The sequence below is a fragment of the Schistocerca cancellata genome, chromosome 8 (genome assembly GCF_023864275.1).
Source record: "Schistocerca cancellata isolate TAMUIC-IGC-003103 chromosome 8, iqSchCanc2.1, whole genome shotgun sequence".
Taxonomy (NCBI): domain Eukaryota; kingdom Metazoa; phylum Arthropoda; class Insecta; order Orthoptera; family Acrididae; genus Schistocerca; species Schistocerca cancellata.
In genome coordinates, this window is record NC_064633.1 from 97,825,140 (window position 1) to 97,969,318 (window position 144,179).

At 44.2% G+C, this 144,179-nt stretch overlaps 1 long non-coding RNA gene across 1 annotated transcript; it reads right to left on the reverse strand.

Moving 5' to 3' along the window:
- Positions 1-55,283: 55,283 nt before the first annotated feature.
- LOC126094868 (uncharacterized) lies at positions 55,284-56,753 on the reverse strand. Its single transcript, XR_007521886.1, has 3 exons — positions 56,636-56,753; positions 56,069-56,116; positions 55,284-55,978 (listed from the first exon to the last, which is right to left on the reverse strand). It is a non-coding gene; the product is annotated as an uncharacterized LOC126094868 (long non-coding RNA).
- Between the last annotated feature and the right edge of the window lie 87,426 nt (positions 56,754-144,179).

Below are 144,179 nucleotides of genomic sequence, written 5' to 3' on the forward strand. Positions count from 1 at the left end.
TGCGTACTTTCATTTCTCTGGGAAAGGGCTAATCGAACAACAACATATGAAATATTAGTTCCCTGTACTCCATGAATGATAAAAAGATTTACTTAACTTCATACAATTTTTTTCCACAGGAGTGCTTGATAATTTTCAACCGTCGCTGACTATTAAAGCATCACTTGATGCACTAATGAACAAACTATTGTCTTGAAGTACAATGTTCGACGTTTACAAAAATATACTTCCATCTGGAGTTGAATAACTCTTTAGTCTTACTCACTGATGTTAACTGCTTCAGCTGAGGTCACAGTCAGGGGTGGCGCGCTTCCGTGCTCGGCTCTGTACTGATGTCTGTGCGACGGCTCTGGTGTGCTGAGAGAGAAGGCTTGTCTTCTTCAGCCCCCCCCCCCTCCCCCCAGCGACCCATCGCTAATGTCTGTGGCACCGCTATCTCTGGACTATTCCTTACTTCATGTTCAACACTGTGCACAGAGAGTTGTCCTCCAAAACACTTGTTCCTCCAACCAACCAGCCAGAACTGCCACAGATCGTCGTCTATCGTGTTTTTCTCAGTGGGCGAACCTCCAACCTGCACGTTCTGTGGTGAGGCCTGGATATCGAGCACCTTATTGCCAATTAGTGGTTTCATCGTCCTCCAACCACATTCCAAAGATGCTCACGACGATTTACATCTACATACCGGGTGATCAAAAAGTCAATATAAATTTGAAAACTTAATAAACCACGGAATAATGTAGATAGAGAGGTAAAAATTGACATACATGCTTGGAATGACATGGGGTTTTATTAGAACAAAAAAAGACAAAGTTCACAAAATGTCCAACAGATGGCGTTAGATAGCAAAACGTCAGTGACTGCGCATGACAATCGTGTATAAAAGGAGCAGTAATGAGAGAGAGAATCATATGCGCCTGAAGTCGGAGCATGTTGACGTTACCTGAAAAGGCGCTTTAGTGAAGCTGTATTATCAGAATGGGGAATGTGCTAGTTCAGCGTTACGATCCTATCGCAATAGGAAGGGGATTCGAACGGGTAAAAGTCCGTTGACAAATGCATCTGTGGCGGGAATGATTTCGAAGTTCGAAGCCCCAGGTTGTTTAGACGATAGACCCCGTAGTGGCCGACCGAACACAAGGCGTAATGCTGGTGAGACAGTTCAAGAAGAAATGGAGACTGTAGCGGGTTCGTCTATGCACGGGGAAGTCAGCGCTCGTGCAATCGCACGTCGAGCCGGCATTTATGCACTACTGTTTGGTTGGCACTTAGACGTACCCTCCGATGCTATCCGCACAAAATCCATCGGCATCATGAACTGTTACCTGGCGATTTAGTGAAGCGGAGGGCATTTGCGGTGTGGGTATTTCAAAAGATGGCAGAAGATGACGATTGGTTGAGTAACGTGTTGTGGACCGACGAAGCTCATTTCACACTCCGAGGGTCTGTCAACGCCCACAACTACAGAATTTGGGCTACCGAAAATCCTAGAACTGTCGTGGAAACTGGAAACTCCACTGCGCGACGAGAAAGTCACGGTATGGGTATGATTTACCACATCTACCGTTATCGGGCTTTTTTTTCGTCGAGGAAATGCTTGATTTTGGTTTTGTAATTGCTACCGTGACGGGTGAGAGGTACGCCGATATGTTACAGAATCGCATCATCCCCAGCCTGGCTGATGAACACCTGCTGGAACGTACGATGTTTATGCAGGATGGCGCTCCACCCCATATTGCTAGACGCGTGAAAGATCTCTTGCGCGCGTCGTTTGGCCATGATCGTATGCTCAGCCGCCACTTTCGTCAAGCTTGGCCTCCCAGGTCCCCAGACCTCAGTCTGTGCGATTATTGGCTTTGGAGTTACCTGAAGTCGCAAGTGTATCGTTATTGACCGACATCTCTAGGGATGCTGAAAGACAACAACCGACGCCAATGCCTCACCATAACTCCGGACATGCTTAACAGTGCTGTTCACAATATTATTCCTCGACTACAGCTATTGTTGATGAATGATGGTGGACATATTGAGCATTTCCTGTAAAGAACATCATCTTTGCTTTGTCTTACTTTGTTATGCTAATTATTGATATTCTGATCAGATGAAGCGCCATCTGTCGGACATTTTTTGAACTTTTGTATTTTTTTGGTTCTAATAAAACCCCATGTCATACCAAGCATGTGTGTCAATTTGTACCTCTCTATCTACATTATTCCGTGATTTATTCAGTTTTCAAATTTATACTGACTTTTTGATCACCCGGTATATACTCTGTTCCATCGCAAATAAAGCGTTATTTATCTTATCTTCGTAGCCCTTACTTCAAATGTACATTGGCGGCAGTATAATTGTTTTGCAGTCAGCTTCGAACGACGGTTCTCTAAATTTTCTCAATAGTGTTCCACGGATAGAATTTCGCCTTCCTTCAGGGATTCCCATTTGAGTTGCCGAAGCACCTCTGTAATACTAACATTTTGTTTGGACCTACCAGTAAGAACTCTGGCTCTAAATTGCATCGAAGTCTTCCTTTAATACGACCTGATGCGGATCACAAACACTCGAACAGTAATCAAGAATAGGTCGCAGTAGCATCCTGTATGCGGTCTCCTTTACATATAAAACACACTTTTCCCCCAATGAACCGACGTCGACCATTCGAATTCTGCAGTAAAATCCTTAGATTCTCGTTTCATTCCTTATCGCTTTGGAACGTTACGCCCAGAATTTTAAACGACGTGACTGTGTCAAGCTGTATTAAAACAAGAGTTTTGATTTTCGTACTCATATGCATTAACTTAGAATTTTCTGTATTTAGAGTTATTCATCACGTCGGCTAGGAATTTTGTCTAAGTCATCTTGCATCCTCCCATGGGGGGGGCACCTTCCCGCACACCACACACCATCAGCAAACAGCTGCAGATTGCTGCCCAACCTATCCACCAGATCGCTTATGTATACAGAAAATAATAGTGGTCCTCTTACACTTACTTGTGGTACGCCTCACTGTACTCTTGTCTCTGATAAAGACTCGCAGTCGATGACAGCGTACCGGGTTCTATTACTTAAAAAGTCTTCAAGCCATTCACACATATGGGAACGTACACTATGTGATGAAAAGTATCAGTTTGTGGCGCCCTCCATCGGTAATGCTGGAATTCAATATGGTGTTGCCCCACCCTTAGCCTTGATGACAGCTTCCACTCTCGCAGGCATACGTTCAGTCAGGTGTTGAAAAGTTACCTGGGGAATGGCAGCCCACTCTTCACGGAGTGCTGCTCTGAGGAGAGGTATCGATGTGGGTCGGTGAGGCCTGGCACGAAGTCGGCGTTCCAAAACATCCCATAGGTGTTCTATAGGATTCAGGTCAGGACTCTGTGCTGGCCAGTCCATTACAGGGATGTTATTGTCGTGTAACCACTCCGCCACAGGCCGTGCATTATGAACAGGTGCTCGATCTTGTTGAAAGATGCAATCGCCATCCCCGAATTGCCATTCAATAGTGGTAAGCAAGAAGGTGCTTAAAACATCAATATAGGCCTCAGTTGTGATAGTTCCATGTAAAACGACAAGGGGTGCAAGCCCTCTCAACGAAAAACACGACTACAACTTAGCACCGCCGCCTCCCAATTTTACTGTTGGCACTATACCCGCTAGCAGATGACGTTCACCGGACATTCACCATACCCACGCCCTACCATCAGATCGCCACATTGTGTATCGTTTTTCCATTGTTCAATCGTCCAATGTTTAGGCTCCTTACACCAAGCGAGGCGTCGTTTGGCATTTACCGGCGTGATGTGTGGCATACACTCCTGGAAATTGAAATAAGAACACCGTGAATTCATTGTCCCAGGAAGGGGAAACTTTATTGACACATTCCTGGGGTCAGATACATCACATGATCACATTGACAGAACCACAGGCACATAGACACAGGCAACAGAGCATGCACAATGTCGGCACTAGTACAGTGTATATCCACCTTTCGCAGCAATGCAGGCTGCTATTCTCCCATGGAGACGATGGTAGAGATGCTGGATGTAGTCCTGTGGAACGGCTTGCCATGCCATTTCCACCTGGCGCCTCAGTTGGACCAGCGTTCGTGCTGGACGTGCAGACCGCGTGAGACGACGCTTCATCCAGTCCCAAACATGCTCAATGGGCGACAGATCCGGAGATCTTGCTGGCCAGGGTAGGTGACTTACACCTTCTAGTGCACGTTGGGTGGCACGGGATACATGCGGACGTGCATTGTCCTGTTGGAACAGCAAGTTCCCTTGCCGGTTCTACCATGAACGATGGGTTCGATGACGGTTTGGATGTACCGTGCACTATTCAGTGTCCCCTCGACGATCACCAGTGGTGTACGGCCAGTGTAGGAGATCGCTCCCCACACCATGATGCCGGGTGTTGGCCCTGTGTGCCTCGGTCGTATGCAGTCCTGATTGTGGCGCTCACCTGCACGGCGCCAAACACGCATACGACCATCATTGGCACCAAGGCAGAAGCGACTCTCATCGCTGAAGACGACACGTCTCCATTCGTCCCTCCATTCACGCCTGTCGCGACACCACTGGAGGCGGGCTGCACGATGTTGGGGCGTGAGCGGAAGACGGCCTAACGGTGTGCGGGACCGTAGCCCAGCTTCATGGAGACGATTGCGAATGGTCCTCGCCGATACCCCAGGAGCAACAGTGTCCCTAATTTGCTGGGAAGTGGCGGTGCGGTCCCCTACGGCACTGCGTAGGATCCTACGGTCTTGGCGTGCATCCGTGCGTCGCTGCGGTCCGGTCCCAGGTCGACGGGCACGTGCACCTTCCGCCGACCACTGGCGACAACATCGATGTACTGTGGAGACCTCACGCCCCACGTGTTGAGCAATTCGGCGGTACGTCCACCCGGCCTCCCGCATGCCCACTATACGCCCTCGCTCAAAGTCCGTCAACTGCACATACGGTTCACGTCCACGCTGTCGCGGCATGCTACCAGTGTTAAAGACTGCGATGGAGCTCCGTATGCCACGGCAAACTGGCTGACACTGACGGCGGCGGTGCACAAATGCTGCGCAGCTAGCGCCATTCGACGGCCAACACCGCGGTTCCTGGTGTGTCCGCTGTGCCGTGCGTGTGATCATTGCTTGTACAGCCCTCTCGCAGTGTCCGGAGCAAGTATGGTGGGTCTGACACACCGGTGTCAATGTGTTCTGCTCGACCATGAAAACCAAGTTCTCTCACCTCCCGCCTGTCATAGCACCTGCAGTGGATTCTGATGCAGTCTGGGGTTCCTGTGTGATGGTCTGGATAGACGTCTGCCTATTACACATTACGACCCTCTTCGACTGTCGGCGGTCTCTGTCATCAGTCAACAGACGAGGTCTGCCTGTACGCTTTCGTGCTGTACGTGTCCCTTCACGTTTCCACTTCACTATCACATCGGAAACAGTGGACCTAGGGATGTTTAGGAGAGTGGAAATCGCGTGTACAGACATGTGACACAAGTGACACCCAATCACCTGACCACGTTTGAAGTCCGTGAGTTCCGCGGAGCGCCCCATTCTGCTCTCTCACGATGTCTAATGACTACTGAGGTTATTGATGTGGAGTACGTGGGAGAAGTTGGCTGCACGATGGATCCAATATGAAAAATATATTTTTTTGGAGGTGCCCGGATACTTTTGATCACATAGTGTATTTAATACGTCTGCTGTGGGGCGCCGCGTGAAATGCAGGCGAACTGCCAAGCTGCTTCGCCGTTTGCGAGATGCTTCATCCCAGATACCGGACCGTGACAATATCTGTTTTGTCAAAGTCGTTTACGTCACTGCATATCCACATTTGCGGCCCGTATTGGTGCTAGAGTGATTCCCCATTCGTCTCTGCTCCGCTTACACGCTTTAGATCTACATATCTACATATATACTCCGCTAGCCACCAAGCGGGATGACGCGGAGGGCACAATTCGCACCAATGTCATATTCCCCCCCTCCCCCTCTCCCCCCGCCCGCCCGTCCCTGTTCCACTCGTGGATCGCGCGAGGGAAAAACGACTGAATGCCTCAGTACGAACTCTTGTTTCCCTTATCTTTGAATGGTAATCATTGCGCGATTTGAAAGTCGGTGGTAATAATATATGCTCTACATCCTCCGTGAAGATCGTATTTCGGAATGTAGTGAGCATCCCGCTCGTTTAGCACGCCGTCTATGTGCAAGTTTGTCCGACTTCAGACTTTCTATGAGATTTGTAACGCTCTCACGATGGCTAAATGTACCAGTCACGAATCTTGCCGCTCTTATTTGAACCTTCTCAATCCCTTAAATCAGACCCAACTGGTAAGGGTCCAACACAAACGAATGATACTCCAAGACTGGACGAACTAACGAATTGTAAGCTATTTCCTTTGTTGAAGGACTGCATCGCTTCAGGATTCTACCAATAAACCGCTGTCTAGAGTTCGGCTTACCCGTTACTTGTGTAATCTGATCATTCCATTTGAGATCATTTCGAATAGTCACACCCAGATACTTGACGGACGTTACCGCTTCCAACGACTGGGCATTTATTTCGTACTCGTACATTAATGCGGATTTTCGCCTTGTTATACGCAGTAGGCTACACTTACTAATATTGAGAGATAACTGTCAGTCGTTACACCACGCATTTATTTTCTGCAAATCGTCATTGATTTGTTCCGAACTTTCGTGTGATACTACTTTCATGTAGACTACAGCATCATCGGCAAACAGTCTAATGCCGCTGTCAATACCATCAATCAGATCGTTTACGTAAATCTTAAAAAGTAGAGGACCTATTAAGCTGCCCTGGGGCATACCTGAAGTTACGCTTGTTCCTGTTGAAGTCACCCCGTTCAGGACGACATACTGCTCCCTGTCTGTTAGAAAACTTTCTATCCAATCGGATATGTCATCGGATATCGGATAGTCCGTAAGTGCGCACTTTTTGTAGCAAGCGACATTGCGGAACTGCGTCGAATTCCTTTCGAAAGTCGAGAAATATGGCATCAACCTGGGAGCCGGTATCTAGAGCCTGTTGTATATCAGGCACAAAGAGGGTCAGCTGTGTCCCGCATGACCGCTGTTTCCTGAAACCGTGTTAGTTTCTGCGGATGAGCATCCGGTGCCCGTAGCGCCATCGGCCGACATTCAGTTTCGATGTGGGCAGTGAACACAATGTCTTGACCCATCAGCGTATTGTTGTTGATAATTCTCCCGGGTTATATGGCCGTGATCCATGGAATACTTCTACACTCCTGGAAATGGAAAAAAGAACACATTGACACCGGTGTGTCAGACCGACCATACTTGCTCCGGACACTGCGAGAGGGCTGTACAAGCAATGATCACACGCACGGCACAGCGGACACACCAGGAACCGCGGTGTTGGCCGTCGAATGGCGCTAGCTGCGCAGCATTTGTGCACCGCCGCCGTCAGTGTCAGCCAGTTTGCCGTGGCATACGGAGCTTAATCGCAGTCTTTAACACTGGTAGCATGCCGCGACAGCGTGGACGTGAACCGTATGTGCAGTTGACGGACTTTGAGCGAGGGCGTATAGTGGGCATGCGGGAGGCCGGGTGGACGTACCGCCGAATTGCTCAACACGTGGGGCGTGAGGTCTCCACAGTACATCGATGTTGTCGCCAGTGGTCGGCGGAAGGTGCACGTGCCCGTCGACCTGGGACCGGACCGCAGCGACGCACGGATGCACGCCAAGACCGTAGGATCCTACGCAGTGCCGTAGGGGACCGCACCGCCACTTCCCAGCAAATTAGGGACACTGTTGCTCCTGGGGTATCGGCGAGGACCATTCGCAATCGTCTCCATGAAGCTGGGCTACGGTCCCGCACACCGTTAGGCCGTCTTCCGCTCACGCCCCAACATCGTGCAGCCCGCCTCCAGTGGTGTCGCGACAGGCGTGAATGGAGGGACGAATGGAGACGTGTCGTCTTCAGCGATGAGAGTCGCTTCTGCCTTGGTGCCAATGATGGTCGTATGCGTGTTTGGCGCCGTGCAGGTGAGCGCCACAATCAGGACTGCATACGACCGAGGCACACAGGGCCAACACCCGGCATCATGGTGTGGGGAGCGATCTCCTACACTGGCCGTACACCACTGGTGATCGTCGAGGGGACACTGAATAGTGCACGGTACTTCCAAACCGTCATCGAACCCATCGTTCTACCATTCCTAGACCGGCAAGGGAACTTGCTGTTCCAACAGGACAATGCACGTCCGCATGTACCCCGTGCCACCCAACGTGCTCTAGAAGGTGTAAGTCAACTACCCTGGCCAGCAAGATCTCCGCATCTGTCGCCCATTGAGCATGTTTGGGACTGGATGAAGCGTCGTCTCACGCGGTCTGCACGTCCAGCACGAACGCTGGTCCAACTGAGGCGCCAGGTGGAAATGGCATGGCAGGCCGTTCCACAGGACTACATCCAGCATCTCTACGATCGTCTCCATGGGAGAATAGCAGCCTGCATTGCTGCGAAAGGTGGATATACACTGTACTAGTGCCGACATTGTGCATGCTCTGTTGGCTGTGTCTATGTGCCTGTGGTTCTGTCAGTGTGATCATGTGATGTATCTGACCCCAGGAATGTGTCAATAAAGTTTCCCCTTCCTGGGACAATGAATTCACGGTGTTCTTATTTCAATTTCCAGGAGTGTATTCCTAACGTTTCGTCCAATACGTTGGACATCCTCAGAGGTATGGCTGGTCCTGTTGAGTCCTGCCGACTGACGGGTCGGGCGTCGGAGAGCGGCCTAAATACCGAGGAAAGTGGGCGTGGTTTAGCTTGCACATAGCAGCATAGAGAAAACTAGTCATAGATAAAATGTAACTATCGGTAATAGTCCGTCAGAAATAAAATCACTTATCGATTCTGTAACGCCATTGTCCATACCTCGCTTAATTTCAAGGCTTCTTCTTTTCTATTAAAATTATCTTCATGTTTACATATTTCAGTAGTCTCCCTATACAGTCGTGGATAATAGTTCGTGGTAGCACTTAAAACTGTAGTTTCAGAATACTCAGCTACATGGTCACCGGACTGAAGTGCATGTTCCGCAACGGCCGATTTATCTATTTTACCCAGTCGGCAAAGACTTTTATGCTCCTTTATCCTCGTATTCACACTTCTTTTTGTAGTACCAATATAGACCTTGCCACAGGTACACGGAATTTTATACACACCGCTAGATGATAATGGTGGCCTTCTATCTTTAACAGAACGAAGTACTTGTCCCATTTTTCTGGTATGTTTGAATACCGGGTTCACTTTATGTTTCAGCAAAATTTTGCCGATTCGATCTGTAACCTTACTAATGAAAGGTAAAGACACCGTGTTCTTCCATTGTTGTGTACCATCCTTAATAGAGTTTTGAGACCCAATTACAGCACGCCAAAGGACAAGGATAATCGATAAGTGATTTTATCTGTGATGGAGCATTATCGATAGTTACATTTTATCTGTGACTAGTTGTCTCTGTGCTACTATGAGCAAACTAGACCACGACCACTTTCCTTGGTTTTCAGGCCGCTCTCCGACGCCCGACTCGTCTGTCGGCAGGACTCAACAGGACCAGCCATACCTCTGAGGACGTCCAACGTATTATTGGACGAAACGTTAGGAATAGAAGTATTCCATGGACCACGGCCATATAACCCGGAAGAATTATCAACAACAGTACGATCCGGTCGTGAAAGCCTTCATTGTACCATCAGCGTATGAGCGAAAGCGCAGCCGTGGCAACGACCTCCGCCGGCTGGGCCAGGGCCCCCGACGGTCCCGCGACAATAGCACGCTCTGCCCCTCCCCACCAAGCCGGCACGGCGTTGTTTTTACAGCGGCGGGCGGGCCAGACAGACGGATGCAGTCGCGGCTGATGACCACAGGTCCCCCGGACACCGTCGCGCTAATAATGGACCGCGCTGCCGTCACTGCCGGCCGCCAGAAGTGGAAGTGGAAATGGGGTGTTATGTTAGAGCGACACCCGACTCGTGTCCGCGGATCGCTTTACCGCCCGCGGCTGCGCCTCGCAGCCGTCTCGCCTGAGTGCATGCAGCTATGGCAGTTGCACAGCCAGTTACCCGTGGACAGCCGCCCCACCAGAATTTCAGTAAAGGCTTACATGTACTAATCAAAACAACATTCAGTGAGCATCATTCGCAAGACAGTTAATACTACACTACTGGCCATTAAAATTGCTACACCAAGAATTCATTGGACAAATATATTATACTAAAACTGACATGTGATTGCATTTTCATGCAGTTTGGGTGAACAGATCCTGAGAAATCAGTACCCAGAACAACCACCTCTGGCCGTAATAACAGCCTTGATACGCCTGGGCATTGAGTCAAACAGAGCTTGGATGGCGTGTACAGGTACAGCTACCCATGCAGCTTCAACACGATACCACTGTTCATCAAGAGTAGTGACTGGCGTATTGTGACGAGCCAGTTCCTCCGCCACCATCGAGCAGACGTTTTCAATTGGTGAGAGATCTGAAGAATGTGCTGGCCAGGGGAGCAATCGAACATTTCCTGTATCCAGAAAGGCCTGTACAGGACCTGCAACATGCGGCCGTGCATTATCAAAAAAATGGCTCTGAGCACTATGGGACTCAACTCCTGTGGTCATAAGTCCCCTAGAACTTAGAACTACTTAAACCTAAATAACCTAAGGACAGCACACAACACCCAGCCATCACGAGGCAGAGAAAATCCCTGACCCCGCCGGGAATCGAACCCGGGAACCCGAGCGTGGGAAGCGAGAACGCTACCGCACGGTGCATTATCCTTCTGAAATGTAGGGTTTCGCAGGGATCGAATGAAGGGTGGAGCCACGGGTCGGAACACATCTTAAATGTGATGTCCACTGTTCAAAGTGCCGTCAATGCGAACAAGAGGTGACCGAGACGTGCAACCAATGGCACCCTACACCATCACGCAGGGTGATACGCCAGTATGGCGATGACGAATATACGCTTCCAATGTGCGTTCACCGCGATGTCTCCAAACACTGATACGACCATCGTGATGCTGTAAATAGAACCTGGATTCATCCGAAAAAATGACGTTTTGCCATTCGTGCGCCCAGGTTCGTCGTTGAGTACACCATCGCAGGCACTCCTGTCTGTGATGCAGCGTCTAGGGTAACCGCAGCCACGGTCTCCGAGCTGATAGTCCATCCTGCTGCAAACGTCGTCGAACTGTTCGTGCAGATGGTTGTTGTCTTGCAAACTTCCCCGTCTGTTGACTCAGGGATCGAGACGTGGCTGCACGATCCGTTACAGCCGTGCGGATATGTTTCCAGTCATCTCGACTGCTAGTGATACGAGGCCGTTGGGATCCAGCACGACGTTCCGCATTACCCTCCTGAACCCACCGATTCCATATTCTGCTTACAGTCACCGGATCTCGACCAACGCGAGCAGCAGTGTCGCGATACGATAAACCGCAATCGCGATAGGCTACAATCCGACCTTTATCAAAGTCGGAAACGTGATGGTACGCATTTCTCCCCCTTTACACGAGGCATGACAACAACGTTTGACCAGGCAACCCTGGTCAACTGCTGTTTGTGTATGGGAAATCGGTTGGAAACTTTCCTCATGTCAGCACGTTGTAGGAGTCGCCACCGGCGCCAACCTTGCGTGAGTGCTCTGAAAAGCTAATCATTTGCATATCACAGCATTTCTTCCTGTAGGCTAAATTTGGCGTCTGTACCACGTCATCTTCGTGGTGTAGCAATTATAATGGCCAGAAGTGTATATTCCCTTTTTAGGGTTCCGTACCTCGACTGGTAAACATTTATAGGATAACTTTTTTATCCATCTGTTCGCCTGTCTCTCTGACTTTCCAAATCATTTGTCTCAGGAACGGGTAGACTTGTCAAGTTGAAATTTATGCCTCATACTAAGGACTGCAATGCCTTGGCGGTATAATACGAGGGTCACTCCAAAAGAAATGCACACTATTTTTTTAAAAAAATCCACCTTTTATTCTACACGTTTGAAAGTTTTACAGTGTGTAGATACATCCTTTAGGAACAATATTTTCATCTCTCCACATAATTTCCATCCCTCTCAGCTGCCTTACGCCATCTTGAAACCAGCGCCTGTATACCCGCACGGTAAAATTCTGCACCAATCTGTTGGAGCCACTGTTTGGCAGAGTGCGCAAGGGAGTCATCATCTTAAAACCTTGTTCCGCGAAGAGAGTCTTTCAGTTTCCCAAAGAGATGATAGTCACATGGAGCCAGGTCAGGATTGTATGCGGGTGTTTCACTGTTGTCCATCCGAGTTTGGTGATCGCTTCCATGGATTTTTGACTGACATGTGGCCGTGCATTGTCGTGCAACAGCAAAACGTCCTGCTTTTGCCGATGTGGTCGAACACGACTCAAAAATGGCTCTGAGCACTACTGGACTTAACTTCTGGGGTCATTAGTCCCTTAGACTTAGAACTACTTAAACCTAACTAACCTAAGGACATCACACACATCCAAGCCCGAGGCAGATTTCGAACCTGTGACCGTAGCGATCGCGCGGTTCCAGACTGTACCGCCTAGAACCACTCGGACACCCCGGCCGGCAACACGACTCAGTCGAGCTTGAGGTTTCTTCAGTGTCGTCACATATGCATCAGAATTTATGGTGGTTCCACTTGGCATGATGTCCACTAGCAAGAGTCCTTCGGAATTGGGAAAACCGTAGCCATAACTTTTCCAGCAGAAGGTGTGGTTTTGAATTATTTTTTCTCGGTTGAATTTGCATGATGCCACTCCTTTGATTGCCACTTCGTCTCTGGTGAAAAATGATTGAGCCATATTTCATCACCTGTCACAATTCTTCCAAGAAATTCATTTCCACCATTCTCGTACTGTTCTAAAAGTTCCCTGCATACCCTCTCTCTTGTTTCTTTGTGAGCCACTATCAACATCCTGGGAACCCACCTGGCACAATCCTTTTTTAACGCCAACACTTCCAGTATTCTGCAAACACTTCATTCCCCTATCCCAACATAGCGTGACAATTCGTTCACTGTGATGCGTCTGTCAGCAGTCACCAATTAGTTAAGTCTCTGCACATTGTCTAAAGTGTGTGCAGTACGAGGCCTGGTGCTGCGAGGGCAATACTCAATATTGCCGTGCCCGCTTTCATCACGTAACCTGCTTGCCCACCTACTAACTGTACTACGATCGACAGCAGCATCTCCATACACCTATTTCAACCTGTTGTGGATGTTTCCCACTGTCTCGTTTTCACAGCACAGGAAAACTATGGCAGCACGTTGCTTCTGACGAACGTCAAGTGTAGCAGCCATCTTGAAGACATGCTGTGATGGCGCCACTCACGTGAACATGTTGAACTAAGTTTGAAAGCAAGTGGGAAGGATGTATCTACACACTGTAAAACTTTCACATATGCAGAATGAAAACTTTATTTTTACAGAAATAGTGTGCATTTCTTTTGGAGTGACCCTCGTAAATGTCAGCTTCAAAGTGAATGCTGTCGAAAGATACGGCCATTTATGTCACACATTTTAATACTCGCAAACTTACTCATCAAAACCTACAGATACTCCCCGCTGACCTAGAACCATGAAATTTGCCAAGAAGCAAGGTTTCACATCAAAATCAACGAAAAGCTCTGAAAATTGTTAATTTGTAATTATGTCGCACGAAATTTTTTTTTTTGTCATTTGTTATCAAACTGCCTGTCCATCCATCTGTTAAGACCCCTTTTCTCCGAGGACCAGGTAGACGTATCAAGATTAAATCTATGCCACGTATTTATCTCTGCAGGTCTTTGATGGTGTAATAAATGTTAGCTTTTAAGTCAGTGGAGTCAAAAGATATGGCCATTTGTGCCACATATTTTGATACTCATAAACCCACTAATTGAAACCTATAGCGTATTTCTCCTTCACGTAGAGTCATGAAATTTGGCAAAAAGAAAGGTTTCACAATACAAGTAAAGGTGAAAAAATCACAAATCTGTTAATTTTTAATTATATTAGACGAAAGAAATATTCTTTTGTCATTTGTTATCCCACCACAAACTTGAAATGAAAACATACTCGCAAGCCTAGCAACTCTAGGACCGATACTTCGCTAGTGTAAGTGACGATAACAGGCAAAAATCGTCAACGTCCTCTATTCCCGGAATGGATGAACTGTCTGTATACATAATTAAGTTTGTACTTAACCCTCAGCACGCTCCTTGTCTTTGTTAAGAGGAAATCACGGTCTGCTTTGACTATAAAACTGTTTATTTCTAAAACCCACAGTTGAAATTTCGGTGTTGTGGCTACTGTCATGCGGAATACTGCCAAATTGTGCTTCGGCTCATTTCAAAATCTTACAAAATGTTTGACATGTAAATACCTCGTTGTCATAGTCACACGTTGCACAGTTAGAGCTGCAATCATTTATTACATAGATGTTATTATCTAAAACTTTCATACATGGGTACGACGACGATATATTTACATGTCAGAAATTTTTTAAAGTTTTTCACGAGTTCAGTTTCGGAGGATTCTGCATAATAATAGCCACATGGCCGAAATATCAGTAATGAGTTTGATAAATAAATAATTTGGAGTCAAAGATGATCATAACGTTCTTTAAAAACAATACGCATTGTGAATCCAAGCTGCAAGACGCTAATTATATTCTCTCTCATTCCACATTTATTTAATTTTTTATTTAAGTAAACTACAATACAAACAACAATAACCAGCATAGAAGGTATTAAAATTAATCGTAAACAAATACTGTGTTATTGCTGATAACTGGGCTGTCGTAGAAGATTCTGCAAAGGACATGAACTACATATTAAAAATTTTGTCTGCTTCCTTGGTCAATCACAAACTGAAAATAAAGACAGACCAATCTAAAATAATGGTGAGAAATAAATCGAAGGAGATAAATAAGGGCAAACAGTAAAACTGGAAATAAAATACTAATAAAATTAAAAAAAGTCCTGATTGGGCCAACAGAAGCGTTAAGGATATTAAATGAAGAACTGAAGTTATAAACAAGCCTCCGTAAGTAATCATAATTTGTTAACAAAAAAAGAAGCAAGGAAGAAAGTCATCAAGATATCAATCTGGAGCATTTTATGCTACGACTATGAAGAGTGAACTCCGGGGTAACTAGAAAAGAAAAAAATTAGAAGCAGTAGAGATGTCGATATCGAGAAGAGTAACGAAACCATCTTGGACTGAAAGGAAAGTTGTGAAGGCGGAGTGAAAGGTGATGTAGAAACCTGTAGAAAAGATGCAGGAAAAACATCAGTGCCTCTGACACGTTAATCCACGGAAAAGCCTAGGGGTGCTAACTGTCTGACGATGATGATACACCAACGTTTGCAAAAATTGCTGTACCCATGAAGATCAATCGCAGTTCGGAGGAAGTCTAGACTAGTGTACCAGCAGTACGTGATTAACACCACATATGGCCCACGCATAGGTCCTCTGTTGTGTGGCCTGAAAGGTTAGTTTTACGGCAAGGTCGGTCCAGGAACATCCACCACACGAAATGGAAATGTCAGACCAATGGCCCGTGTGACTCGCCGGGCGACATGAAAGGTCACGGTATCAGAGTGTGAAGGAGTTGATGTGGCGCACAATGATGGATGTCTGAGGGGTGGTCTGACATACACTGACATTTAAACTTCTACAGGGCTGCTCAGCGACGGTGGTGCGTGCGTGTTGCCGACCGACAAGCGGGCAATGGAGCGTGATCGCCATTTTTTGTCTGCGGATGTGAACCACGTGCCGGATATGTTAAGTGACAAACTATAGTATTATAGAAGACGACGACTCCTTGTTGAAACCGTCCTATTTTTAGACGTTATTGTGATGACAGTAGCCTCTAATAGAGAGTGGCATAGCAGACAAACTCCAAGTCTAATGGACTGGAACGCCTTTCCATATAACAGACGAGATCGACTCCTACGCACTGAAGGCAGCGTGATCAGTAACGGCTACATCAGTGTTTTTTCTGCAGACAAACGATTCGCCGCTACGTTTGTTGTATTTCAGTAGCAAAATGTCCGACCATATTCGGAGGAAGTGAGGTTTCTGCGAAGAACCGCTGTGCGACTGGTTCGCTGATCAGCACGTTCGTCTGACATGTCGCCGGTCTTAATATCTGGCGTATGTCTGGTTGGTTACGTGTTAGTTATGACCCTGCACTAGTCACTGACGCTTTATGCATTTACATGTAAGCTGCATAGAGAGTTGTGGCGTACCTCGCCCGATTTGATTCCATTCTACGATTTCAAGAAGCTCTGATTTGAAGCGCGCAGGTGTTCTCTGTCCAAATGAGCCCGCCAAGTCAACCCCATTGTGCGAGTATCTGACATCCATCCTAGTCACACGTAATTTTTCTGGTGCCTCGGTTCTCTCAAACGGTAATCTACTGTTGCCATTGTGACCTTCATTCCTCCGGAATACTTTTTTGATGCAGCTTTCAACGCAAATCTACTCCATGCAAGACTTTTTGTCTATGCATTACTATTTCAGCTTACATCCATTTGCAAGTCTTTGTCTCCCTCTCTTCATTTTGTATCCCCCGCGTTGCCCTCCATTAACGTATGTCCCATCAACCGATCCATTCATTTACTCACGTCCTACCACAAACTTTACTTTCTCCTCGATTCGATTCAGTACCTCTCCATTCATTATTTGTACGAACTTTTTTAAAAATTTGATGTATTTTAAATGAATGTTTGTCTAAATACCACCCGCAGCCACAAAATAACTTTATTTCAACTATACTGTACACAATTACGTATAGACTACTGTGATTCGTTGAGATGTAGTGGTTATATAGTCCCTGAGTTAATTTTTATGATGTGTCTCTACGTTGTCTACGCTACGTTGCTAACATGATACAAGGCAGAGACGTATTGATAATGTAGGAAAAAAAAGCGCCTGAAGATGGATCCACATGATCCAAGATGGCAAAGAACATTATTTATACGAAGTTGTTTTATGACTGAAAATTGTATGTACATTTACATCTATCTGAATGAACACAGCCTTGGTCATTTACATCTCAGTGTTTAAGTTTTCCGTGTGTTGCATGTCTTGCATCACGATACAACTGACATCGTATTCATACGAAGCAACTGTGTATAGATGGAAATGTCATCTGTAGTCCTGACTTCATGTTCATTGTACCACTATGCTACAAAACTGACAGACAATGCTAAACAAACCTACACACTATCAGATGGTGATAATAGTGGGTCTGGTAAAGTTTAAAAAAATTGTTGCTTCTGTTCCAGATTATTTTTGAGATCATCTCATATGGTCTGCTACATTCACGAGAAGTTCAGTCATATGTACAGTATATACAGTGCGATCCACACAGACCTGAAGTACTTTAACAACATTTGAACCAATTCATCATGCAGTGGTATTTCGTGGATGATACAGGGGTTTACACCAGCACAGTATCCACTGTTTTGTGTGTTGAAGTAACCTGACACATGTGGCTTATGTAAACCAAGTTATGGAGAGAATGTCTGGATGCTGAATAAGAAACCCCTGAAGCGATCGACACCAACGCGTTCTTTTCTCGTGATCTAATTATTGCAAAGCGTTCATCACGCGCTCTCTTTGTGGTCGCAGTGTCCGGTTCTATGCAGCTCTCTGACATGACCTATATAAAATGCCTGTCTCCTGGCTCAATCGACGCAACAATTTATTTGGAGATTTCTCCAGCTTGCTTACGATCGATAAAATTGTAGCCTTTGTTGGAACATCGAACACGTTGAATTCTCTCCGGATTTCCCGTTGTGTTGTAACCAATGAATCTGTCTTCCAGTGTGTTCTGACAGCAAAAACCCGCTGTCGAAGTGTGTGTGTGTGTGTGTGTGTGTACTGCATGTTTCTACCAGCTAGAGACTGAGAACGTATAACTAACATGCACCTTATTGTCGCGCGGTCCAGACTGCACACTCACAGACTTCACAAACCACGACCGACGAAGCTGCGGGTGAACTAACATGAGCCGAGCGTGCGCGGCATCATACTGGACAGAGGTCCTCATGCGCAGAACCAAAAATCAGCTTGCCAACAAAGGGCGGTACCTCTGATTCTCGCAGAGCTACTGAGATAATTAAAACAACAGTTCCGTTTCTATGAGCTTACGGAGGGAAACAAGTAGTTCAGGTTTATATGGATCGCCCTGTACCTAGCAGCACGTAGCAGTCGCACACGACACTCACGATGACAACAAAGGACCGCGCCATGGACTGCAGCCGTTAGGGAGCTGTTATTGTTCAAACGCCGTCCACACTTTTCACAAGAGGTATTCAAGCCTTGGTCTCCTTCCTCAGCATGTTTCGGAACAACTGATACCTTATTGTAGTAAAGTTGAGACTCACATTTCTTTCTCCCCAATTTCGATTCAATACCTTCTCATCAGTCCACATCATTTTGTTGCACTAGATTTCAAAAGTTCTTATTCTCTTCTTGTCTGATCGACTTGTCCAAGTTTCATTTTCGTAAAAAATTACACTTAATACAAATACCTTCAGAGGAGGCTTCTTAAAACTTGATTCTGTATTAGATGTTAGCAAATTCATCTCTTTCAGAAAGACTTTTTCCTGCTAATGCGCCGGCCAGAGTGGCTGAGAGGTTCTAGGCGCTACAGTCTGGAACCGCGCGACCGGTACGATCGCAGGTTCGAATCCTGCCTCTGGCATGGATATGTGTGCTGTCCTTAGATTAGTTAGGTTTAAGTAGTTCTAAATTCTAGGGGACTGATGACCTCAGAAGTTAAGTCCCATAGTGCTCAGAGCCATTTTTGAACCTGCTAATGCCGTCTACGTTTTATATCCTCTATAGTTCGGCCATCGTCGGTTATTTTACGACCCAAACAGCAAAACTCATCGCCTACTTTTAGAGCCTCATTTGTTAATTTAATATCGTTGGAATCTCCTGATTTAATTCAGTTAATTTCCATTATCCTTGTTTTGTCGATATTTATATCATAACCTCTTTTCAAGACACTATCCATTCCGTTCAACTGATTTTCCAGTCGCTTGCCGTCTCTGACACAATTACAATGTCATCGGCAAATAACAAAGCTTTCATTTCTTCTCCTTAATTTTCAATTCCCTTTGCAAATTTCTCCTCTTGTTGCGCTCACTGTTTGTTTAGGGTACAAAAACTGCTGAATTGCTTTCATGCCCGTTGACTCTTACACTGCAGCCCGGTTTCTGAACAAGTTGTGCATAATCTTTTGCTTCCCGTATTTCACCAGTGATACCGCCAGAATTTCAAAGATTTTATTACAAACAATATCGTCAAAAGCTTTCTCAAAAGCTACAACATGTATAAATGTAGGTTATCCTTTTTTTAACCTATCTTCTACAATAAGTTTTAGAGTGTGTATGACCTCGTGTGTTCCTACATTTCTCTGCAATCTTAATTGACCTTCCCCGAGGTCGGCATGTACCAGGTTTTTCAATACTGTTGTAAATAATTCGTGTCAGCACTTTGCAAGAGTGCTTTATCTAACTGATTGTTCAGTAATATCCACACTTGTCAGCATCTGCTTTCGTTGGAATAGTAATTATTACATTCTGTTCCCTCGCTGAGGACATTTCATCTGTCTCATGTATCTTGTGTATTACGTGGAATAGTTTTGCAATGACTCTCTCTCCCAAGGAGTGCAATAATTCTGAGGTAATATCGTCTACTTCAGTGACCTTGTTTCAACTTAGGTCTTTCAGTGTTCTGTACCTTTGAGAAAGGGTAAAGGTGCGACTGAACGACAGAGACACAAACATGGTGGCAATAGGGAGTCAGACAAGGATGCTGTCTTATCGCCGAGTCCCTTCAACCTGTATGTTGAGTGTCTGGCGAGAGAAGCTTTGAAAGGATGCAGGAAATTCAGGACTGCAATACATGAAGAACCGGATGGTGGAAACTGGAAGGAAATGTGGCATGGCAACCAACATCGAGAAACCAAAACTGATGCTGATATCAAAATAGGAGAAACGTTTGAGGATAACTGTCGACAGTCGAGAATTGGAGAATGTGATGCAGTTCAAGTACTTACGAAGCCTTCTAAAGGATGTGTACTGCACAAATGAAATTCGAGCTAGAATTGCCAAGACCAAAGCCGCATTCAACAAGAAGAGGACTGTGTTGACGAGCAAGCTGAACTTGGTGTTCAGGAAGACACTTGTGAAGTGCTACATCTGGCGCATTGCACTGTACGGAGGAGAGACGTGGACCGTAGGGGAAAGCAGAGAAAAAATTACTGGAAAGTTTTGAAACGTGGTGCTAGTGATGAATAAAGAAAATCGAGTGGACAGATCGACGCTATACTGAGAAGAGTAGGAGAGAAGAAAACTATTCTGTATACAATTCTCCACAGGAAGCCCATCTGGATCAGACACATACATCGATATGAGGAACTGATACACGACGTCATCAAAGAGAAGTTCAAAGGAATTACAGGACGAGGAAGAAGAAGAATTCAGCAAGTGGATGACATGAAAGACGGATGGTGGGATACAGCAGACTGAAGGAAGAATCTGAAGAGGGAGAACATTGACATCAGCAGTTCTCCATAAAAGGCAAGGACCTGACACTGGGTAGAGTACTACGTAATATCAACAATTACAATAGGGACTAACGGCGGCCCCTCTCCTCTGTTTGCGTGCGTCCCGTTAAGCGGGAGATTTGAAAGCGATGCAATTTTCAAACTACACCACTGGTCATGAAAATTGCTGCTACACCAAGAAAAAATGCAGATGGTAAACGGGTATTCATTAGACAAATATATTATACTAGAACTGACATGTGATTACATTTTCACGCAATTTGGGTGCATAGATCCTGAGAAATCAGTACCCAGAAGAACCACCTCTGGCAATAATAACGGCCTTGATACGCCTGGGCATTGAGTCAAACAGAGCTTGAATGGCGTGTACAGGTACAGCTGCCCATGCAGCTTCAACACGATATCACAGTTCATCAAGAGTAGTGACTGGGGTATTATGATGAGCCAGTTGGTCGGCCACCATTGACCAGACGTTTTCATTTGGTGAGAGATCTGGAGAATGTGCTGGCCAGGGCAGCAGTCAAACATTTTCTGTATCCAAAAAGACCAGTACAGGACCTCCAACATGCGGTCGTACACTATGCTGCTGAAATGTAGGGTTTCCCAGGGATCGAATGAAGGGTAGAGCCACGGGTCGTATCACATCTGAAATGTAACGTCGACAGTTCAAAGTGCCGTCAATGCGAACAAGAGATGACCGAGACGTGTAAGCAATGGCACCCCATACCATCACGCCAGGTGATACGCCAATATGGCGATGACGAATACACACTTCCAATGTGCGATCACCGTGACATCGCCAAACACAGATGCGATCATCATGATGCTGTAAACAGAATCTGGATTCATCCGAAAAAAATGACGTTTTGCCATTCGTGCATCCAGGTTCGTCGTTGAGTACACCATCGCAGGCGCTCCTGTCTGTGATGCAGCGTCAAGGGGAACCGCAGTCATGGTCTCCGAGTTGACAGTCCATGCTGCTGCAAACGTCGTCGAAATGTTCGTGCAGATGGTTGTTGTCTTGCAAACCTCCCCATCTGTTGTCTCAGGGATCGACACGTGGCTGCACGATCCGTTACAGCCATGCGGATAAGATGCCTGTTATCTCGACTGCTAGTAATACGAGGCCGTTGAGATCCAGCACGGCGTTCCGTATTACCCTCCTGAACCCACCGATTCCACATTCTGCTAACAGTCATTCGAGATCTACCAATGCGAGCAGCAATGTCGCGGTACGATAAACCGCAATCGCGATAGGCTAGAATCCGACCTTTATCAAAGTCGGAAACGTGATGGTACGCATTTCTCCCCCTTACACGAGGCATCACAACAATGTTTCACCAGGCAACGCTGGTCAACTGCTCTTTGTGTATGAGAAATCGGTTGGAAACTTTCCTCATGTCAGCACGTTGTAGGTGTCGCCACCGGCGCCAACCTTGCGTGAATGCTCTGTAAAACTAATCATTTGCATATCACTGCATCTTCTTCCTGTCGGTTAAATTTCGCGTCTGTAGCACTTCATCTTCGTGGTGTAGCAATTTTAATGGCCAGTAGTGTAATTGAATCGTTGCTGGAATAATGAGAGGTTATGGAAGGGTTTATGCTATCTTCATACTAGTAGGTGATTTAGTCGGCAGACGTGCTCAACGCCGCTCGACAGCCAGGTTGTCCTTGCTGGGAGTGCCGTGAATCGTCCGCAGCCAACAGGGACGCTTGTGGTGGGCAGATGTAGCCGCAGTGGTCGCCTCGCAGCACCCATGGAGGCAGGGCCACGCCTGTCGTTCCAGCTCCAAGTCCGACGCGCATTCCTCATTGGAGAACTGTGCGCCCTCGCCTCAGTGCACTGTCTCAGAGGGCCGGCCGCGGTGGCAGAGCGGTTCTAGGCGCTTCAGTCCGCAACCACGCGGCTGCTACGGTCGCAGGTTCCTGCATCGGTAACGGATGTGTGTGATGTCCTTAGGTTAGTTAGGTTTAACTAGTTCTGTCTAAGGGACTGATGACCTCAGATGTTAAGTCCCATAGTGCTTAGAGCCATTTGAACCATTTGAACTGTCTCACAGGGGACGACCTGCACGAACAGCGCACAAAAAAGGAAGGATGGAAGATTAGGCTTTAACAACCCATCGACATCGAGGTCATTCGAGGTGGAGCACATGCTCGTATTGTTTCAAGGATGGGGAAGCAAATGGTCGGACATCGATCTCAGCCAACGTCCTTCTGAATGCGAGTCCACCGTGTTAGCCACTGAGACATCTCGGTCAGAAGATGCACCGCTGCAAGGCCGTCTGGGCGGGCAGGGAGGGGGGGGGGGGAAGGGTCATCACGGGCAATAACTGCGACGTCGCTCGGTCCAAATATGTCTCTTAGGCCTGTGGCGACGGTGTAGTCTTCGCATGAAGCTGGTTCAATGAAAAGCGTGCTGTTTCTGGCATCGGACAAAAAAGGGAAATGATCATATGGCATTGTTGGCCGGGAGGCCCCATTCGGATGAGTTTGGCCGCCATATTGTTAAGTCCTTTTTAGGTGACGCCTCATCGGCGACTTGCGTCTCAATGATTATGAAAATGATGATGAAGGACACCCAACACCTAGTCACCTGTCGGGAATCGAACCCGGACCCCCCTGCGTGGTATGCGGTAACGCTACCACTACGCTACGGAGGGGGATTCTGGCATCGGAGATTCACAAGTAGATAGTTTGAGATGAAGAACTTGCTCTCAAGGTACATACGCCAATAACTAAAGTTCTGACCGTGAGCCTACAGCCGATGTATTCACCCACACTGTCCTTTAATTCATTCCCTTCCAAAATATTGTAATAATAATAAAGAGGTTGTAACACTTGAATATTTTTGTACTATGCAGTTACTTATTCCATTTTAAACTGAAGCATCACTTGTCTACTTGTTCTAAAATTACAGTTACTTATCTATTACGAGTTTATATGAATTTACCATTGCCGATCCTTCACTGTGCGATCGCCATTTAATTAACTAATAACTCTCCGATACAAAATTAATCCTGCTCTTCAAAATCCTCACTTTGCTCACACATATACGCGTTCTACTCGCGTGATGGCCTCTGGAACGACTCTGCATAATCTTTCCACAATAACACTTCACTTTAATGCTCTGTCGCGGGATCTGTCCTGCAGGCGCGCTCCGGCTCGATTCACTCTCCTCTGCGCCAGACGTTTTCGATGCGTCCATCTCTCCTTTCTAGAACTACGGAGCATTCCGTCAGGGATGCCGCTGCGCTTAGCAAAAAAGTATAAAGGTAGATTCGATCCTTCATGTATAGCATCGATACCTGTACGCTTACATCCACGAAGTAATTGTTTTCGGAAAGCATTTGAAACAAGGATCTTTGAAATTAAAAATATCCCCTCAATTACTGACCGAAAATAAGTGAAAACGGCAGTGGTGTCCCCACACCGTCTCGCCACGCCATCTGTCTGCATCCAACACCACATGACGCTGAGTGAGCCACAGCTTCCTTTCGTAAATTCTTTACAGCCGTTCGCACCTGCCACGCCATCTAACAAACGTCACCATTGCTGGGCCACACTATCTTTCAAATCACTCAACTTTAACGCAACAGTTTAACTGGCTGTGTTACTGAATGTGTCCCAAGAAACCTTAATTAGCATTAAACGGAAGTGTGCCCCTATAACACTTCTTTATCTTGGTCCATTAATACAGTTGAGATAAACACATAACATTCTCCTTAAGAGAAACATATCCAAGTCTAATCAACACTGAAAATTCCTGAGACTCACATCTGTTATATCAAATGAAATGATCGTACGGCATTGTTGGCCGGGAGACCCCATCCGGGGTGTTCGGCCGCCGAAATTGCAAGTCTTTTTAGCTGACGCCACTTCGGCGACTTGGGAGTCAATGATGATGAAAGACACACAACACCCAGTCATCACGAGGCAGAGAAAATCCCTGACTTCGCCGGGAATCGAACCCGGGACCCCGTGCGCGGGAAGCGAGAATGCTACCGCAAGACCACGAGCTGCGGACACATGTGTTATAATTAGGCCTTACGTAATTTTTTTCAATACTGCTAGTTTGACAATAGTGTCTTTCATTTTTTTCCAAATTTTTACTGCACAAATATTTTCTATTTCACAATGAGCAGAATTATTCAGATAGAACAGGATGACACTGAAGTCTATAATTACATTTAGTTTTAGTCCATTTAAATTTTCGTTTAATATAAAAGTCAATGAGGGAAGAAAAATTACGGAACTATATGGAAAAAAAAATTAGTTACAAACTACGGCGTGCACATACTTTATTCAAGATGTAAACGTCACTACAGACATTCGGGTTTGTTGTAAAATGTTCGAGATGCCTGCCGTCATTGGCGATGATGTGGCGCAGAAAAATAGCGAAATTCTGCATGACCCGCTGAAGTGTCGGATCATGCTGTTTTCAGCTCAGCGATGTTTTTGGGATTATTGCTGTATACCTTGTCTTTAATATAGCGCCACAAAAAGGAGTCACATGAGTTCAGATCCGGAGAATATGGGGGCCAATCGATGATCATGCCAGTGGCCTCTGGGTACCCGAGAGCCAGAATGCTCCTCCAGGACATCAAACACTTTCCTCCTTCCATGGGGTCAGATCCGTCTTGCAATAACCACATATTGTCGAAAGCAGGGCCACTATGGATAACGGGATTGAAATCACCTTCCAAAACCTTCACGTGGCCTTTCGGTAGCCACCGTGCTACCAAGGAATATCACACTTATTATTCCGTGACTGGACTTTGCACACCACAGTCTTTCGGTAGTCGCTGTGCCATCAAGGAATCTCGCACCGATTATTCCGTGGGCGGACACTGCACATGGCACAGTCACCCGTTGGGGGTGGAGAGACTTCTTGATCGCGAAATGCGGATTCTAAGTCCCGTAACTGCGCCAATTTTGCTTATTGACGAACCCATCCAAATGAAAGTGGGCTAAGTCGCTAAACCGAAACATGCATGCGCATACTAATTCCCATCATGCCCCGCGGCGAAACGTGCAACAGTTATAACGATTTCATTTCGTTATTTATTTTTTTTTTTTGGTCATCAGTCTACTGACTGGTTTGATGCAGCCCACCACGAATTCCTTTCCTGTGCTAACCTCTTCATCTCAGAGTAGCACTTGCAACCTACGTCCTCAATTATTTGTTTGACGTATTCCAATCTCTGTCTTCCTCTACAGTTTTTGCCCTCTACCGCTCCCTCTAGTACCAAGGAAGTCATTCCCTCATGTCTTAGCAGATGTCCTATCATCCTGTCCCTTCTCCTTATCAGCGTTTTCCACATATTCCTTTCCGCTCCGATTCTGAGTAGAACCTCCTCATTCCTTACCTTATCAGTCCACCTAATTTTCAACATTCGTCTATAGCACCACATCTCAAATGCTTCGATTCTCTTCTGTTCCGGTTTTCCCACATTCCATGTTTCACTACCATACAATGCTGTACTCCAGACGTACATCCTCAGAAATTTCTTCCTCAAATTAAGGCCAGTATTTGATATTAGTAGACTTCTCTTGGCCAGAAATGCCTTTTTTGCCATAGCGAGCCTGCTTTTGATGTGCTCCCTGCTCCGTCCGTCATTGGTTATTTTACTGCCTAGGTAGCAGAATTCCTTAACTTCATTGACTTCGTGACCATCAATCCTGATGTTAAGTTTCTCGCTGTTCTCATTTCTACTACTTCTCATTACCTTCGTCTTTCTCCGATTTACTCTCAAACCATACTGTGTACTCATTAGACTGTTCATTCCGTTCAGCAGATCATTTAATTCTTCTTCACTTTCACTCAGGATAGCAATGTCATCAGCGAATCGTGTCATTGATATCCTTTCACCTTGTATTTTAATTCCACTCCTGAACCTTTCTTTTAATTCCATCATTGCTTCCTCGATGTACAGATTGAAGAGTAGGGGCGAAAGGCTACAGCCTTGTCTTACACCCTTCTTAATACGAAGAAAAATTACGGAACTATATGGAAAAAAAAATTAGTTACAAACTACGGCGTGCACATACTTTATTCAAGATGTAAACGTCACTACAGACATTCGGGTTTGTTGTAAAATGTTCGAGATGCCTGCCGTCATTGGCGATGATGTGGCGCAGAAAAATAGCGAAATTCTGCATGACCCGCTGAAGTGTCGGATCATGCTGTTTTCAGCTCAGCGATGTTTTTGGGATTATTGCTGTATACCTTGTCTTTAATATAGCGCCACAAAAAGGAGTCACATGAGTTCAGATCCGGAGAATATGGGGGCCAATCGATGATCATGCCAGTGGCCTCTGGGTACCCGAGAGCCAGAATGCTCCTCCAGGACATCAAACACTTTCCTCCTTCCATGGGGTCAGATCCGTCTTGCAATAACCACATATTGTCGAAAGCAGGGCCACTATGGATAACGGGATTGAAATCACCTTCCAAAACCTTCACGTGGCCTTTCGGTAGCCACCGTGCTACCAAGGAATATCACACTTATTATTCCGTGACTGGACTTTGCACACCACAGTCTTTCGGTAGTCGCTGTGCCATCAAGGAATCTCGCACCGATTATTCCGTGGGCGGACACTGCACATGGCACAGTCACCCGTTGGGGGTGGAGAGACTTCTTGATCGCGAAATGCGGATTCTAAGTCCCGTAACTGCGCCAATTTTGCTTATTGACGAACCCATCCAAATGAAAGTGGGCTAAGTCGCTAAACCGAAACATGCATGCGCATACTAATTCCCATCATGCCCCGCGGCGAAACGTGCAACAGTTATAACGATTTCATTTCGTTATTTATTTTTTTTTTTTGGTCATCAGTCTACTGACTGGTTTGATGCAGCCCACCACGAATTCCTTTCCTGTGCTAACCTCTTCATCTCAGAGTAGCACTTGCAACCTACGTCCTCAATTATTTGTTTGACGTATTCCAATCTCTGTCTTCCTCTACAGTTTTTGCCCTCTACCGCTCCCTCTAGTACCAAGGAAGTCATTCCCTCATGTCTTAGCAGATGTCCTATCATCCTGTCCCTTCTCCTTATCAGCGTTTTCCACATATTCCTTTCCGCTCCGATTCTGAGTAGAACCTCCTCATTCCTTACCTTATCAGTCCACCTAATTTTCAACATTCGTCTATAGCACCACATCTCAAATGCTTCGATTCTCTTCTGTTCCGGTTTTCCCACATTCCATGTTTCACTACCATACAATGCTGTACTCCAGACGTACATCCTCAGAAATTTCTTCCTCAAATTAAGGCCAGTATTTGATATTAGTAGACTTCTCTTGGCCAGAAATGCCTTTTTTGCCATAGCGAGCCTGCTTTTGATGTGCTCCCTGCTCCGTCCGTCATTGGTTATTTTACTGCCTAGGTAGCAGAATTCCTTAACTTCATTGACTTCGTGACCATCAATCCTGATGTTAAGTTTCTCGCTGTTCTCATTTCTACTACTTCTCATTACCTTCGTCTTTCTCCGATTTACTCTCAAACCATACTGTGTACTCATTAGACTGTTCATTCCGTTCAGCAGATCATTTAATTCTTCTTCACTTTCACTCAGGATAGCAATGTCATCAGCGAATCGTGTCATTGATATCCTTTCACCTTGTATTTTAATTCCACTCCTGAACCTTTCTTTTAATTCCATCATTGCTTCCTCGATGTACAGATTGAAGAGTAGGGGCGAAAGGCTACAGCCTTGTCTTACACCCTTCTTAATACGAGCACTTCGTTCTTGATCGTCCACTCATATTATTCCCTCTTGCTTGTTGTACATATTGTATATGACCCGTCTCTCCCTATAGCTTACCCCTACTTTTTTCGGAATCTCGAACAGCTTGCACCATTTTATATTGTCGAACGCTTTTTCCAGGTCGACAAATCCTATAAAAGTGTCTTGATTTTTCTTTAGCCTTGCTTCCATTATTAGCCGTAACGTCAGAATTGCCTCTCTCGGCCCTTTACTTTTCCTAAAGCCAAACTGATCGTCACCTAGCGCATTCTCTTGTAAGCAGCTTCGATGCATGAGCTGTTAAGCTGATTGTGCGATAATTCTCGCACTTGTCAGCTCTTGCCGTCTTCGGAATTGTGTGGATAATGCTTTTCCGAAAGTCAGATGGTATATCGCCAGACTCATATATTCTACACACCAACGTGAATAGTCGTTTTGTTGCCACTTCCCCCAACGATTTTAGAAATTCTGATGGAATGTTATCTATCCCTTGTGCCTTATTTGACCGTAAGTCCTCCAAAGCTCTTTTAAATTCCGATTCTAGTACTGGATCCCCTATCTCTTCTAAATCGACTCCTGTTTCTTCTTCTAACACATCAGACAAATCTTCACCCTCATAGAAGCTTTCAATGTACTCTTTCCACCTATCTGCTCTCTCCTCTGCATTTAACAGTGGAATTCCCGTTGCATTCTTAATGTTACCACCGTTGCTTTTAATGTCACCAAAGGTTGTTTTGACTTTCCTGTATGCTGAGTCTGTCCTTCCGACAATCATATCTTTTTCGATGTCTTCACATTTTTCCTGCAGCCATTTCGTCTTAGCTTCCCTGCACTTCCTATTTATTTCATTCCTCAGCGACTTGTATTTCTGTATTCCTGATTTTCCCGGAACATTTTATTTCGTATAGTTCAAAAATTGTCATCCTGTACAAACAAGTTTCTCAAAATTCTTCAGACCACATTTGGTTATTCACTTTAACCAAACAGTCCAAATCAGGTTATTATCTAAGTGAAAAAAGGTGGTCTGGAAGATAGCAAATTTAGAAAACAATAAACTTTATTAAATAATCCAAGCCGGCCGGAGCGGCCCAGCGGTTCTAGGCGCTACAGTCTGGAACCGCGCGACAGCTACGGTCGCAGGTTCGAATCCTGCCTCGGGCATGGATGTGTGTGATGTCCTTAAGTTAGTTAGGTTTAAGTAGCTCTAAGTTCTAGGCCGGCCGGTGTGGCCGAGTGGTTCTAGGCGCTTCAGTCTGGAACCGTGCGACCGCTACGGTCGCAGGTTCGAATGCTGCCTCGGGCATGGATCTGTGTGTTCTCCTTAGGTTAGTTAGGTTTAAGTAGTTCTAAGTTCTAGGGGACTGATGACCTCAGCAGTTAAGTCCCATAGTGCTCAGAGCCATTTGAACCAATTCTAAGTTCTAGGGGACTGATGACCTTAGAAGATAAGTCCCATAGTGCTCAGAGCCATTTGAACCATTTTTGAAACAATCCAAGTACGTCATAAAATGCTTTTGAAATCTAATGAACATGAATAACACATAGACTGAAAATTTCAGTTTGCTGCAAAGAAAGAAAAACCGCCAATAAGAAAAATATGATTACGTACATTCATGAACATGCCCTTTAACTGCATAACCAAACGCACTGGGAGACCCTACCAGTGTATCAAACAGGATCCGTGCACGAGCGCACGGTTAATAACTCTGATGCACCGCAGACTCACCCTCCTCTGACGCTGCTCTGGTTTAGCACTGCGTTACATACAGTAAGTCGAAAAAGTATTCGTCTACCTGCATATCTTTAAGAAAACATAGTCTGTGTAACACGAAGAGAAATGTATACAAAATCTAAAGAGCCAGTCATGTAAGAAATACCTGGGTAAGTCATTTTTGTTGAAAAGCAAGGAAAGAAATACATCCGAACTGAAAGCCAAGTTAACAAAATAGAAAATGTAATGCAAGAGCTAGTTCATAAAGTATTCGTCCACCATCTGAACATGCCGTGATTCTGCGCGCAGAGATCAAACTATAACGCTGACCCACGGCACACACTGGAGTCCACCGTGCGCGGCCCCACTCTATAGCCTGTTGTGGTTCTGAACGGCACCGATACAGTGCCATTAGCGCCATGGGCGGGCGTAAGGCTCAAATGGCTCTGAGCACTATGGGACTTAACTGCTGAGGTCATCAGTCCACTAGAACTTAGAACTACTTAAACCTAACTAACCTAAGGACAACACACACATCCATGCCCGAGGCAGGATTCGAACCTGCGACCGTAGCTGTCGCGTGGTTCCACATTGAAGCGCCTAGAACCGCTTCGCCACACCGGCCGACTGGGCCGTAAGGGTAGTGATACGGCGCTGATCGAAAGGAAACTTATTCTGCGCTTACATAATGAGTGCAAATCTTCTTACGAGATCGACGATTCAGCTGATAATAAATCGATTTTGCGCAACATAATCATTAAGGGGTTCCGGAAAGGCTCAAAAATCATGAAAAGTTTAATTTTTACTTTTTTGCGTTTTCTGAACCTGCAGACTATTACCTTTTAATAGATATATAATTTATTCAATTCCGAAGACTACAACTATTTTTAAATTTTTTTTGAAATGTGTTCTACATGGGCGTGACCCACTGTGGCGCTGTTAAACTGCTGTCAAATGGTGTTATTATTAACGTCCGTGTTCATCAGGTACATTTTAGTGATGTGAGATAAAGTATGTCTTGTGGCTAACCTGTGATGGTTCAATATATATCGCTGGTGTGATTGTCGTTATCTCGAAAATATTCGTAATTAATTCTATTTATTGAGTCTCTGTTTTGTTGAAGTATAATAATGAGTAAAAGTAAGGTTATTAGAAATCCTCTGAAGGCTTTTAAGAAAAGGAGAAATGTTGGAAAGCCAAAGGTATGTGTTACTACTGTAAATAATAACATTCTAACATGGTACGAGCAATGCTTGCTTTAGACAAGGAACGCCTTCGGGCTGCAGACAGGGCTGTAAAGAGTCTAGAAATACAAGCAAGAGTAAACAGAAGGAGGAACAAGAGGAAGCTGGAGGAGGAGTTTGCAGAGGATGAAGATAATCCATCCTATGGACCTGGAATGCACTAAAAAGTTAATCCAATCTTTGTCGCTCGATTCCCAAAACTTTTATTTTCTCATACTAATTACATGTTTTCTAAGGATCTTCCAAACATATTTGTTTCAAACTTTCAGTAAATGTTACACAGTACCTTCTGCATAATTTAACACAGCCTGTTTACAAAAAACTGTATATTTTTGAATATATAAATAAACATTGCAAAAAAATGTTGTGAATTTTCATTACAATTGAAAAAAAATCATCGTTAATAACTGAACTAAAATTTTGTAAAATCCCTGTGTTAAGTTGTAGCCTATATTCCAATAAATAATCTGTAAAAAGTTCAACTTCCTACCACAAATACTTTGTGAGGAAAGATGTAATTTATAAGCGTTATTTTAACATTGCAAGTATAGAGCGTTCCGGAGCCCCTTAAGATACAACCACTTGCCAAACGCCCTAACACTTTGACTAATGCAGACGTGAGATTTATTATGAGGGAAATGAAGGAGAAACCTAAAATCAGCGTTCTTAAGTTGGCTGGGGAGTTAGTATAGGGAAAGGGGGAGTTAGTATAGGGAAAGGAAAGTATGTGCCAACACAATCAGAAATACCTTCAAAATGTTTTTACACAGAGTACGCGAAGGAACTTGTCCCCCTTCTTGCAGCGATGTACCGTAGGTCTCTAGAAGAGCGTAGCGTTCCAAAGAATTGGAAAAGGGCACAGGTCATTCCCGTTTTCAAGAAAGGACGTCGAACATCTGTGCAGAACTATAGACCTATATCTCTAGCGTCGATTAGTTGTAGAATTTTGGAACACGTATTACGTTCGAGTATAATGACTTTTCTGGAGACTAGAAATCTACTGTGTAGGGAATCAGAATGGGTTTCGAAAAAGACGATCGTGTGAAACCCAGCTCACGCTATTCGTCCACGAGACTCAGAGAGCCATAGACACGGGTACCCAGTTAGATGCCGTGTTTCTTTCTGCAAGACGTTTGATACACTTCCCCACAGTCGCTTAATGAACAAACCAAGAGCATATGGACTATCAGACCAATTGTGTGATTGGATTGAAGAGTTCCTAGATAACAGAACGCAGCACGTCATTCTCAATGGAGAGAACTCTTCCGAAGTAAGAGTGATTTGAGGTGTGCCGCAGGAGAGTGTCGTAGGACCGTTGCTATTCACAGTACACATAAATGACCTTGTGGATAACATCGGAAGTTCACTGAGGCTTTTTGCAGATGATACTGTAATATATCGAGAGGTTGCAACAATGGAAAATTATACTGAAATTCAGAAGGGTCCTCAACGAATTGACGCATGGTGCAGGAAATGGCATTTGAATCTCAATGTAGACAAGTGTAATGTGCTGTGAATACCTAGAAATAAGATCCTTTATCATTTAGTTACAATATAGCAGGTCAGCAACTGGAAGCAGTTAATTCGATAAATTATCTGGGAGTAGGCGTTAGGAGTGATTTAAAATGGAATGACCATATAAAATTAATCGTCGGTAAAGCAGATGCCAGACTGAGATTCATTGGAAGAATCCTAAGGAAATGCAATCCGAAAACAAAGGAAGTAGGTTACAGTACACTTGTTCTCCAACTACTTAAATACTGCTCACCGGTGTGGGATCCGTAACAGATAGGATTGGTAGAAGAGATAGAGAAGATCCAACGGAGAGCAGCGCGCTTCGTTACAGGATCATTTAGTAATCGCGAAAGCGTTACGGAGATGATGAACTGCAGTGGAAGACTCTGCAAGAGAGACGCTCAGTAGCTCGGTACGGGCTTTTGTTGAAGTTTCGAGAACATACCTTTACCGAGCAGTGAAGCAGTATATCTCGCGAAGAGACCATGAGGATAAAATCAGAGAGATTAGAGCCCACACAGAGGCATACCGACAATCTTTCTTTCCACTAACAATACGAGACTGGAATAGAAGGGAGAACCGACAGAGGTACTCAAGGTACTCTCCGCCACACACCGTCAGGCGGCTTGCGGAGAATGGATGTAGATGTAGATGTAGATGTATGTATATCACGGCCGGGTAACGGGCAAGAAATTTTGGGTCAGTGAACAGAATCTTCATTTTGCGATGGAACATAGATCCAATAAGGAAGACTTCTGGAATAGAGTAATATTTTCTGATGAGAGTAAACATAACGTATTCGGATCGGATGGCAGGTGAATGGTGTGGCGTAAGAAGAATGCGGAGATGTTACCACGCAATCTTGCGCCAACGATTAAACACAGTGGTGGCTACCTGATGGTGTGGGGCTGTATGAGTGCTGCAGGTGATGGAAAATTACATTTCACAGAAGGTAAAATGGATCACCATACGTATATCAACATTTTAAAGGACAATCTGAATCCTACCGCCGAAAAATTAGGTCTGAAAGGAAATTACATTTTTCAACAAGATAACGACCCAAAGCATACAAGGCTGTGACTCCTGTACAATACCTCAAAACAACTTAACACCGCTCCTCAGAGTCCAGATTGAATCCTATTGAACACCTTTGGAAAGTACTGGAAGATGGCATCAGGAGAAGACACAAAAGAGACCTAAAGGAAGCACTTCAAGACGAATGGTACAAAATTCCAATCTCTCTGAAGGCAAACTTGGTCAAGTCATTGCCCAGACGACTACAAGCAGTAATAGCTTATAAGGGAAACCCCACTAAATACCGATTTTTGTAACTGAAATCATATTTTGAAACTGTAAATTAAAAAAGAATGAGTGGGCGAATATTTTTTGAAGTAGCCCTTGAATAAATGGTCGATTTTGTCAAATTTGTTATCGCTATGGATGTATTTATTTACTTGTCCATCAATAAAAATGACTTACCAATGGTTCTCTGCATACGACCGGATGTTCACATTTTAGGTTCCTTTCCTTTCACGTGACGTATACGTAGTTTTTTTTAAAAAAAGTTACAACTAGACGAATACTTTTTGGACTCACTGTAGGCAGTGACTAAGCGGGCTTGCGATAGCTGGGCCGCGGCCACTGTAGGCAGCTAGCTGATGGTGCCTGCGCTGGATTCGGCCGTCCGCCGGCTGCTGAACTGTCCCCCTCCCTCCCTTTAGCTGCTCCAGGCGTTGCCGGAAGTCTCGCCAGCGGCCTAGCCGCTTTGCGCGGCGCCGCTCTGCAGTTAAATGCGCGCCTCGCCGCGTCATCTCTCTCCACGCAACAGCGCATTACGCCGCGTCAGCCGCGGCTTCTTTTCGTAAATTCCGTACAGGCGCTCGCACCCGTCACGCCATCTAACAAGTGTCACCAAGGCTGGGCCACTCTTACCATTTTTACATCACTGCACTTTAACGCAACAGCTTAAGCGGCTGTGTTACTGAATGTGTTTTAAGCAACCTTAATTAGCACTATAAAGAAGTGTGCCCACTTTTTTAGCGTTGTTCACGAATACAGTTGAGATAAACACATAACATTCTCCTTAAGAGCAGCATATCTAAATTTAACAACGCATTATCAAACCTGTTCATTCCAGAGACTCACATCTATTACAGTCAGGCCTAATTTTTGGATACTGGTTATTTCTTTTTTAGAATGAGATTTTCACTCTGCAGCGGAGTGTGCGCTGATATGAAACTTCCTGGCAGATTAAAACTGTGTGCCCGACCGAGACTCGAACTCGGGACCTTTGCCTTTCGCAGGCAAGTGCTTTACCAACTTTTTTTTTTTTTCTTTTGTCTCATTTTGTTCGGTGTCGTTCGTTGCATCTGCTCAGGGCGGACATCGTAAGACATCCGTTTAAGTTCGTTGTTGATCGATTAACTCAGTTTTTTTATTACAGAGGGCAGCTAACCCTCTGACCGAACACGCTGAGCTACCGTGCCGGCTAACTGAGCTATCGAAGCACGACTCACGCCCGGTACTCACAGCTTTACTTCTGCCAGTATCTCGTCTCCTACGTTCCAAACTTTGCAGAAGCTCTCCTGCGAACCTTGCAGAACTAGCACTCCTGAAAGAAAGGATATTGTGGAGACATGGCTTAGCCACAGCCTGGGGGATGTTTCCAGAATGAGATTTTCACTCTGCAGCAGAGTGTGCGCTGATATGAAATTTAATTTCTTTTTTATTTGTCTCGAAGACTAAAGGGCTGTTGTATTGAGTTCGAGCCACTCTTGTACCTCTGTACTCAACATTTTTTGCAATTTTTTTTTCTACTGCTTCTTACCAAAGTGTGGAACCGGATGACACGGCTTAAAACATGGTTTATGGGACTTTATTTTTGTACGGTATGCTGGGCCTTTTATTATCCGCGGTCTTATTTCAAAAACTTCTTAGAACCTCTTAATAAATTAGAGAAGCTGTCCAGCTGCTGTTTCCCGTACTTTCGAAATCCCAATAACTTTGCTGTTAATTTCTTCACATGTAAGCTCATTAGTCCTTCATCACTAACAAGAGCTATATCATTTCGGATACAATCTACTAAATTTCCCTCTTGTACTTCATCTTCACAAGCGGCCAGTCGGTACATGCGGGAAAAACATTGTATTCTTTCTATTTAGTGTCGCCTTGTTATTAAATGTTACTGTTCTCTCCTTTTCTCCATCGTAAAACCTCATTTCATTTCTGCCATCTCCGCAATGTGCTTCGTCAACCAACGGGAGCCTATAAGACTCACATGAAAAAATGTTTACCATCACCTCGGTTCCCAGAACCCCTGAAGATAGACGTTGACTATGGATATTGTACCACAGACAGAGTCCCTTTGACTGTTCAGAGATGTCACTAAACATGCCCAAAGATGTAAACAACCATGCATGAGCAGCGCCTATTAGACGGAGTTGGGGCCGACAGCAGATCAGTTCCAGTCATTCCGCCAGGAAGGAGGTACACGGCTCGTGTTGTCTGTAGTTCAACGGTGCCTAGGCGGTCAATACCGCGATTCGATCGAGTCCACATCGTTACTTTGTGCCAGGAAGGGCTCTCAACAAGGGAAACGTCCAGCCGTCTCGGGGTGAACCAAAGCGATGTTGTTCGGTCATGGAGGTGATACAGAGAGACAAGAGCTGTCGATAACATGCCTCGCTCAGGCCGCCCAAGAGCTACAGCTGCAGTGGATGATAGCTACCTACGGATTATGGCTCGGAGGAACCCTGACAGCAACGCCACCAAGTTGAATAATGCTTTACGTGCAGCCACAGGATCTCGTGTTACGACTTAAACTGTGCGAAATAAGCTGTATGATGCGCAACTTCACTCCCGACGTCCATGGCGAGGTCCATCTTTGCAACCACGACACCATGCAGCGCGGTACAGATGGGCCCAACAACGTGCCAAATGGACCGCTCAGCATTGGCATCACGTTCTCTTCACCGATGAGGGTCGCATATGCCTTCAACCACACAATCGTCAGAGGCGTGTTTGGAGGCAACGCGGTCAGGCTGAACGCCTTAGGCACACTGTCCAGCGAGTGCAGTAAGGTGTAGGCTCCCTGATGTTTTGGGATGGCATTATGTGGGGCTGACGTATGCCGCTAGAATTCATGGAAGGCGCCGTAACAGCTGTATGAAAAGTGAATGCTTTCCTCCGACTGATAGTGCAACCATATCGGCAGCATATTGGCGAGGCGTTCGTCATCATGGATCACAATTCGCGCCCCTATTGTGCGCATCTTGTGAATGACTTCCTTCAGGATAACGACAGCATGTTCTGCAGACATGAACCCTATCGAACATGTCTGGGATAGATTCAAAAGATCTGTTTATGTACGACATGGTCCACCAGCCTCTCTGAGGAATCTACGCCGAATCGTCGTTGAGGAGTGGGACAATGTGGACCAACAGTGCTTTGATAAACTTGTGGATAGTATGCCACGGCGAATACAGGCGTGCATCAATGCAAGAGGACGTGCTGCTGCGTATTAGAGGTACCGGTGTGTGTAGCAGTGTAGACCACCATCTCGGGAGGTCTCGCTGTATGGTGGTACAACATGCAATGTGTCGTTTTCATGAGCAATAAAAAGGGCGGAAATGATGTTTATGTTGATCTCTATACCAATTTTTTGTACAGGTTCCCGAACTCTCGGAACCGTGATGATGCAAAGCTTTTTTTTTATGTGTGTAATTTCCTCCCGCATATTATGCACGACTACAGTGTCCATTCAATATTATTCTCCTTCTATTTCCACTTGGAACAGCCCGCATCTCGTGGTCGTGCGGTAGCGTTCTCGCTTCCCCCGCCCGGGTTCCCGGGTTCGATTCCCGGCGGGGTCAGGGATTTTCTCTGCCTCGTGATGGCTGGGTGTTGTGTGCTGTCCTTAGGTTAGTTAGGTTTAAGTAGTTCTAGGGGACTGATGACCATAGCTGTTAAGTCCCATAGTGCTCAGAGCCATTTTGAACCAACTTGGAACATTGCTTGACAGTTAATTGTTTTCCCGTATCCTCCAACAGCTCCTCTAACTTCGAATCTACTTACCGGTAAACTCGGTATTTCATCTCCTGATTTCAGTAACTCGTTATATACATTATTTACTATCGAACAGTTTGGTTTTCCGCATCACACTGCCACATATTTTTATCTCAAGGACAGAAGTGATACATGCCTTATATTTGAATATGATATCCTCTTCTAACAGGTCTTCTTCTTCGTCAATTAATTTTCTCTGCTTTTATTCCGTAAATATTTCTGTCTTTTCCCCAAGTTGTTCGAGGCCCCTCCATATACGTTTCAGGTCGGACCAGTCCTGAAATCCCTATATGTTTCCCGCGTTCTTATTAGCTGCCTGTTTCGACCAATTTCTTGGCCTCCATACTTCGTAACTATGTTCGTGCTTGCTGCGCTCCTCTTCCTCTAGCCCACCTGTGTTGATTACCTTAGATTGTGTCTCCGACGGCCTTGACACGTGCTTTTGCTGCGTGACCATCACTCTTCTTTTGTGCCACCGTTCCGTCGTCTTTGTCCACTTGCTAACCACATTATTTGCTTTCAATCAGAGTACGAACTTCACGTTCGATCAGTATCCATATTATTTGCTCTGCTTCCACTGTTTTCACATCGGTACAAGCAGCATTCGAACGTTTTATCCGTATCTGATGTTCAAAATCAAGATAGAACATATTTTTAATTAGTTTTCTCACACATTTTGTGTCAGAAACACTTTGCCTGCTGATCTCCTTCGCCACATTGCTTACTGGTGTTTTGACTTCTGTAACTTATTTGTTGCAATCTTCCACTGGCTGACTGATCAAGAGTCGGTAGTTGTTTAGCTGATGGAGACGTAATACTGTCTCTCCTAGTTGTTCCTTGAATCAGGGCCGTTTCTACCACTAGGCAAGACAGGACGGCCGCCTATGGAGAAAAAATTTTAGGGGTGGCAAAGGGCGGAAAAATTAATGTCAAATCAAACAGTGAGAAATTGAGCATACGAGGAGAAAAATGGAAAAAAGGAAAAAATCACCACATCGAATTGTTTCCGTAAGAATATGGCACAGTCTTTAATTCCTTTGACTATCGTAAACTCATTGCCTCTACCTAACGCAAAAGTAAATCACCCACTACTGAGCGTGAAACGAAAATCGCGTGGACCACTGTGCCACCGGAGCGGGTAATAAAAGTTGTAGAGCTCTCAGTATAAAAAGCAAACAAGGCGTTATTTATTTGTCTACTAACAAGAAAGTGGATACTGCAAAAAACGAGATTTATTCCTTATTCTAAAAATATTTCAGTTAAAACACAAACGAAATAACTCCACGATTATCCAGATGACCTAGTCTGATGCTTCGACATGTCTCCCATCAATGCAGCACAATTTCTAAATTCAAGGAAATTTCGGTCTCACCAGAAAATAGCTCCTCACCTTTGTTAGCCAATTTTCTTGTAATTAAATAAAATAAGTAACTGATGCCAAATTTGGTTGCACTGGTATATTCAGGTAAGTTCTAGTTTAAAATATTCAGCAAATTTTTGCAATTTCAGTTATTTTGGGAAATTTCGAAAACTGAAAAAGTAGGAAACTAAGGACTTTTTGTCCTCGATCATTTTTAAAAGAACTGAGGACAAAGCAAGAAAACTGAGGACTATCCCCAGGAAATGGGACGTTTGGTCATCTTAGTTTAATGATTAATATTGTAAGAGGAGATTTGCATTGTTGTGCCATTGAATTTAGGTGGTAGTGGAGGGCGGGGGAATCATAACGGGGAGACAAAATGTACCAAAAAAGGGGCGTCATTTTTCACTTTTCGCAAAACACATAGCAACGAACTTACCTTGAATTCCTCATTTACGTTATTAACATGGGTCTTGGTTTCTTCTTGATAAATTTCCTGTAGTCGCTTTCCACGTTGTTGCATTGTCGGTTACACTCCTTCTATTGCTATATTTTCGTAGTCTGTTTCCTTTTTCTCTTGAGCTACTTCTTCCCATATGCTTTTCGGACTGTGAGCCGTGCGTGGCTCGTGTTCGTGTCATATCTCGTTTGACATCCTGTTCTTACTGTACTACCACCTCGTTATCTTAATTTCAATTACTGGTGTTACTGAGTTGCCGCCTTGCCTGCCCGTGAGCGGCAGCAGCGGCGCTTATCGATATAAGCCCTGGCTATTGTCTTTGCTGACTGCTATTACTTCCCGGCTGTCGTGTGTTCGAGTTAGTTCGGATTTGCCATTGAGTTGGGAGGCGCTAGCAGTGCAGTTCGTTTCAGGCAGTGAGTTGCAAAGCGCCAGCAGTGGCGTTCGGACCTGGCAGTCGGACGGTTGGGACGCGGCACGAGTCGGTCGGGTTGGAGCGGCAGTGGGGTTCGAATAGCCATGACTCGCCCGACCGTTGCCGGCACACATGGTTTCAATAGGGGGACGGTCTTGGTTGATCGTCGGTTGGTCGTCTTACCGGACGACGTGACTGCTCGCCGATTGTTTATGGGTTGGCGGTGTGTGTGTCTCAACTCGTGGTTCGTCCTCGTCACTGCACAGTCACTGCTCTTACCACTGGTCGCGTTCTTCGTCCAGGTGTTCGTGATATTGTGTGTAGCTTGTGAAGTTGACTGCCCAGTGATTTTAGTGATGTTTCCGTGCGGATGTGTAGCAGTTGGTCGGTTGTGGCAGTTGCGACGTAATACCAATTGGGCATGCAGCGTCAGGAAAAGGCGGATAGTCATCACTTGCCCGACGATTGCCGACACACATGTTTTCAGTGGTGACCACTTTGGTCTTCCGTCGGTCGGTCGTGTTGTTAGACGACGTGTATTTGGCTGGCGATTGCCGATGGGTTGGCTGTGTGCGCCGACTCGTGGTTCGTCCTCGTTGTTGCACAGTCACTGCCTAGAGCATCGTCTAGTCCTGGTGTAGATGTTCGTGGGGCTGTGTGTAGTTATGTGATTTTGACTGGTTAGTTTATTTAAGTGTTGTCGGCGTACTGCCTCTGAGTTAGTCGGTCGTTGGATTTTCGTGGCGTCCACCGTCTGTGGGGTTCTCTGTGATCCGTTCTTGTCGTTGTTCCAGTCTCCACTGTTAGGATCTTTTGAGTTTTGGTGCAAGTGTGGAGCGGAACTGATCTTGATCATTGGTCTCTTGACTGTCTGTCGGTTGAGTTCCCAGCGGATTGAAAATGGTTGGGCCGACTGCCTGTCTCACCTAAGCGAGCGTTAGTGTTTGGGTTCGAGACCGACTCTCGAACATCTGGGCGTCCTGGTGTGTACTGCCTTTTTTTTAAATTTGTTCTTGTTGTTGGTACTTGTATGCCTTCTGGCCGGTTTTGCGTTTTAAATTAGAGTTGTTTTACTCTTAAGGTCTTCAGCCTAGTTTAAAGTATTGTTTCACATAAGCCCTTTGGAATTTTAAAAATTTATTGAATTTTTCGTCCGCATCTCGTGGTCGTGCGGTAGCGTTCTCGCTTCCCACGCCCGGGTTCCCGGGTTCGATTCCCGGCGGGGTCAGGGATTTTCCCTGCCTCGTGATGGCTGGGTGTTGTGTGCTGTCCTTAGGTTAGTTAGGTTTAAGTAGTTCTAAGTTATAGGGCACTGATGACCATAGATGTTGAGTCCCATAGTGCTCAGAGCCATTTGAACCATTTTTATTGAATTTTTAAGTCTTCGGCCTTCAGCCGATTTGAATTTAATTCGTTTACTTCAGCCTAACTGAAGAACTGTTTTAAGATAAGGCTTGCCTTTTAAATATCTGATTATGCTCGTGTTTTAAGTTATTGGCCTTCAGCCGTTTTTAAATTGAAGTGGCTGAAAGCCCAAAAGATTAAAGCTGTGTGTTTTGGGCTCTTGTAATGTTTGATCAAAGTTGTATGTTCGTGTAACTGACAGCCCCTTATTTAGGCCAATTTCCAGCATTTATTCTATCTGTCTTGTCCTGGGTGTTCAGCAGGGCATTTCATACTGTATCCCCGGATTTTCCTTGATTTCGGTTTTTTCCTCCTTACACATATTCTCAGCTTGTTTTCCGATGAGATGGCCCCATCTATGCCATCATCGCATAACAGTAATTTAAACCTTGCTTTCTTCGTTTACTTTTGTTTATTCTTTCCTTTCTTTCTTTATTTTCTCATGCAGCCTTTCCTCCTATGTTTAAAACATTTCCTTGACATTCTCTTCGTGTTTCTCCAATTTGTTATAAATTTTCTCTATTATTGATGCTTTAATTTCCTTTTGTTCCCTTCACATTTCTCCCAACGCTTCCATTAATTGCTCATGGTCGATACTAGTTCCTGCCTTTGGTTTTGGAGTTTCTACAAACGTGTCAAATCCGCTTTTTTTGTTTACTACTACAATCTCATAACTTTCTGTTCTGGGAGTATCCACGTTTCCTGCATTTATCACTCAGGGTGTGGCTAAGATTCCCGTGCTATGCCATTCTTAGAGTTGAATTCAGTCTGGTCACCGCTCAAATACACGCACCAAAAAAGTTTTGCATCACCTTGGTTCCAAGAGTTCCGAAACCTGTGCGGAAGATTGGAAAAGAGATCAACATAAACATCATTTCCGCCTTTTTTCCCATGAAAACCACACATTGCATGTTGTAGCACAATGCAGTGAGACCTTTAGAGGTTGTGGTTCAGATTGCTGTACACACCGGTACCTCTGATACCCAGTAACACGTCCTCTTGCATTTATGCATGCCTGTATTCGTCGTGGCAAACTACCCGCAAATTCATCAAGGCACTGTGGGTCCAGATTGTCCCACTCCTCAATGGCGATTTGGTGTAGAACCCTCAGAGTGGTTGATGTGTCACGTCGTTTATAAACAGCCCTTTTCAATCTATCCCAGACACGTTCGATAGGGTTCATATGTGGAGAACATGCTGGCCACTCTAGTCGAGCGATGTTGAGCGATGTCATTCATAAGATGCGTATTGCCGTCCATGAAGACGAATACCTCGCCAATATGCTGCCGATATGGCTGCACTATCGGTCGGCGGAAAGCATTCACGCTTCTTACAGCCGATACGGCGCCTTCCATGACCACCAGCGGCATACGTCGTCCCCAAATAACGCCACCCCAAATCAGCAGGGAACCTTCACCTTACTGCACTCGCTGGTCTATGGTGTCTATGGCGTTCGGCCTGACCGAGTTGCCTGCAAACATGTCTCCGACGATTGTGTGGTTGAAGGCACATGCGACCCTCATCGGTGAAGAGAACGTGATGCCAATCCTGAGCGGTCCATTTGGCACGTTGTTGGGCCCATCTGTACCGCGCTGCATGGTGTCGTGGTTGCAAAGATGGACCTCGCCATGGACGTTGGGAGTGAAGTTGCGCATCACGCAGCCTATTGCGCACAGTTTGAGTCGTAACACGAGATCCTGTGGCTGCACGTAAAGCATTATTCAACGTGGTGGCGTTGCTGTCAGGGTTCCTCCGAGCCATAATCCGTAGGTAGCTGTCATCCACTGCAGTTGTAGCTCTTGGGTGGCCTGAGCGAGGCATGTTATCGGCAGCTCCTGTCTCTCTGTGTCACCTCCATCACCGAACAACATCGCTTTGGTTCACCCCGAGACGGCTGGACGTTTCCCTTGTTGAGAGCCCTTCCTGGCACAAAGTAACCGCGGTATTGACGGTCTAGGCACCGTTGAACTACAGACAACACGAGCCGTGTATCTCCTTCCTGGCGGAATGACTGGAACTGATCTGCTGTCGGACCCCCTCCGTCTAATAGACGCTGCTCTTGCATGGTTGTTTACATCTTTGGGCATGTTTAGTGACATTTCTGAACAGTCAAAGGGACTCTGTCTGTGATACAATATCCACAGTTAACGTCTATCTTCAGGTGTTCTGGGAAACGGGTTGATGCAAAACTTTTTTCGGTGTGTTTGTTTCTCTCCATGATACTCTTTTTGCTGTTTAATTTCCATTTCTGATTAAATTTGCTCCTCTTCTTCTACATTTCACTGATAATCGTCCTCATCTGATGCACTGATGTTGACTATCGGTCAATTTTGGCTCCATTTTTACAATTCTAAGCGAACTATGGGACTTAATATCTGTGGTCATCAGTCCCCTAGAACTTAGAACTACTTAAACCTAACTAACCTAAGGACATGACACACATCCATGCCCGTGGCAGCATTCGAACCTGCGACCGTAGCAGTCGCGCGGTTTCTAAGCGTACTATTATACATCCTACGTATTACGCAATTTCTATCCCTATTTCCAATTTCTGAACTATTACTTTTCGTCACATGCAGAATTAATCATTTCCTAGGCTATACTGCATTGTTAAACTATTTCTATAGCAACAATTTTTGTTAATAACCCCCAGCAACTTGAGACTCTTACGTTCTATATTTTCTACTGTTGGTGGTTGCTGTACTGCTGGGTGCTGTTCATTGTGATGGAGCATCTGCTTGATCCTTTGTCTTGTTCTGTGGTTCGACCACTTCTTTCTTGTAGCCTTTGTTTTGTTGCATCAAAATGTTTGAAAACTATTCTTGCAATCGTTCTACTCTTCCTAAGATCGCGTCTGAAGACTGATCAATTCGGTCATGTCACAGGTTGGCAAATGTAAGCCGCCACCAGTACTATTTATTGATTCACAGTTGATTATTACTTGCTATTTCTGGCTTGTCGGAAAATTAGGCATCGAACATTCATAAGTAGTCTATTCTCGCACACTGTTCTATAATTCATTCCCTTCCAGAATATTTTAGTAATAACGAAATGGTAATATGTAAACACTTTTGTACGACAAAGATAATTTATTCCATTCTAATTGAATCAAATGTGGGTTCTTGACGAAACATTGTAAATTAACTAAACAAACACTGTTTTTTAGCCTAAAATAGTGTTTGTGTAGTTAATCTTAATATACGACCAAACATTTTCCAACGTATTTACATCCGGAGACACTGTAAGCCAGTCCATCGTGGACACGCCATTGTCTCGTGTCCACGTTGTACAGAAACGGCTGCGACGTTTCGGATAATTGTCCTATTGTAGCATGCAGTTTGCCTCGTTGGAACATTGTCCTCTTGAAGCACGCAGTTTGCCTCGTTCGAACGAAATAGCTACTTAACGGACCTCAGAAGGCATTTTTGATAAATACACCACATTTTTTCAGCGTTCAAATTGGTTGTAAATGAGTGAAGTCACATTAAACTGCAACCGACAAAACAAAACATTCAACTCTCACATTGTTTATCTATACACCGTGCAAAAGCGCATTGAGTACAGATTTGAGACCACTACCAGAATGTCGCTGCGGACATTACATTTAAAATTATGGCGTGCACTTTCTTGTGGAACTGGCTGTATGTGGGACAGGGGAAATACCCAAAGACTTCAAGAAGTATGTAGTAATTTCATTTTCAAAGAAAGAATGTGGCGAGAGATGTGAGTATTACCGAAATATCAGTTTAATAAGGCGTGGTTGCGAAGTAGTTATTCACAGTAGAATGGAGAAACTGGTAGATGCCGACCTCGAGGAAGTGTTTGGAGACACGAGGCAATACTGACCCTCCGACTTGTAAGAGAGGTTAAAATTTACAACATGTGTAGAAACCATACGGCATTTATAAGGATCCAAGAACATGAAAGAGAAGTAGTTGGGATGAGAAGGGTTGTAGACTATAGCAAATGTTGTTCAGACTGTACAGTGAGGAAATTGCGAAGAAAAGCGAGGAGAGAAAGTTAAAGTTCAGCTAGATGAAATAAAAACTTTAAGGTTTGTCGGAGGCAGCAAAGGACTTGGAAGCGCGGCTGAACGGAATGGACAGTGTCTTGAAGCTAGGATATAAGATGGACGTTAACAAAAACAAAACAGGGGTAACTGAATGTAGTCGAACTGAATGAGGAACTGCTGATGGGATTAGATTACGTAATGAGAAGCTAAAAGTAGTGGACGATTTTGCTGTTAAGGCAGCAAAAAAACCGATGATGGCCGAAACAGAGAGGATATAAAATGTAGAGTAGCAATGTAAAGAAAATAATTTCTTAAGAACAGAAATTTCTTAATATTAAATTTAAATTAAAGCGTTTGGAAAGATTTTGTCTGGAGTTTAGCCTTTTATGGAAGTGAAACATTGATGGTAAACAGCTTAGGCAAGAAAAAAGAGAGCCGCGCGGGATTAGCCGAGCGTGAGGCGGTCACGCGCTGCGGGCTACGGGCGCACTGTGTGTTTATGGCTACTTCGGCCGCTGTAAGTGCCGTTTTTCTTATAGACCATATAAAGGCACATTTGCATGCCGAGCGTGAGTTTCCTCGGAAACGCGAAATATTAATTAAATAAATAATCAGTGACAAATAAATAAAGCCTATGGCACACAACTGCAGCGCTGTGTCGCTGATAAAACAAAAGCACAATTACGTTACTCTTATGTTTGATTAAGAAAAGAGTGAGCTCTGGTAGAAGTGGTGCGAGAAGCACGTATTTTATTCTATTGTCTGGCACACCGCCATATTTCATGTTATAGAAGAATACTGCGAGTTGCAACCAGACTAGGCACTCGATTCTGTAAAGAATTTATATTTATAAAAGTAAGTAGGATTATGAACTGTAGGCTTATTCATTGAATATATCTGATTTAACTAACTGTGTAACTTTTTTATATTTATAAAATAGACAATCACCTCTGTACGACGTATTGGCATGGCTGGCAAATTATTGAAATAGTGAGATTTAGATTATGAGTCCGCACCTACCGCAGCAGTCTTTGGAAACGATTTATTTACGAAGTCCGATTATTTCAGTTTTATTTCGCGGTCAACTACGAGTAACATTGCCTTTACGAGAAAGCCATTGTCAAGCGTCTGATACCGAATAATTAAACGTCCACGTTCCAGATAAGCAAATATTTATTACAATTACAATCACAATCACCATCATACAGATAGAATAATTAATATTTAAATAATATTTTTTATTTTATTTATTTTATATTGGCGACTGCGTGTCGGACTTGTTATTTTGTCATTTGTTACATTGTTCTCTTTGTTTCATGTGAAAAATCAACTCTCTGGACCTGGACGTGAATGTATGAGAGATAACAAAAAATCTGAAGATATTTTCCAATTCTAAAATTTTGCGGGAAGACGCAATGAAACTTCCAGCAAAATAAGGTAAGACGCAGCATCTTTGCATTAGCAGGCTTGACCAGACGCATAATTCAGTGTATTAGCTTTTCAGTAGATTCTGTAGTGTTTCTTTCGTGCATAACAGTTTTCAGTGATAAATTTCATTCTCAGTACTTTTCCTTAAACAATAACGTATGCAACAATACCAATACACGAGTGTACAATATGGCCGACTTCTGTACGATACGTAGTAACATGGACAGCAGCCATTACCAATAATCTCAAATTCAGTTTATATTTTTAAATTAACAGACAGCCATTGTTGCTACGAGCGATTCATGCTCAACTGCATTTTATTTTAAAATCAGTGTCAAATATTTTCTTGAAACATATATCACGTGTGGCATGGTAATAACTAGAAATCAATACGCAAAAATGGAACAGCAAAGACGTACTATTCAGACGCAATCCGACTCGGACGAGAGACAAATGTTAGAAAATGACTTTACGACAGCAACCGGTAGTGACGATTTATCAAACATTGACGCAAGTGTTGACGGAAATTTTGGCAATAGGCCGTCCACTACAAAAATTTCAAAGTCTCAGTCAGAGCCCATGTTGATGCATGACGTCACGTCTAATGACGCGACGGGGGCACAGACCTTGCAAACAGTAAACATTGCCGACATGTTACAAATGCTAATGAAACAGAACGCCGAAAACATGGCAACCTTACAGACACAAAATGACGCAATTAAATCTGACCTCATAGCACTCAAGACAGGTAATGACACTTTATGTAAACGTGTGGAACTTATAGACGCCACACTGACCAAACAGATGACTGAACTCAGTACTAAATTTTCCAAGCTTAATACGAGACAAGAAAAGACTACAACTGACGTAGCACTTTTACAGACACAAGTAAAAAACCTTAATGTCACGTGCGAAGTTCGTACTGAACAAATTCAAACATATCCTTCAGTACACGACAACCTTGAAAAACGAATTACTGACGTACAGAATAAATTTGACAATGTTGAACAACACCTGACTGACATCTTACAATCTGATGCCACAGCTCATTTTCAAAATATTAATAAAGAATTTCATGATTGGGTAGTGAACAAAGACAAACATTTTGATAGATGCTTACGTGAAAATTTACCAACAATTGTGCACGACTCCGTAGCGCAATACATTACTAATAACAAACAGCTGATCAGTGACGCAGTACAATCCGTCACTGCACCCATGAGACAATTCACCGATCGACCACAGTCTGTATGTAACGAAAATATCAGTCAAAATGCACAGTTCAGGAACCAATATACATTCGAGTATGACACACACATACCGCACACGACAAACACACAAGAACAAAACACACCACGACTACAACACATACCACGATGTGCAAACACAAACACAAGCTATTATCATAGTAAACCACAGCAACATTATCGTAGTTACTCGCCAGCTGAACATACCAGTAATTACAGTGGAATAAATCCATATCACAATACGAAGGAAGAAGAAAGCTTAATGAAACACAGGCAATTTCAGATTTTTGTCCCAGAAAAACGAACCATTCATCCGGTGATTTTTCTTAAATCTTTTAGTAACGCATTTCCACGCACTTGGAGTGACCGGAAAAAGATTTCATATATTGTCGGTTACATCCAAGGCGATGCAGCTGTCTGGGCATACAGTCAAGCTGACGTATGTACCACGTACAGTGAGTTTGAGCGTGCTTTTCTGAACAAATTCTGGTCGCAATCCGTCCAGGAGCGACTCAGAAGACAAATTTTAGAACCTGAAACTTTTAACAGTAAAAATGGCAACTTACGCAGATATTTTGAAAAATACTTGAACATGGGACACTTTTTAGACGAACCAGTCGCAACGCGTGATATACTCCGTGCGTTGAAGGCCAAATTGCCTTTCAACATTAAAGAAAAACTCCTACATATCCCGGATGACGATTCAGATTATTTTTTAACAGCCTTAGATTCGGTTGACATGTTACTTGAAGATCAGCGCTTCGCGTGGCAAAACAGCAGCCACAATGTTTACACTAGTGGTATGCAAAACATGCAGGCTTGCCAACTCAATTCTGGCGCGCCCACAGTTGGATACGCGGTACAGCAAAAACAGCAAACTCACATGCCGTTTCAATACGAAAATCAAAATCAACACGCGTATTCCAATACAAACAATAGTTACAACAGTAATAACACTTCATGCGGCAATCCATACAAAAGGCACCGCGGTAATAACTACAACGGTAACAACGGATACAAAGGCAACAACAAAAACACAAACAGAAATAGAAATAATAATAACTACGAGCCAAGACAGCATCAAGGTTGGACTCGTAACGATCAGTACTTCCATTCAAACTCTGCTTTACCACAGCAGCCACCAGGACAAAATTGGAGCATACCTTAAGCCGTCGGCACACGGTCCGTGCACTCGAACGTTGAGCGTTGAGCGTGCCGAGTTTCTGACGTCACAGCGTGGAAAAAGCACGTTGGGGAGTCTTTCCGAACGTGCAGAGCAACGTTTAGCATGCCAGATATTCTGAACTTGCGTTTGAACGTTGACCAATGAGATGGAAGAACGCCACCTACGTCACAGCCAGGTCGTCTCTCCACTCGGCATTCAGTAGTATCAGAACTTTCGAAGGAGAAATATGGCCGCCTGGACACGCGATGAATTGTGGGTGTTAATAGACGCGTTCAAGGAAGAACAGTGCTTATATAACGTTAAATCGAAGAACTATCATAATAAACATTTCCGGTCGGAAGCTCTAAATAGAGTGTTCCAGAAAGTTAAAAGTGTTCGGTCGCATTTACAGAATCCAAAGGAATGCCAAATCAAGTTCTCCAATATGAGAAACATGTTTAACGTGGAAAACAACAAGAGGAAAGAGAGTATGAAAACCGGATCAGGAACAGATGATGTAAGTATTTATTTTCCTTAGATTTGTCTGTTATAGTAATATTGTAGTTACTAGCGATGTAAGTAAATTGCAGCACGTTGTTTTTATAGCATTTACTAGCGATATAAATCGCTGTGTGTTTTTATAGTATTTAGTAGCGAAATAAATAAATCGCTGCACGTTTGTTTTAGGTATACATACCAAGTTTATGGTATTTCAAAAATCTGCTCTTCCTGGAGGAGCATTATGCGCCACGGAAAACGAAGGCAACTGAGTTGCCATTCACGGCAATTGCCCACGATTTTCAGGTTCGTATAAGTACTTACATGTATAAATGTTGCTCCACATTTTGGAATCGACAAACTAATGTTAATTTATTGCTAGAACGTACTTGTTTGAAAGAAATTACGACTATGGAGGACTGTCATTTGGGAAGAAACTTTAGTTGCAGTTAGGCTATATATATTTATGTATCTTGCCACCTGCACAATGGTGTGTGTGTGGGATGGCTGACCTTGTGTGTAGCGCCGGAACTATTTTGTGGTAAGTAGTCGCTTTTTTTGGGTCTATTGTTCGCGTGTTATGATGTTCGGTGGGGTTTTTGTGTGTTGTTGGGTCAGTGTTATTTACTGCATGTGTTGGTGCTTGATGTTTTAGTATCAGGTCTTGTGGTTCATTTGTGTATCTTAGGGGAAGTACTTGATTTCAATTTTTTTTTTCGTATAGTCAGTAGTATGGAAAGAGATTCAAATTTGTCGTCGTAGCTATATGTGTTTTGGTATCGTGGGCTGTTGTTGACCTATTAGGTCAAGGGAAGTGTCCGATTCCAATGTGTCGTCGTAGCTGCAGTTGACTCATATAGGTCAATGGAAGTGTCAGATTCCAGATTTTGTTGTTTTAGGTGTTGGTTTTGTGGTATCGATAGTTGTGGCGTGATTATAATTTTTGGAGTAGTTGGTTTTTACTTCGTGGTATGGAGAAATGCGGTTGAACTCTGTAGGTGAAGGGAAGTGATCGATTCCTGTCGATATTGTAAGTGTAGCGTAATTTGGGATCTTGGTGTGTGTATGTATTTATATTTAGTTTGTCCCCACGCAAACCCCCCCCCCCCCTTTTCCGCTCTGGTCCTGTTACTTTGATTATATTTTTGGAGGGAGATGTGTTTGTTGGTTTTATATGTAAAGCCCTTATTTTAACGACATTTCACGTTAATTTTATTGAGACAGTTCAGATAGCATAAATATATATTGTCTATTTTCCAATTATTGCTTGTGGTACTTTTGTAATGTAATGAATAAGTGCAGAAGAAACTACAGTTGATGTTGGTCAGCCAGCCAGCTCAAAAAAACAAAAGTTAACTGTCACAAAGTTTTATTTCTGTTCATTGCAATTTTCAGTGAATAATTTCTATACAGTCTTCACTAAAATCAACCTGGGTGTTTTGTGTACAACTTTATTTTATGTTTCAGGTAGATGATTGTGGCACCCATGAACATAGTGATCCAGCTCCTGCAGATTGTGAACTGGAGGTGGACTCTGCAACTACCAACACTGAGGATGTCTGCAGTAACAGCAGCATCAGTATGTTTGCACCAAATGATCAGGCATCCTCTCAGACAATTCAGGAGTCAGTAGATATGTCCACACCTACATCCTCAACCAAGAAAAGGAAGGGAAATGCAGACTATGGGTCTGCAGTTAGCCTAATTGCAAAGGCTCTACAGGAAGATCATGAGAGTGATGAAACAGATCTGTTTGTAAAATTTCTAGGAGCAGAAATTAAAAAAATTAAATGTGACAAAAAGAAAAGACGTGTAAGATTGGAGCTAATTAAAGTATTGTATGAAGCATTGGACGAATAAATTTAGTTTTGAAATGTAATATGCTTCTAGACTATTCTGTGCCTGTCCCACTACCTGTATCCTAACATTACCTTCAGAGAGAGAGAGAGAGAGAGAGAGAGAGAGAGAGAGAGAAATATGGGACAATTTGTGTCTCCAGGCAGTGTTCCTTCATATGATCAACCTGACTGCATTTATTCACAAGCAGTTGTAAATAATTAACAGTGTGCAGCAAATCTCTCTAAATCTGATCAAATGGAGAACAGACTGCTGTATCACTATTCTTGTGCACAATGATCAGTTTAAGTAATTCAGCCATTCAATGTGAACCATATTATAGGAGCATGTGAAACATCACATTATAAGAACCTAATTTGGGTAGAATTAAATTCAAGGTTAATAGCAACATTATATAATACTGGTAGTTTCCATGTTTATGTACTTTGGTTTTGTATGATCACATGCTTTCAGTGAGGTGAAATTTACCTGTTCTTTTTTTAGTACCTATTTCATTGTCAGTGTGAAATGATAAGTTTAATCATCTACATGGTTAAAGGGTAACATTTCATGTATTTCCATTTAAAATGTCATTGTTTATGTGAATGCAACATTCTGTGTAACTTTGGCAAAAATATAAGTGCAGTTCTCTATTCAGCTAAATAAAAGGGAATTTGGCAGTGAGTACTACAGTTTTTTTAACTGGTATTGTCACATTTCCTATCCTCCTGTTGCTATTAACTAGTGTGTAAGTTCACCTATTGATATGTTTATTTCACCGTTTTGGAGCTATAGTGCGATAATCCTTCCCACCTAACCAATTTTCCAGTCACTTTTTTTTTGCAGTATGTTTAATTTCACTTTATCTGTTATTACTTTCTTTGTAATTTAGAATCAGTGTACTATACCTTTTCTTAATATCTATTTTTTTTCAAATTATGCACCCTGTTCCTCAGTATTCTTGTTGAACTTTATGCTTCCTTCAGTGGTATAGTCATGTTATGTCAGTTTGCAAATGATAATTACAATGTTAAGGGCAGCAGTTTACTGTAGTAAGCTTATGTGTTGTGTTTGCAAAGATTTATTACATGTTCCAGTACACAAACTGGCATAGAAAGTTTTGTCAGTTTCTAAATAATGTAGGAGTAAAGAAAACTCACCAAGTAGTAAAAACATTGAGCCAGTAATATACAGAATAAATAATGAATTTTGGATGAAGAGGTACAAGTACATTATATAATTTCTCAAATGTATTCTGAACAAAGTAATAAAATTTGCTTCTATGGAAATGATTTTTCGTTGGTATTGACATGCTGTGTTTTCTGGTAAAACTTCAGAATTGTAGGGAGGAAAAGAGAAAAAAATATTTCAATAGATGATAGTACTGGGCCAGCTGCTCTTGTAGGAGCTGAATCCAGACACAAATGAATAGACGAGGCTTTGTTTTTTCATTATACTCTACAAATCATTCACTTGCTAGCAGATTTCTTTTTTTTTTTTTTTTTTTTTTTTGAAATTATAAAGAAAAGTCCAAAATAACTGCCCAGGGATTTTAAGTGGGAGGAGGTGAATGTACAAGGAAGGTCTTATGGTGTAATTTGTTAGTATTCTTTAGCACTATGGCAATTATATATGTCATCTAAATTTGGATGCTTGGTACACACACAAAAGCTAAATTCCCAATAAGATTGTTCAATGAATGCAATTCACATAAAAAGCTGGCATTCATTGATAATTGCTGTGGATCCCAAGATTTATCTACATTTAAATAAACTGATTATACATAAGCAGCAACAAATATAACAATTATTTTGAAATATAACTGAGGTGCACGAGGCCTCAAAATGGTGTCAATAATGTAATTAAAACAACTAACTTGTTACCAAATCATGGTATTGAAAAATATCTGACAGAGAACATACATCATGGTTTTCATTTCAGTCCAGCACTACTGCAGGTAAAAATACCATTCATAAACTTCAACCTCCACATCATTACACTATTCACTGTCTCTCTGGATCTAGCTGTTTGCCATATGAAACTCACCATTATAATTTGTGACAGGTGTTAGCAACATACATTTCAAGGTGAGAGCTCCCTGTACAGTTCTATCCAATGAGACCCCAAAAGGTTACTGATGTGAGTCAACAGGCACAGTGTGAGTGTATGTTGCACTCATTTAACTAGAGGTCTTTTGGTAAGTTACACCAGTGTAGTTACCAAATGCAACAGAAAACATCAGGTGGTCCACTAGTACATTATGTGGTTACTGTTACAAAGTGCTATACTTGCTTTAGGTCAAATTTAGACTTATATTGTTAAAGGAAATTAAGTTGACAGACTCCCAGTTCATACAACAAGAATAGAGGGAAAGGGGAATTAACTTCCTCCACCAGAATATTAGGGGATACACATCAAAATAAGTGGGCAGCTAATTGAAAGGAACTGATGTCAGTTGTCTGCCCAAATGCCTTACAACCAGAAGGATAGAAAATCACATGTAAGCTGTTATGAGTTGGCTACCCCTATTTTAGAAACATTCAGGTCTACCTACTTTCATCATAACAATAACTGTCAAAAATGGGGATATAAAATTCAGTAAGTTAATGTATTTTCATTCATTGATGTATTACAGGATAATACTTTAGGGTATCCCGTCTCTTAGGCAAAAATATTTATTGGACAAAAGATAATAATTAGGGCTGCATATGGGGTTCATGCATATACATCTTGTGGACATATCTTTAAACAGCTGGAATTATTAACCACAGCCTCAAGGTGCATTATTTCATTCACTTACATAGTTTGCTCTCAACAACTTGAGTTTGAAAGTAATTGAGATGTTCAAAAGGATCACAGTAGAAGGAAAAATTATCTCCGTTACTCTTCAATGAATCTGTTGCACAGAAATGAATGTAATGTGGAACTATAAGACTCCGACAATCTACCCTTGGCACTAAAATGTCTGGCAATGTCATAAGTGTTTTCAAATGTAAGCTCAAGATGTTTCTCCTTAATAAAGCCACCTAAACTTAGAGAAATTATTGAACAGAAACAGGTATTCATACTGAAAAAGAGGCCTATAAACAACCAGCATGTACCCATCTGTTTTTTACTTTGTTTTTAAATATGTCTGATGTTTGCTCAATTAACAAGTTCCACATCATAATGTTTGTTGTAAATGTTATTTATACGACACACAGCTAATTAACTTAACCTATGTTATTAAACATAACCTAGAGAGCAGGAATTTTTGAGAGTCAGTGTAAATTACATTTGTAAATGTTTGAAAGTTTGAATGCTTGAGAGACAAATATTAGGTTTTCCACTCAGCTGCACAATAAAAGCAATGTACATGAAAACAGTAGCACTGATTAGCAGTCGCTGTGCAGTCCAATAAGATTTCTTTACAGATAAATAAAATGGTTCGTAATAAGCAGCGACATACATAATACAACATATATATGTTTGGGGTAGAACTTAGGTACATCTGGTCTCAAAAGGATATAGATAATGTAATTAAAAAATTAATTTGGTATACAATCATTTTATTGTAACAAGTATTTCATTACAACCCATGAGCTGTTATTGAGCTTTAACATTTATCTACCACCTTCCTGCATCAACACACTCCTGTTGCCATGGCACAGAACCTACAGTGTTGAAGTAGTTCCTGAATTGGTCCCTAATCCTCAATGCATTTACTGTAGGATTCCGTCCATTTTGCTGCTGAATGCCTTCCATAGTAGATGCATATGTGCTGTTGCCAATTTCAGGTGGAATATAGCATTGGGATTTCTGTTCTAAAATAAAATTGTGCAGCACACAACAAACTCTTATAACAATATCCACCTTCTTTGCTGAAAGTCGAATAGGAGTGAGCAGAACCCCAAATTTATTTGACATCATGCCAAATGCATTTTCAACGACTCTTCGAGCCCTGCTCAGTCTATAATTGAACACCCTTTTTTCCTTTGAGAGGTCTCTTTCGGGATACCCCTTCATCATATACTCTTTCAATGCAAATGCATCGTCGGCAACAAACACATAAGGCAGTTCCACATCACTGAAACACTCTATCTTCTCTGGTGCTGGCAAGTTCAGTTTTTTATTATTCAAGGCTTCAGCCAATTTACTGTTATTGAAAATTGCCCCATCATTCACCCTCCCATTTGCACCAATATTTACATATACATATTTATAGTGTGCATCAACAATTGCGAGAAGAACAATGCTGTTGTTTCCTTTGTAGTCTCTGAAGTATGCATTTCAGATCTTGGTGCTCTGAAGGTAACTTTTTTTCCATCAATAGCACCAATGCAATGAGGGAATTGCCAGGACACATTAAATGAATGAGCAATAGTTTTCCACTCGCTAGTAGAGGCTGGAACCTGAAACAAGATTTTTTTTTATTAAAATGGCAGTACAAATGCAGTTGCTAACTTTCATATTTGAATACAATGAGATGTATTTGGAACAAAATGTTTTTCTTGAAATAGTCTATAACCAATGTTATGTCAAAAAAACTAAAGGTTTGGATCATATGAGAGGTACTCTCATTTAAAGTTATAATTCTTAGCATGAAGGAAATATTTCTGAGTACTACACTGTGCAAAAGAAAGATTCTGTGTTGTTACTCAGCATCTTATTGCAAAGAGTGCAAAATCAGTTACACATGAAATGCAATGTGAGTATCATATTGCTCAGATTTGTAGAGTGATTTTTGCTTAAACTAAATGTTATGAATGCTGTTTCACTTAAATCATGATGGTGCTAGAGTGCGATAGTGGATATCTGGTTGTAGTATATCCTATTTCGTGACGCCTCCAGCTGTTAGTGAAAGCTGCATAATAAGATTACACAGCTAGTCTAAATATGTGGATGTATAAATACCTAATAGGTACACATACCTTTATACAAGTATCCTCCAAATTGTTTAATATTGCTTGAAGGGTGTCCGGAATTATCTGTGATAGAGTATTTGGTGCTATTCTGGTAGCATACGCCAGCGACTGGAAAGTTTCACCAGTGGCAAGAAATCTTAAGGTGACAGCGAGTCTATAAAAGAAGTAAGCAGAAGTTACATATGCAAACTTTTTGCTGCTATAATACTCAGTGTGTAAGACACATACCTATCTCTTGGTTTTATCGACTCCCGCATGTTCATATGTTGCCTACGGATATCATTTTCAATTATAGTCAGCAATTTCGTGAAAACTTCGGCATCCATTCGCGTGAAATTCCTAAATGAAACTGGATCTTGAAACCTACAACATGACAAAGTAGATTACTTCAGGGCAACAAAATTCAGTATCAAGAATATCGTATGTAAATTACATAATCTAAAACTACAGTATATGAAATGCTTTAAGAATATTCAGTAAACCTGTTAAACCGAAAATAAGTTGGGACATTGAAATAGAACTACGAACAAACTAGCTATGTTTACATACCTCAGCTCATTGTGGAGCATATGCAACGCTCCTGTCCCAGCATTGCGTCGTTGAATCCACTCTCTTGTCCACTGTCTCCTTCGCTTTTCTCTCCTCTCGTCATCAATAATTGCTAGTAAAGCTAAAGCAGCCAGTTTACGCTTTTTCATTTCGTAAACACTTGTCTATATGCTATTTAGCTCGCGCGCTCCAATTGTAGCCAACAACTGCCGCTGGAGCGCGCTGCCGTCGCATGTGAGCACGCTGGGCCGCGCGTACCGTATGCACAAGTTGCATCGTTCCTGAGCGTTCAGCAGCACGGTCGACTCGGCACGCTCAACGCTCAACGCTGGAATGCACGGACCGTGTGCCGACGGCTTTACGACCGACAGGTAAGTTATAATGCGCAACAGCAACAACAACCGCAAAAGTTTGGAGATCATAATAGGCAATATCCGAATGTGAATATAATAGAAATGACACCTGATGCACAACCTCAATCTGTGTCAGTACCTAGTACAAATGCTAATCCGACAAACTAGAAACAGTCACTTCTATGCCCCAGGTCGTGGCTGAAGAAATCTTGCGGGGCGACTGCAATGTTAATCAGTTATTTGACACCACACTTGAACAACAGAATAATGATATGCCGAATAATTCTAAACAAAAATTACCTGTTTTATTTATAAGATACAACCACAATGAGAATATATCAGATGAACTTTTACAAGACAGTACACAATGTCGTTCAAACACAAATGAAATTGTTTTAGCATCTACTACTGGTGTAGTAGGTGGGATCCCAACTACTATTATCCTAGATACAGGTGCAGCTGTGAGCGTTTTGTCTTTTAATTTCTATAAAAAGATGTGTGAATTGGAACCTGTGCCTGAGTTTCCTGCCCAAAACTGTAAAATAACTACTGCACTAGGTAATAAGTCATGTAGGGTTACGAAGCAAGTTTTTGTAAACGTTAAAATAGGTAATGGAACCGTACAATGGCCATTCCTGGTTGTACAAAACCTTGTGACAAATTGCATATTAGGAATAGATATTATGAGCGAGAAGGACTCTATTATAAACTTCTCCAAAGGTAAATGTATTTTAAATGATAAAGGCAGTGTAATTATTATTGATTTGGACAGGAGAACTCTAAAGCATGACAAACACTGTACAGGGTACAAGGTTCAGTTAGTACTTGACAATGACATTCAAGATATGCAAACACACTCATCTGACACAGAGCTAATGGACTTGAAAACATTGCTTGATCATAAGATAAGTGAAGCTACAGCTCTCAGTGTACATGAACGTATAAAACTACAGGAAGTGTTATCCAAATATTTACAAGTTTTTACCAAACGATTAGGTGTCATCAACACGTATGTGTACAAGATTGAAGTTAAGCCTCACAGGATCTTCTACCACAAGACATATAACGTACCGTTATCTCAACGACCTGCTGTGTGGCAAGAATTAAAGCAAATGTTAGACTGGAAGGTCATTGAACCATCCACCTCACCTTATTGTAGTCCTCTACTTGTTGTCAAAAAATTAAATGGAAGCATTAGGTTAGTGTTAGACGCACGAGCAATTAATGAAATAATTTTACCGGTTCACACAAAACCCGAAAATTTAGAAGAGCAATTACAGAAATTTCTAGATGCAAAATATTTTTCCACAATAGATCTCGCTAATTCGTTTTGGCAGGTGGGTATCACTCCTGATTCACGGAAATATACTGCATTTATGTTCGGGGGGCGAACCTATCAGTTTTGTGTTCTACCTTTCGGACTGAATGTCAGCTCTGGGGTATTCATTACAGCCCTGGATACCGTGCTTGGCGACGATTTAGTTGAGACAGTCACACACTATGTAGATGATATACTGATAGCTACACAGTCTTGGAAGGAACACGTTGACACACTTCAAAGAATTTTAGAAAAATTTGCACAAGCTGGAGTCACAGCCAATCTTAGAAGATCAAAGTTTGGTTGCAGTGAGATAAAGTATTTAGGACAGATCATTAATTCGCAGGGCATACGTCCGGATCCCAGTAAATTAGATGCTATCAGAAACTTTCCTAGCCCTCGTACTAAAAAGCAGTTAAAATCATTCCTTGGGCTATGTTCATTTTTCAGACGTTTTTTGCCACAACCACTTTTGAACAGTAAACATCTGCTAAATATACTCAGAAAGAATCAAGTTTGGATCTGGTCGGAACAGTGCCAGAATGACTTTAATACAATGAAACATGCTTTAGTGGGTGCAAACTTATTGAGCCATCCAGATTTCAATTTAGACTTTTGTATGACTTGTGACGCTTCACGAACTGGCTTCGGATGTTGCTTATTTCAAGTTGTAAAGAATAAAGAAAAGGAACAGATAAGAATTATTGCGTTTGCAAGTCGTACTCTAACTGAATGTGAGCGTACATACTCCACTACTGAGTTAGAAACACTTTCCATAGTATGGGCATTCAAGAAATTCAATTATTATTTATTTGGAAAACATACAGTAATTTACACCGATCACCAGGCCCTGACATTTTTGTTAACTTGTAAACTTGTACATCCTAGACTATCACGATGGGCAGTTACACTTCAGAACTACTCTTTTGAAATTAAGTACATAAAAGGTAAGGACAACACCATTGCAGACGCTTTGTCTAGACTTCCACAAGGTATGAATGATACCAACAGTGACTTAGAAAATATAAATGACTACAGGATTCTCTTAATGCAAGACAAGCAGTATCACCAATATTATATTGATATGTGCAGAAACATGGCTAAATTACAAAAATCTGACCCTCACTGGTATAAGATAATAACATTACTGGTAGAAAAACACAATCATCCTTCGACTAAGTATTACAAGTTACACAATGATGTGTTATTTTACCGCCGACATCCAAATGCTACTAACTGGTGTGTATGCATTCCCAAAGAGTCTGAACGTAATCTAATTTGGCACACACACTTAGTTTGGGGTCATTATGGGACGAAAAAGTGTTTGGCAAAGCTCAGCACATACTGTTATTTCAGCAATATGAGAAGAAAAATTTACAGGGAACTGAAAACATGTGTCATATGTCAAAAATCAAAACCTCAGAATTTATCCACAAAAACAGATTTACATTCTATTTTACCTAGTAAACCCCTGGAAATTCTGTGTACTGACATCAGTGGACCGCATCCAGCAAGCTCTGGAGGCGTCAAATATATCTTAGCTTTTTACGATATATTTTCTAAACATGTCAAACTTTATGCTTTAAAATCCGCCACTGCAAGTGCTATAATACGAAGATTCTCAAGTGATTACCTGACGCACGTGGGAAAACCTAAAGCAATTCTGTCAGATAATGCAACATACTACTCTGGGTACAAATGGAGAAATTTCTTGAAGGACAATAACATTAAAAGTATATTTATTTCGAGGTTTAGTCCAAAATGTAACGCGACTGAGAGACTTTTCCGAGAATTAAATCGATTCATGAGGACCTATATTTCATCAAAACATACTAATTGGGTGTCCTACCTAAGTCTTTTCGAAGACGTACACAATAACTTAAATATTTATGATACAAATTACACATCTAACGAGATCATGTTCAATTGCAAACAGAACGATCAGTGGATAGAACCATTACCTAAGTTGTCAGACAAGGAAATCACACCTGAACAAAAAATAAAAGAAGTATTGATTACGCTGACACATCACACACAGATACGAAACAAACATCACAGAAACATAATAAAAAGAAAACAAAAATTCGAGGTAGGAATGCTTGTACTACTTCGTACTCATCATAAATCTGTAGCACTCAAACGACGCAACGCTAAGTGGCGTCTGCTATATGAAGGACCTTATATAATTGTTAACATACCGCATCCTGGTGCGTATCTGTTACAACATCGTAGAACTAACAAAATTATTGGGCTATACGCACACCGAGATCTTAGAGCATTTCATGCTGAATAATGTCAAAGTCATACCCATCAAAATATTGCTAAGCAACTCGAAAAACTCTGTTGTTACAACACAGATAATAAGTAGTGTAGAAATTTTCTTTTCAGCGGTTCCAGAGTCGCAGTTGAAGGCAGAAGAACTCTTCTTTCAGCGCGCGCCACCACCTGGAAGACGGAATATCAAAATAAAATTTATGATTACGTAGCAGTGAATGATATATTAATTTTTCACGGAACATTTGTTATTGTAGGTACCACTGACTTGGTATGACACCTGACGAACCGACAGACGTCATCTATGAAGCGATCTTTTACTTTGAGAAATAGATTAGACGCACATCTCTCAACACGAAAAGCATCTATCAGTAGTCAAGGCCACACAGACACTCTGCACACACGCACAAAACGCGAGGAATCGAACATTTTCTCTCTCTTACTATTTTGAATATTTATTGAGTAGTGAAAACGCCTGGTCTTGCCTACTGATGTAATGAATGTTGTGTCTAACCTATCTTAATTTCAGATGACATCACGTGACACAATGTAATAACCTATAGCTATGTAATGATGATGCAAACATGTTTATGTGCAACTGTATTATGTTTATGCTAAGAAAATATGTGACGTGTGTATGTATAATTACTTATTTTTTTAACTGATGTATCATGTAACTGTTACTATGTAAAAATTTGAACAAAACGAGTGCCAAAAAGACATTGCATAGTGAACCTCTGTTCACGGACATTAACGAACATTACTAACTCTGCAACTACGCAGAAACCTATGTGAAAGAAACGGTTAATGCCATTCATTATGCAGCGTATCTATGTAAACGCGATGAATGATTTCTTTGATTAATAACTACGAACATTTAGGTGAGCTATATTCAGCAAAAAACTGAAAATGTGAAGGGCATAATTCGTGCATCGTCTAGTGACATTACTACAGTACCTAACTTCAAGATGTTAACTGGATTAAATGGACACAAAGTGCCTGTCCAAAAAACAACACGACGGGTGGAAGAATTTTGGTTGGAACTTCAGGGAATGAAATGTTCTCGAAATGTGACGGACACTCTTACCTGGACTGTCCAAGGCCAGCTATGTGCCGTCCGAGGTTCTGCAACCAAGCTTCCACGGAATGTAAAAAAAAAACGAACTGCACGTGGACCAATTACTCGACGGGTCACGTCTGATCTGTAATGAGCAATGCCTTTAGTCACAACGAACTGCATCACAACGACTATAATGGAAATGGGAAATGGACACGCTTATGTATTAATCACGTTGTTATACAACGATGTTACTGTGATCAAAAAAAACTTTACCACGACGATACTAACCTGTAAAAAAAAAATTATTGTGCAGCGGATGAATATGAACTGTAATAACGACACGATGTGTATAGGTCAACGCACCTGAAACATACGGACATTTTTCTTTGAAGTATCTCAAAACAATACTATGTAACTAAGAACATTCAACAATCTAAGTTGTATTGTGTTATAACAAATATTGTAAATTTAAAACTAAGTTACCTGTCATAGAATGTAGTCTTCATATGTAATCTTGGTTGAATATTTTCTTTGTGCAACGACTGAGAAACGCGTGCACACGAACAATATGAACTGCAATACTGTGCCGCGTGATCTAACTGTACGATATAACGGCAGTGCCGGAGTCACACAGACGCTTCTGCGCATGCGCGCACTCTATCTGCCAACATAAGAACTTTTACGGCGCACCCGCGTCATTCAAATTTTGTATATAATGTGTATAATGTAAGTCATGTAAATAGTTGTAGATAACTTAGATTTTCTTGTGCCTTTAGGTGAATTGCTCGCCTGCAGGTGTGTCCTTTCGCCTCGCAATTCAGGGGGCAATATAAAGGCACATTTGCATGCCGAGCGTGAGTTTCCTCGGAAACGCGAAATATTAATTAAATAAATAATCAGTGACAAATAAATAAAGCCTATGGCACACAACTGCAGCGCTGTGTCGCTGATAAAACAAAAGCACAATTACGTTACTCTTATGTTTGATTAAGAAAAGAGTGAGCTCTGGTAGAAGTGGTGCGAGAAGCACGTATTTTATTCTATTGTCTGGCACACCGCCATATTTCATGTTATAGAAGAATACTGCGAGTTGCAACCAGACTAGGCACTCGATTCTGTAAAGAATTTATATTTATAAAAGTAAGTAGGATTATGAACTGTAGGCTTATTCATTGAATATATCTGATTTAACTAACTGTGTAACTTTTTTATATTTATAAAATAGACAATCACCTCTGTACGACGTATTGGCATGGCTGGCAAATTATTGAAATAGTGAGATTTAGATTATGAGTCCGCACCTACCGCAGCAGTCTTTGGAAACGATTTATTTACGAAGTCCGATTATTTCAGTTTTATTTCGCGGTCAACTACGAGTAACATTGCCTTTACGAGAAAGCCATTGTCAAGCGTCTGATACCGAATAATTAAACGTCCACGTTCCAGATAAGCAAATATTTATTACAATTACAATCACAATCACCATCATACAGATAGAATAATTAATATTTAAATAATATTTTTTATTTTATTTATTTTATAACCAGTATGGCGCACAACTATCGGAAGAAGACCTTACGTTTCAACTTTTGTTCCGACTTCGCCCGACCCAAGGCCCTGGAGGTAGAACGATTTATTCGCGGTGAAGTTAAAATACCACCAACGGATCTAACCGGTATCCGCTTGTCCACAGTTAGCAGTACCGTCTACGTCAAAATGATCAACGATGCGGCGTGTGACAAGATGCTTCAAGAGGCAAAACGTGGACAGCGCTTCTGTCATTCCGACGGCAACGTCGGACCTGTTACCGTCGATCACGCAGGTCTCGGCACACGGACGATAAGGTTCTTCGAACTGCCGTCCGAATGGACGTCGTCATCGAGGCGCTCCGTCCCTATGGCAACGTTCTGGAACATGTTTTCGAACGATGGGTACAATTTCAAACCTATCCCGTTTTAAACGGTGTTAGACAGGTCCTCATCGAGTTGCAGAAACACGTGCCTTCCTATCTACGTATCGGAAGTTGCCGTGCCATTATAATGTACGACGGCCAACCTCGGACATGTTCCGGTTGCGGGAAAGAAGTTCATCTACGGTCTGAATGCATTCAACGACGTGTCGCGCAGCTCCAGTTGTCGGAAGCGTCCGTCACACCCACAATGACCGCCATACCGGTCACTTACGCAGCGGCTCTTGCCGCATCTACAGTTTCGTCCAGTCCGTCGTCCGGTCCTTCCGATCGGCACGTCCCACCGTCCCAGTTACCTACGGACGGTGCGGACGTCCCACCTGACAACCTTGCCGCAGAACAGGCTCCCACACCGGACGCAGAGGAGACCAGTACTACTTCACAACACCTGTTTGATAATTTCATTGTACCCACCGACGCCTTCGAACCAGGTCGACGCTCCTCCTTGCCGTCGTCCGACACTGAGGAACACGTGCGCAAACAACGCTCGCCACGTAGGCGCAAACGCCGCCGCCGTTCACCCACGGGCCCGCATCTCGTGGTCGTGCGGTAGCGTTCTCGCTTCCCACGCCCGGGTTCCCGGGTTCGATTCCCGGCGGGGTCAGGGATTTTCTCTGCCTCGTGATGGCTGGGTGTTGTGTGCTGTCCTTTGGTTGGTTAGGTTTAAGTAGTTCTAAGTTCTAGGGGACTGATGACCATAGCTGTCAAGTCCCATAGTGCTCAGAGCCATTTGAACCATTTGAACGTTCACCCACGGGCTCTCAAAGCGTCGCCACCCGCGACGACGAAGACGACACCCAACCTGCCGACATTTCCACGCAGAGGTCAGCGGACAGCTTTCACGATGAACAAGACGTTTCGCAGGACATGACCACCATGGAGGTCGCCACGCACAATCTAACGATCGGTGCGCTGGTTGAGACGCCTGTCTCCCCGCCGACAGCTCCAGATCTCTCTCAACACGACGCAATTCCCATGGACATTGGACAGACCCACGGCATAGGAGCATGGGCCGACGACGTTGAGGAAGGTACGCCCCCTTCTCCGGATGAAATGCCTCTGCCGGATTAGGCTGCCTGTTAACATAAAAAACGAAGCCCTGCAGCAGATGGGACGGGACTTCCTGTCGGTGCCCTCCTCATACTTACCTTGGTGATCGTAGATGCGCGTCCACCACCACTGAAACAAACGTACCGGTTCGCCGCACTGAACATCAACATGACTGGCACCGCACCCAAGCTGCAGCTCCTATGTGACACGCTTCGGGCCTCTGACGTCTACGTCACCCTTCTTCCGGAAGTACGCGTTGCCACACTACCACCGGTCTACGGCTGCGACTCATACTCGTCCACATGTGATTAATTAGGGCGTGGAGTGCCTTTCTACACACGCGAAGGAATCCCACTCAAGGGCACAACAATCCTTCCCTCTGGAAGGGGCATGGCTGTTACCATCTTCGATACGCGCGTCATCAACATCTACACTCCGTCTGGCTCCACGAACCGTCGGCAGCGGTCCACTTTTTTCGGACATGGCGCCCCTGTTTGCTGGGCGCTATGAGCGCCTTATCGTGGCAGGCGATTTCAACTGCGTCTTGCATCCGCAGGACCAAATGCCTGGTTATTCGCCATGCCCGGCGCTGTTCACCTTAATCGAAGATTTTCATCTCGTGGACGTTTGGGAGAAAATTCATGGCAATACTCCCGGTTTTACCCATTATGCAGCACATTCTGCGAGCAGACTGGACCGGTTTTATGTCTCTGCCCACCTTGGCAACGAAGTCGCCCAAGCTGAATCATGGCCCCTTGCATTTTCGGACCACTGCGCTGTCATTTGCTCCCTGGTTTTGCCACCTCAGTCAGTATGGCGCAGCAGAGGTTACTGGAAGCTTAATACCTCCCTCATTAATGATCCACACTGCCGACAATGTACTGCCACTACATGGGCGTCTTGCGAAAGACGCCTCCCGCAGTACACATCCACGTTCCATTGGTGGCTCAAATGTGCCAAACCTGCGATCAGGAAGGTCTTCATGCAATGTGGCAAGGAAGCAGCAGCATGGCATCGAGAAACCACAAGTTTTTACTACGCCGTCCTCCGTGAGCTCGATGAGCTCCCTCCATCACCTGAAAGCCATAGGGAATGACAGCGTACTAAAGCTCGTCTCCTCTCTCTCCAACGTGCACGACTGTATGGTGCCCTGGTGTGCTCCCGACGACAGGACCTGCTCCACGACGAAACACCATCCACAATCCATGCCGCATTCGACCATCGTCGTCGAAGTCGACTTTTTGTCCCCAGCATCACGACCTCAGACGGTGTTCACCACACAACGCAGGCGGCAGTGGTGTCTGCCTTCGCAGAACATTATCGTCAATTTTATGACGATGAACCGATGGCAACGCCAGTTCCTGATGATCTCAGTCCTTCCCCTGATCGGACCCTCACCCTAGCGGAGTCAACGTCCATGATGTCTGCAGTCACCGCAGAAGAGGTGGTAAATGCGATCAGCAAGGGGGCCAAGAACAAATCACCAGGACCAGACGGTCTCCCCGTGGAGTTTTACCGGGCGTTCACCACGTTAATGCTTCCTCGCTGGACGGAAATGATTCAGGAACTGCCAGGAAGTTTCATATCAGCGCACACTCCGCTGCTGAGTGAAAATCTCATTCTGGATTCAGGAACTCTTTACTCCATCCTTCTCAATTGCACCAGAACTCGTCACTGGCGTTGTTCTATCTGTGCCTAAACCGAAGGGAGGGTCACATGTCTCTACATATGCCCCCCCTTACATTAATGAATGCAGACTATAAAATCTATGCACGCCTCTTAGCAGTGCACATACGCACTGTCTTACCTACCGTCCTTTCACCAGAGAAGACTGCACGTGGTTGTGGGGCCACCTTACAAACAGCCCTAGGATAATACCGTGAGTAAGGGGACAAAGACAGCACCACCCCACACTGCATTGTTGCCAATTTTATTCAAGATGGCGGCGATGACGTCATCCAAGATGGCGGCATGTAGACTTGGCAACATCGCATGACGTCATCCAAGATGGCGGCTTTCGGCGGGGAAAATAGTCCAAATGTGCTATGTCCTCTAATCTGACCTTCAGAAAAAATGGCGGGAAGTTTGAGTTTTGGCGGGAAAATAGTCCAATTGTTCTACCTCCACTAACCTAACCTTCAGAAAAAATGGCGGGAAGTTTGAATTTTGGCGGGAAAATAGCCCAATTGTGCTACGTCCACTAACCTCACCTTCAGAAAAAATGGCGGGAAGTTTGAATTTTGGCGGGAGAATAGTCCAATTGTGCTACGTCCACTAACCTAACCTTCAGAAAAAATGATGGGAAGTTTGAATTTTGGCGGGAAAATAGCCCAATTGTGCTATGTCCACTAACCTAAGCGTCCAGAAGAAAAAATGGCGGGAAGTTTGAATTCTAACAGAATAATGCATGTATAGACCGTACTTGTCTTTTTATTATTATTGATTATCATTCATTAACATTCATTATCATTTATTATTATTTATAACATGCATGTGTGTGTGCAATCCAACTGTGTTAGTTCATGCCCTTGCCACCAGAGAGCACCACTGTGACGTCATTAAAGATGGATGATTTTGGCGGGAAGAAAGCCAATTGTCCTACCTCCACTGAACTACCATTACCGTTCTCCTGCACATTCAGTCTTCGCTGAGCTGTCTTTGCCATGTGTTCTATCATAGAAATTGGATGTGGGTGATAGAGCAGCCTTCAATAACTGCATTTCATGTAGACATTCGAGGGAGGGCTGTAGCCACAGTTCACTACATGAGGTGTGGAAGTGTATGATAGTGGAGGAGTGTCGGAGCAATAAGTGCAAGAATTCTGTTCAGCAGATTTCGGCAATGCAGAGGGATGGAGCTAGGATGCACCCCGTAACCAGTATATGCTCATGTGCATGCGCAAACTGCAGGCTAATTTACCATCAAACATTCACGCTTCCAAAACGCAAGAGACGTTCAGTTGACGCCAATTCGGTTTGGCATAAGCATATTCGTATACAACGTATATACCATTGAAGCCCATCCTCCAGAATGTGTTCAATCGATGAGTTATTGGTGTTCAACCGTGATGAGTTTAACAGCAGTGTAGTTTGCAAGCATACAGCTGAGGACTGCCCCCATAACCTCCTACACGCTGAATGGAAACGTGCATTAATCCTGGAACATATGAACAAGAACACAGTCCTCCAAATAAATTCCCTCCAACGAAATGCTTTAAAAATGCATTCCCCATCTCATGGAAACATCTGCTACTGTTGGAACTGTCTACCTTTTCTAAAGCCCACATATAAGCTCCCAACCCACAAGAGTCGACTGCCTCCGATCCAGCAGAGCGACGAACTGATCTACTTCACGAGTTCTCCGCTAGAGGGCACTTCGATAGATCACGTGTTCACCTTATTCAACCAATAGTAGCACAGCATCATGATGACGTAGTGGGCTTCTACATAAGAAGGACTCAGCAGCTCCTCCATCTCTGTTCCAGTCGGTCAAGATGAAGCGTCAGTCACCGCCACAGCAGAATAGGAGGAGGAGCAAGCAGCACCAGAAAAGTAAGTCCTCAAATTATTATTATTATTATTATTGCTATTATTATTATTATTTCTCTACCAACATCACATCATTTCTTGTGGATATTCGTCTTGGTCCTCCAACAGCTCTGCCCGTGACGCCAGCATCAGCAGGTCCCAGCATGTCCCGGTCCACGCACGTGAAGGCCTCGGACACGTCCACGCAGGATCCTGTAGCTCAGCTTCTCAGCATGCTGGATCAGGATAGCCAGGTGTTAATAATGTTGGTGCCAGAGGCTGCGCTTGACGGGGCTTCACAGTACTGGGCTCCTTCGTACGCGTCGTCCACCGATCATAATCTCACAAGGGACATCCCGCCATCAGTGCAAGAACAGCAGGCTAACAGCGCTGGTGTGGATGTTGTGGATGAGAAGATACCGACCTCCAGTGCACCACAGCCTTTACTATTCGCCTCAAGCTATGTGTTAACAGTTAGTGGTTCAAAACGTATCCATGTAGGACTTGAAGTGTCACAATACGGTAGCCTCTCAACTGTGTTAGTGCTGGAAAATGTGCTCAAAAATATTAAAGTGAAATTTTCTGACTACGAGTGGGATGAACTGTGTCGTTTAAAAACACAAATCAAGAATCATATGACTACTGAATATTATCCATCCCACTCCTACCAGGACATGTACTGTGGTAGTTTAACTGTGAGTATTCTATCAATGTATGATGAAGCTACACTAAAAATTAAAAGTGCTGATGGTTATAGTATTTTCATGCATCACGCCACTGTTGATAACTTGTTCAATTTAGACGTGGCTCTAACTAGTACGATAGAGAGACTAAATAGATGGTGCCCATATGCTCAGGCAGTGTGCACCGACGTCATTAACTCGCTTCACACATGTAGCATCAACATAGATTATATAGAACATTGTTTTAGTGTGTGTATAACACCAGTGCCCAAGTCTTGTGCTATTCCTCGAATTAGTGTTGAAAATGTCGAACTCAAATTTACTGATGGAATACCGGACTATTGTAATTCACCCATAACATTACGAGATATACGTGCTGAATTTCAAGCATACAAGTGAGAGGTGGCATGAGCCCCCTCTCATATTTCTATCTTACGATTTTCCTCTCTAACTGCATGCAGTGAAAAGTCACTATTCCTTCACATGCGGACTTCCCACGCAGCGTCTCTCGTCACCCGGGTGGTCCGGTGACAGGCGAGCTCTCCTGATCTTGAAAGGGTAAACCGACGGGTGTGAGGGAGTCGAGTGAATGCTTTTCAGACGCCAACATTGTAGAATAGCGGCGGAGACACGCTCGCAAAAGGCCTGAAGTAGCGGCTGGGCTAGAGGTTCCGTTACTTCGCAGAAACTTAGCGAAAACACTTTCTGGCGGGCTACCAGCGAGGCATGGGAATGACTTGTGTACCCAGGCAGTTGTGGCGGGCAAATTCCCGCGCTTTCTGCAAAATCGTAACTGTGATTGGCTTGCTCAGGGCATAGCTCCGTGACGTAGCAAAATCAGCGCAGAAATTGGCGCCAAGAATCTCCATTGGTGGAATGGTAGTGCTCCGGCAATAGAGTGGAATTTTCCGCCGGTTTTCGAGTTGCTGATTGGAACGGTTAACCACGGCCACTGTCGTGGGGGCGGGAATGTTCTGTGTTCGGTTTTGTACGGGTGCTCTTGTGGGGTAGTCGGTTCTCGCCTTTCGGTCGGAGTAGGTTACAAGCCTGAGCTCTCGCTGCTCTGGTCAGCCTGCCTTCCGTTGGCTGTCTAATATACTTTTATTTAATTGTAACTGTTTGACGAAGTTGCTGAAGTTTCGACTTCAATGTAACTTTTCGAGTACAGTTGGCAATTGAGCGTTCTGTGTACAAGAGGCCTATGTTGTCTGTCTTGAGCAGTTTTGGCTAAAGTTGACTGTATCGGAGTTACTGGGTGACTTCAATTGTTAAAATTAATCACTGTACCGTCAGTGATTGTGTGGCGAGCCTTCTTCGTCTCCCTCAGAGGCGCATTTGTATTGCTAGGAAGTCTTTAGTCTGGAACAACCAGGCCAGGATAATTTGTTTCGGGCTATACTCGCGACATTATCATCACCACAACGGGACGTCGAAGCAAGCAGCCATCGCCTCCAGTATGCCTGATCGTGTCCTTGCAGTTAAGAAGACAGCTTGGTAACGTATGTCCGCAGCACCAGCAAATCATGCAATTTTGCTAGGTGATAATCTGAGCTCAGCAGAGCGCGCCTGTTTGTCTTTTCTAACTTTGATCTGTCTTGGGTGTTCATTGTCTGAGTTCTCACTAATGTAGCAGCAATTAATGCTGGGTTGGCTATGTGCCTCTCTTAAGACTTGAGTTGCAAGGAATTGGCTGCACATACCACTTCGTCATAAATGTCACAATCTAGTTTAGGGTCAACTTCAGCTTCACAGCATTTATTTGAGTATCCAATTTGAGCCAATTTGATGTATTGTAAATGTTTCATGTGTTTTTGTTTATTATTTTGAGTTATAATAAATCATATTGTTATTTTGGACAGAAGTTTCATTCTGTTAATCGGTAGAGCAACCCTATCATTTCTCACTACGTTAATGAAACCTTCCTTTATTTAACTTATTTATCAAATTAAATTATTGCAGGTGCCAACCTCTTTTCTACTCCACTTGCAGGATTGATTACAGTCAGTTCACGTATCTTTTTAATCCATGTGCAACAGCAAAAGTCGGAGTTAGAATAGGGGGGGGGGGGGCTTAGAGCATCATTTACATATGTAGATTCTAGAAGAATTTAGTGTTAAATACACTGCTAGCCCCGGCGCCTCGCACAAGAAGCCGCTAATTTCCAAATACTGTACTTCTGCTGCACCGCTTAAAAAAGAATGTACTGATTCTTTCTCATGCTGATCATATTTGTAAATATTTTAAAAAATAAATATATTATTTTGTAATACGAAATTTGTCATTGCGTGTTTTTTATTTGCCAACACAAAATGTCACCTACGTTAATCTATATGACTGCCTTCCCTTTAAATATACCACCTCGAGTTCATTCTATTGTGTAGCCGCTGTAGCTCAGTTGGTAAGGTGACTGCGCTGTAGTGACTACACACAAACACATATTTTTAATCATATAAAAGCGTATTTCACACCTTGACCTACCACAGTAGGTATCATGGCGGGCTGGGTGAAACACCCTCGCCTCAAGCGCTTTGTTGTAGGTGACTGGTCCTGTGATGATGACCAAGACCAGAAGACCAACAAGAATGGACCACTCCTTCCCGACAGCATACGAGCTGTAATTGTAGGTCCATCCAGCTGTGGTAATACAAATGTCCTCATGGCTCTGTTAACGCACATGGATGGAGTCCGCTTCGAGCACCTTTTCGTCTTCTTCAAAACACTCTTTTAACCCAAGTACCAGTTACTTCAGAAAATATTATATGGGGTAGATGGTGTAACGTGCAGAGCATTCAGTGAAAGTGACGACATCCCCCCCCCCCCCCCCACCTGAAGAGGTAAAGCCTAACACAGCGTTCATATTTGACGATGTCGCTGTTGAAAAGCAAGATCAAATCCGTAAATATTTCTGCTTTGGCCGTCATATGGGTGTTGATGTATTTTATCTGAATCAAACGTATTCCAGGATCCCAAAACAGCTAGTGAGGGACAACGCAAATCTCATTATAGCATTCAAACAAGACAACCTCAGTTTAAAGCACATTTACCATGCTCACGTAGGGACCGACATGTCGTGCAATGAATTTGTAAAGATATGTGCTGATTGCTGGAACCACACACAATACAGCTTTCTGGTTATTGATAAAACCCGTAAACTAAATGACGGTAGGTATAGCCGGAACTTCTTTCTCCATATATAAACGTACGAAAATATCTTATCCCATCAGTTAACATTTCACCATGGACAAATTCGCACGCATGGCGGACGCTCAGTCTGAGAGATTAGGTGTGCAAAGACAGAGTCCCCGAATGTACACCGATATCAAATTTAAAAATCTTGAGTCCAAACTAGTTAAAGTTGTAGGGGAATTAAAGGACACCCAGAAACTTCTTGCCATTAACCAAAACCGGACAGAATTAGCGCAATTGAGGGTGTGATAGAAGCCGAGGCCAATGTTATTGAAGAAGGTCGCGTAGGAAAAAAGGAGAAGAAGAAGTACAACAAAGCATATATAAAACCACGTGATATTCAGAGCTCTGATTAGTATCCTTCGAGATGTCGACAAAGCATAAAGTCATTCAGGCGCGCAAAGCAGTTCAAGAGAAATTACGTTTGGTGAAGTTGGGGCATATAGATCGCGACAAACACTAAGTGAAACTTTTAAACCTGTTACCGAATCTATCACCAAGATAGCTTTGCATAATAATGACCCAATCGCAGAATTCACCAACCAGTATCCGACCGTTAAGATAGAGAGAACATTTGGTGTCAGCAGGGCGAGACCGTACATGCTGGGCTCTCAAACTATAACTTTATCCGATAGCACAATACGCATCGGGGATAGAGAGTTTAAAAGAACACCTAGCTTAATGAACCTAATCTTCCTAAGGCCATCAAGAAACTTAAAATATTCAGCCGATGATCGCAAAGTCTATCGGGAAATAATTAACTTGACTGATCTGTACAAAAATCCCGACGGAACACTGAAAAAGCCTGAAAACTCTAAGTACACTACCATTATACAACCTTTACTCAATGAGCAGACTAAAAGTGTTGGTGACGGTGTAGACTTTCAGTATAAAGGAGTAAGCAATCAAGTCCCGCAGTATATATATTACGATGACCCAGAGGAACTAATAGATAGACTTCGACTGTTGATGGCTTCGGCTGCTGCGGGCAATACAGCTCATTCGAATGAGGTTGTATCCATAATCTCAGAGCTTCGAGAGAGAGGTATCATCGAACCGTGGTTCGAGAACTGCACAAACCAGCATGCAAAACATACCCCCGTAGACATGTCATGATTAAAGGGCTGGATGACCTCTGGCAAGCTGATCTTGTAGATATGAATCGATATTCACCTCGTAATAATGGATTGAAACACACTTTAATGGTTATTGATACATACTCTAAATTCGCCTGGGCATTGCCTGTGAAAACGAAAACCGGTAGAGATATTGATGTGGTGTTTGAGCGTCTGCTGCAGACAGGAACGAATCGATGCCCGACCAATCTTCAAACCGATCACGGTGGGGAGTTTTACAATGTCCATTTCAAGACTGTGATGACGCGGTATGGCATACGCCACTACTCCACGTTTACCCACCTTAAAGCTAGTATTGTCGAACGGTTGAACAGAACAATCAAAGCTCAAATGTGGATGCAGTTTAATCTTCGTGGTTCGTACAAGTGGGTAGATATCCTCCCACAGATAATTGCAAAGTATAATCGAACCAAACATAGTACAATAAAAATGAGACCGATCGATGTACGCAATAATTCACTCATGGACACAGTATATTTAGGGATTAAAATGCTCGACCCTCGCAAACAGAGGTTCAATATAGGTGACTTAGTACGTATTTCAAAACACAAGACCGCGTTCGAGAAATCGTACTTACCAAATTGGTCGGCTGAGATATTCACAGTGTCCAAAGTGCAGCGAACCAACCCTAGGACATATACCTTAAAGGACGGCAAGGCCGAAGAAATTGTAGAATGCTTTTACACGGCGGATTTGCAGAAGAGTTCTGAACCAGATATGTTTCTCATCGAGCGCGTGATAAGACGTCGTGGGAATAGAGCACTGGTTAAAAGGCTAGGATTTCCATAATCAGAAAACAGTTGGATCGAAGCTGACATGTTAGTATATAACAGGGAGAGTAGACCTCTGTCTCCTCAGTAGCGTACCATGCACGATAGGAGGCACATCATAATAAGACGTGGAGGTGGTGTTCTCGACAAGTTGCCTGTTGAATTGCACATTCCCGGATATAATTTCTGTGGGCCTGGAACAAAGCTTCAGAAGCGCCTGGCACGAGGCGATAAAGGTATTAAGCTACTAGATGAAGCCTGCCTTGAGCACGACCTCGCATACGCAGCAAATAAGGATCTCCCAGCACACCACGTCGCCGACCGGATATTAGCAGATAAAGCCAAGCAAATAAGGCGAAGAAAAGATCTCAGAATAGGTCAACGCGTTGCTGCATTCGTGGTTGATAAAACCATGCGTGTAAAAATTAAGTTGAGCTTGGGTGTGATGAATTTCAAACGAATTATGAAAGCAGCGCAAACAGCTTTGCGAGCGAAGGAGAACAGGAAGAAGAACAACAAACCCGGTTGTTTGAAAAACTGTATTCTCACCTCGATGTCTGCAGCTAAACGTGTGTTCAATGGTGGGAACAAGAAGAAAAACACGACTTCAATTAAACCACCTAGGGTCTTACCACTACCAAAGACTTTGGGCGGAATTATCCCGTTCCTCGTTCCAGCCCTTGCAGCACTGTCCGCTATAGGTTCATTCACAGGCGGTGCCGCAGCTGTAGCCAAAACGGTCAAAAACGCACAGAATGCACAAACCCAACTAGAGGAAGCCAGAAGACATAGTCGCGCTATGGAGGCAACAGCTATCGGAAAAGGTCTCTACTCGAAACCATACAGGAAAGGACTAGGTCTCTTCATAAATAAAAAAAAGTCCGTTAGTTATCCTACCCAACCGAGCGCTCACGAATAGTTAAAATTATTAAACAAAAACTTCAAATTCGTGGATTCCGCGGCGTCTTTATGCGGAATACGTTACCGAAGACCATGTGGCGGACTAATGAGTGCGGAATTGTAAATTTAGATGTTTCTGGGAGTCCAGGGACCCATTGGGTTGCGTATGTTTAGACAAGTCCAAATACAGTTCAGTATTTCGATTCATTCGGCGATTTACAGCCGCCTGAAGAATTACAGCGCTACTTTTCCAGCAAAAGACGCGTCTTCTACAATGTCCGGCGATATCAGGACTTTAACACATATCTCTGTGGTCATCTCTGCGCTATGTTCCTCATCACAGCGACGGCGAACCCCCTCTAGAATGCGTCATCGTCAGATCATGTGCGCGATATATAAAAGAGATGTCATTGAACACATGACCATCATTTGATGTTTAGATGCAATGTCGTACACTCTGACTTTAAAAGAGCGAGGATCAGTATTACGCGCAAATTACTTTCCTCCGATTGATTTAAGTGCAGGGGACTGGAGTATTGCACTGATTGGTCTAGAGACGTATAACAGCATTCCAAATATTACACAGAACAACAATAAATTACATCTTGAAATTGACGGCAGGAAGGAGATTCTACAAATACAACCTGGTGCCTACGATATTGATGATTTAAACGAACTCTTAAAACAGTCAGAAAAAGGTATTGAACTACGGGCAAACATTAATACCCTTAAATCTGAAATACGGACAGAGAGTGCTACGATCGACTTTACACAGCGGCATTCAATTGGTCCACTGCTAGGTTTTGCGAAGGATCGTGTTTTGGTGAAGGACGGAAGTAAATTTTACCCATCAGATCATGCTGTAGATATACTCCAAGTGAGTACAATCCACGTTGAGTGTAATACTGCCACAAACTCATAACTGAACGATAAATTGATTCACTCAATTTACGGATTCTTTCCTACAGTCGGCACGTTCAAGCCCCCACAAACGCTATATATCTCCCGGTGACTGTTCAGACACTGAACTACCTTGAACTGCGTATTGTGGATCAGAATAATCAGCTTGTTAACTTTAGAGGAGAAGAGATCATTGTACGCCTGCATCTAAGGCGAGATGGGAATAAGGTATAAAGCTAGCACACCAGACTCACAACCTGTTAGTGCGACGCGGAAGGGCAAGGTGATAACACGCATTAATTACGAATTCCTCATTTCAGCAGGTTTAAAGCCGCAGAATGACGTCGTTCAACGTAACTCAGTCAGTAGAGTATGATGACCGAATTATTCGTCATGATTACCACTCACACAAACCCTACGCTTCGAGCACATTTAATAAAAATGATGAAATTAGGATTGTTATCCAGAATCAGGACGCGGTAACACTGCATAGCAAGAGCGTCCTCTGTCTGGACTACACATTTAAGAAAGCTGACGGGGCTGCCGTAGCGCTCTCGAAGCTCACGCGAAATGCCGTAGCATTCCTGTTTCAAGAGATACGCTATGAACTCAAGGGAATTGAAATAGACCGAACTAGAAATGTTGGCATTACATCAGCCCTTAAGACGTACGTTTCAGCCTCACCCTCTGATTCAAACAGTTTGGACAATGCTGGGTGGTTCATAGATGCAGCGAATGGGGAGGGTGGGCAAAGCCGATTTACCGCGTGCGTGCCACTAAAAATGCTTATGGGTTATTTTGAGGATATGCAGCGAAAACAGGTGAGAAGGGCAAGTGACGCAAATTAATTCTCTCAAACAGCTGCAGAGAATGTTCAAATCAAGGTTAATAGTGTTGTGAATTGGCAGGAGCCAATTCACGGGGTTTGGAGGAAGCCGAAAGGCACGCGTTTAAGCTCACGCAGGCTGGCGTGAGGTCTGGAAAATGACAAGGAATTATAGTAGCCAAAATTAGTACATATCTTCTGGAATACTTAACTTTAATCCATAATTGGTGTACATCGGTCTGATGGTACATGCTTTAAGATACATAGCAAAGGATAAATGGCGACTTGCTAGGTCGTAGCAATTGACGTAGCTGAAGGCTATGCTAACTATCGTCTCGGCAAATGAGAGCGTATTTGTCAGTGTAGCTTAGCTAGCAAAGTCGGCTGTACAACTGGGGCGAGTGCTAGTACGTCTCTCTAGACCTGCCGTGTGGCGGCGCTCGGTCTGCAATCACTGACAGTGGCGACACGCGGGTGCGACGTATACTAGCGGACCGCGGCCGATTTAAAGGCTACCACCTAGCAAGTGTGGTGTCTGGCGGTGACACCACAAATAGCATATCATGGAAAATGCCTCACATCACCGTTGCCGACGGGGAGCGCTTGAAGCTCTTAAAAGTTCTGAATGCTGGCACCTACCTACCACTAACTTTCCGATCATGGGAGCTTTTTGAATACCCAGTCCTACCTACAGCGTCCACACATACTTGGACTATTAAAACATCAGTGCAGTTGGAAGCACCTCGATTCATCATACTAGCATTTCAAACTCAAAGGCGTGCTAAGGTATCAAAGGACTCAACTGAATTTGACCACTGCAAGTTAACTAACGCCAGAGTCTACTTGAATTCAGAATTCTACCCATATGAGAATCTACATCTACAGTGGGACAGCAATGTATACAGTCTGGCATTTGACCTGTATGCGAGATTCCGAGCATCTTAGTACGAAGGTGTTGAAATTGAAGGATGCCTACTCAGTCCACAGAGTTTCAAGAAGCTAACGCCAATAATCGTGATTGACTGTTCAAAGGAGAATGAGATAATTAAATCAGGACCTGTAGATGTACGGATTGAATTTGAATCTTCAGCAAACTTCCCTGATCAGACTTCGGCATATGCTCTCGTTTTGCATGATCGTCTCGTTAACTACAATCCGCTCACTGGTGTAGTGCAACGAGTTGTATAAATTAATACGCACTCTGCTAGCTCTAGCGTAGATCACGATGTTACCTAAAGGTGTGAGGATTGTAGCTGACGTTCAAGGATTTTACTATGATGAGTGCAGCCGTTTCATAATTAAAGACTGTGCATTAATAGCATTCACGCAAAGTGATGGAGTAATAGGAACATTTGTATCAAGAGTTGAATCGCCGAAACCATTTAAGGACGTCACGTGCAATAAGACAGTCAGAAGCACGATGTGGCTAACAAGATTCTGTCATGGGATTAAGTGGGACGCCCCTGGCATCTCTTATAAACATTTGCTGCAATTGCTGAGAGTATTTGATCACAAGGAGACAGTAATCTACGTTAAAGGCGATGAGAAGATTAGCTGGCTGCGTCGAATCTTCAAATATGCGGCTATCCAGAACCTGGAATACTACGATTGTCCACCTATCCATCAACTGAGACAGCGAACGTGTGAAGAAGAAAAAAATAGTTTTGTGTCAGCATCTGAAAACGTAAAATTACTTTTAAAATGGCTCACAAATAAATAAATGATTTTTTTCTCCATAAGAATTCTTGTTGTTTTCTTTCTGTGACACCTACTTCCATAGAAGTAAGTTTATTGGTGATAGTGTTCGTGAGGCACATTCCACTGGAGCTGTCTGAACCAGTTTACCTGCTTCCACCTCGCCGACGCGGCGATGAGTCAACCGTTGAAAGTGACAGGACCTGAGAGAGAGAGTGCCAGGGTCGGCTTCGCCAGATGCCCGCCGTTTAAAGTGACAGGACCACAAAGAGAGTGGCGGGGTCTGATTGTGGCCGGCGGACGAAGTCCAGCACGCGTCATTCAATTTCATCTCTGTCTTTAAATCAGTAAAAATCTCATAGGTCTCTCTCTGTGCCAGTGCAACGTATATGGATCATCTTTAAGGGTCAAATAATAACAAACTCGGGCATTTTTTTACAATAAAATAATTGAATTTATTATTCAATACAGATTTTGTTTGTGACGTATCAGTTTACAGTAAAATGATTCACTTTTTTTTCACATTATATGAGTTTACAGATACATTATTTGTCTTCAAGTAAAAATATGAAAGTTCTGATCTTTGCAGATACGTGTTTTTACATTATTCATAAATATATAAGCACTGTACTATATATATATATACTCCTGGAAATGGAAAAAAGAACACATTGACACCGGTGTGTCAGACCCACCATACTTGCTCCGGACACTGCGAGAGGGCTGTACAAGCAATGATCACACGCACGGCACAGCGGACACACCAGGAACCGCGGTGTTGGCCGTCGAATGGCGCTAGCTGCGCAGCATTTGTGCACCGCCGCCGTCAGTGTCAGCCAGTTTGCCGTGGCATACGGAGCTCCATCGCAGTCTTTAACACTGGTAGCATGCCGCGACAGCGTGGACGTGAACCGTATGTGCAGTTGACGGACTTTGAGCGAGGGCGTATAGTGGGCATGCGGGAGGCCGGGTGGACGTACCGCCGAATTGCTCAACACGTGGGGCGTGAGGTCTCCACAGTACATCGATGTTGTCGCCAGTGGTCGGCGGAAGGTGCACGTGCCCGTCGACCTGGGACCGGACCGCAGCGACGCACGGATGCACGCCAAGACCGTAGGATCCTACGCAGTGCCGTAGGGGACCGCACCGCCACTTCCCAGCAAATTAGGGACACTGTTGCTCCTGGGGTATCGGCGAGGACCATTCGCAACCGTCTCCATGAAGCTGGGCTACGGTCCCGCACACCGTTAGGCCGTCTTCCGCTCACGCCCCAACATCGTGCAGCCCGCCTCCAGTGGTGTCGCGACAGGCGTGAATGGAGGGACGAATGGAGACGTGTCGTCTTCAGCGATGAGAGTCGCTTCTGCCTTGGTGCCAATGATGGTCGTATGCGTGTTTGGCGCCGTGCAGGTGAGCGCCACAATCAGGACTGAATACGACCGAGGCACACAGGGCCAACACCCGGCATCATGGTGTGGGGAGCGATCTCCTACACTGGCCGTACACCACTGGTGATCGTCGAGGGGACACTGAATAGTGCACGGTACATCCAAACCGTCATCGAACCCATCGTTCTACCATTCCTAGACCGGCAAGGGAACTTGCTGTTCCAACAGGACAATGCACGTCCACATGTATCCCGTGCCACCCAACGTGCTCTAGAAGGTGTAAGTCAACTACCCTGGCCAGCAAGATCTCCGGATCTGTCCCCCATTGAGCATGTTTGGGACTGGATGAAGCGTCGTCTCACGCAGTCTGCACGTCCAGCACGAACGCTGGTCCAACTGAGGCGCCAGGTGGAAATGGCATGGCAAGCCGTTCCACAGGACTACATCCAGCATCTCTACGATCGTCTCCGTGGGAGAATAGCAGCCTGCATTGCTGCGAAAGGTGGATATACACTGTACTAGTGCCGACATTGTGCATGCTCTGTTGCCTGTGTCTATGTGCCTGTGGTTCTGTCAGTGTGATCATGTGATGTATCTGACCCCAGGAATGTGTCAATAAAGTTTCCCCTTCCTGGGACAATGAATTCACGGTGTTCTTATTTCAATTTCCAGGAGTGTATATATATATATATATATATATATATATATATATATATATATATATATATATATATATATATATAAAGCAGAGGTACTAGAACGTAATTATTTATCTTACAAGGTTACAAGGTAAATAATATCTCTAGTGAAGTTCCACCCGAAGCACTTTTTTAACTGAAGGCAAACGTATTTTTAGTTCAAGATAGTGGCTCTAAAATATTTTCCACTAGCAATTTCAATTATATTTCATTGAAGTAAGTGGCTCTAGACATTTTCCACTACAACAAGCAGGTGAACACATATTTCTCGATATAAAGATTTTTTTTTTTGCACAGTCAAGTATATATAAAGAATTTAATTGGTGGAACTCACATTCTTAAAAAACTAGTTCTGACTGGATGGCTGGCGGCAGGTGAAACTTACAGCTACTACTAAGATCAAAGCAGATACGAACTGCGAAAATTGTATTTTCGTCTTCTTCTATTTGATTATAAGAGGTGTATAATTTTTATCTGCTTTCAGTCATATAGCCATTGACTAGTAATAGCGGAGAAAAAATATATATAAAGACTTTTTTATAAATGGTATTATTTTAGTTTTTTTCTGTTTTTTTTATGTTTGCTTTTTTTTTGATAGAATAAATAATATTTACACACATGCACACTTAACACAGGCTCACACACTATTCACACACACTCAGACATACACGGAAGTACGCAAGCTGATACACACTACAAAACACTCTCATTCAATATTTACACTATGATAAAAGTGTCGTACTACTACTCTGCAGACACCCTCGCCATCTCTCTCTGCCGGCCGCGGTGGTCTAGCGGTTCTGGCGCTGCAGTCCGGAACCGCGGGACTGCTACGGTCGCAGGTTCGAATCCTGCCTCGGGCATGGGTGTGTGTGGTGTCCTTAGGTTAGTTAGGTTTAAGTAGTTCTAAGTTCTAGGGGACTTATGACCTAAGATGTTGAGTCCCATAGAGCCATCTCTCTCTCTCTCTCTCTCTGTCTCTCTCTCTCAATCAGAGTCCCCCACCCCTTCTCTCACTACAAGTGAGTAGTGTGAGTACGGGTGAGTTTCAATGCCGTCATCCACAGATGACCCCTTTATCGTCATGAGGCGACAGACCGATTTTAAACTGCAGCACAGTGTACACCTCGTGCGTTATCGATCGAATACTAGTTTGCCGGACAATATGCGGTGGCTGCAGCTCAGCACCGCGAACACCACCACGTAGGCACTGAAAATAGTCTTCGACAGACAGAGCTCGTGATGCCATCCGTCGTACCCCCTTAGCCCGTCTCTGAGTGGGACCTTCCGATGTGCGATATGCATACATCTTGGACTGAAGACCTACAAACTCCACAATCGGCAATCCATTCGTCTCGTTTTTCATGAGACCGATAACCTTCTTGTTTTGCGGAACAATACCATAAGGAATATCGGCCGCATAAGAAGACGTGTCGAATTCATTGGCGTGATACCTAATTACTTCATATGGATCGCAGTTCTTCACCCAATAGATGAAACTATCTGTATCCATATAAAGTAATTTAGGATGTGCGAAATGGGTTTTCGCAAACTTATAATGAAAGCGGTACATGTGGAGTTTGGATTGGTCTAGTACGCACATCCCCACGTAGGTTTAGTAAACCCTACTGCAGTTTTAGCCATCTCCACAGCAACAAAATTCTTGTTGAAAATAGTGACCCGTTTAAAATTTGGTCTGGCAATGCATAACGCCATAACGCCCATCCCATTGCGTTCTAATAAAAATTTCATGTCGTTCACTCAAATTCTACATAGTTTTTCCGAAAATTTTTTTTTTAAATTTATGGAAATCTTTCTGAAAGTCACACGACGCGGAAGTTCTCTGTCTCGTATTCAGATCAATACACTCCTTCAACCAGGGGGACTGCTTGAAGGAGATGGCCCGGCTGATTTTAACTAGCTCCATACCCAAGCTGAGGCATTGCTGGAGGTTAAGATAGTGAATGATGTACCTCTGCTTGCCCCCCAGCGTTGTCATCAGTTCCGGTGTGGAACCTCCTCGCGGAACTACTTGCTCTGGACACAGTGGCAAATCGGCATGCTCGTCATGCAAACTAATAGGGTATTTGAGTTCTGCCTCCACAACATACCCTACATCAGAATCGGCGGCCATACCCACCCTGATTTTTCCACCTAATCCCTTGCATTCATCTTCGGACAGCCAGCGAAACTCGCGAATAGGCAGACATTCCTTCATAGCATGTCCGTATAAGTTATTCACATCGAGATACAATATATAACTTCAATCAAGGGATGTGTTAAGCCTGTCACCCATCCGTGGGTTATTTGCTTTCGCGTGTCTATGAATACATTGGCAGAACCCCCCCACGGATACCCCGCTCAAAGAAAAGAAGCATGTCAGGATCGGTCAATAATTCGATTCTGCACTTCGTTTTCTTGAGCATCGCATCCCAAGACAACCCAGGTGCCGTGTAATAAAAGGCAGGTTCCAAAGAACATGTGGTCATACATAGACTCCGGAACTTCTCTAAAACGTCCGCAAGCAAGCGCACGTCTGTGTCCATGTAAAGACGTGCGTACTCTCCTAAAATAGTAATGTTGAATTCCCTCCAGACATTCACGGCATGCTCATACTCTGCATTCGTTATCGTGTCGCCTGTGAGGTTGCTGGAGAATGTAGTTATGTCGGGTAGCCTGGTTTCGTCGAGTTTGACCATACTATTCACATACTCGTATGGAAAAACCTCTTTCCTAGTCACAAGTTGAAACTTTTCCTCGTCGGGAAATTCAGCTCGTGTGATATGCATATCCGCCGGAGGTAGAATTTCAACAAGTTTCTGTAGTGGTGGCTGCATAAAACGTAGTGTATCGAGGAAGCGCAGCGTAATTCTTGGCGTCATTCGTTTGGAGAATGATAGATACTTCTCGATGCTCTCAGGTAGGACACTCACCTGATCTTTCTCCAAACCGAAATCGGCCAACTGCTCAACTAGAAAATGAGCATCATACCCACTCAAATTATGAAAGAAAACAGGTATGTGCCTAGGTAATTGGTACTTCAAATTGCACGCATTGTGAGCAGCTCCATGGAATTTCCCTGTAAGATGACAGTGGTCCCTACGAGGAATTTCCGCTTTTCTGTCCAACGGCAGCCCACAAATATGACACTCGGTGGCTTTTTTATATAAATCTTCATTCTCCTTCGATTTGGTCATTGGAACGTTGCCGCTGTACAGCTTATCAACTTCCAGGGAAAATTTTTCATGCTCAGAGAGCAACCAAATCGATGGACTATCGCCGACGTAAGATTTGTATCGGTTAAGGTTGGTGTCATATGACGATACAGTTTGGTACGCTGCAGCATAAGGTACGTGTTTTTCCGTAAAGGTGGTGTGTGAGGTCGTAGGATCGCCTTCACGGCGGGTCACAGGAGCGAGGAGGCACTCAAAGTCGGCGTGCACAACAAACGGACGCCGCTCCTGGTGGTGAGCATACTCAAATTTTATGAATTTGTTTTCCTCCGTGGGCATGATAACACGTACCGCATCCTTGGAAGTAGAGTCTTCTAGATGCGTAGCTAATAATCGTTCAGAGGAGAAATAATTGAGACACCTTAAACTAATGTGTTTTTTACCGTTGTTGTAACTTAACTGGGAATAAAGGAGGCGGGTCATGTCCTTGATCCAGACATAGTGATAATTGTCACCTTCAGAAAAGAGAAGCATATTTACATGCAGCTCACGCTCACCGGCAAATTTTGAGAAATGGAGGGGGCCGACTACGACATGCTTGTCTTGCTCGTCTCTTTTCTTCTTCTCCAGGCCATAAACGTGTACCGATATTCCGGTATTTTGTGCCTCGAATTTAGGTATGTCCTTGATCTTGACGGGGAACTCAATATACCATCAAAGTTATAATATGTGTTAATATCACTGACTTTGTATGTACTGGGACGTTCAGGATGAGCTCTATAATTATACTTTCTTTCGCAAGCCAGGATTGACCATGCAAAACAAGCCCGATCTTTTGTATTTTCGACATTAATGCACGCTTGTTGATTAGCTATATCTTTAAGGAGCTTGATATAGCTAGACCCTCCATTTAATGGATCGTGGACATGTATATGGATGTCCAGGTGTAGAATTCTGCTGAGTGCCTTAGCTGAGCCGTTGACTTCCATCTCGGAAAAGCGGCCCAATCTGACACTCAAGGTGGATTTACGAAACCACTCGGCGATCGATGTGCTCCGCGTTATCACTCCATTATCCCCCCAAAGATAATGAATGCTGGTTTCTTCCTGACCAGACTGAACTTTGGAGGGGGGGGGGGGGGGTGCGATAACTCAATGCATAGCACTGCACTGCACTTAGCGGCGGGATAACGCGGATTATCGACTGCCCTGAGGAGCTCGGTTTCCAGGACAGGGAGGCATCCGTTTAAAAATCCAACAGGATCGCGGTACCCCCCTGCCGGGTTTTCGATGCGAGTGACCGAGATTCGCTCCTCGAAGGCGTCGGCAATCGCCGAGTACTGCAACTGAGATGTGGTGTCACCGACCTGATCTACTTCACTAAAAGGGCGGGGGAGAGAACTGCCACCAGCCACAGGGTGATCACTAATACTATTACTGCTAATGATACTGGGGGTCCAGCCGGTGGATGACGTTGTTGGCGATGGTGCGTCATCATCATTTAATGGGATGGGTATGCGTCTTGGTGATACACGAACCTTGCGCTGGCGGTGTCGTGGACGGTCAGCTTGTGGAGGCGGAGAAGGCGGCGAGGGACCCCTGACAGTGCTGCTACCCGCTTGTTGGGACGCCCATGCATGCCAGATAGTTTGGGCCGCCGCCGCCGCCGCCGCGGCCTGTCGAGCTGCGGTGATGGGTGCGATGGAAGGTGGGGCGTGTCCTCGCCCACCCTCGAGCGCCGCGCCTGCAACCGCCGCTCGCGGAACACGGGCAATGCCGTGTGACATACCTGTAACATAAATATAAGTTTAATGAACTGGATTTAAAAGAGGGATAAATAATAATTATTATTATAACAGTAAATAATGGTAATTATTTTGGACTAATGATGAAAACTATTCACCTTCTCCGATCTCTTTCCACGCTTCAGCAGTTCATTGCCGCATTCGACAAGCCCCTCAAGCCAGTCAGGCATATCCAGTTCGTCCTCATCTAAAAAGTTATTACTGTGTCCGGCTCCCTCGCTCTGCGTGGAATTAGGATGATCTAGAAACAAAATATATGTTAAGGCTAGATCAATAGACTAGGAAGAAGGGTATATAATAAAAGAACAAGAAGAAAAAATTATTTATTTTTTTAGCGAGTATGATTTTTATTATTATTAGAGATGTACTTTCATTCACGACGAGCTCTCTCCATTTCGAATTGGCGATCAAGCTCTTCTAGCGCTGGGCCGGTGTAATGTAGAAAGATGGAATATAATGAGTATAATATAAAGTAAAAAATGTTTGTAGAAGAAGTTTGGTGATATAGAAATGAGAGGACGAAGGTAGTTATATATTAAAAAAAAATGAAATGTTTATAGAGAGAGAGTATAGCGCACACACACCAAGTGAAAAGCGGATCTTTATATAGAGCTATCCAAAACAGATGTAGCGCTCGTACACGGAGTTAATGGGTAGAGATATCAAAACATTGAAAAAATGTACTTACCAGGTAATGGAACTTGTTCAGGACAAGGCTGATTGACGCCACCTGCTCGCTCCTCAGACTCGATGATAAAGTCCGCGAGTTCAGCTATAACAATGAGATATATAATTAATAAGGAGAATATATAAGATATAAAGCAAAAATGATAATTAAAAATAAAAATTATTTACTTACTCGATAATGGCGAATCGTGGAGTAAGTCTCTTCTCAGCAGAATCCTGGGTGTGTTAATTCGCTTCATCTTAATAAAACAGATACAGCACACACACACACACACACACACACACACACACACGAGAACAAACGCACGATGCGGCTGACAACTGAAGAGTGAGAAAGATGACCAGGGAGTGACTCCTTATATAAGTGTGATGACGTAGTATCACATGATTTTAGGATGAACGAATGGCTGTTGAGAATTCTGTGGGGGTGGTGAATGAGTTCACTAGCGCCCCTAGTAGCTGAAAGATGAACTAGTCAGATGGTTCCTGGACATGGTGGAGGGCTGAGCATTTTATAATTTATAAAACTATGCACAAATAATTCATAGTATCAGTGAAGATCTTATTTAGATTAGAGGATGATAGTGAGATCATTATGTGGTGTCACCGCCAGACACCACACTTGCTAGGTGGTAGCTTTTAAATACGGCCGCGGTCCGCTAGTATACGACGGACCCGCGTGTCGCCACTGTCAGTAATTGCAGACCGAGCGCCACCACACGGCAGGTCTAGAGAGACGTACTAGCACTCGCCCCAGTTGTACAGCCGACGTTGCTAGCCATGGTTCACTGAGAATTACGCTCTCATTTGCCGAGACGATAGTTAGGATAGCCTTCAGCTACATTTGCTACGACCTAGCAAGGCGCCGTATTCTATTTATATTGAGATTCCATGAATGTATCAAGAGCGATGTTCTACAAATGTGGATTAAAGTTAAGTATTCCAGAAGCTACGTACTTTTCTTTATAGCATTCATTACGTATCCTGTTTCAGAACTCACGCCAGCCTGCGTGAGCTTATAGCGTGCATTTCGGTCTCCTCAAACAAAACAGTGTTGGCACTTCTGCCGACACTTCACATTACGTGTGTGTTAGGATGAATGATTATTATTGTTATTATTATTATTATTATTAATAATATTATTATTATTTAAAAGTATGTTATAAGGCGTAATTGGAGGTTGATGGTATTAAGAATGGCGCTGACGGTAATGTTTTTGAAGATGAATATTGTTAGCTGTTTTTTTATTGGCGCGGAGTTTATAGTAGAGAGCGAATATATTTTGAATGAATAAAGGGGAGGTTAGGTATTTTGGGATCGTATAGAATTTGAGTGAGTGGATAGGTATGTGAGTTGAGAAGTTTGCTAGGAGCGTGCAACGGCTCCCGCATGTGCGCGTGATATTGACTTGTTAATTTTTTTTATTTGAGCTGAGAGCTTCGTGTTAAATTGACTTGCGGAGGTACGTATCTTGACGGGAGCGACGGTTCACGCGTATGTGTGTGTTTTCGCGAAGATCCTGGATTAGGTAATCGGGGTTTGTGGGGTGAATAATGAGATCGGGTGATCAGTTAACTTAGAGAGAGCGTTCTTTGACCCACAGAGCCACGTGGTCGATTGCCCATTGTGACGTCAAGGAAGTTTCCAACTTGGAAGCAAACATTCCAGTTCGAGCGTGTCAGTTCCTGTCTATCGGTGAGAGAATTGCAGAGTTTATGGGGCGAGAGCGTAGTCTGTGCTCCCTCATCACACGTGCTGGTGGCGCCGCGGAGTCGCTGGCATGTGGCGTGAGAGTGGTTTGGACAAAGCAAGCGTGTCGGTTCCTGTCCGTCGGTGCTGGGAATTTGCGAACTTTAGTACCGATATAGCTTTTAGTGTGTCATGTGATAGAACTTTTCAAACATCTCGGGCAGTTGTGTGAGGTAGGTATCGGCAGGCTGGAACCTGTTCAGAAAAAAAAAAAAAAGGAACTGGGGTGGAACGTGTCCTTTGTACGGCACGCGGTCGACTGGTTCCATCGTGTCCGGTGTTAAGTGCTCACGGGCGCAGCCGACCGTTTGTGACGGGACCCTCAGGCGCCAATCGCCGCCACATGGAATTATTTAATATAGCGGGGTGGTGAGAGTGAATTAGCGAGCGTTCTCGCGATGAGCAAATGCACTGTTATATGGTCATGGTGGATTCCACTGTCGGTCAAACTCTGGCGCCAAACGTATCCTTTGTACGGCGCGCGGTCAACAGGAAACATCATGTCCGGTGTTAAGTGCTCGTGGGCGTGGCCCACCATTTGTGGTGGGACCCTGAGGCGGCGCTCGCCGTCTACCTGGCGCGCTGGCCGCCTCACGTGGCAGGCATAGGCAATGTCTCCGCGCACTGGCCAGGGGGTGGCGAGGATTTGAACTAATTCAGTTGGAGTGCTGACGTCGTGGTGACTGCACTGCGATATCAAAGATGTGTGTGCTGACCTTGTTGGAGAACAAGTGATGACCGTACTGCTTGAAATAAAGTCTTCAGTCCCTTCCCCCCCTGCAAAATCAAAGGACGTGAATTACGTTACTATAAGTGCAGTTTATTATTTGACGCGATTATGATAGGCTACCAGTGAAAAAAAAAGATAAGTGACGGAGAAAGCTCGTACATGTGATCAATTATGGTGTTGGGGATTTGAACTTGTGATAGATTTTTGTTATGGATGTAAGGAGAATGACTTTCTCACCGAGAAAATCGGACATCTTGAATAAATAACAAATGATAATAATACATGGAAGTACAGTTTTCGAGAGAATATCGTGTTCGAATTTGAATTTGGCGCAATTTTCTAGTGGAGGTAGGCCTATAATAATAAATGATAATGAATGATAATAAATGATAAAGAATGATAATGAATGACAATGAATGATAATCAATGTTAATAAATGTTAATAAATGATAATGAATGATAAAGAATGTTAATGAATGATAATCAATAATAATAATAAAGACAAGTACGGTCTTTGCATGCATTATCCTGTTGGAATTCACACTTCCCGCCATTTTTTCTGAAGGTTAGGTTAGTGGACATAGCACAATTGGACTATTTTCCCGCCAAAAGCCGCCATCTTGGATGACGTCATCGCCGCCATCTTGACTGAATTTGGCAACAATGCAGCGTGGGGTGGTGCCCCCTTTGTCCCCCTACTACCGTGACCTCATCGTGCCAGCGGCAGTTTATTGCCTTCGTGCAGCACTGGTATGCATCGATTTCACGAGTGCCTTTGATCGCGTTCGACACCCACTCCTCCTCATGGTGGCGACATGTATTGGGTTTCCATTACTCTTTGTCGATGCCATTCACCGGTTACTACTTCCCATGGTCTCGATGGTACAAGTCAATGGGAGGCTTGTAGGACCGATTCCTATACGCCGCTCTGTGCGTCAAGGATGCCCTATGTCTACTTTACTATATGCCATTGTACTTGAGCCCCTTATCCCTGGTCTTACGTCTAAACTGCAGGGTCTCACTTTACGTGACTACACCTTTCACTGCAGGGGTTATTCGGATGACATCCTCTTCCTCACCTGCTCCTCCACGGAATTCAATGATGCCTTTCAGTGGATCCACCAGTATGGACGTCTTTGTGGTAGCATTCTTAATGTCCGTAAATCGAGTATGATGCACATTGTGTGCGGCCTCCCGGTTATGGTGCCGACCCCACTCCCAATCAGTACCACCCTTCGTTACTTGGGTATCGAATTTACCAGCTCCACACACCGCATAGTGGCCCTCGTTTAGCGGTGGCTTTTGCAGTCTATTCGGCACCATGTCCGCGGTCAACCGAGCGAGGTGGCGCAGTGGTTCGACACTGGACTCGCATTCGGGAGGACGACGGTTCAATCCCGCGTCCGGCCATCCTGATTTAGGTTTTCCGTGATTTCCCTAAATCACTCCAGGCAAATGCCGGGATGGTTCCTCTGAAAGGGCACGGCCGACTTCCTTCCCCATCCTTCCTTAATCCGATGAGACCGATGACCACGCTGTCTGGTCTCCTTCCCCAAACAACCAACCAACCAACCAACCAACCGCGGTCAAGTGCACCGTAACGTAAACATGTATGTCAACATGTATGTCGCCCCTGGTACAGGTCGCCCAGATCCTCCCAATGCCGTTACTCCTTGGCCGCCGCATCCAATCCTTTGGATATTTCGTGTCAGCAGGAGCACTTTTCAAAGTCCGCTACAACACTCTAACACTGCATCCTGCAAGGTGGCCTCGGACTCGTCAACGTGCGGGCACGATCTTCTGCACTCTTTGTCGATACTATATTGCGGCACTGGCGGTGGCCGGTCCCGTCCTTAACACGCAGTCTCTTAGATATCCTCCGACCAGCTTCTCTCGATCCACCGATCAATGTGGCACCTATTTCTCCATTATTGTACCACGTCGCCAATTGTTTTATAGAACTCAGCTCGTTCGGGCTGATCTTCCAGTCACCCGTCCTCCCCGTACAAAAGATTATTATCGTTTGTTTATGTTGTCTAGCCCTTGCGACCCCACGGTGCTACAGCACCCTGACATTAACTGGCGAATGGTTTAGGGTGTGTGCATGCACCTTTTTTACTATCGTCTGTATCTGCAAATTCCCGACTAATAGTCGACTTTATCGCATAGGACTGGCCACGTCCCCACTCTGCCCTGATTGTCAGCTCGAAGACACCGACGGGCACCGTCTTACGTGACCCCCCCCCACCGCCCCCCAACGAAACGTATGGCTCCTCATCCAACGAATCGTGGGCTTTTACCTCCGTGCCCTTCCAACGACGGTAACCCCAGATTTCTCGTTGTTGCCCCAGACATTTCACTACCCTCTTGCTAAGCACCATACACTCATCTGGTTTCGAGGATAGGCTTTAGAATACCTCATTCAGAGTGGTCTGCATACAATCCTTGTCTTCTGGTACAAAGTTGTGACCGCGCATAGCACCTTCACCCGAAAACCATCTTACCGACAAACTTTTGCCGGTTATCTCCGCAGCGTCTTCCTTGACCCCCCTCAAAGTTGTTGGGGGTGTGCCGTGCCTGCACATCACATGAGGCAACACCATTATCCACGTTTTCATGCATCGAAAAAAAAAAAAGGAAGAAGACAGAATATGTTATATTTTGTTTTATTTAATGTTATTCTAATATTGTTGTTTAACTAACAATCTTTTGTATATGTTTAAATGGTACCTTGAAGAACTGTTGCATTAGTTTGTTCAATAAAGATTATTGCACAAAAAAAGCAGTCTAAGGCGCTGCAGTCATGGACTGTGCGGCTGGTCCCGGTGGAGGTTCGAGTCCTCCCTCGGGCATGGGTGTGTGTGTTTGTCCTTAGGATAATTTAGGTTAAGTAGTGTGGAATGGCTCTGAGCACTATGCGACTTAACTTCTAAGGTCATCAGTCGCCTAGAACTTAGAACTAATTAAACCTAACTAACCTAAGGACATCACACACATCCATGCCCGAGGCAGGATTCGAACCTGCGACCGTAGCGGTGGCGCGGTTCCAGACTGTAGCGTCTTTAACCGCTTGGCCACCACGGCCGGCAGGTTAAGTAGTGTGTAAGCTTAGGGACTGATGACCTTATCAGTTAAGTCCCATAAAATTTCACACATATTTGAACATTTTTTTTTTCGAACCTGCGACCATAGCGGTCGCGCGGTTCCAGACTGAAGCGCCTAGAACCGCTCGGAGAAATAGTCCGAAGAAAAGACATCTAAAAATGACGTAGTGCCGAACAAGACCAAACGAATGAAGTGGAAGACAATAAAATAATAATAATAATACACAGTAAAGAAGAATGTAAGCGAATGGGTGAAGGTGGGGTTATAGTTCCGTCTGCGTGTGCTAATTGTACCCACTCACCTAGTAAATCCAATCGTCATTCGCTTCTTCCCTTGCACTATAGGAACAGCAGCTTCAGTATTGCTGTAATAAGCGATAACTAACAACGGGAACAAAGGAGTGCCAATTACCAAAATCCAAGTTTTAGCCTAGTAAAATCCATTGATGTATTTTTTAACACTTGCACTACACAGGGCTGCACTGTTACACTCTTCACAAAATAACAAATATGTTGATACACTGATACATACAGTAACACTACATCTCAATACATCATCCCATACTGCAATCCAGATGCGGCGTTCGTGGCAATATAGGTAATACAAGTTTCATTTACCGGCGCGGATGAGATACTCGCGGGCATCTAATCATGTTCCTGCGATTGTTCTCGTGGTTCTGACTTCGCGAACCGCGAAATTACGTCTCGTAAGGTACACGAATGATTACTCAGCATCAAACACCTTTATAGTCATAAAATTTACTTGTTCTCTTAGCCTGATTCCTTAACATCTTTAGACCACGCACGCGGTTAAATACCACCACCTGACTCTCTCGCTCGTTCTGGCGCGAAAAAACAAAGAAGCGACCATAGCGATGTTATCATAATCGATATCAGCGCTACTCGATACACGCTTACAAGAAGTCGACAGTTTTGGAATTCATGTCTTCTTTCTCATTGACGCTGAAGTCGTTAGAGTCTATTCGGTATCTCGCTATGCAAAGAAAAGAAGTACAGCTTCAATACAAATCGTTGATGCCATTCAATATCGGTACTAAAATTATTGTACGTGTCAACAGTTTGATAAAATGTCGACATGCGCTTATGTTACCGTGCTGTGCTGTCGTTGGTCGTTTTCAGAGGAGTTAAGTTCAACAATAGTAGCTATTGACGTAGCTGGACTAAACAAAGTGGATTTTTAAACCACTTTGAGATGAACGTAAGCATTCAAACCCGTCATTGTTCACGTAGAAGCATTTTGAAAGACACGCGTACCCTAATGTGAACGTGTTTTCTTAAGTACATCGAATGCGTTCGGTGCCCTGTTGACACTGCTGAATGCTGTATTGGCCACCTATTGTCCAGTCATTTTCACAACGTTCACCGGAATTCAGCCAATAGCGCATTAATTGAGCTGTGACGCTTTTGGTGAGCGTTCTATATGCTCGATTACGATAAGCGGTACGGCGCTGCAGACGCGAGAACAAATACGCGCGGCAGCGGCGGGCACGCAACTGGGTCATGTCGGCAATCTATTAGAGCCCGGCGGCCGGGCTGCGAACCGCGTCCTCTCCTCGCAAATGGATCCCCTGCGGCATTCCCCGCGATCCAGTTTTAAAGCATTAACAGCGCACCGAGCGCGGACGGTGCATTTTGTGAGCGGGGAACTAACTTATGGCACACTTCTGCCTAACGAGAGGGCACTGAATTCTGTTTGGTAATTTACGTGCAATGGGAGCGAGAAATAGCAACGAGCATAAACCTCTGCCAGCGACTGCAAAACCCATCCACAAAAACTACTCTGTTCTTTCACTATACCACATTTATTAATTTCAATCATCACAAACGGTATTTTGCGTAAGCCTACACATTAGTTAACCTAAATTATCCTAAGGACAAACACACACACTCCATGCCTTAGACCGCTCGGCGCAGGTTCGAATCCTACCTCGGGCATGGATGTGTGTGATGTCCTTAGGTTAGTTAGGATTAAGTAGTTCTAAGTTCTGGGGGACTGATGACCTCAGATGTTGTCGCATAGTGCTCAGAGCCATTTGAACCATTTTATTTCTCCGTATTCGTTATTTTCTCCCTGACGGTAACGGTTTTCGTGATTTGAGATTTATTTAACCATTTTAATGGTTGTTGAGCTCCGCGATTATGGATTGTATCAATTTCAGAAACACACCAATCAGCCATTTCGTTATTTATTTCTATTTATCATAATACGCGTTTCGGATCCACTTTCAATTTGAGTAATACGTATTTAAATCTTCAGTTAGCACATAATTAACACATGGGTTGCATTTTGGATCCTGCAGCTGCAGTGTACAAACTAACAATCTCTTTAGCTACTACTCACTACTGTACAGATAATTTATTACTCGTTATCTTTAATTACTTTCTATTCACTTGTTGTCGCTTCTATTTTTGGCGTTTGTAAGCAAGGCACAAACACTTTTTCTTTGTCTGATGCTCAAAAGCAGCGCCGTATTCGACAAGTTGCCGACTGATGTGCTTGTTTACACCAGAAAGCCTAAATTAAACTACTTTTGTAGGTTCTAAAAGTACTGATTACGTCACTTTGGTGTATACATGATACACGGTCCAATCACATCAATCTCAACAACGCCTATGTTGACTGCAGTGTGCAATAATCACCCACAGACGGTAGGTGGCGACACGAAGTGGATGGTATACAGAATGGTCAGAAAACGTCTCTAATGACAGCAAGAGCACTGCAGCGTAGGTCGTGTTGATAAATAATTATTGATAAAAAAATTCTGTGTGTTGTGCACTTTATAAGTTTAGCCAATCAGGCATTTGTGTGTGCAAATTCAGAGACGGTGTCGCCAAATGTGTTCTTCGCACGGTTCCTAATACCGATACAAAACTTGGACATGGGACGGTAGTAGAGTTCTAACCCGGGCCGAAGCCTCGTGCGCCATCATCTACGCTATGAGAACAAATGACACTAATTTATGTGACAGTCCGCTTGAATTTAGGCGCGCAAAGGCCTGACTGGATAACTTCCATACTAATTAACTCTGAAATGGAGGGACTAATCGAATTTTTTTCTTAACAATTATTTCTCAGCACAACCCACCACGCTACACACCTACGAGCTTTACATAATGCATCTGACCGCACTGGAGCGTGCCTGGGGGACGGGTTAACATTGCAGTTGTTGTAATGTGGAAACAAAGCGATTTATCTGACGTCCATAAACGCCTGATCATTAGCTTTCCAGCCATCGGCGGACTCATCTCCGAAACAACTAAGGTATAAACGTTTCGTGTGCCGCCGTGGTTAAACTACACCGCACATGACAATAGGCGCTATCCAAAACCGGCGCTGAGCTGCGATGCACCAAGGGCCAAAGGTGGCAGGGGAGAACGAAGTCTGTGGAGATGTGTATAGGCGAATAGATCTGACACTGTTGAGCAAAGTGATCGTCCAGATGAACCAAGGGGCTAACAACTGCGTCGCCTCAACGTCTGTTCAGCGAACGCTGCTGTTTATGAGCATCTGGAGAAGGCTCCTGGATCAAGCACACATGCTCACTGCTGTTCACCGGCGGTGAAGACTTGAATTTGCAAACCAGTAGCGCAACTGGAGGTCCATTGAGTGGCAACAGGAGGCTGTAATAGATTAACGAGGCTTCATGCTCCATCGGACAGATGACCGTTCGCTTGTACGGTGTGAAACGTCTGAAGGCAAACAGCTTGCAATAATCGTCGGAAGGATCCAGGTCGGAGGAGGGACCGCTGTGGGCTGTGGGAATATTTTCGTGGCATGACCTGGATTGATCTTGTCATTCTGGAAGGCACAGTGGGAACTAGCCCACCTCTACATGCAGTTAGTTTTTCATCGGCACGGTGGCAACTACAACAACGTAACGTGTCACGTAGCTTACAGTGCATGAGCCTGGTTCGAAGAGAATCAGGATGAGCTTACGGTACTCCCTCGTTTACCAAATCCACCGGATTTAAACCCAACAGGGAATCTGTAAGACACGCTCGATTGCGCTGTTCTCGCTATACATCCTCAACCGAGACACCTGGCGCAGCTGGCCACGGTATTGGGGTCGCCAAGACGCTACTTACCTGTCGGGACATTCCAGAACCTCAGTGACTATTTCTGCACGTTTCCCAGCGGTCCGCTCTGCAAAAGGCGGCTATGCAGGCTTTTGACAGGTGTCGCACTGATGTCACTGGCCAATGTATATTTCTAGTTGCTAGACTTCCCCTGCTTCGCTGCTGTATTGCTGTGTGTGCTTATATTTCAACAAGTGCAACAGTTCGAGGTCATGAAGCGCTGCAGGGTTTGTTCCCTTGCACGATGACAAGAACGTTAAGTTGCATATGGCGAACCTGCAAGTTGTCATAATGCCAGTGACAAAGGAGACGCTATGGGTGAAGGCAGCAGAAAAAAATGACGAAGTCAGATTGTAAGTAAGCTGGTGAGCATTTCGGCTTGGACAGAAATCCTTATCTACCCTCGTCACAGTCATTACAACCATATTCAAGCCACTACTGTAATATTTTCCTTATCATTAACTCTACTAAAAATTCTCCTTCCTGAAAATACTCCAGTACTATCAACAAACTGTGCTCTGTCAAATGCCGGCCGGAGTGGCCGTGCGGTTCTAGGCGCTGCAGTCTGTAGCCGAGCGACCGCTACGGTCGCAGGTTCGAATCCTGCCTCGGGCATGGATGTGTGTGATGTCCTTAGGTTAGTTAGGTTTAATTAGTTCTAAGTTCTAGGCGACTGATGACCTCAGAAGTTGTACGGTGTGAAACGTCTGAATGCAAACAGCCTGCTTATATTTCAACGAGTGCATCAGTTCGAGGTCATGAAGCGCTGCAGGGTTTCTTTCCGTGCACGATGACAAGAACGTTAAGTTGCATATGGCGACCCTGCAAGTTGTCATAATGCCAGTGACAAAGGAGACGCTATGGGTGAAGGCAGCAGAAAAAAATGACGAAGTCAGATTGTAAGTAAGCTGGTGAGCATTTCGGCTTGGACAGAAATCCTTATCTACCCTCGTCACAGTCATTACAACCATATTCAAGCCACTACTGTAATATTTTCCTTATCATTAACTCTACTAAAAATTCTCCTTCCTGAAAATACTCCAGTACTATCAACAAACTGTGCTCTGTCAAATGCCGGCCGGAGTGGCCGTGCGGTTCTAGGCGCTGCAGTCTGTAGCCGAGCGACCGCTACGGTCGCAGGTTCGAATCCTGCCTCGGGCATGGATGTGTGTGATGTCCTTAGGTTAGTTAGATTTAATTAGTTCTAAGTTCTAGGCGACTGATGACCTCAGAAGTTGTACGGTGTGAAACGTCTGAATGCAAACAGCCTGCTTATATTTCAACAAGTGCATCAGTTCGAGGTCATGAAGCGCTGCAGGGTTTCTTTCCGTGCACGATGACAAGAACGTTAAGTTGCATATGGCGACCCTGCAAGTTGTCATAATGCCAGTGACAAAGGAGCCGCTATGGGTGAAGACAGCAGAAAAAAATGACGAGGTCAGATTGTAAGTAAGCTGGTGAGCATTTCGGCTTGGACAGAAATCCTTATCTACCCTCGTCACAGTCATTACAACCATATTCGAGCCACAACAGTAATATTTTCCTTATCATTAACTCTACTCAAAATTCTCCTTCCTGAAAATACTCCAGTACTATCAACAAACTGCGCTCTGACAAACGCCGGCCGGAGTGGCCGTGCGGTTCTAGGCGCTGCAGTCTGTAGCCGAGCGACCGCTACGGTCGCAGGTTAGAATCCTGCCTCGGGCATGGATGTGTGTGATGTCCTTAGGTTAGTTAGGTTTAATTAGTTCTAAGTTCTAGGCGACTGATGACCTCAGAAGTTAAGTCGCATAGAGCTCAGAGCCATTGTTTTGCTCTGTCAAATAATTTAGTTTCAGCGCAACTGGAATACCGCTTTGCACACTTTTACTTAAATTTGATCAAAAGACTGCTCACGGCGCAATTTAACCAAGAATAGAACATCGTTGATGTAATGCACTGTTTTCTTTCGTGGAATCGTTTGCTTGTCTGAAACGAAGAATACCAGTTTCGTAAACAGACAGCACTACTATAGCTTGGCCAGAAATTTTGACTGTCATTTGTTAAGGATTCTCACTTTCCCCCCCAGTTTCGAGAGAATGAGGCGGTGAGAGGCGCGGTTTAGCGCCACGAATCGCGGTAAGCTGAGAACGGGAGATGGAGCGCCGGCGTGTCTCGCGGCGACGTAAAGCGCCCCGACGGCGCGTTCTTGGTGGACCTCGTTAGGTCTGCCGCGGCAGCCCGGGCCTGGCCGGGCCGTCGCGTTCATTATGCAGGCCGGCGGGCGACGGCAGCGGCGGACAGCTCGTTACCAGCCGCGCCTCGCGACAAAACCAGCTCGTTACGTCACGGCGGCGCAGCCCTGCACCTACTTGTCGTGCACGGCGGCGCGCCCCTGGTTCTTCCGCTACCAGCGTATCAGGGATCGCCCGCGAGCTGAGGTCGTCACACGGAGGCACTGTATTTAACTTCCTCTGCAGCACACGTCAAGTTGCTTGAAAGGTCCTCACACGAGACGTGAATGTTTTCGTGGACGAGGAGCAAGTTGAGTTTTCTGACGTCACAGTGTCTAATTTCACTTCTCGCAGCATTCCGAAGCGTGAAAGGCAATAAGACAAGTCAGATTTTTGGTTCCTCGAGAGGAACGTGACCAATGAGATCAAATATCGCGTTCTTTGCTACAATCACGACTTGGGAGGCTCTATATTGGATTACGTCGTTTCCAATAATAGCAAATATTTGGCGGGTTTTATGTTGCAACTTACGTCATTGATGATCTCTTCAAACCGCATCATTTTTGCTACGATTTTTTGTAATAAAATGAAGGAAAAGGCCATGTTTGGTGATTGTACTTTCGGTGTTATGGAAGTATGATCTTTTGAGGCAACCACCCATTGATGATTGATCAAAAACGCGCCATTCTTAGTACAATTTGTTATAATTAAATTGTAGTTAATGACATATCGGTGACTGATGCATTTTAGATATGCTAACAATAAAGGCAGAGACATATATAAAACTAATCCGCTATGGGGTAATGGATATAGGCGTGGAATTGTGAGATTAGATGTTATTGGCGCACGTGATAGTATATCCAAACATACTTCTACTCACCACCGTGTTTTCTAAAATATCCTGAAACTTTGTTGATATGGCGCACGCCGCTATCCTGTGATCTTGTTTAGAGCGCGCACTATAATTGATTATAGTTCGCTGTTCTGGTGCGGGTGGCGCTCCGGTGGTGATTTGCTATTACGTCGCTGGCGTGTGTTTGCGGTGGCCGGCGGAAAGCGAGAGGGTAGTCAGTTTTCCGGGTATTGCACGGAACGTAAAGTTCGCCCTGCCTGCCCTGCTAGTGACTAGCGCTAAGGTTGTTGTGCCTCGCAATATGAGCAGAGTGGTCTGGGGCGGAGGCGACTCGCCGCTGTGCTGGCGCTGCAGTGGTGATCAATTGGAGTCGGCGTACTTGTTCTGCCTGCCTGTCTGATGTCGAGGTACGGTGAGGTCCTGTGATACTCTGACCCGGAGACAACTAGTTGCTAAATTTTGGAGTCGTCTGCCAGGTTGTGGTGTGGGCTCGGTTGGCTCGTCAGATTTTCCGCTGGAAGTTCCAGCAGCGGATTCTGAACTTCATTCTGATGTCAGACGGCGCTGTTGGAAGCTTTTGCTGTGTGTGTGTGTGACACGTTATGATATTTGTTGGTACTAATTTATTTTCTCAACTGGAGTATCTTTTGGTTATCTCGCTGAGTGGGTCGTTGCCCACCCGGTCTGCTCAGTGTTACCTTTGGTGGTGTCTGTTTGTTCCTTTTTGAAGGAATTCACGTAGGTGGTTTCTGTTACCTGCCCGGAGTTGCGTTCATGTATGGTATATTTGACATTCGATGTGTTAGGTAAAGTCTGTCTAAGAGAGGCAGTTTTGTACAGTATATGCATAGTGAATTACTGCTGCTTGGTATATGTGGTCTTCTGGGACCTGAACAACACGGTCTCGTCAATTTCGTTTGTCTAACAGCATTTAGTGGTATGTTCTGTATTTTTATCTCACTGTGTTATTATTAACTTGGTAGAATAGTCGCGATTGGTGTCGTTAAGGCACTTCGAAGACTGTGGTTTGACTATTCATGTGCGCTTGGCTTTTATTGTTTTGTTTTAAGAAACGAGAATTGTTTATTAAGATTTGTAAGTGTTGGCTTCCGGCATTTGTTAAGAACGCCCGATTTAACGGCGCCGTGGTTATCATGAGCAGTCGCGATGTTATATTGTTATTTGATTTTTGAATTTTATCTTGCGTTGATATTATCTGTCGTGTGTTACAGAACATAACCAAGGTGCGTAAGTGATGGGCAGTTGTGGGAGCCATGTCGGGGAGCTCTCAGCGGTTTATTTCGGGGACCGTTTGTAGTGGGAAGGCTCCGAAGTGTTGAGAGCTCGCTCGTCTGCGATTGCGTTGGGAGTTGCCCTTGCCCTTTGGTTGTATCAAATTATTATTTTGTTATTATATTTATTGATTTGGTGTTACGCTTCTTTGATTTTATGGTGCCAAGTACCATTATCTTCCTCAAAGTTTTTCTTATATAAATGATTTTAAATTGTAATGCCAAGTTAATTAATTATTGAATCTTAGTCTGTGGAGTAAAATCGTTTAAAGCACCATTGTAATTTCTTATTGCAGAAGAAATTTCTCTTATTTTATGGTGCCAAGTTGCCATTATTATTATTTTTTTAGTTTATTACTGCTCTTAATGTTTTCTGATTTTATGGTGCCAAGTGTTATTATCGTTCTTAAAGGTTTTTGTAAATGGTCTTAAGTTGTATTGCCAAGTTAACTTATTATTGAATTTTGTCTCTTGGGTAAACTCTAAAAGCACTATTATAAAAGGTTCTTTGGTTTTATAGTGGCAAGCCGCCGTTACTGTTTTTAAAGATCGTTCTTTTAACCATTTGCTAAGTTCTGTAAGTTATATGAATTTGTTGTTATTTAAAAGAGTTTAGTATTCGCAATTTGAAACTTCCTGACAGATTAAAACTGTGTACCGGACCGAGACTCGAACTCGGGACCTTTGCCTTTCGCGGGCAAGTGCTCTACCAACTGAGCTACCCAAGCACGATTCACTCCCCGTCCTCACAGCTTTACTTCTGCCAGTACCTCGTGTCCTACCTTCCAAACTTTACAGAAGCTCGCAGGAGAGGTCTGCTTCTATAAATGTTTCCAATCTTCCGTAAATAATTCCTGCTAATATTTAGAATCATAGTTTATTAAACTGATTCGTCAGTCAGCACATATCTTCTTTGGATAGGCTTTATTACAATCACCTTTGCGCATATCAGGTAGAGTAGTTTGGTCATGGCTGTTTGTCCTAAGGAAATCAATAATTCTGTGAAAATATCGCCTACTCCAGATGCCTTCTTGCGTCTTAGGTCTTCCATTGCTCTGTCAAAGTCCTACTGCAGATGTTCTTATGATATCATCGTCTATTTCTGCTTCCCATCCCACAGTAATCATTTGACGTTAGGTATCACTGTGAAGCTTTTCTGTAGATTCCTTCTACCTTTCAGACTTCCTTTCTTTGCTTCGTAATTATTTATAAACTCAGCTCTTGATATTCATATAGCTGCCTCCTTTTCCTCCATACGTTCCATATCTATGTTCCCCCAGTCAGGCATTCTCCTTCAGTTCTGTAATTCTCCTGTAGCCAATGGTGCTTTGCCATTTTGTCTTTCCTATCTTTCTCATTTTTTAGATGTCTGCATTCCATGTTGCCTCCTTCATTTGCTGCAATTTTGTCCTTTCCAATTTGTGTTATGTGCAACATCTTGTTTGTAATCGAAAGATTTTTACTGGGCCTACTTTCTCTGACTATTTGATCTTCTGTCGCCTGTGCTATTTCGTCTCTCAGAGCTACCTATTCGACTTCTGTCATATTATTCTCCCCTTTTATTGTCATTTGTTATCTAATGCTCTCCAGGAAACTCTCAAGAAACTTTGGTCTTTGCAGCTTATCCAGTTTTATCTCCTTAGTTTCCATTAGTTTTAGGCATCATATTTGTTGTGATGTGATTCTGCATCTTGTTGATTGGGCAGCTGCACAACATAGCCTGTGTTACAGTCCTCTTGCAGATATGTTTCTAATGAGAAGATAAATCGTATATAGTTTGTAAATTATTAATTTGGTAGTGTTATTTCATGTACGAGGGCGGTTCAGAAAGTAACCTCCGATCGGTCACAGTTCGGGTTGTGGGGGGAGTAGCGACGCCATCTGTGCGTTCACGCACTCAACAGGTCAGTCGGCATCAAGCCGTGGTCGAGTGAACGTCGTACCTGCGCTAGTTTAGTTTTTGTGACAGTTTGAAATGTGTGCTGCAATAGAAAACCCCGCCAAATGTGAAGTGCGTGCTGTCATAAGATTTTTTACAGCCAAAGGATATTCTGCAGCAGCTATTCATCGTGAGCTTTGTGCCGTGTACGGACCGAGAGTTATGAGTGAAGGAGTTGTCCGTGAATGGGTACGTTTATTTAAAAGTGGACGAGAAAACGTTCGTGATGAAGAGAGGAGTGGTAGACCATCATTGGTGACTGACGAACTCGTTCAGACAGTTGATGCAAAAGTTCGTGAAAATCGACGTTTCTCAATGTCGGAGTTGTCTACTGGTTTTCCACAGATTTCTAAGACTCTCTTGTACGAGATAGTGACAGCAAGATTGGGTTACCGTAAGTTCTGTACACGATGGGTGCCCAAAATTCTTACCGACCACCACAAAACTCAAAGAATGGCCTCTGCATTAGACTTTCTGTCACGTTATGAGGACGAAGGAGAACCATTGTTAAACAGAATCGTGGCCGGTGACGAAACCTGGATTAAGTACGTGAACCCTGAGACAAAAGAACAATCAAAGATGTGGGCACATTCAAATTCGCCTACCAAACCAAGAAAAGCCTCGCAAGATTTTTCTGCCGGAAAATTGATGGCAACGGTGTTTTGGGATGCCAAAGGGGTGTTGTTGGTTGAATTCATGGAACGTGGTACGACCATCAATCAAGACGTGTACTGTGAAACAATAAAAAAGTTACGACGGGCTATACAGAACAAACGCCGTGGTATGCTGACTTCCGGTATCGTTTTTTTGCACGATAACGCCCGTCCTCACTCTGCTCGCAGAACAACGGCCCTTCTTGAGTCCTTCAAGTGGGACGTTATCAACCATCCACCTTACAGCCCAGACCTGGCGCCAAGTGATTATCACCTCTTCATGCATTTGAAGAAATGGCTCGGGTCACAGCGGTTTGATGACGACGAAAAGCTCAAAGATGCGGTCACAGGCTGGCTGCAGGCACAAGCGGGTGATTTTTATGCAGAAGGAATTTCAAAGCTTGTGAAGAGATACGATAAGTGCCTCAATCGCTATGGAGACTATGTAGAAAAATAGTGCAAAGATGTAGTTGTAAGATGTATATATTAAAATATTTTTATTTAACTTGGTGTATTTTTTTAAATCAACCGGAGGTTACTTTCTGAACGGCCCTCGTATATTATGTTCTCAAGTGTATGGCAAACATGTCTGATTCACATGATCAACATACTCGAGCATGTCACGATGTATTAAATGAAAGCATGATTGGTAAAACAAGTAATATATTCAAAACACTAGTGCTAGCTATACCCAGCTGTGTTTTATATGCGGGTTTGAGTGAAGATTTCAGCTTCCCACCAGACCTACCCTCTCTTTTAACTAATAATGAGGCGAGTGTCGCTAGAGTTTTACGTTTTTGTGTGATGTCTGGCCTTCTTCCCAAAATATTGGGATTGAAGTCTTAATGTGCTGCCCAGTGGTTTGGTCACCCATTATTTGTAAGTGGTCACTCAGCCACCGTTAATTATTTTTACCTGTTTGTACTGCTATTTTATTTTTAGTTTTATCTCCCTGTTTTGATGTGCTGTGTCCCATCTTGCAATTTGAACAATACCAATTCTCTCTCAATTCGGCTCTGAATTGAACTTTTGGGAACGGGCGCTGATAACCTCGTTGTTGTGCGCCCTAAAACACTAATAATCATCATCATCATCCTATGGCTTCTATTGATCATATACTTTTGTTTACTTTAAGGTTGTTGCTAATTCCAGCAACTGGTTGCTGATCGTTTAATCAAACGATATGGTGCATTTTCGCCTGTGTACATGCATTACTTTGCATCAGTTGATGTTGAGGATCAGCTGATAGACATGTGGACGAGGCATTAATCAATTGCAAGTTGCTCTGGATTTTGCAAATGTTGCTGAACAGCATAACATCCCCAAACACAATTATGTCTTCTACATTACACATCACAGTGGTACAGGAATTCTCTACTCTGATAAGTCGTATACCACGAGCAATAGAGTTACCACCACAATGACACAGCTACCTTCAGGTATGCCTCAGGATATATCTGCTCCTGATGCCTCTCCACAAAAAACAGCTCTGAATTCCATCTACAGGGGAGTCCTCAGTCCGGTCACACATCTGTTCATATATTTGGTATAAATGTATTTTAATAATCTGATGACAATATGAACCTGTATCTAAAGCATTCTGGAATATGACAGAAGACTTCAACCTGAGCTCTGCTGTCAAGAAAGTGTGTATACAGCATCTCCTCCCAAACCCTTGGTTCAAATGGTTCAAACGGCTCTGAGCATTATGGGACTTAACATCTGAGGTCATCAGATTTTGTTTTGTGGGGACTACACATGCAGATTGGCACTGCTGAGCAAAGAAAGGGAGAGGGGAAGAGATGGTTAGGGAGAGAGGGGGCAGGATTAGGTGAACAGAGGAGGAGGAGGAGGCAATGGAGTGTTGGAAATATGCAGTGCATTTGCGAAGGAAATAGTACTGCGACCAATTGTAGAACATTACTGAGCTGGTAGATGAGACATTACACAGGGAATGAATTGAGAAACGCTCCGCTAGTATCGCCACTGGAGCCTCCATATGAAAATAAAACAAAGATGCTCTTTGCGTACAGTTAGAGAACCTGCGTCTCTGTGCAACTTCCAGTTCTGTGCGGCGGCCCAAGGCAGGAACTGTAATTCCATCTTTTCCAATTAAATCATTTCGACTGCAAGCATTCTTTTTATCATTACCCGTTTCTGTGGTGACACGGCGAATGGGAATTGGGAAAGTCGTCATTTTTCTCCATGAATAAATCGAGAATTTAAACAGACTAACTAAGGCGCGTATTAATAAAAGGTCTCTGAATGATTTTCGGTGAAAATTATTGCTTTCAGTGACTCAGTTCAAATGTTTATAACTTCGTTCCGGATGCGCTTCCTAGAACTGTTTCAAACAGGGGCGGGTATAATTTATCTGCACCTTTTAGAAGTAAAGCGTCTGTTTTCACGTGGGCCATTTGATATTCCAGTAGCACTACAGTTTTCGAGAGTATACAGCTATACAATCCGGGCTCTACCCAAAATAATTAGCATTGTTAACAGGAGGCAGTGCTTTTCGGTAGGATGGCACAACGCATTTTTAGTTGCGTCATGCTATCCTCCGATAACCCTCGGAAAGATAACGATATTTGTTACACTTATTAGTAAGCCTTCAACAACAGTTGAAATATGTTCGCCATAAAAAGAGCTGAAATTTATGTAAATGGTTATTAACTGGCTCGTCTGAGTAGTCGTTTCTGTACTTTTGATTGTGCCGCAGCTCTGCCTCGGCAGAGTGAGGTGTTCAGGTTACAGTACAGACACAATACATAGATCTTATCAGCCAAGAATGATCAGCGTTTACTACAGCTCAGTGTTATAAAGACGAATGAGATGGTGCTTTGTTACGAAAAACGGATGTCTACTAAATGGCAACTACTCGGCCATGCAGACCAGTGTCCCCCCCACCCCCCTCCTACCTCTAAGGGAAAGGAAACAAAAATACAGTGTGGTGATGTGTTTTTCTTTGGAGAAAATGGTTTAAAAGTCAGCATTGCGCAGGTTTAACAAAGACGGAACTGAAACTCTTTTATAGCTAGTTAAAAGTCGCCATTGTCTTCCAAAATATTAAAAATACTCCATACCCCTTAGTCTTGCCCCCACCCCCCTTCCTACAAACGGTCGTATGGGCGCACTGCTTCCCGCGAATTCTCTACCAGTAAATTATTTCAGCAGTTCCTTGGAAGATTCTATCAGGAAATCTACGACTGCATCCTTAAACTCTAATGTATTGATTCATATGGTAATATAATGTTTACATCCTATCCTAACTCAACTGGCTGACTGTATGCATACTTCCTAAACAATAGCATGAAAAACTGTATCTTAATTGGCTTGTATGTAGACATAGTTTATTAGTAATTTGTGCATCAGATTATCTGATCTAAAGCGTTGTTCCACAATTCACCTTTCAGGTAAAATTGAATCGTTGACTATTGTACCCATTAATTTGGATATGTCACCAAACAGTCGCCAACTCCATAGTTATAAAGATGAGTATAGCACTCAGAACTGAACAACTTCACAACTACAGGTACAGCGGGCAGAGAGTACAATACAGAAATTTATTGAATATACTTGCTCATAGTTTTCTAAGAACAGGTATGAGAAAGCAGATGAATGGCAGGCAGGAATACAGATGCGTGCGACGGCTGCGATGTGTTCCCCAACTGAGTATTTAAGGCGGTTTTGCCTCAGCCCAAGGTCTTACCGTAATTACCCTACGCTGCTTTGGCTTTTGGTCGATTTTCCTAAGTATTAAAACGCTCCAATGCCTTAAGGCAATTCAAGGTTGTATGACATCACAAGAAAACTCAACTGCCAAACACCTGTTTTTGTCAGAAGGTACTTGGTTCAAACCCAATCATGTTTAATTTTCTAACATTTCATCCCATTGAAATGTAATTCGGTAGTTTAAATACCTACATACACCTAAGTAAAACCCCAATTTCTAATCAAGCCAAATTGCACTAACAGCCTTGTAACGGTAAGGCTCAGGTTCGAGTGCCATAATGCGTAATTTTGTTAACATGTGCATATTTTCTACACTCGTATTGTTTGGAGTATTACAACAGTGATACCACACTTCCAAAATCATAAAATCCCTTACAATCCTGTTGTTATAAGGTCATAAACAACTAAAAGATATATTACATCATACTTAATGGCTACACATGACTATGTATATAAATCCAACAGTAGACCACATTTCTAGTTCATTTTAGAATGCTTCTGTTCACCAGTACATACATCTTGACAGCATGTGGCTTTAAACACGTTAATGTTCTTATAGCACCTGATACTGACAGAAAAGTAGTAGTAATTAATTGCAGTTTACCGACATGGACTGGAATGAGCTTGGCCAATGAAGTACTTCGATGGGTTGATGACAACAATGTACGATCCATCTCTTCGTTCTCCAGACATCAACAGTTCTGTCATCAAAGTATCCATCATGGACATAGAGCTCCAACAATGAAGTTAATATCATCACCACAAGGCCATTCACAGTGCATTTGTTCGCACCATGCAACTGTAGTGGACGTGTATTGCCTATACAGTGCAATAAGGATTGCAGCAGACAGACTAAGTCAATGGCAACCGTGTGTCATGGCACTATTCGATTCTGTTGTGAGTTATGTCCGTGAACGTAGTGTACATGAGGATTTAGAGCTGTTGAGAAATGTTTGTATGCATGCAGTACCAAAATCTGTTACTACAGCTCCTATAGATTGAAATGAAATTTGCCAGATGGAGTACCGAAGTATGTCATTGTTCTGATTGACTGAATACCATACATGCCGAATTTTATTATATAAAAAATTCAGTTATTTAAGTAATATTGTTGGCTGTAAGAAAACATAAGAAGAACTATAGTAACAATATAATTATTTCTGCACAAATCATTAATAAACGAAGGTATTTACGATGTGTGTTTGTTTTACTGGGGTCAATTAAGGTGATCGTGATGGCCAGAACACTGTTCCACCACGCCGAGTCCAAGTCGGCAGATTCCTATAGAGATACGCAACAACTTCACGTTGATCATGTGGTGGCCCACCATCTTGCTATACATTAAATTTAGCGTCCATATCCTGTTGTAACTGAGGCATTAAATAATTTTCAAGCATGACCAGGTGTCCGTATGAACCTTAACTATTCCAGGAAATGCAGTGTAATACTCTCGATCATCCTCTTTGAAAATGAAATATATTTTTCGATGTTCTCGGCCATCACACTATCTTGATCACTGTGCAAACCAAATTCAATAAAGGATTCAACAAGGAAATCAGCATCCCACCCGCTTAAACTACGGAAAAAATGGGTGTGTGCCTTGGAAATTTATAATTCAAATTGCACGAATTGTTTTCTGAACTGCAGAAATTACCGGTTAGATGACAATGACCCTACGAGATTTTCAGCAATTTTATCTTGTGGCTGTCCGCAAATATAGCAATCAATTGCCTCCATACAATGATGAATCTTCCAGCGCTCTGTCATAGTATAACTAGCAGTAAAATAAATCACCTTTCTTTGCAAGATCTTCAAGCTGAGGGAGCAGGAATCTCGCCAGATCTTCAGCACTGTACGAATCAAAATGATTAAGAGTTGAACCATATGAACACACAACTTGATATGCAGCCGAAAGTGGTATGTGCCGTTCAGTGATGGTAGTATGCCTGGCAGTGGGATCATCCGGAGTTAGAAGGCACATGAAGTTGGCTGTACAAGAAACGGTACTCACACCATCAGAAAAAATTTTTAATCCTTAAAAATTCACTATCCTCTGTAGGCAAATCTATATGTACGTGAGCATGTGTAGAGGAATCGCACTGATGCTCTGTTAATTTATCACTTGTATAAAATGTGTTCAAACACCTACAACAAATATGCCGCACACAGTTTTTACGACTTAACCGGAATGAAATAACGCACTATTTTTTTCTTTATCCAGTAGTGATGCTGCTCATAAGAGATCAGCAATAAATCTGCATGTCTCTGCCACTGACCAGAGAAATCGGAAAAGTAGAGAGCGGCAACGATCTTACGTGTACCTTTATTATCACTAGTGTGCGCTCTAGCCACATATGTGAATAGATATATGTGGATTCTACTTTACAAAATCATTGATGTCTTGGAGACTCATGGGAAACTTCATTGCTTCATGTTTATAATATGTGGAAACATCATACTTGTCAAATTTATCAGTACACTTTGCATTTTTCTCAAAATTATTCTTGCAGGTCTGAAGTAACCACGCAAAGCAAAGTACAACATCGTTCAATGTTAATAACATCTTTTTCTACGCCTGTTTCCCCTGGAAGGGAGATATATGAAGACTGCTCATCACATGGTTTATAGGAATACGTGTAGATGTCTAAGAACAAGACTCTACTAGGTGCTTTCCCGGAAACTCTTCGAATTCCAATACCCTGGTCTGCAAAGGATTACAGATTCATTTATCGTATCATTCGGTGAATGACGTCCATTGTGATATCACGTCAATTTTTATCCACTTATAGATAACTGACGTCTCAGTAATACCATGCACTTTTGAAACTGTGAACTGGCAGTATAAAGTTGCTTTGCATTTAACGGAGGGATATTGCGAGTTATTCGTGACATTAGAAACTTCCTATTCCCAAACGGATTAGTATACAATTTTACCCGTACATGATGTATAACTTTTCCCACTGTTTCTCAACATTTTTGCTTTTACTCTGTCCCAGTTTCTAAAGTTTCGAATTTTTTTTAGGCTTTTTAATGGGAGATTGTTCCTTATGGACGACTGAATTAGACGATTCATCGCTGCTTGGTGGATGATCATTGTCACTTGAGCCGGAGGACAAATCTGAACTGCTATCGGAAGTGCTGCTGGGTAAAGGGGTCTTTATTCGCACGAAGTAATGGCCGCTATCGACAGGGGATCTCAAGTTGATTCCGTATTTCTAGATTTCCGGAAAGCTTTTGACACCGTTCCTCACAAGCGACTTCTAATCAAGCTGCGGGCCTATGGGGTATCGTCTCAGTTGTGCGACTGGATTCGTGACTTCCTGTCAGGAAGGTCGCATTTCGTAGTAATAGACGACAAATCATCGAGTAAAACTGAAGTGATATCAGGTGTTCCCCAGGGAAGCGTCCTGGGATTTCTGCTATTCCTGACCTATATAAATGACCTGGGTGACAATCTGAGCAGTTCTCTTAGGCTGCTCGCCGATGATGCTGTAATTTACCGTCTAGTAAGGTCATCCGAAGACCAGTATCAGTTGCAAAGCGATTTAGAAAAGATTGCTGTATGGTGTGGCAGGTGGCAGTTGACGCTAAATAATGAAAAGTGTGAGGTGATCCACATGAGTTCCAAAAGAAATCCGTTGGAATTCGATTACTCGATAAATAGTACAATTCTCAAGGCTGTCAATTCAACTAAGTACCTGGGTGTTAAAATTACGAACAACTTCAGTTGGAAAGACCACATAGATAATATTGTGGGGAAGGCGAGCCAAAGTTTGCGTTTCATTGACAGGACACTTAGAATATGCAACAAGTCCACAAAAGAGACAGCTTACACTACACTCGTTCGTCCTATGTTAGAATATTGCTGCGCGGTGTGGGATCCTTACCAGGTGGGATTGACGGAGGACATCGAAAGGGTGCAAAAAAGGGCAGCTCGTTTTGTATTATCACGTAATAGGGGAGAGAGTGTGGCAGATATGATACGCGAGTTGGGATGGAAGTCATTAAAGAAAAGACGTTTTTCGTCGCGGCGAGATCTATTTACGAAATTTCAGTGACCAACTTTCTCTTCCGAATGCGAAAATATTTTGTTGAGCCCAACCTACATAGGTAAGAATGATCATCAAAATAAAATAAGGGAAATCCGAGCTCGAACAGAAAAGTTTAAGTGTTCGTTTTTAACGCGCGCTGTTCGGGAGTGGAATGGTATGGAGGTAGTATGATTATGGTTCGATGAACCCTCTGCCAAGCACTTAAATGTGAATTGCAGAGTAATCATGTAGATGTAGATGTAGATGTAGAAGCGATACACACATTTGTAAATATTCAGAACAGTGCTGTGGAAATGTATCGTGCAACGTTAAGCAATTCCGCTCAGTCTCCTCCCGGAGCAAACCAAAGAACAGCCGGCGAGTTTATTTTCGTGTGGCATAACACACGGTCCTACCACTTTCGTTATTTTAATTGTGTGATACGTATGTCACTATCGAGTGCTGTTACTAATGGGCAGAGATTATTTCACGCTTACATGATATACACTCCTGGAAATGGAAAAAAGAACACATTGACACCGGTGTGTCAGACCCACCATACTTGCTCCGGACACTGCGAGAGGGCTGTACAAGCAATGATCACACGCACGGCACAGCGGACACACCAGGAACCGCGGTGTTGGCCGTCGAATGGCGCTAGCTGCGCAGCATTTGTGCACCGCCGCCGTCAGTGTCAGCCAGTTTGCCGTGGCATACGGAGCTCCATCGCAGTCTTTAACACTGGTAGCATGCCGCGACAGCGTGGACGTGAACCGTATGTGCAGTTGACGGACTTTGAGCGAGGGCGTATAGTGGGCATGCGGGAGGCCGGGTGGACGTACCGCCGAATTGCTCAACACGTGGGGCGTGAGGTCTCCACAGTACATCGATGTTGTCGCCAGTGGTCGGCGGAAGGTGCACGTGCCCGTCGACCTGGGACCGGACCGCAGCGACGCACGGATGCACGCCAAGACCGTAGGATCCTACGCAGTGCCGTAGGGGACCGCACCGCCACTTCCCAGCAAATTAGGGACACTGTTGCTCCTGGGGTATCGGCGAGGACCATTCGCAACCGTCTCCATGAAGCTGGGCTACGGTCCCGCACACCGTTAGGCCGTCTTCCGCTCACGCCCCAACATCGTGCAGCCCGCCTCCAGTGGTGTCGCGACAGGCGTGAATGGGGGGACAAATGGAGACGTGTCGTCTTCAGCGATGAGAGTCGCTTCTGCCTTGGTGCCAATGATGGTCGTATGCGTGTTTGGCGCCGTGCAGGTGAGCGCCACAATCAGGACTGCATACGACCGAGGCACACAGGGCCAACACCCGGCATCATGGTGTGGGGAGCGATCTCCTACACTGGCCGTACACCACTGGTGATCGTCGAGGGGACACTGAATAGTGCACGGTACATCCAAACCGTCATCGAACCCATCGTTCTACCATTCCTAGACCGGCAAGGGAACTTGCTGTTCCAACAGGACAATGCACGTCCGCATGTATCCCGTGCCACCCAACGTGCTCTAGAAGGTGTAAGTCAACTACCCTGGCCAGCAAGATCTCCGGATCTGTCCCCCATTGAGCATGTTTGGGACTGGATGAAGCGTCGTCTCACGCGGTCTGCACGTCCAGCACGAACGCTGGTCCAACTGAGGCGCCAGGTGGAAATGGCATGGCAAGCAGTTCCACAGGACTACATCCAGCATCTCCACGATCGTCTCCATGGGAAAATAGCAGCCTGCATTGCTGCGAAAGGTGGATATACACTGTACTAGTGCCGACACTGTGCATGCTCTGTTGCCTGTGTCTATGTGCCTGTGGTTCTGTCAGTGTGATCATGTGATGTATCTGACCCCAGGAATGTGTCAATAAAGTTTCCCCTTCCTGGGACAATGAATTCACGGTGTTCTTATTTCAATTTCCAGGAGTGTATTTCTCTCCGTGTCGATGATTGACACTCTAATTAACATACCCTATATCCTCTTTGTTACTGGAATTAACACTGAATAATCGTCAATAATTTTACCTAACAGTGAGTCAACAGTAATCCCTTAAGTAGCCAATTATCGCCAGTAACCTATAGAGGTACAGGCAAATTGTAAGGTGGTAAAATAATTCTTTACCTAGCTTTGTGTGAAGATGCTTCTATAATACCACAAACCCCAGCTGGGTGTCATTCAAAAGGCCGTTTTGTGTCCGCTAGTGCTTATGAATATTACTATTTGGTTCTTGTACCCAGAAACACAGCACACGCCTAACGCTTAGCTGAGTTGTTTTTACTCGTTTTGATGCTTGCTTCAAGTCTTCTAGTTTCGTCTATTTTATTCTACCTCCACCGCTTCTTTCAGCTATGACTATGATTTCTATGGTTCGGAGACCACTTCAGATTCAGCTTCCTCGTCTGTAACTACCCGAGTCCGTCAGGACGTAGGTCAGACTAAAATATGGAGTTACCGCCTTTAGTGTAACAGTGGCCAGTAAGACAAAGTGGTGTTCGAACTAACTTTCAAGTCCTACACAAGTTTTCACAGTTTCGTTCATGGAGGATTCTATCACGTCCCTCCATTGTTAGAAACAACATACAACACAATGACGTGGTAAAAATGGAATCAGTATTAAAGCAATGATATAACTGTAAAAAAGTGTAGTATGGCTGTCTCTCTTTCCTGAACAAGTAAAAACAAATTCTCACAAACCACATGAGGCTGTAAAGTAACATCGATATTTTAAACTTGCTTAAACTCTATTGTGCACGTATTGATGGATTTCACCGAATCTTGTTTGTTTTACTGTGAAATTCATGTAGCATTTTACATTCAATGTCGGTGATTCATTAGTTATCGAGTTCTGTCGGCTTTAGTCCGAGTAATGTATTATGCTTGTGAACTCTGGACGGGCAGGTATATTGGCTGAACACATATTTGCATTATATATGTGTTAATGAAGTTAAACCCTAATGGAAATTAAGCGCTAATCGCGACAGAAAGGAGAACAAGTCGACACAGACGGCGAGTACATTTCACTGCGACAGCCAAGCTGACACCATCGTGTTATTCAAATTTATAAACGGACTCATTACTATTTCGGACAGCCAAAGTATAACAGAACCAACATATTATTTTTCTTCTGCAACATTGTAAAGCCTTTGAGTCTTAACTGACAGCTTCCTTTATGTTAACCGCAAGCCTCATACTCTCTGGATAAGCATGTCGGCAGTTTTTCAGTTTTGCTTCGTGTTATCAGCGCCTTGCATTAATAGCATTACGAGCATGCTTCACGTCGTCAGTAGCTCCTGTGTTGTTCTGAATAATTACAATGAGGTTTACTGGCATCACAAAAATGTCGTATGGTGTACATAGTTACATAGTTAGATTACATGCCAAAATTAGCTTCATTCCTTACACTCAGTTGTCTTTTATACACTCCTGGAAATTGAAATAAGAACACCGTGAATTCATTGTCCCAGGAAGGGGAAACTTTATTGACACATTCCTGGGGTCAGATACATCACATGATCACACTGACAGAACCACAGGCACAGAGACACAGGCAACAGAGCATGCACAATGTCGGCACTAGTACAGTGTATATCCACCTTTCGCAGCAATGCAGGCTGCTATTCTCCCATGGAGACGATCGTAGAGATGCTGGATGTAGTCCTGTGGAACGGCTTGCCATGCCATTTCCACCTGGCGCCTCAGTTGGACCAGCGTTCGTGCTGGGCGTGCAGACCGCGTGAGACGACGCTTCATCCAGTCCCAAACATGCTCAATGGGGGACAGATCCGGAGATCTTGCTGGCCAGGGTAGTTGACTTACACCTTCTAGAGCACGTTGGGTGGCACGGGATACATGCGGACGTGCATTGTCCTGTTGGAACAGCAAGTTCCCTTGCCGGTCTAGGAATGGTAGAACGATGGGTTCGATGACGGTTTGGATGTACCGTGCACTATTCAGTGTCCCCTCGACGATCACCAGTGGTGTACGGCCAGTGTAGGAGATCGCTCCCCACACCATGATGCCGGGTGTTGGCCCTGTGTGCCTCGGTCGTATGCAGTCCTGATTGTGGCGCTCACCTGCACGGCGCCAAACACGCATATGACCATCATTGGCACCAAGGCAGAAGCGACTCTCATCGCTGAAGACGACACGTCTCCATTTGTCCCCCCCATTCACGCCTGTCGCGACACCACTGGAGGCGGGCTGCACGATGTTGGGGCGTGAGCGGAAGACGGCCTAACGGTGTGCGGGACCGTAGCCCAGCTTCATGGAGACGGTTGCGAATGGTCCTCGCCGATACCCCAGGAGCAACAGTGTCCCTAATTTGCTGGGAAGTGGCGGTGCGGTCCCCTACGGCACTGCGTAGGATCCTAGGGTCTTGGCGTGCATCCGTGCGTCGCTGCGGTCCGGTCCCAGGTCGACGGGCACGTGCACCTTCCGCCGACCACTGGCGACAACATCGATGTACTGTGAAGACCTCACGCCCCACGTGTTGAGCAATTCGGCGGTACGTCCACCCGGCCTCCGGCATGCCCACTATACGCCCTCGCTCAAAGTCCGTCAAGTGCACATACGGTTCACGTCCACGCTGTCGCGGCATGCTACCAGTGTTAAAGGCTGCGATGGAGCTCCGTATGCCACGGCAAACTGGCTGACACTGACGGCGGCGGTGCACAAATGCTGCGCAGCTAGCGCCATTCGACGGCCAACACCGCGGTTCCTGGTGTGTCCGCTGTGCCGTGCGTGTGATCATTGCTTGTACAGCCCTCTCGCAGTGTCCGGAGCAAGTATGGTGGGTCTGACACACCGGTGTCAATGTGTTCTTTTTTCAATTTCCAGGAGTGTAGTTCGTTTCCAATGGAACCAAATGCAAGATTTTCAATATGGACATTTTAGTTTAGATTTAACAGTGACCATCACGAATATCATTTGAACACACAAATTACTATAACCAGTCAAGTTGAATTACTGTAAGAAATATGACTGATTACAGTAAATTATCTTTTCAATTAACAGTTGCTTTCCGTTCAACATTTTTTTGCGTAATCCTTACAATAGAGCGTTATGCAGATTTAAAACTAAAATCTTGAATAACTGCCTGCAACATGTACTCCGTCAGATGTGTACTGGTACAAAAGAATACTGCATACATGCGTCATTGCCGACCGGAGTGGCCGAGCGGTTCTAGGCGCTACAGTCTGGAACGGCGCGACCGCTACGGTCGCGGGTTCGAATCCTGTCTCGGGCATGGATGTGTGTGATGTCCTTAGGTTAGTTAGGTTTAAGTAGTTCTAAGTTCTAGGGGACTGATGACCACAGCAGTTAAGTCCCATAGTGCTCAGTTCCATTTGAACCATTCGTTTTTTTTTTTCGCTTCTCCCTCTAGTTGAGGTGTTGAATGTGCCATCTAGTTGCTACTGTCGAGAGACGTAGAGTAACATAACATATCGAGGAATCTGATTAAAGTACTTTAGGCCAGTTGCGGCACTACTAGACGTTCCACTGAGTGATCTGAAATAGTTTAAGTAGTAACGCTACAGCCCAGACGACTGAAGAATTCGTATCATTTTGTGATGTTATGTATAAGTAATGTAATAAAAAGGATGTACGGAACTGTGAAAAGATTGGACTCCTGCCAAATTCACCTAAAGGTGAGTGTTACATGCTGCAATGTCAAGGGCATACCTCATAGTGATACGTTATCTAGATAAGAATGCCATCATCAGAAATACCAAGATTCTGTCTAAAAACGCAGTTTGCCAAATTAAGTAATCCTATCCCAGCTGTTGTTTCTTATTTTATTCCAACTCTTTTAATGTTGTGTCATCATGTTTCAGACTGGTTACATGCGAGCTGTAATGAATTCCCCTACTGCGTCACCCTATTCATCTCAAGGTAGCACTTCCACCCAACGCCTCAATCTGTTGGATATATACCGATCTCTTTCTTCTCCTACAGTTTTTACCATCTGCACCTACCTCTACAAACACGGAACTTATTTCCTGACGACACACATGGCATCATCCTGCTCTGGTCAATGGTTTGCACCTGTTCCTCTTTGCGTAGAATATTCTCCTGTATTATCTAACCAGTATATCTAACTTTCAACATCCTTCTACACCACTACATCTGAGATCCTTCGGCTCTTCTCGTTTCAGTTTTCCGACAGTCCATGGTTCCCTTCATACCCGTACAACGCTTTTCTGCAAACGTACAATCTCCGAAATTTCTTCTTCAAAATAAAAAGCTGATGTTTGCCACTAGTAGACTTCTTTTCGCCAGATATGCTCTCTTGAAGTCGGCAGTCTATCTCTTACGACCTCACAGCTTCGTCCGTCAAGTGGTATTTTGCTTCCAAGGCAGCAGAATTCCCTTACTTTCGTGGCCTCCTATATTGATATTAAGTACATAGCTAATTTAATTTCTGCTACTCCTCACCAGTTTAGTCCTTCGTCTGTTTATTGTCGATCCACTGTTGGACTGATGAAGTGACGGGACCATTTGGCGTTGTGAGAACCCCTCAGGTGTCGTCGGACGCGTGGTGCAAGTCTTTCTACCTGCCGCCACTTCGGCAACTTGCGCGACTTCGTGACGAAGACGAGATCAAAAGGTGAGGACAAAAAAATTACCCAGTCCCAGATTGTATTGCTAGAAACCCCTAAGTATTTCATATCGACTTCCACTGCTTCTTCTATGACGTCATAAGACAGTTCTCCATGTCGTACAGGCCTTCAGCGTACCGTTTCCACCTATCTGCTTTCTCCTTGCGACTAACAGTGGAATTCCTCGAGCAGTCTTAACATTGATATTTTTGATATTAAATTCTCTGAAGATTGTTTTGACATTTCTCTATACTGAATCTGTCCTTCTGACTACCACTCTTTTCTCGATTTCTTCACACTTTTCCTTTAGCCATTTCACCTTCACTTAGTCGCACTTCGTATTTATTTTATTCCTAAGTGACTTGACTGCTGCCGGCCGAAGTGGCCGTGCGGTTCTAGGCGCTGCAGTCCGGAACCGCGAGACCGCTACGGTCGCAGGTTCGAATCCTGCCTCGGGCATGGATGTGTGTGATGTCCTTAGGTTAGTTAGGTTTAACTAGTTGTAAGTTCTAGGGGACTAATGACCTCAGAAGTTGAGTCCCATAGTGCTCAGAGCCATTTGAACCATTTTTTTTTTACTGCTGTATTGTACTCAGTATTTTTTTGCTTTTCTTTTTGTTGATTGCTTTAAGTATTTATTCTGTTACTTAAGGTTTCTAAGCAGTTACTACATATAACTCTTCATATTCAATATAATTTTTGTTTAACTAGACAGATAAAAGCAGAAGGTAGTAAAAAATACAAGCGTGAAAGGTAATAGGAGATCCATTAAAAACCGTTGACAAAAGGATACAATTTCGACATTAAACATCTGCTAAGACATTCGGAATTATTTAACGTGGCCATTAAAAAAGCGTTTGTGTGTGTGTGTGTGTGTGTGTGTGTGTTCTGCTTGTGAGAGAGTGATTGAATGCAGGGGAGGGAGCGGGGACTGAAGAAGGGAGAGGGGAGGATGTAGAGGCAGACAGACGTTAGAACAAGAAAAATAGTTTTCCTTTAGATATTGCCTACGGTACATGTGCAGAGATGAAACTAGAAGCAAAGAAATGTTGTGGTGGAGAAATGCATCAGAGCTGTCAAAAGACAGTTGACCATTAAAAATAAGTAAATACTTTGTCGTTTCACTCATTTGTCATGGGTTTTTAGTGGAACTCAACTCAGCTACATTATTGAAAAATACTTGTTTGACGGCATTAACTGGTGTGAGATTTTTCTAATAGTTGTGGATGAAGGAATAAAACAAGAATTTCGATACGGATATCTTGTAATGCTTTAAGTATTTGACAATTCATTTGAAACACTAAAATTTAATTTTACAGGTGGTGTAAAAGCAACTAGTAGTTAGTAGAGGGGTAATTATTATGGACTTACAAATGATACCCACATGTAAACACGGAAACATTTTTCTTGTTTCCGACTAAGCACTCGAAATTTACGTCACTTGCGCGAGTGCGAAAGTATAACAGGCCATTGGATACTCAAATGTGCTCCGTAGTAATGCTGGTGGAGAAGATCCTGAGCTCGTTGCAGGTGTAAAAATGACGGGTTCGTTACTTGATGAGTCGAATACACAGAGACTAAAACGCCCGCAGCCGTGGTTTACGTCAAAATCCCAGAGCCAACGCACCACTGGGGAGTTCACATTGTAGAACAGGACGTCTGCATCACTAGCTCAGACTTCAGACCCAAAACTAAGGAAGTCACGCTGTGCGCCATCGAATTTGGATTTTTAAATCCTGCGTGCTAAGCATTTTTCGCTTTTGGGGAACTAGCGAGCGAAAAAAACATGATGCAAATTCGTGGTGTAATTACATCCGAATTCTCGTGTTCCCTTTCCAGTTCAGGGCAGTGCTCCAAATTTTAGTTTAATTTGCAGCAGAAGAAAATGCAACAAGACTAACAGCTTTTAACATGAATGAGTCACAGTCACAACAAATGTATGATTAGGTTTATATTCACAGACGAAACATTTTATGTATATTATAGAAGACTTATGAGGAATCTCCATTTTTAGCAGAAACGTTTTGAAATTTATTGTAAGAGAACACACTTTCTCACTTACAGGTTTGTAATGGTTGTGAACGCAAGCAGAGCAGTTATCGTAATTGTTAAGCTGCCGTCATCACGTACCTTTACAAACCTACTATGTTTGGCTCTAAGCATGGTAGAGAGTCACATAGGTTTTGGGTGGTTAATAATACACGTAACATTAAATTCCATTAAACATTAAATATTTTAATGGAATGTTTTTTGTAAAAGTAATGTTAAAAAGTACTAAAATATTAATGTATAATTCTTTCGTTTGTTGAATTTATTCAGCTTTATTCTGCACGTTATAACTAATAAATTAAGGTTAAGGCCCAAACCTGCTTCTGAAAATTTTTCGCAGTTTAAAACCTGTCTTACCATTATGTACTCTATCTGAGACCTTTCTGTGGCTTCAGGTGTCTTCCACGTACACAACATTTCTTTCATTGTGTTTGAGAAAAATGTGTGAAACGACGAAACTGTACTCTGCGCAAAACTCTTTCATACCTTTCCCCCATTCCCTTCACCTCTATTTCTATTTCTTTTCCATTGTTAGATATATTCCTGCATTACCTCTAGTTGTGTTGATAACCCTGAACAGATGTCCTGTTCTGTCTCTCATCGCACTTCACTAATTCCGGCTATATCTAAATTCAAACTATGCAGTTCAATATTAAAGTTCTTTAACATGCCTGCGCTATTAACCCTTCGTTTACCAGCATTAAAATATTTATTGCAAATATTATTTTCTTAAGAGACTTACAATCAAATACATTCAGTTTAATTTGAGCACAAGCATTTTTAAGGAAAAGTGTTTAGTAGCATTATTGTTTATGGCGTTTCATTCCAATTCATAAACTAGGGAGCGTTGACATCTTGTGGTCTTCATCCGTTTTGATTGTGGGGCATACGGTATGCAACACCTAATGCGTGCTGCTACGTTTTCTCTTGTTAGGGAACGGAGTGATACCAACACCTCCAACGATATCTATCCTAAATATAAAATTGCTTCCTTCTTCTGCATCAATTTCGCTGAAGATTATGTAGGCTTTGTCTGCACCCACATTAAGAAAATACCACATTTTGTGCTCTCATCATTTCACCTGCAATGATAACTAGCTGGTTCATCCAGTAGCTAATAGATCAAGCCATGATAAGGTCAGCAGTTGGCAGATTCCAGGATTACACAGGCGAGAAGAAATAACTCGATTGTTCCTTGCCAATGTTTACGAGATGAAACAACACATGATTGTTTTGTTTAGTAAGAAAGCTGCCTCGTAATGATGACTTACGATATACACAACTAATTTTAAAAACACGTAGATATTCGACACCAACGAAAACTGACGTTTTCTGAACAGTATGATCACGAACAAGGAATTATTTCAGGCAGCGAAGCACTCAAGAAGCACGAACAACAGAGTTAATCTCAAAGCAACGGAGCGAGAGAAATGTGTGCTATTGAAAGTCGAGTAGTAGAGGTTTGACTTGAGGGCGGTTGTTACCAATAAACGCAACGGTTTTGCTTTCGCACCACTGTTAACCTAGGTGATCTATGTAAAATTGTTTAACGCAATGTTCATCATACAGACGCTTCTTAAGACGGTTATACTGATTACTATATTATTATTGCTGTTGTTGTTATTATCGCAACAGTGTACATATGAGGTCACTATGCATGATGTATCGGCGGATAATTCGTGTAGGCAGCTGTGAAGGGTCTTTTTGTAGATGGTAGATTTTCTTAGTGTCAATGGTTTTCAAGAGCTCACTAAGATCTTTTGGAACTGGCCCCAGTGGCTTCCTGCAGACTGGGTTGGCCCCAGTGGTTGCAGTTCGATTTTCAAATCTTCGAAATTGTAAGTTTTTGCAAGTTGTTTTTTGTCTATTCTGTTAGCACATACGAGGACTATTCGGAAAGTAAGGAACGATAGGTCGTGGAATGGAAACCACAGTGAAAATCAAAACTGTTTTATTTGCAGCGGTTAGCTACACCTTATAGCTACTTCTCTACACAGTCGCCGCTCAGGCATCTGTCGTAGCGTTGTACCAACTTTTCAATTCCCTCGTTATAGAAGACAGCCGCCAAGGCTTTTCGACAATTTTCTACTCTGGACTGCTGCTCGTTGTCTGTGTCAAAATATTGTCTTCATAGCCAGCTGTTCATTTGAGCAGATATGAACCTCAGGGGTTGCCAATCATGGGCTGTATTGTGGATGATCAAACACTTACCATCGAAAACGCTGCAGAGTGCGACCGAGAATTGTCGTGTAAACGAACCGCATGAGTTATGTTATATGGATTGCATAGCTTCAGGCGAAATCATTCGCCAGGCCCTCATACTTGGCGGGAGACGCTAATTTCTAGCCATCTTTACGTCCTCACTGTGAGCTCAGAACTGAAAAAAGCGGCATGATCCGATCGACAGGCGTACTACACTCATTGCCAAATGCATCTGTGCAAAGCTTCATCAGATTTTCACTGTATTTATCATTTCGCGACCGATCGTTCCTTACTTTCTGAATAACCCTCGTATTTTTCCGCATGAAACTACAATGTCTGGTGTGTTGTGTTTCAGTAGTCGACCTGTCTAAAGTAGAAAATCCCATGGTAATTTGGTATGCTGGTTTTCAACAACATTGTCTGGAATATGCTTACATTTTCTTGGCACCAGCATATGGTAATTTTGCCATACGTACCAGGATACTATTCGTCCCACACCAATGAGCCTCTGCTTGTAATAAGTTCGAACGACCTTTTCACAAACGCTAGAGATAAGGCAATTGTTTCCTCAGCCTCTTTGCAGAGCCTGGAGTTTGGCCTTCTGCTGATTTCTCGATTCTGGCTTTGATGGCGTTAGTTCTAATGGTTTGTAACTGTACACCAAAATTAAGTCCTTCAGTTTCTTCTTTAGGGTTCCATTGGTTACACTGGAGGACATCTTATCGAAATCTATTTTGCCTTCTATCTTATCCAAAGTCCGGCATAGGAGTGCAGGTTTGCGTCATCGGTTCTTGGTTTGCGGTACTTTAAGAAGCATTCTGTTGTTGATTTCATCCAAACCTGATTGTTGGCTATATTTCACATAGTCTGTCAATACCTCTCTTCTTCCACTATCTGTCTCACTTGCAAGAGTCCTCGACCGCCTGCTTTTATGGGCATGAACAGCTTGTCGACGTCACTGTGATGGTGTACTGTATGGCAAATTGTCATGAGCTTTCTTGTTACACTGTCCAAGAGTATCCAGCTCTACTTATCGCCAGTTCACGACGCCTGCAGTGTATCTGATGACGGTATCTATTTTACACTCACGTTCAGAAAAAAACAGAACAACTTGAACGATTAGAGATAAGACGTTCATATTCACAGGACACGAAAATTAGGATGTTTTGTAGAAATGATTAGCATTTCAGTCACCTTGGTTCGGTGCCTAGTAAGCACAGGGTCCGCCATGGGTCCTGATAACTTGTTCAGCGAGTGATGGTATCGACGCGTATAAGGCACGAAAGGTGTCCTGTGGTATAGCCACCCACGCTGCATTCACGTGGTTCCAAAGTTCATCTGTGGTGGTTAGCATTGGGTCACAGCACTGCACCCGTCATTTCACCATATCCACACATTTTCGATTGGTGACAAGTCTGTGAGCTGACGTCTTTTGACACCAAGAAAGAACATGTTCTTGCGGCAACAAGTGTACTTGCATTGTCTTGCTGAAAAGTGGCGTCTGGGGTCTTGCGCAGAAAGGGTACGGCTACGAGTCGCATGACGTCCTTCACGTAGGTCTTTCTGGCCCCAGCGCCCTGGACATGCACCAACTATGATTTGTGGTTGTACCCAATAGCACACTACACCATAAGGCCTTGAGCTGGCGCTGTATGTGTTGTGCGAATGCAGTCACTGTGATGCCACTCCCTCTCACTGTGTCTAACCAACGTGTGACCACCATTTTCAAACAAACAGAACCAGGATTCATCAGTAAACGCTATCTGATGCCATTCCTGACCACAGCGACGTCGTTCCATACACCACTGCCGTCTAGTGTGTTTCTGCACATTCGTCAAAGGTAGGCGGACAACTGGACAACGCGCAAGTAAACCATGCCGTAATAAACGGTGGCGAACTGTCGCCCCTGATGGTGTACGATGTCTTCCACTGCTTCGCCAGAGCCGAGTAGGACGCAGATCTGTCGTGCAATGGCATTCGGATTAGCTGTCGATCTTTTCGCGGGGCGGGGGGGGGGAGGGGGGGGAGGGGCCTGGATTGTGCAACCTGACCCATCTCGCCGTGTTCTACGGCCTTCCGTGAACCATTCGGCACACTCCCGTTGCAGTGCCGAAGTACTTCGTGCCATATGAACAGAAATTTCCCGGATGGATGCATCACATTCTCTCATGCCTGTCTCAGACTCGCTTATTTGACATATGCCTGCACGCCTACTCAAATCACACTGATCCATTATCTTCGGTTTATAGCGACAACGAGAGCTGCAGGGACGTTTTACCGGTAGGTGGTGTTGCGCCGCGATATCGATGTTGACCTTGAATCCACTGGCCGACATGGTTCAAACGCGAATCATTTCTGCAGAATATAGTAAATGTACCTGTCCTGTGAGTAGCAGTGTCTTATCAATAGTTGTTCAAGGCTTTCTATTTTTTTCTGAACATGAGTGTATATATGTTTGAAATTGTGTCAATCGTTGGGGGCGATCTGAAGTTTACAGATCACTAGTAATTCTTTTTATTACTATTACCGATTTCGACATATCCACGCTGTCATCAGCGGATCTGAAAGTGAAAAAAAAGTCCCAAGTGAAGGTGGTTCAGACATATACGATTTCATACAACCACTGTGTACGATACTGCAACATTAGATCGTACATTGTAACGTTATTAGATGTACATTCTTGCTACAACTCTAAAGGTGTTGCGTCAAATTGTAATAAAAAGTGGCAGGGAACGTCAGCATGTCACAAATAAAATAGCACACAACTAAACATACAACATGTGTATGTAAAAAAAATTTGCATGTTTTAATTTTATGGTATTTTTTTAATTCATGTACTCTTCCGTTACGTCTTGGTAGAACAATGCCATACTTAAGGTTGAATAACATATACAATGTTTTTGGTCTACTGATTTTTGTTTATTTCAAACTAGCTTTCGGCTTACTATGCCGTCTTCAGGAAACAACTGACGAGTGTCTGAAAGGATCATTGATTGGTAGTAACCACATATGACAGCCAAAGATCAAACCACTTGCATGGCGTGTTGTGCGCGACTCTTGTTTCTTAACTTTGAAATTACACTTTACACAACAGACAATGTTAAGCACGACAAATATTTAAACCACAAAAAGTGCAAATTAAGCAGTTATAATGCACTACTTTTTTTTTGAGTTCTTAACATTGACTGAGAAACTGTTAAACTGAACACACTTTATTTATGTTGTGCAACGAATATGTTTTTAACATTGTAAACTAAACTTTAACCCATGAACAGTATTAGACTATAAGTAAAATATATAATCTTATAGTATTACAAGTTACAAAGTTAAGGTGCCATAGTTAGTGAGGTTGTGGCATTGGTTGAGAACTATCTACCTGAGCGTTGGTAACTTACGTTGAGGAACAAACATGTTTTACTTTGTAAATAACATTTTTATGGAATGGGCAATATTAAACACAGTACAAGGTTAAAATATACAATACTGAAGTATTAGATGTTATATTGTTGAAGTTTTTAGGATAAGCAAGCTAACATGTTTTAATTTTGAGCAGCAGTATCTGTCATGTGGTTGGTTGATTACATCATCTGAAGCTTAAAAATGGGGATGTGCTCGACTGTAATTGATCATTTAGAAACAACTGGGGACTTTGAGCTAAAAATCTGTTTACCTCAAGTGCTTCTAACAAGATTAGTTCTTTTCCTTTGACGGTTATATGGCAGAGTATGACTTATGTAATCTCCAGCTGCGTTCGTGTTCAGTCAGCCTAGTTGTTATGGCCCTGCCCGTCTGATCAATTGAATTACACAAAAATCGGTAGAACGCAAACAGTGTACTTATTATTCAACCTTAAATAAAGTGTTTCGATAGAGAGAAAAAAACAGGTCTTGGTTGCACGAGAAAGGTTTATTGAATCTTCACAGGTGACGCAATTCACACGTTCTAGGTACCATCAGACAATCTGAGGAAATTACAAAGTGGTATAAGTATAAAATGCTATTAAAGACGATAATAAAGGGGTAAATTGAAAATAACAGAATGAAGACAATTATCGATTGGACTATGAAGCACAGGGCCACATTGGTGTTTCAGGTGGTGATGAGGGGTATAAATTTCAACTCATAAAATATTGCATCATAACTGAGCTTACCGGTGAAACTCTTGCTAATTGTGACTGAAGTGTCGAACGTAATTAAAAGCCCCATAGAATTGGGAGGTACCAGCCTGTTAGCCACAGTCAATGCTTCATTACAGCGCCGACAAAATTTTTCTTAATCGTAACTGAGGCGTCAAACGTGATGTATAGTCCCAAAGAACTGGGAGGAAACAGCCAGATAGCCACTGTCAATGCTTCTTTACATCACCTAAAAGCAACACGAAAAAAGGTAATGACGGTAGGAAAAAACATCGGCAAACAGACAAATTCAGGGAGCAGAAAAACTCATGAGGACAAAATACACACCTGTAATGGCTAGGCTAATACACCTTTAGCAAGTGAATGGGACTAATAAGAATAAAGAAGCAACGAAAATTTTTTAGAAAAAACATGAAGTACAAAAGCCATAAGCATCCCTAAACTGGAAAACTATCTGTAACGATGATAACTTACTCATGAAGAAACCGCCCCATGATCACAAATATGGGCTGTTTAAAACACTTTGAGCTCGCGCTGTCGTGCCGGCAACTAGACTGCCGAGCACGTTTCAAGGCCCCGTGCAGCCTTAATGCGAAAAGGCTCACAAGAAGTGGTAAGCGTCATTTAAAGATATGCATCATCATATCAAAAATATTTGATGTTTTGAACGAATTTGTTCGTTTATTAGAATCGGAGATTTGAAAAAGACACGCTTAGAAATTTCAAACTCAGCCAATAAATTCAGTTCCTATCCTATGTTGACCACGTGGAGGATTTTCAGGTTTTGTAAACCTGGGGGCCGATGGCCACAAGATTTGAGGTGCTGGGCAAAGGGTGACAGTTTTTTCACATGAACTTCTTTTGTTAGTAGATGCTCGTTACACCTAACAGCGAAAGATCTGGCAGGTATACTAGCTGGAACATTCTGTACACCTAATTTTGTAGACACCTGATTTAGACAGCAAATTCCAGACAGTTTGATCGTTATGGGGGAGCGTCCATTGCGTGGGAGAGACCTTTGGAAAGACAACATGAACGTTAGTATGCCGAAATAGCTTAGCCAAGTTGTATGAAAAGGTCCCAAGTCATGGGAAAGCCACAAGCGTGCTTTTGCACACCGCAGATATAAGTGAAGAGTCAATAGTAGAGACTACAGCGTTTTTTCGCTCATTAAAAAAACCGTTTACGGGAAAAGGCTGTAACCATTTTTCAGCGCTACAAAGTGCAGATTGTCTAATCCTTTACTGATATCACCGTCAGAGGAAGTTCACATATTCGTATTATGGCAGCTCTGAAATAGCTGAGTTTGTAGCTCACAGGATGATTGGAGGAGGTATTCATTGTTGAATCTCTAGTAGAAGGCTTTCTGAAAATATCGAATTCAACTAGTCAGCCTTAGAGAGAGTTCAAGATAATTTAAGGATCAATCTTGGTCCATTCTTTCATGACAAGACTAACGTAATGTGCAACACGTTAAACTCCCCAATCAGTGACTCAGTCTCTTCGCGAGTGGTTTGAAAATAATCAAAATATCATCAACCTATCTCTTGTACAGGGTGATTTTTTCACTAATGGGAGATATTCGTTTAAAATAGTCAGTGTTTGTCAATTACGTTGAATCCGGCTTTCTGTGCTGTAAAAAACATGTATATCTAATAACGTTACAGCGTACCTTCTAATGTTGCAGTTCTGTACACAGTGGTTGTAGGCCTAAGACGTTGTATGCGTTTGAGCCCCCTTCATTTGGGATGTATGTTTTCATAACTTTCAAATCCGATGTTGATAGTGTAGACCCGTAAAAATTGGTAACAATAACAAAAAGAATTAACTGCTATCTTTGTAAACTTGATTCTTCAAGAATAATAGGAATTTATTGTATTTATGAAACTCCACCATTGACTTTTCGTTTCGAAATTTTTCTGAACCTCTGCTGCCCACATTTTTTTCGTGCCCATTCTTGATGTTGTCCAACTGCAGAATGCCTATCTAATGGAAAACTTCCGGTTGTTGGCACTTGATGACTTGCCCGTATGGTATTTCGATGCCTTCGTTTTCTGATATTTTTCCTCTCTTTAGTGCCAGTGGGGCGCTCAGGTTTAAGCCGAATTCCATGCTGATGTTGAAGATTCGGCCTGTATTCGTCAGATACTGATTTAAAAGTCAGATTTTGTGTAAAGCTTCAGCTCATTCGTGTACAATAGGTGGGATAATTTTTGGAAATTTCTCGCTGTGTGATAGCCCTGGTTTATTTTCTGTAAGGCGGTTGACAGTGGGATCAAAACGATGTTGCAAAATTCCTCTCCTGATGTTGACTAACCCATAACATTCTTTTCCGACAATTAGTTCTGCCTTCCAAGGCTCTATCGCATTTTTTGTGAATTGTATGATGTTTTTGTTGAGCCCGATGGGTTTTAGGTACTTTGGAGCCATGATCCAGCAGTGTGACAATGAGTCTACGTCTTTTTTGTACGCATTTCAGGTCGTGTATACATTTTCTTGCTTTTAGTTCTCCAGAACCATTTCATCATCATTATTATAATCATTATGACAGGAATCGATAAGTTCTCTTCACAACTGAACATTTAATAACTTCAAAATTATACTAGAGTAGCTTTTGCGAACGATTTCATCCGCTTGTGCGTTAATCACCACGAATTTTGAAAAATCCTGAAGTTTTTCATCGGTGGGAAAAACGGGTGTAAAAAACAGAAGGTGAAGCTGTTAATAGGCAGCAACGGTAAGGAATTGATGTGACATCTTGGGTTGTCGGGTGTTCTGCCGGATATCAGCGTTGTACTTGCACGATATTTCGGTCACGTAGCTCGTGGCCTTCATCAGGTGCGACCTGAGACTACTCCTCGAGTGTTTTTTTTTTTTTTTTTTTTTTTTTTTTTTTTTTTTTTTTTTTCCCTGCCCTGAGGGGGCAGAGCGGGCTGTTTTAGGGCTTGCTATTTGCCCTTTTCAGCCATGGGTTTTTGTTGTTCTGTTGGGTCACCGTTTATTATTTTTCTTGCTAGGGGGCTGGGAAAGGGGTGGATATCTCCCAATTGGGAATTTATTTGCAGGAGTTTGTAGGGGACAGTCCCGGTATTTACCTTAGCGGCCAAGGAAAACCTGCAAAACCCGGCCAGAACTGCTTGTGTCTTGCCTTCTCTTTATTTTCCGTGTTGCCAGCGTTGGCGCTGGCGTTCACGGCGGGCAAGGGCGGCTTCGCGTCTTCTGTCACGCTCCGCCTCTTGCTCCTCACTCTGTCTTCTGAACTGCTCGTTCAGGGCTTCTTCCTTTCTTCTCATGCGCTCACTGCATTGCAGGAAGCTCGTCTGGTACTCGTCTCGGCCGGCTGGGTCGTCGTCGTCCAGGAGTTCGCTGTTCACAAGTTGCGCCCTGTGGTTGACGAACTCCTTGGTTTGGACGCTTGAGTCCTGTCGTGCTACCGGTGTTCTCATGCCTTCTGTCGAGACCTGTATGGCTCGACCGATGGTCAACTTCTTCGGCCAGGCCGTTTGTGTGGCCTGGTCGCGACTGGGCTGTGCTGCTGTTGTTGCCAGCCTGTCGTCTTGGTGCTGCGCCTCCTTCTTGTTGGTGTCGCGGCTAAGGGACTCACGTAGAGTGAGGCAGGCGGCCTCCATCTCCACATGGAGAATCATGCGGAACCGTGTTTCCGCCTCCTGGAGGGCCGACTCGATGTCGGGACCAGCTGTCGTCGCCGTCTTCCCACTCGCTGCGTCGCGCCGCCGCCTCCCTCCTCCGCCCTTGCCACAGGCGGCGGGGGAAGGCGGCCGCACGTGAGCGGTGGCCGCCGTCGAATCACCTCCGGGTGCCGCCGTTGTTCCCGCGGCGTTGCCTCCTCCTCTCGCTGATTCCACTGTCCCTCCACGGCTCGCCGCGGCTGCAGGACGTTGTCGTCGCCTTCTCCTGCGGCGTCGCTTCTTTGCCTGGGGCGCCGTCTCCTTTGTAGTGGCGGGATTTCGGCCGTTGAAGGCCTGACATCCGCGCCAGCTGGCGACGTGCTCACCGCCACAGCGGGCGCATGTCGGTTTGACGTCTTTGGTGCTGGTGCAGGTGCGGGTGTCATGGTGACGCCCGCACTTGACGCACCTGGCGGCGTTGCGGCAGTGCTTTGCCACATGCCCTTCCTCCTGGCACTTGAAACACTGAGGCTTCATGTCCAGGTGGGGTGGGAGAGTTTCCGGCTGCACGTGGAAGCCCAACAGCTTCCGGATGTCAAGAACGTCCCCGCCGTTGTCTGCCACTGGTGTGGTGACAATAAACAGAGGCGGCTTCGTCCTATTGGTTCTGTTGTGCAACCTGACGGTTGCCCCAACAAAACCATGGCGGCGCAGTCCTTCTTCCACTGCTCGCTCCGTGAGGATCCAAGGTAGTCCCCTCAGAAGCGCCTTGGTGACTTCTTTGCGACGAGTCTTTTGACCCATCGCACATCTTTCCGGGGCGTCCACCGTGTGAGCGGCCACAAGGGCCTGCAGGGCCCTGTAGTCGTTCCAGTCAGCGGCCTGGAGCTTGATGGTGGCGTCGGAGTCGACGGACTCTACGACGACCTCCTTGTCGCAGCTCTGCCCCATCTCATCGTATAGTTCCACCCACTCGACCTCCCTGCACTTGATGTACAGGGCGGGAGCGGGGGAAACTACTTCTCCTGTCGCCGAGTTGCCGCCTCTCGCGACATCACGTCCCACGCTACTCATCTTAACCATACTGCGCGCTAGGGTTTGACAATTTGCTTTTTTTGCCGTCAAAACAGCAACACTACAATTTGCCACCCGCGCGCAGTACGATCTCCTCACTCACTCTCCCGCAGTAGCAGAGCGCCGCGCTACAGTGACCTGCACGCTACGGCTGCCACAACTCGACTGACTCCTCGAGTGGATCTGGTGGATCTGGTCCAGTATTTATGCCTATGGCCTTCCCCCTCCACCAACGGCTGCAGGCGCTTCCTCTGTGGTCCGCGCCCATTCCCTGCGACCTGCTGGAGCGTTGCTGCTCCATTTTCCGTCCGCTGCGGTTCCAGGTGTCCCTCTGCGGTCCGCGCCCACCAAACCCGCTCCTGGGGGTTTCATCTACGGTCTGGGGTACCAAGCGTTCCCCCTGCGGTCCGCGCCCGCTCACCACGGCCTGTTGGAGCGTTGCCGCTACATTTTTCGTCCGCTGCGGCTCTGGATGTTCCCTTGAAACGTCCCCTTAGAACAATTTATACTGACTGAAACGTCCACTTAGAACAATTGTACAAGCCTGTGCTTAACCTGACACACAATATTATTTAGCGCAACGCAATCTGACTTTCAATAACCCCTACAAAACAATGGCCCTGACTAACTTTAACCTATACCTTTTACAAATCACTTACCTCACAAAAATCTTCGCTACTCAAGCTACTGCAAAACAGCGAGCGCCACTACTGCCAGCTAAATAAAAGATTCAAACTACTGAAGGTACTAACTACTGATAGGGATAGTTAGCAAATGAAAGATATTAATAGAGAACAAACAATGTATTTACCTTAATATTCATAATTGACATTCAGTCTTACAGATTATCAAAACTCCGCCATCTCTCTCCCCACGTCCACCACTGCTGGCGGCTCACCTCCAACTGCCTAACGCTATCTGCTGTTCACATCCAGCTATAGCAGTTCATGACAACAATGGCAGGCAACAATGCAAACTAGCCACATACTGCACACAGCACAGCCAGTGATTTTCATACAGAGAGTGCTACGTAACGTTGCCAATAAGAAAACATAAACATCAAACTTACATAAAGAAAACATAAACAGCCTACTTACACCCTCTGCGGTCCGCGCCCACCAGTCCCACTTCTGGGTGTTTCATCTTCGGTCTGGTGCGACTGGCCATCCGTCAGGGGCTCGTTTTCCATCTCCATGTCTCTGGTTCTTCTGTTTGTGTAGTGTTGCAGCTGGCCCCATTGCTCCTTTAACAATTCCAGAGCCGGATCACAGGCTCTGCTTAGCTGGTACCCTGTGTCACGGTTCATAAGATCGTCAGCCATTTTAATTTCTATCGATTCTCTTATAACACTGTCCCAAAATCTGGGTGTTTGTGCTAGAATCTTGGTATCCTCATACTTCATGGCATGGTCTAGTTCTAGACAGTGTTCAGCAATGGCTGACTTAGTCACCTGTCTTAATCTAGTGTGCCTCTGATGTTCTTTGCACCTGATCTCCACAGTTCTTGTCGTCTGGCCAATGTAGGACATGCCACATTGACAAGGTATATGGTAAATCCCTGGTTTTCGTAACCCCAGGTCGTCTTTGACACTCCCCAGCAGTAAACACAATATCAAGTGTGTTTTCTGTCCATCCAACAAGGAGCAGCGGGGCCAGCTGCAACACTACACAAACAGAAGAACCAGAGACATGGAGATGGAAAACGAGCCCCTGACGGATGGCCAGTCGCACCAGACCGAAGATGAAACACCCAGAAGTGGGACTGGTGGGCGCGGACCGCAGAGGGAACATCCAGAGCCGCAGCGGACGAAAAATGTAGCGGCAACGCTCCAACAGGCCGTGGTGAGCGGGCGCGGACCGCAGAGGGAACACCTGGAACCGCAGCGCACGGAAAATGGAGCAGCAACGCTCCAGCAGGTCGCAGGGAATGGGCGCGGACCACAGAGGAAGCGCCTGCAGCCGTTGGTGGAGGGGGAAGGCCATAGGCATAAATACTGGACCAGATCCACTCGTGCTGTGGGCGCCGCGGAGAGCAGATTGTCGTGCGTTGTTATTACAACGCGTGCAAATTGTCGTGTTCCGCGCCTCGCAGCATGGGAAAGAAGGGTGCGCAGAGGAAACCTGCCGCTACGAAGGGTCCTTCGGTTGTGCAACTCACCGAGTCTGCCGACCATGCGAGGAACTCCCGTGAAGACGAGTCGCGGCCTGCTCCCCCTTTGTACGTCAAGTGCAAAGGCGCGTGGACAGCGCTGTTCGACACCATCACGAATTGCGCTCGGAACGAGGTGGTCTACGAGTCTGTCGATACAGACTCGCTGATCTGCGTTCGAGCTGCAAACGTGGCCGACCACAGGGCGATCAAGGTCGCAGTGGCCGACCACGTCGTCGACGCACCGCCGGCGCGTGATAAGGCACCTTCCGTCGGAAGGATGAAGACGACCAAGGCACTCCTCAGGGGGTTGCCTTGGTGCTGTGACGAGGCAGCGGTCCGGGAAGGGCTGCTGCGAGCCGGGTTTGGATGCGCAACCGCAAGGTTGCACAACCGGACCAACAGGAAGAGGGCGCCGCTCTATGCCGTGACCGTGCAAACGGTCGACGGCGGGAGCGACATCTTCGACTTGCGGAAGTTGCTGGGCTTCCCGGTGACGACAGAGGCTCTCCCGACCGCCATGGACCCTCTGCCCCAGTGCTTCAGGTGCCAGGGCGAGGGCCATGTAGCGAAGTATTGCCGCAACGCGGCGCGGTGCGTCAAGTGCTCAGGCGAGCACGACAGCCGCGCCTGCGACCGCGGCAGCAACGCTCTGCCGACTTGTGTCCGGTGTGGCGGTCCGCACGTCGCCAGCTGGCGCGGTTGTGCGGCTTTCTCAAGCCGCACCCAAACTGGGGGTGGCGCAGCGGCCGCGGCCGCACCGACGCAGCAGCAGAAGAGAAGACGACGTCGGAAACGGCGTAGGGCGCAGACCAGCCCGGCGCAGCTGAGGGACGGCGCAGTAGCAGATCCACCTGCCAGGGGCAGGGACGACCGCTCGGAAACGGGCAGCCAGGACGCAGCTCGCCCTCCCGTGAAGAAGTGTGACCTCGAACTCGGCGCCGCCGTGAAAGAGGCCACAGCAGCCCTCAAAGCCGTCATGGCGGCGGAGAGGGCTGCCTTCGCAGCCGCCGTGGCTGCAGAGAAGGATGAGGCCTTGAGGCAACTGCGTGCAGTCCTCGCCCAAGGCCTCAGCGCAGTCGTACCTGCGAACACTCCTGCGACCTCGCAGAAGGACGTTCGCGCGCCTATCCCAGCGGTTGTCCCAGCAGCACCGCAGGTGAGAGGCGCAAAGAAGACAACCGCCGCCCCAGCGGAACCGGTGGCGACGCCGACCGCTGCGGGAGCGGCCCTTCAAAGGGACCGAGAAGAGAGAAAGGCAGCCGTCATCGCGGAAGCGCGAGCGAACGGCGTGCATCTCTCCGACGCTGAAGCGGCGCGGATCACTGGGCAAGCGGAGCAGGTCACTGCTGCATTGCAGAAGGGCTGCGCCGTGCAGTAGAGGACGCTGTACAGTAGCCGATCGCCGCCGCTCTGCACTAGCCTGATGAAGCTGCACCAAGTCACTGACGACAAGGCGCAGCAGAGGGCCTAACAGCAGCGCATGCGTTGCCGCGCCGAACTTCTATGTTACAGGGAGGAAGCCACTGCGGCCGGCCCAGGAGACTACAAGCGAGCCCAGCCGCAGCAACCGGACTGACCCAGCTAACGACACGCAGTACATAGGTAACGTTGCACGGTACCTCACGCTAACCACTCCTCACCTAGCATGCTCTGTCGCAGCTAGCAAACCGCTACTGCCCTTACTACCCGTCCTACTGTCGCAGAGGTTTTTTTCCCTTGGCGCTGGCCTTGGCACTTTTTTTCCTCTGCTCTTACAACCGCTACCCTTCGATCGTTTTCGACCACTATCTATCTCCGATGGACCATGTTAATGAGTAGTCTTACCCAGACGCATGGATAACATCACAGCCTGCATCCTGTGACGCCTGATTCAAATACTAACATGCTTACGGAGGTGACAGTAGAACTTTTGGTTTGGTCACCACGTTGGTGCGGGCGTGGAGGGGCCCCATCCTCTTTTCTTTTTTTACTCGAGGAGTAGTCTCAGGTCGCACCTGATGAAGGCCACGAGCTAGGTGACCGAAATATCGTGCAAGTACAACGCTGATATCCGGCAGAACACCCGACAACCCAAGATGTCATTAGATCGCCGGGAAAGCCTGAAGACTTACAGGAATTGATGTGTTTGTAATCACGCATACAGAGACTTGAAGTATGAAATATCAATAGACCTGGATAGTGGAACAGCTGACTGTTGTACTTAAGGAAATTACGAAAGACTCTGTGCTTACAAACACATCAATTCTTTGTCGTTGCATTGTCTCATCGATAATAAAAAATTTAAAATTCGTCAGGGTTCGGGATCTACGCGGGCAAAGTCGCGGTGAAGACATTGTTACTACGCGACAAACTTATCAACGACAATAGTTACACGAATTGAAGAATGAATTCAAGAATGAAAGAAGTTAAACGAAATAAGAGACTAATACGAAATCACAACAATTGTATCACTTCACTCATATCGATAACACACGATGAAAATCTCTGATGAAATATACAAAACTGATTTTAGTGTCAACTCGACAACTTATCAACGATAACAGATATTCAGCGTCAACCCGACAGACTTATTAAAGAAAATAGTAGCATCAACTGGACAAACTTATCAACGACAATAGTTGATTGAAGAATGAATTCAAGAACGTCTGTGGATAACGGGATTAAAGTGCGAATTATGATAAAACGTTCCAATAGTACTTTTTATGGATTCTGCCATTTCTGTGCTGGTTTATTAACTTTAGCAACAGAAACTTATGAAAAACTGAATTTAAACAGAAGTGGCCCAAATAAAACGAAATTTAGGTACCATACCGCACACAGATAAAATAAAAAAAGTAGTTTCATCAAACTACGAAATGAAAGCAAAGGTCACAACGGTATCCTATTTATTATTGAGATGCATAACATCATTCACATCACTGAACGGTCAAAGAAGATAATTATACAATGCAGAGAGGTTCAAATCGTTAATAAAAAATACACGGTAGTTCTTTGGCACCGGTGGAGCTTATTGGGAATAAAAAGATATAATTAACTATGTTCACGTAAACGGCCAACGATAGCGAAATTAGCTAACAGATTAAAGGAAAAAAACCAGAAAAGTAGATGTAAGCACCATCTGCCTTACCTAAGTGCACGTTCAGTTTAACTATCTGCTAGAATTAATTCAGAAGAGCAAAGCTTAAAAAATTAATTCGTGGTGCTCTCGACATGATGTACGCAAACGCGGCTCATGCTTGCTATCGTTCTAAATCTCAAGTGTAGTGAATGTCTGCCGTGAAAGCTGAGCGTCGTAAGTTATTCTCCGGCCTCTACGATTAGCTCTAAGTACTCTCTCTCTGCAATTCTAAGGTGAAGGCATCTCTCTCTCTGATGGTCCAAGACGAGGAAGCTCCCCTCTGAGATCTGTGGCAAAGTGTGTCTGTTCTCTCCTACACGAAATCTTGCGGGTTTCATCAGCAACAGATTTCCATAAGTCAATCGCTGTAGCCCCTGTGAGTTCTAACCAATGACAAATCTATTACAATAGAAACAATCTCACTTCTCCAATATAATCTACTGTGAATAACCGTAATACACATTGTTCTGATATTGGGGCAGGCAGCAGTTCTGTCAATTATGAGAGTGGTTTCACATTTCTGTCAATGATAGCGGCTGCATGTGTGCACTCGCGAGTCTTCATCCCTGCTAAGAAAATAATTTCGGTGAAGCAATCTGGAACTGCCTTGCAAAATTGAAACATCAGTTACTATTGGCCTCCTTTGAGTCCAAGAGACGGTTCTCGTTCTGAGAGCGTCGTGGTAAAAATGAAATGAAACGACCGTATGGCATTGCTGGGCGGGAGGAGCCATCCGGGGAATTTCGGGCGCCGAATGCGAGTCTTATTTCAGTCGACGCCACATTGGGCGACTCGCATGCCGGGATGAGGATGAAATGATGATGAGGACAACACAGCACCCAGTCCACGAGCGGAGAAAATCTCCAACCCGGCGGGGAATCTAACCCGGACCCGCTGTATGGGAGGCAAGCACGTTACATTAAGCTAATCAGGCGGACTGCGTCGTGGTTTCCCATCGCCTTGCAGAATTTTATCTTTTTAGAAAGAGCAAATTGCACAGAGCTGCTATGTTTCAAATTATAATAATCAAAGCAGTAATCTTACATATCTGTGTCATTTGAAGTGTGCATACTAGCTTAGTTATGCAAGTTATATAATATTATACGTGCAAATTACACAAAAATAACTATGTTTCAAATTATGCTCATAGAAGCAGAATACTTGCCATTGGTACTATTTTGCAATTTTTGTTATGGTGCATAGTTAATTAATTTTCTTTCTGGAAGACTGCTAGAAGTCCACTTTTCGACTCTTGTGTTCAGGTTGGATGTTAAATTTGTAAATTTTAGGAGAAATTCCCTTTCTTTTCATGCCGCTAAGACCGAGCGAGGTGGCGCAGTGGTTAGCACACTGGACTCGCATTCGGGAGGACGACGGTTCAATCCCGCGTCCGGCCATCCTGATTTAGGTTTTCCGTGATTTCCCTAAATCGATCCAGGCAAATGTCGGGATGGTACCTTTGAAAGGGCACGGCCGACATCCTTCCCTAATCCGATGAGACCGATGACCTCGCTGTTTGGTCTCTTCCCCCCAAACAAACAAAAAAATGCCGCTAAGCAATGACGATGGAAAATTAGTATCAATAGAGCTTAACTTCTTAAATTTAGGGAACCGAGAGGGCGATGTTACGTAAATGGTTAACCATATGTCGCTAAACAACCATAAATACAATTATTGCTGTTGTATGACGGCCATTCCATATCTCATGGCAACTATGGTATATCGTGCGAACTTGTGGAATCACTGTAATCGCAGAAAATACATTCGAAAGCCCGCTGCAAACGGACAGATTGCGACTGCATCCGAGAATTGCTCGGCACCAGCGCTTGAAACGTTAATTGTGAGCTTGACCGTGCTACAAGATGGATGTAAGCAGAGTATGTAACCACACTTCACGTGATTTTAGATGCTGTGTAATTTTTACGAGCATTTTGTTTATTTTTTTCATTTGTAACGACTTAATATTTTAGTAATAAAAATAGAGCAATTACCAAAATGATCAAAACAACCGAATACTGAATATAAAACGCCTTGGAGGTCTATTTAAGCTTATGTTAGCGTACTGCTAAGCTACTACTGTTATTACCGTTATTGCTCTTACTGTTTCAACTACTGGTGTGATTGCTAATACTGCTGGCTGTCAAATGTACGCGATAGTGTGAGCCATTTATGTCTTGTGAAGTGAACTTTGTGCAGATGTATTGCAGAAAACTATTTAATGGCGTTTTCGTGTTCTGAGTAATTGGAAAACTTAATCCTGGAACACAGACCAAGCAAGCACTTAATTACAAAAGGGAATTAATTCAATAAAATCCCAAGTTAAAAGAACCAAAGCAAAAGATAAAGACATTTTCAAATCAGGAACTTTTTTTGTGAATAATGACTCACACGAAAAATAAGTGGCGTACGAAGTATTCTCGAGAACTGACTCGCAGCTACTGCAAGCGAATAATACCTCTGACCGCTAACAAACATTTCTAAATAATTACGAAACTAGGTCATCAAAGCTATTTAGCGTGAAATTCAAGAACTTTTCGAGACTAAACATTAAATGCGAAGTGACTTATTGCAGAAGTGTGACTCCCCTAACTTTTTAGCGAAATAACTCATGCTCTACCCGGCTGGTCACGGAGGAGGTTCGAGTCCTCCCTCGGGCATGGGTGTGTGTGTTTGTCGTTAGGATAATTTAGGTTGAGTAGTGTGTAAGCTTAGGGACTGATGACCTTAGCAGTTGAGTCCCATAAGATTTCACACTTTTTCTTTTTTTTGAACACGCTCTACCAATACCAAGTTCATTAACATACTTAAATGCGTGCAGTGAACAGGAAGGCAAATGACATAGTTTCCTCACTCAGATTATAAGCTGAAGCCTCACACAGAAGAAAACATTAATTCGTTAAGAAACTGAATCACTTTCTCCGATAACAGTTAGTCGAAAATGCGTCCCAGTGAAGTGGGGTGGAAGAAGCAAACATTACGTTCATTTAGCGAAGCAGGGAACTGTTTCAATTGGAACAGCGAGCATACCTGAAAACTGACCAAGTGAGGTGGCGCAGTGGCTGACACAATTGACTCGCATTCGAGAGGACGACGGTTCAAACCCGCATCCAGCCATCCCGATTTAGGTTGCACTAAATCGCTTCAGACGAATGTCCTGTGAAAGGAGACGACCGATTTCCCTCCTCATCTTCCCTAATCCGAGCATGTGCTAAGTCTCTGATGACCCCGTTGTCGACGGGACGTTAAACATTAATCTCTTCCTCCTCGACCGTGAAGATTGCCATTCTCGCTGGCAGAAGTCCTACTCGGTGTCATGCTGAGCTACGAGCACCTATGGGTGACGGCGAAAGCGTCCGGCACTGCCGGATAATGATGTCATACTCTATGATAAAGTTACAGCCAAGAATGCAGACGTCTTCAACAACCGTGTGCAACGGTGGAGGTGAGATATCCTTCACCACCCGTTCTACTCACCAGAACCCAGTCCATGCGACTCCGACTTCATTCCACAACTAAAGAAAACATTGCGTGGGAGGCGGTTTGCAAACAAGGGCCGGCCGCGGTGGCCGTGCAGTTCTGGCGCTGCAGTCCGGAACCGCGGGACTGCCACGGTCGCAGGTTCGAATCCTGCCTCGGGCATGGGTGTGTGTGATGTTCTTAGGTTAGTTAGGTTTAAGTACACTCCTGGAAATTGAAATAAGAACACCGTGAATTCATTGTCCCAGGAAGGGGAAACTTTATTGACACATTCCTGGGGTCAGATACATCACATGATCACACTGACAGAACCACAGGCACATAGACACAGGCAACAGAGCATGCACAATGTCGGCACTAGTACAGTGTATATCCACCTTTCGCAGCAATGCAGGCTGCTATTCTCCCATGGAGACGATCGTAGAGATGCTGGATGTAGTCCTGTGGAACGGCTTGCCATGCCATTTCCACCTGGCGCCTCAGTTGGACCAGCGTTCGTGCTGGACGTGCAGACCGCGTGAGACGACGCTTCATCCAGTCCCAAACATGCTCAATGGGGGACAGATCCGGAGATCTTGCTGGCCAGGGTAGTTGACTTTCACTTTCTAGAGCACGTTGGGTGGCACGGGATACATGCGGACGTGCATTGTCCTGTTGGAACAGCAAGTTCCCTTGCCGGTCTAGGAATGGTAGAACGATGGGTTCGATGACGGTTTGGATGTACCGTGCACTATTCAGTGTCCCCTCGACGATCACCAGTGGTGTACGGCCAGTGTAGGAGATCGCTCCCCACACCATGATGCCGGGTGTTGGCCCTGTGTGCCTCGGTCGTATGCAGTCCTGATTGTGGCGCTCACCTGCACGGCGCCAAACACGCATACGACCATCATTGGCACCAAGGCAGAAGCGACTTTCATCGCTGAAGACGACACGTCTCCATTCGTCCCTCCATTCACGCCTGTCGCGACACCACTGGAGGCGGGCTGCACGATGTTGGGGCGTGAGCGGAAGACGGCCTAACGGTGTGCGGGACCGTAGCCCAGCTTCATGGAGACGGTTGCGAATGGTCCTCGCCGATACCCCAGGAGCAACAGTGTCCCTAATTTGCTGGGAAGTGGCGGTGCGGTCCCCTACGGCACTGCGTAGGATCCTACGGTCTTGGCGTGCATCCGTGCGTCGCTGCGGTCCGGTCCCAGGTCGACGGGCACGTGCACCTTCCGCCGACCACTGGCGACAACATCGATGTACTGTGGAGACCTCACGCCCCACGTGTTGAGCAATTCGGCGGTACGTCCACCCGGCCTCCCGCATGCCCACTATACGCCCTCTCTCAAAGTCCGTCAACTGCACATACGGTTCACGTCCACGCTGTCGCGGCATGCTACCAGGGTTAAAGACTGCGATGGAGCTCCGTATGCCACGGCAAACTGGCTGACACTGACGGCGGCGGTGCACAAATGCTGCGCAGCTAGCGCCATTCGACGGCGAACACCGCGGTTCCTGGTGTGTCCGCTGTGCCGTGCGTGTGATCATTGCTTGTACAGCCCTCTCGCAGTGTCCGGAGCAAGTATGGTGGGTCTGACACACCGGTGTCAATGTGTTCTTTTTTCCATTTCCAGGAGTGTAGTTCTAAGTTCTAGGGGACTTATGACCTAAGATGTTGAGTCCCATAGTTCTCAGTGCCATTTTTGCAAACAAGGCGGATATCCTCACGGTATTTCGGCGACACGTGGGACACGCTGATGGCAATGCCAATGGCATTCAACGCATTCCCCATAATCGGCGACGCTGTGTGGATCCACTGTGGACTATTTTAAAGGACAATAGTTGATTTTGATTCATTTTTGTTCCATTTGCACTCATGCACAATAAATTTACACCGAGTTCCATTGCGTGTATTTCAATTCATCTTCTGTATCGACCTCCTGCACTGAAACGCTATGTTATGTTGGTATTCAGATATACACTGGCTTACCGATTGAATATAATCGCGGAATTCCCATCTCATCGCGTTATCTTAAGGTATCTTAAAATACCATAGTTGCCTTGGCTTGTGGAACGACCCTGGTATAATCCGAAATTTTCTGGACGGAGGAACAGAGCTTGTGAAGATTGGAGTATTGAAATCATTAAACTGCCCGTTGCTGCAATATGGTGAGAAAGGCCAACTGCAAACTTATGACGTCAGGTGGCCTAGGAGGTGGCCGAGGAGCAGATTTTCCGGACGTTTCCCTGAATTCCCCCAAGGACTCTAGAGCTGTGTGAGAAGTCAGGTGAAGGTAATGGTGCTCCCGGGCTGTGGTACCGAAAGGCGCCATCTCAGCTCTGTGCGAAATACATGTGTTTCCTGGGGGTGTGTGGGGGGGGGGGGAGTGGGGGGGGGGGGGAGTGGAAACTAGTAAAAGCTTAAATGGAGAAAGAACCATCTCCATATTACTGTACACAACATGGGAAAGAGTTGCATTTTGCGCCTAGATGAATTCCGAGCCAATCGGAGGGAAAGTCTATCCAGTACCAATTTCCGCTCAGTTTACATAAGTATAACAAACGCTTCTGGAGAAAATTCTGTGGGCTCCCCCTGAAATTTTGAATGTGAGGAGAATTTCTCGATTGTCAGTGTGGCAAAGCTTGGGATTGTTCCCACAACCAGTACCGTAAAGGAGCGGTCTAGAAGATACGAGACGGCGGTTCGCAGGACGTCTCGTCACGATGATATCGCTAGGTGTCAAGCGCAGGCTGGGCCTTCTTTCGCCATTCTTTCGCGGTTACCTTTTGCGCTGCTTTTCTTTTGAGCAACTCACGGTTTTCATGTTTATTTCACGATGTGAGTTTCCTTTTCATGGTGGGTTTCTTGTACTGGGGTCGTGAGTCGATCTTCTTCAGTATTATTGCATTTGCGAGCTGCGCAGACTTTGGACTGTTGATCAGCAGTCGTACACAGAGTATTCAGAGGCCTTCAGGGATTGTATCTCATGATTGGATAATTTCTTGCTGTGTATAATTCCATGTGCAGTAATTCCATTGATCATGACATGGTGAATTGTTACTATTTTTCCCTTACCGTGTGAGTTATATAATTCTTTAATCAATAAATTAAAATATAGCTTTAATGAATGTAATAGATTTTTTTCTCTCCTACAGTTATTGATTGAGGCGACCCTTCCCTCTAAATAAATATCGTCATCCGGCTCTGTATGCCTTAATTATGTACTTCATGTGTCAGTGTAGAACAGGTGCCAAGGTGCCATTATCTGGAACATTTTTTGATTAATCAGGAAAGATAATTGTTTCATTCTTTTCGTTTATGAAATTTTGGGCCTTTATTTACCGCTAATTAAACTTCACCTGCCTCTGCACTGAGAAGTGTGAGTGGTTCTCACTGACAGTGTCGTTCTGTATGTTGTAAACCTACAGGGTGTAGAAAAGCAGACAAAATTAGACGTTTTTTGAGTATACAAATATAGCAGGCAGCTTGCTCTCACTACTGCCGAATCGCAGACGGCTCACAAGAACCTTGTAGTACTACACAGAAGGAAATCAGAACATTACATGCTTAAATTCAAATGTAACGATCAGGAACTGTTACAGAATTCCGCCATCTTGTGCATTTTCAACATTAAACAAATGGAGAGCATGGAAATTATTTCGACCCCTCCATTCGATGGTCTTCCACACAGGCAATCCATCGGTGGTACTCGCTGGCTGGGGAAGATTAATATAATTGCATGACAGGGAGGACGCAGCTTGTTATGTTGGTAGGACAGTCATCGTCGGATGTGGAAGTAGCTTCGGGTGTGCCCCAGAGAAGTGTGTTGGAAGTCTTGCTGTTCATGCTGTATATTAATGACTTTGCAGAAAAATATTAATAGTAAACCCAGGCTTTTTGCAGATGATGCAGTTATCTATAATGAAGTACGAGGGTAAATCAATTATTATCCTAAATTTATTTTTCTTTATTTTAGTAGTACTGTCGTTTTACGTTGATGGCGCATGTTTTGTTTATTTGTTGCTGTATCTGTGAAATTTTCAAGCTACTAGGTTAGTTTCGTTATCGCTGCAGTGCTGTTAATCATGGATGCTCCGCTGTCTATTTGCGCCAAAGAAGAGCAACGTTCAGTGATCCGTTTTTTGTGTAGTCAGAAGACGTATAAGGGGCCGAAATTCATCGAAGACTTCCGGTGCAGTACGGGAACAGTGTTTTGCCACAACGGAGTGTCTACGAATGGATTGAAAAATTCCGAAAAGGTCGCACAAGTGTTACTCACCATGAAGGAGCCGGACGACCGTTTACCGCCACAAATGAAGGAACCATTGAGCGTTCACGTGAAATGATTCTCTTAGACAGACGATTAACTATTAACAAAGTGGCACATCGTCTGTAAATTTTGGTCACGGTTCTGCTTACTAAATCATCCACAACAGACTTGGGTTTGATAAAGTTTATGCAAGATTGGTCCAAAAACAACTCACACAGTTGCATAAACAAACGCACTAGGACTTCTGCTAAAAACAGTTATCGCTATGATAACGAAGGGGACAACTTCTTACATAGAATAATTACTGGTGACGCAACATGGATCAATTATTATGAGCCGGAGAGTAGACGGCAGAGTATGGAATCGAAACATCCAAATTCGCCGTGCAAGAAAAAGTTCAAGACCCAACCGTCCGCAGGAAAACTGATACTTAAGGTTTTTTGGGACGCATAAGGTCCAGTACTAGAACATTACGAGGAAAGGGGCACAACAATAAACAGTGTACGTTACAGTGAGATGATT